Below are 126,663 nucleotides of genomic sequence, written 5' to 3'. Positions count from 1 at the left end.
CCCAGAGATAAACCCATGCACATATGGTCACCTAATCTATGACAACAGAGGCAAGAACATACAATGGAGAAAAGACAGCCTCTTCAATAAGTGGTCCTGGGAAAACTGGACAGCTACATGTAAAAGAATGAAATTAGAACATTCCCTAACACCATACACAGAATTAAACTCAAAATGGATTAAAGACCTAAATGTAAGGCTGGATACTATAAAACTCTTAGAAGAAAATATAGGCAGAACACTGACATAAATCACAGCAAGATCTTTTATGACCCACCTCCTAGAGTAATGAAAATAAAAACAAAAATAAACAAATGGGACATAACTTTTGCACGGCAAAAGAAATCATAAACAAAACAAAAAGACAACCCTCAGAATGGGAGAAAATATTTGCAAATGAGCAACTGACAAGGGACTAATTTCCAAAATATACAAACAGCTCACGCAGCTCAATACCAAAAAACCAAACAACCCAATCCAAAAATGGGTGTAAGACCTAGATAGAGATTTCTCCAAAGAAGACATACAGATGGCCAACAAACACATGAAAAGCTGCTCAACGTCACTAATTATTAGAGAAATGCATATCAAAACTACAATGAGGTATAACCTCATACCAGAATGGCCATCATCAAATAATCTACAAACAATAAATGCTGGAGAGGGCATGGAGAAAAAGGAACTCTCCTACATTGCTGGTGGAATGTAAATTGATACAGCCACTGTGGAGAACAGTACGGAGGTTCCTTCAAAAACCAAAAATAGAGCTACCATATGACCCAGCAATTCCACTCCTGGGCACATACCTGGAGAAAACCAGAATCTGAAAGGATGCATGCATCCCAGTGTTCACTGTAGCACTATTTACAATAGCCAGGATATGGAAGCAACCTAAGTGTCCATCAGCAGAGGAATGAATAAAGATGTGGTGGGGCTTCCCTGGTGGCGCAGTGGTTGAGAGTCTGCCTGCTGATGCAGGGGACACAGGTTCGTGCCCTGGTCTGGGAGGGTCCAACATGCCATGGAGCAGCTGGGCCCATGAGCCATGGCCACTGAGCCTGCGCATCCAGAGCCTGTGCTCCGCAACAGGAGAGGCCACAATGGTGAGAGGCCTGCGTATCACAAAAGAAAACAAAAAAAAAAGATGTGGTACATATATATATATGATGGAATATTACTCAGCCATGAAAGGCAATGAAATAGTGCCATTTGCAGAGACATGGATGGACCTAGAGATTGTCATACAGAGTGAAGTAAGTCAGACAGAGAAAAACAAAAATTGTATAATATTGCTTATATATGGAATCTAGAAAAATGGTATAGATGAACTTATTTGCAACACAGAAATATAGTTACAAATGTAAAGAACAAAGTTATGGTTGCCACAGGGGGAGGTGGGGGGGTGTTGGGATGAAGTGGGAGATTGGGATTGACACATATACACTATTGATACTATGTATAAAATAGATAACTAATGACAACCTACTGTATAGCACAGGGAACTCTACTCAGTGCTCTGAGGTGATCTAAATGGGAAGGAAATCTAAAAGAGTGCACGTATGTATATGTATAACTGATTCACCTTGCTGCACAGCAGGAACTAACATTGTAAAGCAATTATACTCCAATACAAATTAATTAAAGAAAATAAAGCCAATGTTGTGATATTCTTACCTTTCATTGAACACGTTGGGCTTTTTAAAGGCAGGGAATATGAGAGCCTAGTTCAACCTGTGGTATGAGGTGAGCCACACCTTCCAGAGGACATCCCAGTCTGCAGCTGCTGACCAACGCTCTACCCAGGCACTGAGGACCGTCTAGTGATAGCAAAATCAGACATTAGGGAGGAAGAAGAATGTTAAACTTCTATTTCTCTGGACTTTTAACACACAAGGGCAAAAACTTTTAGATATTTTCTTTTGGGCTATAATAAGAATTTTGGATTTTGATCTCTTTAGGATTTAATCTTCAAATTTTAATTTGTCAGGAGGAAATTCATAATGGGATGGGGTTTATATTCAAATTTGAAGCAACACTATATTATTGGAAATTTACTATTTAACTAAAATAATAAGGTATTTAATACAAATACATAACGGATTATCTCCATATCATTGAAGAACCTCTGACAATATGGGTGGATGTAATTGGGTTGGAAAATAGAAGAGGGAGTGAGTATTCAGCCTTGAATACAGATTGCCCTAAAGAAAAGAATTTATTTAGTTAAACTACTCTAGACCATATTAAAGGATGCAAAGCTTGTTAATTAATTTAATGAAGCTGGCTTTATCTTAATATCAAAATCTGATATAAGGATAACAAGTAAAGACATACAGCCAGTTCCTGTTATTTTCTATAAAACTGCCATAACACTGAATTAGTTAATACTGAACTCCTAGGGGAAATACATGGTCAGGTTCCTGTGAGACTCTGATCATAACATTTTGTCAACTGATCGGTGCATAAACTTGTTTTATGTGTGTTTATGTTTAGAGAAACCGTTTAATATATATCGTTGATTCCTTAACAGTGAACTCACAACCAACTCATGCTTATAACTCATGCCTGAATGAAGCTTTTCTAATACACAGATTTTCTCTTTAAGGCACATCACGGTCTTTTTGCACCTTGGCACATTGGATGACACTTCAGCACTATGCTTAGGTGTCATTTTAAACAGCAAAATCATCAACAAAAAGCACAAAAATACATGCACAAAAAGCATGGCACTAAATATACCATGACAAGGACAATTGTTTACAAAGTGTTGCTTTGTTCAACGTCAGCTGGGAACTTGAGCATCAGGTGACTCAAATGTTTTGCCTCTTTGCATATGTCTGTGAATGATGGAGAAAGCACAGCCATATTGACTGGAGATTACTAATACATTTTAGTGAGTAGGTGAGTTTGCAAATATGGAATCTGTGAATAAGGAGGATTATTATTGCCTGCATGGCAAAATTTCATTCATATTAGCAGCAGAGTCCTAATTGTGGACTAATAACCCAAATGAAGACAATTATAAAGCAGTATTAGAGGGCATTAGACAAGATCTGAATGAATGGAAAGATCTTAATCTCACATATTTCTGGATGGGAAGACTTAATCACATAAGATGTAATTTCAATCAGAATTTCATAGGCAGTTTTTTAATAGACAAAGTTTTTGTGTAAAAATCAATATGCTAAAGTTGCCCCAAAATCTTTAGAAAAAATAAGAGACTATTAAATTTTACTATGAAAGTACTGTAAACAAAACAGTGTAGCATAGGCACAGGAATTTTCAAAAGAGAGTTTAGAAACAGATCCATGGAATTTAATATATGACCCCATGGCATCCTGGCTCACCGGAGGCTAGTGTGATGTTTACAGACAACATTGTCATGATTGGCCTTACATATCAGAAGAAATAAACCAAGACCCAAGCCTCACATAATACAACAAAAATGAATTTAAGATTGATGGGTTAAAGTTTTTTATCTTTTTAACAGTAAATTTTTTTTTTTTTTTTTTTTTTTCCGGTACACGGGCCTCTCGCTGTTGTGGTCCCTCCCGTTGCGGAGCACAGGCTCCGGACGCGCAGGCTCAGCGGCCATGGCTCACGCGCCCAGCCGCTCCGCGGCATGTGGGATCCTCCCGGACCGGGGCACGAACCCGCGTCCCCTGCATCGGCAGGCGGACTCTCAACCACTGCACCACCAGGGAAGCCCAGTAAATATTTTAAAAGAAAATTTAAGACACATATTTTATAACTTTGGGTGCCATAAGCCAGAATCCATGAAGAACTGACTACCTAAAAATTAAAAAATCTCTCTGTGTCAAAGGACAAGTTTAAGAGCAAAATTAAAAGACAAACAAGTCTGGGAAAAAACATTATTAACATATGCAAAAGACCAAGTGTTAATGTTATTCAGCTTTTGCAGATTCATAAGAAAATGAACCTAATATGGATGAGAGCAGGCATTCACAAAAGAGAAAATATCTATGAAATGACCAGTAGACATATACAAATATGGTCAACCTGACATACAGAAATGCAGATAAAAAGAACAATAAGATCATTTTATGCCTATCAGAGGAGAGGAAGGAGAGGAGAAATAACCTGTGATCACAGAAATGTGAGAAAACAGGCACTTTACTCCTGGTGGAAGACTTGTTATTGTAATTTTTGAAAATAACATAACAATATTTATTAAAATACCAAATGTCCATGCTCATAAACACTCTTAACCCATTCACAGTGATTGTAGGAATCCATCCTGTGGAAATCAAAGCAGCATTTTAATTTACATTAGCATATATTTACTTATCTATTGCTGCCTTGTTTACAATAGGAAAAGAGACTGGAAACAACTTGAATGTCCACCAGTAAATAGTGTAGCCATACATGGAATAGTCTGCATCTGTGAAAAAGGAAGTCCATAGACTTTTTCTTTTAACGCAGTGGCTCTTTCCCAAGATTACGCCTTTAAGACCTTGTGAGATCTTGCTCTAAATTTCTCTAGAAATTTCCTTGGCCTTGCAGTGCTGGCGGAGCTTCAGATAGGATAGTATTAAGGAAAAATGGTGTTTGTGATCCTGCACTTAGTAGCAAAACAGGTGTCTCTCTCTGGGGCCACCCACACGATCCTGCTTATGTACTTAACGGGTTGACAGCTTTCCCCCCTGTAGCCCCAAGAGGCAGAGGAAATGGCATCATCCTTCTACCAAACCATTTTGGGTTTCACTGGCCCTGGTGTGCATTGCCCCAGATCCTTAGAAATATGACCACTTGGGTGGAACCACGTTAAAAAAAGTTTTTTTAATGATTTAAGAAAACCCTGGGGGAGAGGGTAGGTGGGGATAAAAAGCACAACATGGGTTTTTCAATAACATCTTGAACCTATAACTCTGTGAAATATTGTCTTTGAGCCATTAATGAAACCCACATTGCACCAGTGGCCTTGATGTTGAACACGGAGGGGGAGGACCAACTATTACTGTCCCTTGGAGCTCTGTACTCATGCTCTTGTTCTCTTTTGTACTTGAAGATAATTTCTGGAGCTCCCATTGCTTTTGTGATATTTCTCCTGGGAAGAACTGGTTTAGAAATTCAAGTCGTGCTCGACTATATGTCCCATGCCTGCCACTGCCACCTGTGTAGCATGAATAACTTTTGGTGGACCCTGTCCCTGGCCTGCTCTCCCCAGTTTGGGTTGATGAGAATTCCTGCAGAGCCTAAACCTTTAGGATCAGCCCAGTGCAACAGCAGTTGCACTTACAAAATAGTAGAGGTGCACAGGCCCTAAAGGAAATTGGAAATCTTGGAAATCAGATTTCTAGGCTGGTAGAGAATTTAGAGGGGTTTTTTTTTTCAATTTATTTTTTTAAAATCCACCTCCATTTACAGACTGAAATGAAATATGAATTCAAGACAGGAAGACTTATTTTAAGCTTCAGATGGTTACTCTGGACCTGGGTGCCCCTCAGGCCGTGCTTCTCCAGTGTGGTCTGTGGACCAGTTGCTACCAATCACGGGAGCTTGTTAAAAATGCAGATTTCACAGAGACTCCAATTTGGTAGGTCTGGAAAGGGACCCAGAAACTTGGATTTTAAAGTCTTCCAGGTGATTTGTACGTTCTCCAAACTGCAAGAACCACAGCACTGGGCTTGGTCTACCTGCCCGGAGGTGCTTCCTCTCCACTGATGAGGCTGCTGGCAGCCGCATCCGAAATTGTTAAGACAGCTGAGATTTAGAAGATGAGCCCTTAAGCCACCCAAGACATTTCCATTGAAAGGCAGAGTTGTTCTTCCTAATACTTAAAGGATTGTGACTTGTAGTGCTACTAAAATTAAAGCTGACACTTTGCCTTAGTTCTGTGCCTGCATAAGCAAATCAACGATTCTGCCCATCTAGGGAGGGAGCCATTCGCCTGGGGCTGAGGTGATTTGATGCTTTACCTTCTGCCTGCAGAGGGTGCGAGATGCTGGCATCTGGCAAGGTTGGGTGAGAACAGGCAAAAATGGCTGGTATTTGTGTAGAAAAGCAGATCATACCTTTTGAATCTGATGGAAATCAGGGACATCCTCCCCCGAAACATTTATATACACAAACTTTTGCATACATTTCTGAAGACATAAGAAGCTCCTGAACTCAAATTTAAGAACCCAAGCGATCCTAAGAGAGAGCCTTTTCTACTTTGACTCTAGAGACTCACCCAATTAAATTCTAGTGGTTCTGGAATTGAAAAGAGATAATTTTCAAGAAAACAATGGGTAGGGTAGTAGCAACAAATTTTGTAAAATGCTGATAATTGTTGAAGCTGGGCGATGGTTGTATAACGGCTCATTATTCTCTTTGGGGTACGGTAATTCTGTAGTAAAAATGGGAAAAAAATGAAATATCTAATTTTCTTTTATCCATTTTATCCATTTGGTATCTCAGTTACCGAGGGAATCTTGGGTGCCAACTGAATGTCAGTGAGGACCAATCAAGTCACATTGATAAAATACAATTCCCAAATTTTGCAGCCGTAAGTACCCTGTATTACACACCAAATGTCAGGTTTCCACTTGTAATTTATAACCTGTTCTACTTTCCATGGGGGCTAGTATCAGTCAGCTACTGTGAAACACTGCCACATAACACGCCATCCCAAAACGTGGTGGCATAAAAAAATAAACTTTTTTTCTGGATCATGTATCTGCTGGTCAGCTGGTGCTGCTTCAGATTTAGGCCAAATGGGGCAGCTTGGATGATTTCAGCACTTCAAGCATCTTCTAGGTGTTTCTCGTTTTCCTGGGACTGTTCAGTTACCCAAGGCATGTTCTTCTCATGACAGAGGCTCAAGAAAGCAAGCCTCTGCTTGCATCATGTTGCTAATAGCCTGCTGGACAAAGCAAGCAACATAGCAGAGCCCAAAATCAAGGGAAGAAGAACATTGCACTTAGAAGGAAGAACAAAAAGTCACATGGCAAAGGGACTGGACACAGAGTGACCAACAATCTCTTTACCATAGGGCTAGCCCATTCCAATAAAAGGAAGTGGGAAGTGACCCCAACCTCTGTTTCAGGCAGGTCTCCCTGCAAAAGGGACCGCAGGAAGCCCTCTCCCCAGACCAGATTTCCCTTGGCTTTGGCAAGACCATTTTCAACCCTGGCTCTCCAATCTCCTAAAATTATTACATCAGTGAATAGACAGTTATGCTGCATGAAATCCAAAAGGCTGTCAAATTGGATCCAGACACCTAAAAGACATATACGCACATTAACAGCGTGGACGCGTATATGAAAACTCCGCCAGGTCTGTGTTATCAGGAAGCTGTCAGAAGTCTGAACAGACAGGCTTACATCAACCAAGAAGCTCGAAATCTTACCCTCCACTGTTAACAGACATTGTGGGAAGTCCATTCTCTTTTGGTAAAGTTGCTTTTCCTTAAGGATTTTGCTTTTCCTTAAAGGATTAAAAAAAGGCCCCGAACTTTAAACCTGAAATTAAGGTTTTTTTTCTTCTTCTTGTCTACAACCTGTCCCAGTTAATGACAGGATTTTTAGTCACTAGGAGGCTAAAGTCCCTCAGAAAACTCCCCTCATAAAAAAAGATATAGCAATTTTCCTTTGGGGACTTGCTGTTGGAGACTTCCATACCCAATAAATTATTACCTTTGAATTTAGACAGGACAAACATCTGTGCAAAAGCACAGAAATAGTTATCATTCTCTTCTAATGTGGAACATAAGGCTTATTTGTCCCATCTATTAAAGGTAAAGCTGATGATAAAAATAGCCCCAACTCTCCACTCCCTGGATGCACACACTGCAGTGTGATTTAGAAGTGACCTCCTCCCACCAAGACACGGAGCCTGTTTCTGCACCTCTGGAATCTGGGCCAACTTTTGTGATTTGTTTTAGCCAACAGAATGTTCTAGAAGAATAAGGTACCAGCCTAAAGCCTAAAGAGGCTTTGTGTGCTCCTGCCCAGCAGCCATATGAACCAGCCGGGCTATCTGGGTGAAGGACGGACGAGAGGCCATGTGGGGCAGAGGTGGCTCCTCCCAGCTGCCCCCGCTGACCTGCCAACTGACCACATGAGCCCCGCTGAAGTCAGCCATGCCTGCCTGGATCAGCAAAGATGCCCAGTGGACCCAGAGAACTTGAGCAAAAATAAATGTCTATTGCTTGATGCCCCCCCTAGGGTTTTGTGGTAAGAAATAGAGGGTACAGGAGGAGTGAGGGAGACCCATAAGAAATGAACCTACTGAACAGAAGGAATGATTTTTTCTTCTTGGTGGAATTAGGTGACCACGGGGACCAGCTTAAAGGGGAGGACATCGGCAGAAAGAAGATGAATTTGTTAATGTTATTGTACCCCTGGATTAGTTCATGCTTCCCGGAATAGCAGATTATTTATTCCACAATATTTTACAAATATTGAAGTGCGGGCTTCTCAGATGAAATAAAACTTTTAAGCAGAAGGCCACTGGTTAGGCTGGCTAACTGCTGATTAAGCTTAGGGACAGACTGAGTGTAGGGGAAGGGTGGTGAAATGGGTGGGGGGACTGGCTAGAACCTAAGCCCTTAGTTACTACATGCAGATGCCTGCTTCCTTTGCCAGAAGAGTTCAAGATGGTCCTTTCAACTGACCTTGGTCCTTAAGAGACTCTTCATGGGAGCCACGACTTAGCACGGCCAAGTAGTGTTACAGGTGCCCTGTTCTCTATGGCACTGGCATTCTATGTAGGCCTTAGATAAACTGGTGGGCTTTGCCTCCTGCAATGATGCAAAGTCTAGCGTAAGATCAGGTATTTTCCTCCCCAAAGACTAATTCCCAATGCTGGTTAACTCCTCAGCTCTTCTTGATGATGGAAGACAGACAGGTCTGGAAAGTGAGGTTGCAATTTTAGCAAGTCAGACTTCTTCTGAGTCTCCTACGTGGAGAGGTCTATCAAGCAAGCCCACCGCTGCCCGTGAGCTCCCGCCTTCCAATCCAGCTGGCTTCATGCAAGTCTAGCACAGAGTCACCTGCTCCTTGCTCCACGTACCAACTTCCACTCCACGCTGGCCACCATGAGAAGATAGCAAAGCCTTCTCTCCTGTGTGGGTGACTCTGTGCCCTGTGTTCTCTGCCCAGTAACCTGGGAGCAATACATTTCTTGTATGTTTAAGGCACTTCATACTTTAAAAATGCTTTCAATCTCTTAATTCATTATATCGTAAACATAAAAATGATTCACTAGGACAGAAACATCTTCTTATTTAATAGACAAGGGAAACTGAAACACTAATGCTCAGGGGTGACTCAGGAGTCTGGCAGCTTCATGTGTGACACTGACTCAGCTCATAAACTTGTTAGCATAGTGCTAATCTCGAAAGGTTGCTGCAGAAGACATCTTCCCAGAGAACTTCTGCAATCTTCCTGGAGTGGCTCTTTTACTTTGCTCACAAGAAGCTTTCTGTTTTGATGCCTTCAAGTGAGTGACAGCAGAAGAGAGGGAACGGGTGTATTTTCATGCCACTGAGTCTGATGACAAGTAATTGGTTCCACAGGTGCTGTTTTCCTTGACCTTTCTCCACGTGGAGCTCTCAGGAAATTCTATTACTATCGATCCCCTCCAGTTTTAATGTTGTAATGACGTCGTTTCCATTCGCAAGGGAAATGATTATGTGCCCTCTGCACTGTGTGAATACATATGTACATATTTACATACATATACTTGTTGTCCTAGTAGAGTTCTCAATACAGTTAAAATGGTCTGTGAATGTCTTTCCAAAGCCCCTTCTAGGTGCATCCAACAGCATACTGTAAATCAGACTTTTCTTTTTCACTTGTTTGTTGGTATTTGGTTTTTGTTTTTATAAATTTATTTATTTTTGGCTGCATTGGGTCTCCATTGCTGCATGCAGGTTTTCTCTACTTGCGGCGAGCGGGGGCTACTCTTCGTTGTGGTGCGAGGGCTTCTCATTGTGGTGGCTTCTCTTGTTGTGAAGCACAGGCCCTAGAGCGTGTGGGCTTCAGTAGTTGTGGTGTGCGGGCTCAGTAGTTGTGGCTCGCGGGCTCTAGAACACAGGCTCAGTGGTTGCGGCGCATGAGCTTAGTTGCTCCGCGGCGTGTGGGATCTTCCTGGACCAGGGCTCAAACCCGTGTCCCCTGCATTGGCAGGAGGGTTCTTAACCACTGTGCCACCAGGGAAGTCCTGGTATTTGGTTTTAACGTGTTGAGTATTCTGAATTACACAAAAGAGATTCCTAGAGAAGAGGTTTCTTCTCTTTCTGTTTTCTCTCCCCCAACCATCCCCCTACCTTCTGAAGAGCTCTTTTTCAATGTAAGAAGTCAAAAGCTTCCTGTGTTATTCTTTGGATGTCTCCCCTCAACGTTCAGACATTTGTCTGGGCCAGAAGAAGAGTTGAGGGGGCTCCCTCCAGACTGGCAGCCAGCTTTCAAAGTCTCCCCTTTCCAAGTAGAGAAATAAATTAAAGCTGACACTAGGAGTGTGTGAACGCCCACTGCCTTTCGATTTGGCTCTCGCATGCTTATTTACTTTTGCTCCACGGCAAAAAGATTTATGACCCCTAATTATAAATTCTGACACTCTTGTGCTACGTGGATGCACTTAGATTAATTTTCACTTTCTGATGGCTTTGAAGAGCTTTCCTTTTCAATTCTAAACCCTCAAGGGCAACAAGGGTCCCTTTTGAAAGAGGGTCTGGCAGGTGCCACTGCCTTCAAAGGCTATGTTTTCAAGGCTTGGGCTTAATCAGGGCCCAGGGATTGATGGATGGGTAGTAACCTCAGCCACTGCTTTATTTACTTTCTTGGTCCTCTTCTCTTTTAGAGAATTGAAGTGAATATGTGAAAAATGTGCTTCTAAATAAAAGCTGGCAAGCAGAGTGTCAGCCTCGAAATAACCTTTTTAAGACCTTTCAGGAAAACAAGAATACTTCAGTATTTGAAATTTTAAAAAGATAACAGCTGATGGCTGATTTGGCTGCGAGCATGGTGATTTTGCAAAACAGAAAAACTGACGTGAACTTCATGAGCAATACATCTGAACCAACATAGGATGACGTAAGACCTTTTGGTTTCCTTCTGCAAATGCATAGCTTATGGCATTTCTTCAAAAGTAAGCAAGGAGATAGGTTGGTCTGATGGGTGGCGCAACAGCTGTAGAACTTGGAATCAGCCCAAGTCCCAAGGGTTGCAGGAAGAATAGAGGTTCACCCTGTAGGGTTAGGGGTGCAGTAAAGGACTTGAGCGCCATCTGAAAATCCAGGCATATTCTGGAACCCGGGCAGGATTCTTAGCTCATCCCTTCCTCCCTCCCCACCCAGGCCCGACTTCCATTTACACCTTTTTGGTGTGTGCACCCGATTCTTGGGGCATGGGGTGGTAGTGGCGGCACTGATGGCCCTAGAGTGTCACCTCTCACACTGGGAAGCAGGGCACCCTGAGGGTAGCATCAATGTTGTCAGGTCAATGTGTCAGAGGGTTAGATTTTTTTGTTTTTTAATCAGAACACTGTTAGGGGAAAGCAAAATAGCTTAATTGATAAAATATTTTAAAACATTATAATTTCTAAATTTCATTTTAGTTAGCTAATTAAACGATAGAAACCTGTTTCTCGCAGCTCTGGGAGCTGGAAGGCTGAGATCAGGGTGGCAGCACAGCAGCAGACTTCTCCTTGTGTCCTCACATGGCGCAACGGGCTAGCGATTTCTCTGGCGCCTCCTGTGTAAGAGCACTGACTCCATGCGTGAGGGCTCCACCCTAATGATTTAAGCACCTCACAAAGCCCGCCCCCCCAATGCCATTCCCTTTGGGGGTCAGAATTACCACATATGAATTTTGGGGAGACACAAACACTTCCGAGCACAGCACCCACCCAAATCGTACTCATTCTTCAAGACCAGAGTACCACCTACCTCCTCCTGCCGCCCTTGTGAACAAACTCTGGTCACCAGGGGCTCCCTCCACGGAACTGGGAGCACATGGGATTCCCTCAGAAGAGCACGCCTTTAATGGAAGCTACAGACATTTCTTTTCAGACTTTCCATATGTCTCCTCTTAAAAGCTCCAGAGGCAGCCGGTCCTTTCATTACCTGAGAACCTTCCGGGCGGCAGCTTCCATGAGGTGGGCACTGCCCCAGGAGGCGGGGCATGGACCTCCGGCTGGCTCCCACTTTTGCCACGTACCGAAGCCTCGCTTGCGGTAATCTCTAAATTTCAAAACAGGCCTTGGCGTGTCATGGAACAGGAAGGTAAATCCACGCTAACACGTAGTACAGTCTCAGCCTGAAGTGAACAGGCTGCTTTCCCGGGGGGCGCCCTCACTCGCTCCGGGGGGTGGCAGCACTCTTCTTTCCTGAGAGGCAGTGCTGTGTCTGCAGCCTGTTCGGCACGTGAGTGGCGGGCAGGCAAGCGAAGCTCCGTCGGCGCCCCCCCCGTCGCCCGCGTGACCCCCTGAGCCACCGCTCCCGTTTCCGCCCGAACTGTCCCCAGCCCGTCCGTGCAAGAGTCGTCTTCCGCGAAACCGGTCCCTGGGGCCAAAGAGGTTGGGGGCCGCTGGTCTAGGACACTTGCTGTGGCTGCCCCCCAGCCTGGCTGGGTGAACCGGGCTGAAATGAGCTTCCTCGCTGAGGAAGGTCACTCCGTTTGCCAACATCGGTAAAGCCGGCCTTGCTGGAACTGGAGAGGCCACCCTTCCCCCTCTTCCTCCCCACGTGCTCCGTCCTAAGCTTTACTGCCAAGCCGCGGTGGGGAGCCTGTCGCTGCGCCGGGCTGCCGGCTTCCTGGAGGGTCGCTCCAGCCCTCAGGGTTCCTGCCCGGCTTGTCCAGGGGTCCCTTCGGACGAAGCGAGGGGCTGCCACGGGGGGACGTCCGAAGACCCCCGCTCACCAGAGCAGGAAGCCCGACGTCGTGAGTCGTCGCCGCCCGAACTGGGGTGTTCCTGTTTTCATCACACGTTCCCGCGAACCCGGTAGGCGGGTCAGCGATTCTCTTCAGGCGCCAGCTGAGGCCGGCGGCGTCCTGCTCCCTGCAAGCCCGCCGGTGACGTCCCAGGACTCGGGACAAACCCAGGTCCTCGCCGCGGCCCGCGCGACCCACGGGACCGGCCTCCCTCCGGGCCGCCTGCAGAGGCCCGCTTCCCTCTTCCCCGTCTGCGCGGCGTCGCGGGGCTGCCGAACGTGCCTGTGGGCCGGCCTCGCGCGCCGCGCCGCGCGCTGCCCGGGCTCCTGAGCCGCGCCTGCCGCCTCCCGCTGCCCGGGCACAGCGGCTGAGCGCCAGGGAGCGGGTGGGTGAGCGGCCGCCAAAGAGCGAGAACTGACGCACCTGCCGGGGGGCGGAGGAGGGTGGCCGTCAGAGCCCCGCTGCCCCGCGTCCGCGCTGCGAAGGGGAGCCTCGGGACCGGACGGGCGCGCCTGCGCGCTGCTCTGGTGGAGGCCCGGGCCTCCCGGGCAGCGCGGCGACCCGAAGCGCCACAGAGCGTTTCCCCCCGTTGCCCGGAGCTAACCCGGGAACCAGCTCGACTCCACGCGGAGGACACGGCGAGAGAAGGGGAACCGCGTGGGGCTGGGCCCCGCGGGCTTCAGTGCCACAAGGCTTTTTACACCTGAGTTCGCGGACTTTCCCCCTTTTATCCCTCTTTCTTACCTGTTTTGCTCTTCGCTTGGGGTTTTGTGGGTTTTTTGAAAAGTATTAAGAAGTTCTCCTAACCAAATACACTGATTATTTTCAACTCGCATTTCCTGTCCCCGCTTACATCTCCCCCGCCCCCCAGTTGTTCACGTTCCCACCTCAAACGTGTCCTTTCCTACATGCCTTTGTCTCTTCTCGTCAGACGGCGATGATTCCTGCGTGTGCCATGGGAGGTAAGCCGGTCCTCCTATGTTAGCCCAGCGCGGCGTCATGGCTGCCGCTCATGGCGCATGCGCCCGCACACAAACGCCCGCGCACGCGCCCGCACACGAGGTCGTCATCCCAGGTAGACTGCGTGCTTGAGCCGCTCACTTCTCAGGAGGGTTCCGCAGACAAATCAGACCCAGCCAGGCTCTGCCAGGTACGTTTCTGTTTCTCCTTAAACTCTGTGGGCACTTCCAGGGAGACATCTTCTGCGAGTTTCCGCTTTATTTAAATCAGCTTCTGAAAATGGTGGCGGCAGGAGCCGTTGGAAGCTCGGTCAGTTACTCTGCCCCTTTTACCTTGCCCAGAGCCGAGCGCACTGAAACAAAGCTAAGTACGGCCTAAAGTTTTAAGAGCTGCTTGAGATTTTACATGTTCTCACCTGGGAAAAGCAGTTGTTCCTTACCCCGTTCTTAGGGCTCTGCTTCTGTGCGGTGGTTCTTCTTTTTAGCTGTCTCAGCCTCAAAGTGAATGAAGCCCTGAGGTGACCCAACCCTGTCCTCTCTTGGAAAACAGAACTCAACGAAATAAGTTTTCAAGATCTTACTGGCTTGATTCAGTGAATCGGGCGGCATCCAATCTAGCAGAGAGAAATGAAAGACTTTTTTTTTAATCGAAGTATAATTGATTTACAATATTGTGTTAGTTTCAGGTGTACAGCACAGTGATTCAGTATTTTTGCAGATTATATTCCACTATAGGTTATTGCAAGGTAATGGGTATATTTCCCTGTGCTGTACAGTATATCTTAGCTGCCTATCTATTTATACATAGTAGTTTGTCTCTCTTAACCCCATGTCACTAATGTGTCCCTCCCCACTTCCCTTCTCCTTTGGTAACCTCGAGTTTGTTTTCTGTGCCTGTGAGTCTGTTTCTGTTTGGCAAATATCAATACATTCAAAGTGAAGTGAAAGGAGAAGGGAGTGGAAACAGGGAGGCAGAAAAGTGGGTTCATTGTGGAAAGGTCACTTTCCTTTAGGGGATGGCAGGGGTCGATCAGGCCTAGTGCTGACCAGGTGAAACCTGATTGGACTGGTTTCACATTCCATTTCTGGGAGAGGCTAAAACTGTAAACAAGTCTCAGTGGGGGTGATGTGGGGTGTAGCATAAGTGGCTCCATTTGGGGCTGCTGTCTTGTTCTTAACACCTCCATGCCTTGATTACTTGTACATTTCAAGAAAAGGACTTACTGCCCTGAATCATAGAGAGACTTCAGTTATGGCCAGTTAGAAAACACTACTTCTTTGGACCAAGAGTTCAAGTTCCAGCTGCTAGACTGATACATGAATTCCTCATTAGCCAACTGCCACCCTCCAGTTGGACGGAGGACAGCGTGCTAGAGTCCACCATCTGGAATGTGCTCTGTGCCATGTACCAGATGGTTCCAAACTCTCAGGACACCCAGTGCCCCATGTACCTCTTAAATACAAAGAGCAAATGTCCCTTTTAGGAGACATGGGGTTGCATGCTAGGTGCTTACGTCTCCATGGCAACAATGGAAGGATGAAGATGACTGTTTAAAGCCTTCGAACTCTGAACAATTGACTGAATGTAAAGTTGATGTTAATCTAAAGAACACACATTTTCACATAAAAGGATCAGAACTTTGCACGCAGTAATTATCACAGACAGAAAGATCCTGCTTTGTGGGTAGCAATGCTTAGAAATCAAGAAGAAAAAGGACTGTGGGATAAAAAAATTTTCTGAGCTATTCCTGTAAGTAAATCTTGGTCCTTGCTTTAGGTAAAAGTTGAGATGAAAAGAAAAACATTTTCAGGGAAACAAAAAGCTTAACAATAGGGTTTTGGAAACGAGGTCTTTTTAGACAGATGGATGTAGTTTCCGAATTGTTTTTTGGAAATTGTTTCTTAACTCTTTGACCTGAAATTGTGCTTAAAGTTTTGCAGAAGAAAGAATACTTTTGGTGTTGGTTGTACAATGTCCTGTTAAGAATTCAGCATTTATTTATCAAGAGATATTTTTATCCAATAGGATAAGAATATATTTTTTCTCTTCCAGTTTCTTCAGGGAATGAATGAAAAGAAAACTGTGGTGTTCATCTTTTAGGGGATGGCAGGCTTGTTAACAATGGTATCTCAATTCAAGAACTGAGGAAGCAGGATGGTAGGAGAAAAGGGATGGCACTGGTTCTCTAAACTCTTGGTTCAAGGTGAAGTTATTTTCATTGCATTCCATAAGCCTTCCATTCTTTGCTTCCGGAATGTATAAGACACTGGAAATCAGGTGTATCTGAGCTGTTCAGTTCCCATTTTTGCTGGATTTTCAAAAATCTGCTGAAGTTCTCCCACATGCTAGATTTCTCAATATATGTTTCTTGTTAGATGGGCTCAGTATGGTTTAGCTTTTGCTTGTTGAAGTTATTTACATGGCCTGAGGTCAGATGGTGTTTTTTCACATTTTGCTTGATGCAAATCCATTGTTTTTATAGCAAAAGATTGGTTTCAATGAAGTGGTAGAGAACTTCACTTCTAATGTGTCTGTTTAGCAATACATTCACCAGGCACTCAGATCTTCTGGAGAAGATATAAAACCATGAGGTCTGTATCTGGAGTTTTCCTTATCTGAGCTGGGCTGATTTGCACATTGTCAGGCTCACACACCAGCAAGGGAGCAGGTCAAGCACGATGTTCTTTCCAACAGAGGCAATGGAGAGGTGGCTTTACTTGCTGGAGAATTATGTAAAACTGAGATGTCTGGAGGTCATCGGTGGTAACCAGAGGAGAAAAGTGAACTGAACAGGCTGCTTCCACTTAGCAAGGCTTCTCTAGAAGAGTATTTACAAGTCTAAGTCCTGCTCTGGTAGAGCTCAGTTTCACAGAGTCAGAGAAAAACTGAAAAATAATAATATAATGCTAATCAGTCCATCCACCATCTGAAAAGCAAGGAGGGAGGGGGACAAAGAGGAGGGAAGTGAGAGGACTCATTCCCAAACCCGCCCACATGTATTCCTTTCCGCTTTATCTTTGTCTCCTTGGCTATCCTGTCTTTCAAGAAGTCTGCAAGTAGAGCGAATGGGGGTGAGTAGCCAAAATGGTAGCCATCTCTGCTGCGCTGGTAGGATAGCCTCTGGACATAGGCGACCATCTTCCCTTGGATCACAGATGTCCAAGGTCACACTCTGTTAGCTCAGCAACACATGCAAAATAATAACCATGAACCCAGAAATGTCCCGTGGAATTTTCTCCAGCTCTCGTAATGAGGTTTGCAAAGCTTCTCTGTCAAGGAGAGTGGGGATGTGTAATTTCGAACACGTTTGTAATGGTTTCTCCCGGCTCTCTCTGAAGAAGAGAGAGGCGTGCTGGCATGGCTATAGGAGAGGGAGTAGCTTGATGAGAGCAGCGCTAGACCAGTCACCCAGGTGCTGGTAGCACCCGGAAAGCAAGGGGAGCTGCCCGGGGAGCTGGGGCTCATAGGGCAAAGGGCAGCGCTGGGGGTGGATGTGTGGTGAGCACAGAGGAAGACAGGTACCCTCAGAGCTCTCTGGCCGGGTCAAGGCCTCCCCGTGACCAAGCAGGGTTTTCTAAAAACAGAGGAGAGAGGTAACAAGAGTGGAAATAGTAGCAGGTGGCAGACCACCGAGGAGCACCAGTTAAGGTGCCCAGAGGGCTTAGCTCTTGACCGTAGCAGCAGACAGACACCTGGTGTAGCCCAATGTCTTAGACACACCGAGGACTCGGAGCTCCAGGAGACCAGGGAGGCGGAGGTGTGTCACTCCTGGGCTTCTCTTGCTCGAGAACCCAAAAAAGGACTTACCAGAAAGGATGTGAAGAAGTAACAAGAAAACCCCACGTGCGGGATAAAAAGAGTCACATGAAATATGAACTCTGTGCCTTTCTTCCTTTCTCCATTTCCCCACCAGTATTTATAAGTCCCTGACCATGGTTTCTTAACAGAAAATCGGAACTCATGGTAAGATAGCAGGTGAGAATATTTGAAATCCAGACAATTTTGAAAAGTCTGTGACTGTGGTCACTATAATATAGGTGCAATTCATGAATGTACTGAAGTGATTTGCTTTTCAAATTAGGAAATGCCATCTTTATTGAGATAAAACCCTTTCTATCTTTTAGCTGGTAACTGGTAATAGAGAAGTTATTTCCTCACAATCAATCTCAATGTATCATCTGTTTATAAGGAAGAGAGGACTCGGAGATTTCCTGAATCAAGGGGGCTGCAAAAGGCTCTAGGGCTCATCTGTTCCCAGCCCCTCATTTGACAGAAGACGAGGCTGGAGCTCCAGGAAATAACCAAATGAGTGGCTGAGAACCCAGAGCCCCTCTTTTAAGCTTGGTGCTGTTTCTGCTACCTTCTGCAGCTCACTGTGTATCTGCTTCATGTGGGCTAGTTCCGCCTTGAGAGGTGTGCTCCCAGCCGTGGACCCACCCACTCCCGGTGTCTGCGGTGGAACATGGCGGGCTGTGTCTTTAACTCCTAGCACTGCAGCCCCAGTGGGAAGGAAAATGCTGAGTGGGGTCTGGCTTTGGCACAAGTAGGTAATCATGGTGAGTGGCTGGTAGGGGCTATGAGAAAGACATGAGCTCCCCGCGGTACCATTTTCTTCCCCGAGCCCTGAGTTTATCCTCCCGGCCTCCTTGAGGTCATCTATTTCTTTCCTGACAAAAACATCTGGTTGTTTCAAAACTGAAATTTTCATGCATCTCAACTCATGTAGGAATGTCGAAAAGCTGTTCTGAAAAACATAGCTCCTCCCTGTGCCAAGCCAGTTGGGCTGGATTGAACAACTGTTGTTATAAATCTCCACTCTGCATCTTCAACAGCCCAGAAGGTACAGAATAGAATGTTTCATGAGACCAGCCAGACGGATTGAATAAGACCTGCCTGGGGGAGCCCTGTGCGTTAAGAGTCTGGAGACAGCCCTTTCTCTCCTCCTTCCTCAGACTCTTCTTGCAGACAATTTCTGGGACTGCTGGCGAGAGGACAGCATGTCAGGGTTCTCTGTGTTCACAACAAATTCTTTTGTGTCCTTAAGTGGAAAAATATTTTACGACATGGCAGAGCGACTGCTTGCTCTGTGAGTGATTCACAAGGAAAACTCAGCGACCTAAGGATATGTGTCCTCGCCAAGAGGCAGGGAAAGGGAGAAAAAAAAAAAGTGACCCACAATCAAAAGTCTGAGGGGAACTTTTAAGATGCTCGACCACCTTTCCACTGAACAGTTCCCACTGTGGGCTATGGAACCTCCACCTTTGCTGTCTTTTATTTCAAACCCATCCTTGTCCACAGGTTGGAACACCCACCCCCAAACTACATGCACAAAACCTCCTGTCCACTTGGGCTTTGTTTTAGTGCTTTGTTCTCTATTCCCTATTTCCTAGGATGTGCATTCTTATCAAGAGGGTCTGTTGTAGTGCTTGGTACTTGTGTATAATTCAATGCTGTAAATAAAGGCTTCCTCGGTGCTCCTAGAATCAGAGGCTATGCAAGAGAGGAGACCCGAGGAATCATCCAGTTTGATTTACCATCCACTGCAAGATCTCTGGCTGCAAAGACGTCTGTCAGCAGAAGCGCTGGATCTGGTCTGGTCTTGCAGTGCAGGGAGCTTAGCTCACTGCTTCACAAGGCAGCCTCACCAGTTCCTCGGAGGTTCTCCGTTCTCTTGTGGAACTAGTCTGTCACCCTGATTTCTTTCTGCAACCCCCTCCTCTTCTTGATAGACTGTCCTTTAAATATTTGAAGAGAACACTCACATGTCCCCAGACTTTCTTTTCCAGGTAGCACATCCTATTTCTTCAGTCATTTCTCTTGTTTTTTTCTCTTTCTCCTCCACTTACATTCTAGTTGTTCTTAGCCCTCTGATTTTTTTTCTTATGAGCTCATGCCAACCTGAGTCTCCTCCATCCTGTTTTTCTGTGATTTATTTTGGAGATTAAATATAAGACATTATCCATCTTCCTTCTGTGTTAAGGTTCATTCCATCAATTTTAGCCAATATTTGAGATTGTTGATGGCATTTTGAATCATGAGTCCGTCTATAATACCAGCTCTCTCTCGATGTTTTTCACTTGGAACATTGATCTTTTCCCCATAAAAATGACTGATTAAAAAGTTAAAGTCTAGAAACAACTCTCTAGATGTTATCAGGCTGTTAATCACTCTTCAGATTCAGTAATTTATCCATTTCAAATCCAGCTAAACTTCTTATCATCCAGTGCGTACTTCACCACACTTTCTATAAAAATATTGTTGGATGTTCTGTCACACGTTTTGCTGAAATCATTGCATAGCATGTCCACTACAGTTTCCGCACCTATCAGCCTGGAGACGCTGTAAACACTGGAACTAAACCTAGAATAGGAACCTGTGTCAGCCGTGTGGGTAGAAGCTTTCTTTTCTAAATAACGTTCTCAGGCACTATTTGCTTTGCTGCCTTTGCTGCTGGCATTCTTCTTCGTTTCCCTTTTGGATCCATTTCCTTCCTTGTTCTAAGTACCAACATGCTTTTCATGGACCATGAAAGAACTTACCTGACTCGCTTCCTAAATTCCTGTTAGCGTGTCCTCCAAGATAACACCTGTATTTTAATGGCAGCCTTCTGTGCCTCAACCCAAAAGAATGGGGCCGGGGAATGTGTGCTCACACCAGGGACTGGCGGCGTCGCATCCCCTGGGAGCTGCTGCTTGTTCTATAAAGCTGGCCTTCTCCTCACAATCTGCTTGTGTGTGTGTCTGGCAACTCGCGCTGTGCAACCAGCTCCCCAAAGCCTGCCCCCAGCATGGCAGACAGGCACCCCTGTTGCGCAGTGGGAACCCCCACGGGTCCCCAGGCCATGCTTCTCTTAGGCAGTATTGGGGATGGCCCCAAGGGATTTATGCCTTCAGAGCTCTTTCCTAAACTGCGCTAAACCAAATTAGGCCAGTTAGGGGTTTAAAAACCTCCACCTCTTCTTTTTTCGCATCTCCCTTCCTGGCACTCTCCTTCACTAGCAGCAAGCGGGAGGGTTCATTCATTCATTCATTCATTCACTCACTCAGCAAAGAGCTGTTAAGTTTCTGCCGTGTGCCAGCCTAAGGTAGGCACTGGGGATTCAGAGGTGAGCAACACAGCAGAGCTCTGCCCCTGGAAAGTCACCAGTCCAACTAGGAAGACGGGTTTTAAACACAGAAAAATGACATTGTGAGAAGGAAGTTATGGGAGGGACAAGATCTTACCTCGCTCCAGAGGTCAGGGCAATGATGTGGGAGGTGCTAGAGATCACCTGAATGGATCTAAGAGCCCAAGAGAAGCCAGCCATCCCTGGGGACCATGCCCAGAGTCCTGTGCCCCCAAACCCTTCTGAAGTCCCCCGAGGCTGAAGGCTCCATGTGTGTCTTGGGCAGGGGATCTAATAAGATCTCATTTCACAGTCCATCTCAGTTTAAACTCTGGGGCTGTCACAGCCTTTGTTTATCTGCAGAATATTGACCAACCTGCAGGGTGATTTTATTTTTGCAGGAGAAATGTCTGCAGGGTGTCCATCTCATCTCTGGAGTTGCCTGCTCTCCCCACCGTCTCCCCTTCCTCTTCAAAACCCCAGCTATGCTCAGAAGTAACCAGTTAGAATTAGAAGTCCTGACTGATTGGTCCCAAGGGCATCGGATTTCAGAAACTAGGGCTGGGAAATGGGTTTTTGACGACTCTAACCAAGGCTCCACTTACGTGGCCCCTCGGGATCAGTGGAGGGCCCTGTCTCCTAACACCCTTTTCTGGCGCTCCAGGGTCTCCTGACACGCAGACCCCCTAGACCTGCAGAGTCTGTGAAGAAGGGCAGGTGGATGAGAAGCGTTTTCTCAGCCTTGTCCATCTTGGGAAGGGGCTGCTTCGCCCCTGAGCGCCCCCCAGCTCCGCTCCTCACCTTGCTCCTGCCTCGGTCGCCTCCCGCTGAGACCCCCCAGGCACGTGGTGCTGACTGCGGCTGCACAGCCACTTTGTCCCTTGTCGGGCATCCCTTCATTTCCCTTTCCCAGGCCATCGGGGGGTGGGGGGCTCCTTCCCTCTAGCATCTCCTTGGATGCGAGTGAGAGGCTTTGCACAGAGACTCGGAGCTGGAGAGCCGTGAAAGCATGTGCAAACGTGGCAAGTTTCCCTTTTGCGTTCTCCCGAAACATTTGACAAGAATTAAAGTTTCCCCCAGGGGCACCAGCTTCACATATTAAAACCAACCTTTTTTCCTTCTTATAGTCTCTCTCTCCCTCCCTCAGTCTCAGATTCAAAGGGAAGGATTTCCTCTGAAATAAAGCCCCTCATGGCCCACGCGCCCCCAAACGGCGGGGGGGAGGGGCGGAGGCGCGTCCCGCGCGGCTCCGAGGCCCGGCCAAGGCGGAACCTGTTTTCTCTGGAAAAATAATAAAACGCGGAGTCGGTTTCTTTTAAAATGGCTTCTGTTTCACAGTTCAAGTTGAGCTTTCTGTCAGGAAATGAGTGCCGGTTAGGCCTCTACGGTGGAGGAAGGGGCGGGGACGGGCTCGCAGGGCGTGAGGCTGCTCGGCTGCCCTGGGTGGTCGGGCCCTTGCCTCGGCCCTCGAAGCCCGAGCAGAGCGGTCCAGGCACCGCAGGGCCTCTGCTCACCACGGGCAGCAGCTGTGACCCTTCCCTCTGGCTGGGGTCACTTGGGCAGCTCTGGGCAGGGCTCCCTTTAGGAGGGACAGGGTCCAGCATAACCAGGCAGAATATACGTCTGCGATGAAGCCAGGCAGCCACTGGATGTCGGCAGCCCGGGTCATATTAGGACCACGGGGACGGGCCAGTGAAAATCCCAGGCGTTCCTGGACAAGTCTGCTTCCAGGAAAGCAAAAATGGAAATCGGGGGCAGGGGACTGGGAGAGGAGGGGGCCGGGGAGGCTGAAGACAGAGGCGCAGCCATAAATATGCATGTCTGGGCAGTGTGTGTTTCAAATGGAATGTGAGCACGCACATATGCAGGGTATACTGGAGGCTGCTTATGAACATCCCCCGAAGGGCGGAGGGCTCGAACACACATTTGGAATGTTCATTGGAAACACATGCGCCATTAACAAAAATGAAAGCATACCTTAGACACGTTGAACGTGCACCCAGGCAATTAGCAAGCGGTTCCTTTCGATTTGCTGGGCTGTGGCGCTCGGTCGCCAAGCCCTAATGCTGCGGCGGTGGTCAGATCCCTTTAAGCCCACGGAAGGCTTTGCAGAGCCGTGCCGTGGCTAGGGGGCAGCATGGAGGCGGGACTTGCTAGAGTCGATGTCCTAAGATTGCCGAGGGATCCCCTTTGGAGACGTGATTTAGAAAGTATTCATCCTACTTGAGAACTTCTTATAAGGTGCGTGCAGGGAAGCGTGTCCCTCAGGTCAGTGCCCCTTCTCATGCTGAACATGTCTGTGTGATCAGCACCCAGAAGCCTCACTCAGCTCCCTGCCAGGCGCTGCTCTCTTCCTCTCATCATTATATCCTAAATTACAGTTTTCTTGTCAGTCCCTAAAGACGATAATGGTTTATTTTGTGCCAGAACTTCAGGGCAGAGTGAGTTGAAGCCAGGGATGTGCTGTGCACCCAGAGCCTTCCTCAGGCTCCCAGCGCCGCCCAGAGTACAGCGCGAACACCGTGGCCCCAGAATCTTTGCAGACTGCTAGCTCCTCAACTGCAGAGGCCCTTGGAGTTTTGTGTGGTGCCTTAGCCTGCTATAGCAGAACATCAAAGACTAGGTGTCTTGTAAACAACAGAAATTCGTTTCTCACAGTTCTGGAGGCTGGAAGTCCACCATCAAGGCACCAGCAGATTTGGTGTCTGGTGAGGACCTTGATTCTTGGTCTTCTCTCTTTCCTCACATGATGGAAGGAGTGAAAGAGGTCCCTATTATGTGGGCACTAATCCCATTCATGAGGGATCCACTCTCACAGCCTAATCACTTCCCAAAGGCCCCACCTCCTAATACCATCTACTTGGGGATTAGGATTTCAGCATAGGAATTTTGGGAGGACACAAACACTCAGTCCATACGTATTGAGAGCCAACCAATACCAGGATCTCTGCTCTCAAGGAGCTTAGCAATCTACAGGGGGAGAAAGACAAGGAAACAATAGGGTGTGGTCTCTGCTAAGGCTGTAGTTAGCACAGGGGAAGAGAAGTACCCAAAAGGGAGCACTTGGTCTTCAAAGTTTGAGGAAGGCTTCCTAGAAGAAGAGCCTCAGCAGGGTCCTGGAGGACCACCAGTTGAAGGGGTAGGTGGTAAGGAGAACAGAATACAACGCAGTGAGAACAGCATGTGCATAAATGGGAAAAGGGTGGAGTGAGGGAGGAGAGATTAGCTGGGATCAGCTCATGAAGATCCCTTGTGCTCTGGGTGACCAGATGTCCCCATGTGCCCTGGGTAGTCTCCACTTACACCTGCTATCCCAGCATAACAGCCACCCTCTCCCCTCCTTCACTCTCAGTAGTGATTGGTTTGGACCCCAAAACAGTATAGTCACCTCATTCAAGCCATGCCAAAGAATTTGAATTCAATCTTGAAGGCCCAAGGAGGCGGTGAAGGCCTTTGAGGAGGGAAGAAACACAATCACATTTGCATTGTAGAAATATGACTTTGGCCGCAGTGGAAGAACGTTTTGGAGAAAAGAATGATATTTTAGGAGATTATTGCTTTCATCCAAGGTAGAGGTGATGGTGGCCAGGGTTAAGAGATTGATCATGATGACAGATGAATTCAGAAGAGGAATCACAAGGACTTGGTGTTTGTGTTTACTCTGTGTTCATTGGTCATTTATATATTGCCTTCTAAGATTTAACACTGGATTCTGCTGGCAGCCTGGTCCTCGGGTTCCAGGAGCACAGAAGCCTTGGAAGAGCTGGGAGGGAAGAGAATGAGAGCAGGCGCAGCTTGGTGTTTTCCGTCTCTGGAATGCAAAGCTTTCCTGTGCTGCGCCAGGTCCCAGCAGTGGCCTGGGTTGAGGCCAAGGTCGGGGCCGGGGCAGGGTGGTGCTGCTTTGGGGTGGTACAGACAGCTGGGTAGCACTGGGGTGCTTGGCAAAGACTTTGCCCTTTGACTGGGAGGTAGGTTCACATCCCGTAAGGTTGAGGAATGTTACAGGCTTGTGAATTACATTTTTAAAAATATTTTATCAATACCTCTAAAGTAGCAGGAACTCCACTCCATGCCACATGTGTTTTCCATGTGTGTTGCGACTGTAGAAACTAACCAAACAACTCTGTATTGAACTTGTCAGAGTATAATCAGAAATTCTGCTAATTACTTCAGCATGAAGCCCACTGAGCTCTCTCCCTTAATCATCAGAAGCAGGTCCGTTAGTGAGCACCGCCACTCGGTAACAGCACTTTATTGTGTTTCTTGGACAACTGCAAAAGCTTATCTTTCACTGCAAGGTTTTCTCAGTTTTGGAAACTTCGTCCCCATTACAGTCATCATTACTAACTCATCAAGAGTGCAGTGCTGGGAAAGGTCCCATGCAAAGAAATTCCTGAAATGGGAATGGACATTCATGTTGGAGTGGTGGTTTTTGCCAAAAAGTTAAACTCGAGCAAATGAATTGATTATCCTAGGCTGCCGGCTTCATTGCCTGAGAAAGCAGCAAACACAAAAATCCGCCAGCGGGTCCATGCTATTTAGCACATTTGTTTTATCTCTGAAGGCCAATAATAATGATAGAAGAGAGCTGAAGGAGCTTTGAGCCCAGGAAGAAAAATTAAGAGTTTTTTAACGTTTACAAAGAAAAACATTATTTCTCTCTAATCTTTCTTGTCTCTCAGTTCCCATTAAGCATCTGCACAGTGTGGGTGGGGGGAGAAGAAAGAAGAGAAAGTGAAAGCAGTCAAATAGCACGTTCTCAAATAAAGAGGATGCATAATTATTTATACGGATATGAGAGAGCCTTAGTGCGGAGTCTGTAAATGTTTGTATTTGGTTTTTAAATGAAATATGGTAAACCCTATTTACTATTCAGCATTCCAAATTTACAAAACAGATTTTTTTGTTGTTATTGTTGTTAGTGGGAAGAGGAGTGGAAATAAGTTGGGATAGGAGTTTATTCACATTGCGTAAAAATCCTTTACTTTGCAAAATGATTCACCGAAATCTTTCTTTAAATAACAGCTCTGCTAGTGCATTTAATTTACCAAGAAAAATCAATTTTAAACAGAATTTTAGAAATAACGTCTGTGTTATGCAGTAAAAATGCAGTAGGCATTTTAAAATAAAAACAGACTGGGGTGAATATGAAAATTAATTTGTATTCTTTGAATAAACTCTTACTAGGCAAATATCAGGATGGTGGCCTAAAAGTGTAAGGGAAGGGTCATTGTGGAAGGAGAAAATTGAAGGATTAGGTTGGATTGGGGAAGGGAACGTGAATATAACTTTAAAAATTGGACATGATATCATCTAAGGAATGAGTTTTAGTAGGAGACCTTGCTTCAGTAAAAGTAAACAAATGGATTTCTAGTTCAAGATGCAGATAACCTCCCCTGCATTTGAGCATGCAGGTATTGATAATTTTCCCTCCCTTCCAAATCCCCATTGAAATAACCAAATAAATATATAAAAGAGAAATCTGCATCAGTGTTTACGTGGTTTCTGCAAAAGCAAGTATGACAGAAAAGAGCAGTGAATGGAGGGAGAGTTGATCCTAATATTTTTAGACAGCAACTCCTGGGCAGATTAATAAAAGTTACTTGAAAGGTAATATATATAATGTAAAAAATTAGTAATTTGGATCAAAAAGCTTAGATTATTTCAAAAGCAGTTTGGAACTAGGACATATGACATAAAAGGCTATTAAGTGTCTTATTTTACACGAGGGAGGGGCAATGAGTAGATGTGATTTCTTTTTTTTTTTTTTTTTTTTGCATTACGCGGGCCTCTCACTATTATGGTGTCTCCCGTTGCGGAGCACAGGCTCCAGACGTGCAGGCTCAGCGGCCATGGCTCACGGGCCCAGCCGCTCCGCGGCATGTGGGATCCTCCCGGACCTGGGCACGAACCCGCGTCCCCTGCATCGGCAGGCGGACTCTCAACCACTGCGCCACCAGGGAAGCCCAGATGTGATTTCTTTTTGCTTGATGTGACCAAGAATTTTGGCTCAAATATTATTGAAAGGCAACCTCCTATAGAACAAACATAGGAATAGAGAGAGGTTAAAAAAAAATAATTATAGTGTAAGTCATGTCAAAGGGAAAAATAAGCCTTTCCATTGGTCCTTTCCACATAGAATGACAATTTGGGGCAAAGGCTGAAACTTAAAATCATAGGCAAATATTTGGGTGCTGGTGAGCATGAGATCCATAAAATGCATGTCCTTTTTCTAGCATAGCATGTTAATGAGTTTTGGGATCTGCAAATGTGGGTAGGCTTGACTAGGGGTGGAGAGCTCAAATATTACCTATGCAAAAGTAAATGTCCAGTGTCAGCTTTACATGCTGAGGGAACAGTCCCCTGTGGGGGAAGGTGGTTCGTAAGGAATCTATAATGTCAGGATGACCAAAGAAGTTTGGTCATCCCTTCATCACCTCAAGTCTTCAGTAAAAGCTTTGCAGAAGGTTTGGAAGTAATTAAAAGTTTAGTATAAAGTTTGGAGGGGTGGAGAGGTTGGTGGGGGGAATAAAGCGAAAGGGAATAGAGAAACATCTGGGCCAGGACAAAGCTGTGGGTATTGCACAGCCAAGGAAAGTGCTCAAGAGATGTCGAATGTGGAAGACACAGACAATCAGAAGCAAAATTTGTCATGAAAATGTAAGTGCCTATAAATGTGCCCAAATCGTGGAGAGGATGTTAGATTTCTCATTGAATGTGGTAGCAAGGGTCAATGGTTTTGTACTGTTTTCAAATATCAAGAAGTCGTGTGATATCTGTATACACAGTGTCTACAGTATTAGAGTTAAAAAGATAAATCTATCAAAAAGTAAAATGAAAAATAGCCACAAAGCATTAAATAAGATATAAGAAGTTAGAGCAAGTAAAATAGTTATGTGAGTAGTTAAACTTGCCACTAAATGACAAAGACTCAGGACTTGCAGTTTATGGCAGAATAGAGTAGGTCATAGCCACCCAACGTTCTCACTACATTAACTAGAAAAATCCTGAAATTTTCCAAAACTATATATTCAAAGACAAAGGGCAGTTGTGGAAACAGAACCAGATGAATTGGAATTCCAGTTCTGAGGTCATCTGGCAATTACCAGCTATATGTTTTGCTGAACTCATTTTCCAATTTGGGTTTTAAAAAAGAAGCTGACTATGTGTTGTTTACAAGAGACACATTTTAAATAGAAGACTGTTTACAAGAGACTTTATTTGTAAGGACACAGGAAGACGGAAAAATAGGAAGACAAAAGAGAGATTCCATACAAACCCTGACCACAACCAGATTCCATACAAACACTAATGTTTTGTATTTCATACAAAACACTAACGATTCACTAACACTATATGAATAGATGTAGTTCTATTAATAGCAAACAATGGGATTTGAGGTAAGAAATGTTAATAAGGACAGACGGACATCCATGATAAAAGAGCCAATTCATCAAGAAGGCATAATAATTTAAAGCCTGTATATACCTAATAGTTATAAAAGATATCAAGCAAAAGTTGATAGAACTAAAAGCAGAAATTGATAATCCACAATTATAGTTTGGAGACTTTAATACATCATTCTCAGTAACTCATCATAATTGATAGTAATACATAGAGAAAAAACTAATAAAAACATGGAAGATCTGAACCCAATTGACAAATACTGTATAGAGCATCACACCCAACAACTGCAAAACACATTCTTTTCAAGTTTATGTGGAACATTTACCAAAATAGACCATATGCTGGATCATAGAGTAAGTCAGAAAATTTCAAAGGACTGAGAACATAGAGGAAATGCTCTTTGACCACAGTAGAATTAAACTTGAAATCAGTAACAGAAACATAAGTAGAAAACCTCCAACTTCAATAACACATGTATCAAAAAAGAAATCACAGTAATAGTTACGAGACATTCTGATCTCAATAATAATAAAAATTTGGCATATCAAAACTTGTGGAATGCAGTTTCTGACCAAAGAGAAATTTCTAGTTTTAAATGAATATATTAGAAAAAGGAAGGTTGGAAATCAATGATTGAAGTCTCCATCTTAGGAAATTACAAAATAAAAAGCAAATTAAATCCTAAGTATATGGAAGGAAAAATAAAGCTGAAGCACAAATCGATGACATAGATAGCAAAGATATAATGGAAATGAAATCAACAAATTGACAGTACATACCACTTAAGAAAACTATTTAGTAATATCTGTTAAAGGTAAACATGGGTATATCCTATGATCCAACAACTCTGCTCTTGGGATACATGCCAAGAGCATTTAGTTTTTATGTCCTCTATAATAGGATGTATATAAGACATGAAATAGACATGTATAAGAATGTTAATAGTAACATTCTTTTTTTTTTTTTTTTTTTTTTGCGGTATGCGGGCCTCTCACTGTTGTGGCCTCTCCCGTTGCGGAGCGCAGGCTCAGCGGCCATGGCTCACGGGCCCATCCGCTCCGCGGCATGTGGGATCTTCCCGGACCGGGGCAGGAACTGGTGTCCCCTGCATTGGCAGGCGGACTCTCAACCACTGCACCACCAGGGAAGCCCAATAGTAACATTCTTAATGATAGCCATAGTGGAAACAACCCAAACTTCCATTAATGAAAGAGTCGATAAAGAAATTGTAGTATGGGTTTTTAATTGAATACTATATAGCAATGAAAAAGAATGACTTTTGCTACATGTAGCAAGATGATGAATCTCACAGACATATTGTTGAAGAAAATAAACGAGAATGAAAAGAGTACACGCCCTGTGATTCCATTTAAATGAAATTAAAAATTAAGCACAACTAATCTATGGTACTAGAAGTGAGAATGATGTTTTCCTTGGGAGTTACTGACAAGGAGGATATGGCAGACACGAGGAGGTACTGCCCAGACCCCCTTCAGGGAAGGATTTTTTGCTCCAGCCGCTGGGAGTGCCATCAGTGAGCAGCCTTCAGCTGTTTATGTAAATCATACCTCAAAAAAAAAAAAAAAAAAAAGAATAACAGACTCAAAATGAGTTTAAAAATGCAACTATATGCTGTTTTCAAAAGACACATCTCAAAAAAAAAGATAGGAAAAGTTTTAAAAATATATAACGGAAACATGGTGTATTGAAAGCACGGGTTCTGCTCTCTCTTGAAATCCCCCTGAAATGACTGTAAAAGAATATTCGAAAGGTTTAAATCCACAAGGACAAGAAGTAAAGGATAGAAAACAATATATATATCAACATTTTGGAAGCAGGAAAATGGTGACTGACTTAACAAAGTAGAGAGAAATTTGAAATCTAAGCCTATAAGGCAGAGAAACCAACAGGAAGTGAGAGAGTTTCCACATGGCTACAGAAAAGCTCAGGAAGACAAGAGTATAGCAAGTGGCTGAGATCAGGAAGACTGGTTAAAAGTCCTTATGTTGAGCAGATAGACTCCTGGATCCTTGCCCTGACCTCACACTGTCACGTCACCGCTTCTCCCCATTTTCAGTAGAAGTCTGAAAGTTTTCTCTTTGGAGACGGTCCATCTGACAGGTTCCAAACTTGGGGATACCCCACACCGCAGAGAAGTGAGAGTGAGGGGCCATACTGAAAACAGAGGATCAGATGAAAGTTGACGTCCTCAGTGGTGAGACCTTGGCCCCTTTCCTTCACTTGGGTCTCAGAAAACTAACAGCCAGCATGAACCGTCTAGCAGAAGGTTAGTTGATTCCTTTCTGAGGAAACTGCCCAGCCCAAATGAAAAGACTGCTCTCACCCTTCCTTGCAAGATCCCTGTGTTCTTGAAGCCCAAGCAACTGGCCTTCAGCAGGACCCAGCTGAGTCATCCAGTCAGCAGAGGAGCGCAGGCTATCGGTTCTGAAGAGTTTGCACATCACCTGGAGAGCTTTTAAACAATAGCCCAACCTGTCCTCGAGGGTCCACCTACTCTGGGGGGAAGGTTTAAGACAGTTCAATCTGAATGTTTAACAATGTGTGGAGGGCACGTGACACCTGGATTATATCTATATGCAGAAAACAGCAAAATTTTTAAAGAGAAATATTTTTTAACAAATTGTAATGATGTTAAATGCTCCCTATTTTAATACATAAATCCTAATCGTTTTTAACAAAATCAGTCAGATGGTCCTAAATTTCACCTGGAATAATAAATATAAAAGATAATACCTTACTTATCATGTAAGCTATTAAAATTAATCATAAATTTACAGGAGTTAAAAGAGTGAGGCTCTGCTACCAGAAAGGACAGTTCAGTGTAACAGAGCAGAATTGAATTATGAGCCCTCCGCAGACGACAAGGGGGGCATTTTACATCAGTACAGAAAGAGTAGATTGTCCCATGAATTGTGTTGGTAATCATTAGAAAAAGGAAAGGAAAGTGATTTTCTTTCTTTCTCAGCGGTTTATTAATGAAGAGTTGGCGAAAGCTGGGCACGCTGTGTCAAAGTTGGTAACCGTGACTGTTCCCAGCTACCTGAGCAAAGAAAACAAAGAAAATCAAATGAGTTGCCAGCGAAGCCCCTCTCAGCTCAAATGTTCTGTAGTCACTCTAAACTAAGGTGGTCGCTGCTTTTGTCTGTCTTTTTCAAAGCTCAGTTGAATAGTGGCGCTTGGTAAGTCAAAATAGAAAGACAAAAGTAAAAATAAACTTCCCTTTCTCCCTTGAAGGAAGAGGAAAGAGACTGGGATGAGGCCGTTCCAGCCTCGAGGGCCTGAGGGACTTTGGAGCTTCTTGACATGCACTGTTTGTTTTCAATGGGAAATTACTCAAAATGTAATAAGGAAATATTTTGCTGAGTAAATAGATTCGTTTACATCTTGTGGCATGGACGGTTAAGAAGAACCTGGCTTTTTAGCTCACTTGGCTGAAACCCCCAACAAGAAGGATTTCTCTTTTCACTAGTAGTTCTGTCTTTCCAAGGGCTCTTCTTCCCCCTTCTTTTGAAATCAGATATTTTAAGATACTTGAAATCCAGGGAGGGAAAAGAGACTTTGTTCTGCTGTGACAGGGAAGAAAATTATTAATGTTTTGTGGTCACAGCCTTTCCAGAACCCCTCCTGCCTGTCTTGAGAATCTAGCTTTGTCAGCTCAGAGAGCATGATGTGGAATTGAGGCAATGGGTGAGACACACACACAACTGGACGAGCCAGGACGTGGGGTGCACATTGGAAAGGACAAGATTATTCATGAGGAAGAAAACTGGAGGTGGAAGGGAGGGTGGACAGAGAGAGGAGGGAGAGGAGCTGTGCTGGGGGCCGAGGCGAGGCTACCAGAGTATTCTGGGCGACGGCCACCTCTGGGGTGAGTGCTGAGAGTAGGGGCACAGAGGAGACGCCACACGACTGGCTGTGCTTTAGAAGTGCAGTTCTCTCTACGTCTTGGCAATTCTTCCCTAAGTAAAATTTGGAACTGATTTCATTTATATTTTTCAGCAGAGTGTGGTTCTTTGAATCAAAATGTATGTGCTGAAGCCAAGCCAAGTGGGTTTCAGTTCTATTTGGGTTACACCACAAAAGCCAAAGGTTGGATCACTCCTGGCCCTTTGCTCTCACTTCTCTCTGGCCCTTGCCCCATCTTTTTGCCTCACATAAGGGTTCTCCTGTTTCTTGCTCACGGGCCTTCTCTCTGCAGCAGGCTGCCCATCACTGATTCCTCTAATCCCAACACGGTTAAAAATATATGCAAAAATAGGAATCTTGAATACAACCAATATCACCTCATCTTTGCCCTCACTTGCAGCCTCTGAAGAAAGTTTGAGTTTGGAAATGATTATTCCTTTCAAAATGACTGCTGAATGGTCCCTACCACCTGGCTGGCATGATATTACTTTGAATCACAAAACCCAGGCTACAGTGGAAATGTTCCATGCTGGGTCCAAACACACAAGCACCCACTTAAGGGCAGTTGCCATGTATTACATTTATGCAACAAATAGTTACTGAGCACCAGGTGCCAGGCACTGTTCAAGTGCTAAGGATATAGCGCTACAGAGAGGTAAAGCCAAACAGAGCCCCAAATCCTGCTTTCATGTTGCGTACAATCTAGTGGATGCACACTAGATAGTGAGCTAGTGGTGAATGCTAAGACTTAGAACTGAAGCAGGGATGAGGCTCGGAAACGTCAGGATGGATGGAGGTGGTTGACATTTTAGACGGGGCGGCCAGGGAGCTCTCACTGAGGAGATACTTGAGATACTTGAGTAAAGACCTGGAGGACGTGAGAAGGGAGAATTTCAATAGAGGGGACCACGAGGGGTGGCCGTGAGGCAAGAAGGTGACTGCCAGAGTGGCTGGGGGTGCCGAGTGAGGGGAGGGCAGCACGAGGTGCCTCGGAGAGGCTGCGGGGCTCATGTAGCTTATGATGAAGACTCGAGCTATTTCCTCATGTGAGATGGGAAGCCACGGGAGGAATCTGTGAAGAGAGGGGACACGACGTGACTTAAACTTTAACAGGATCATTTTGGTTCCATTTTGAGAACAGACAAGGGAAGAAGCAAGGAGACCAGCTATGAAGCTTCTGTAGATGAGACTGGGTGGAGGTTTGCACCAGGGTGCAAACCCAGGGTGCAAACGCTGGTAGCCGTGGAGGTGAGAGAAACTTGATTCTGCTTTACTTCCAAGGAAAAGCTGATGTGTTGAGGTAACTTCCTTCCATTCCTAGTATGCTGAGTGATTTTGTCATTAAAGGGTTGCACTTTTCCAATTTTCTTCTGCATGAATGGAGATAATCATGTGGATTTTTTCCCTCCATTCTGTTAATGTGTTGTATCACACTGATTAATTTATGTTTTTTAAAAAGTTTTTATTAGAGTTGCTTTACAATGTTGTGTTAGTGTCTGCTGTACAACAAGGTGAATCAGCTCTAGGTATACATATATCCCCTCTTTTTTAGATTTCCTTCCCATTTATGTCCCCACAGAGCATTGAGTAGAGTTCCCTGTGCTATACATTAGGTTCCCACTAGCTCTCTGCTTCATACATAGTAGTGTATATATGTCAATCCCAATCTCCCAATTCATCCCATGCCTCCTTACCCCTTGGTAACCATAAGTTTGTTTTCTATTAATACATCTGTGACTCTATTTCTGCTTTGCAAATAAGTTCATCTGTACCATTTTTTCTAGACTCCACATATAAGCGATATTATATGATATTTGTCTTTCTCTTTCTGACTTACTTCACTCTGTATGATAATCTCTAGGTCCACCCATGTCACTGCAAATTACATTATTTCATTCCTTTTTATGGCTGAGTAAGATTCCATTTGTATATATGTACCACATCTTCTTTATCCATTCCTCTGTTGATGGACATTTAGGTTGCTTCCATGCCTTGGCTATTGTAAATAGTGCTGCAGTGAACACTGGGGTGCATGCATCCTTTCAAATTATGGTTTTCTCCAGATATATGCCCCAGAGTGGGATTGCTGGGTCATATGGTAGCTCTGTTTTTAGTTTTTTAAGGAACCTCCATACTGTTTTCCATAGCGGCTGCACCAATTTAGATTCCCACCAACGATGTAGGAAGGTTCCCTTTTCTCCAAACCCGCTCCAGCATTTACTGTTTGTAGAATTTTTGATGATGGCCATTCTGACCAGTGTGATATTTTTGTATGTTTAAGTACCCTTATGTCTCAGGAATAAATCCCACTTAGTCATGGTGTATAATTTTTTAAATATGTTGTTGGATTTGGTTTGCTAGTATATTTTTGAAGATTGTTGCATTAGTACTCATCAGGGATACAGGTCTGCAGTTTTTTGTTTTGTTTTGGCTGTAGTGTCTTTGTCTGTGTTTGGTATCAGAGTAATGCTGGCCTCATAGAATGAGTTAGGAAGTGTTTCTGCCTCTTCAGTGTTTGGGAAGCATTTGAGAAGGATTGTTGTTCTTTCTTTCTTTTTTTTTTTTTATAACGTTTGGTATAATTCATTAGTGAAGCATCTGGTTCAGGGCTTTTCTATGTTGGGAAGTTTTGATTATTGATACTATTTCCATACTTATATGTTATAGGTCTATGCAGATATTCTATTTGTCCTGAATTAGTCTTGTTAGGTTCTGTGTTTGTAAGAATTTGTCCATTTCATCTAGGTTATCCAATGTGTTGGCATACAATTGTTCATAGTACTTTCTTATAATTCTTTTTATTTCTGTAGAATCAGTAGTATTATCCTCACTTTAATTTCTGATTTTAGTATTTTTAGCCTAATCTTTTTGTGTAATTAGTCCTCTAGTTAAAGTTATATCAATTTTGTTGATCTTTTGAATGAAAAAGACATTTGGTTTTGTTAATTTTTTCTATTTTTTTCTAGTCTCTATTTTATCTCTGTTCTAACCTTGATTATTTCCTTCCTTCCATTGGCTTTGGGTTTAGTTTGTTCTTTTCTAGTTGCTTAAGGTATAAAATCAGGTTGTTGATTTGGAATCTTCTTTTTAAATGTAAGTTTTCACAGCTATATATTTCCTTCTTAGCCCTGCTTTTGCTATATCCAGTAAGTTTTGATATGTTGTGATTTTGTTTTCATTCATCTCTAAATATTTTCTAATTTCCCTGGTTATTTCATCTTTGGCTCATGAATTATTTAAGAGTGTGTTATTTAATTTCCACATATTTGTGAATTTTCCACTTTTCATTTTGTTAGTGATTTCTAATTTCATCTAATTATGGCTGGAGAAGAAATTTTGTATAATATTTATCTTTTTAAATCTATGAGGATGCCTTGCATGTGACAGGTCACTTCTCTCTTGAAATCTTCAAGATTATCTCTTCCTCTTTTCACAGTTTGATTATAATGTGTCTCTCTGGGGGTCTCTTTTAAGTTTATCATACCTGCAATTCATCCAGCTTCAAGCTTCTTGGGTTTGTAGATTCATATCTTGCATCATATTCAGGAAGTTTTTGGCCATTACTTCGTCAAATAATCTCTCTGCCCCTCTCTCTCTCTTCTCCTTATGAGACTCCCACAGTGCATGTGTCAGTCTGCTTGATACATCCTGCAGGTCCCTTGGGCTCTGTTCACTTTTCTTCAGTCTCTTTTCTTTGTGTTTCTCAGACTTGATATTTTGGGGGTTTTTTCTTTAAATTCACTTATCTTTCTACTGCCTGGTCAAATCCACTTTTGAATCTCTCTAGTGAATTTTTCATTTCAGTTATTGCAATTTTCAGCTCCAAAATCCTTCTTGTTTTGTTTTCTATGTCTTTGATATTTACATTTTGTTTGTACATCAGTTTCTTGAATTTGTCTATATCTTAGTTTATAGCTCTTTGAGAATCTTTAAGACAGTGTTTTAAAGTCTTCTTCTGGTAAGTTGGCCATCTGATCTTCCTCATAGGTATTTTCTTTTTTTTCCCCTTGAATGGGCTGTATTTGCCTGTTTCCTTGAGTGTATTGTAATTTTTTATTTAAAACTGAACATTTGAATTTTATAATGTGGTAACTCTGGAAATAAGATTCTCCTCCTTCCCCAGGGTTTGCTTAAAAACATTCTCATAGGGTATCTCTGCCTGGGAATAGCCTGAGGCATAAACTTAAGACCTCCTCAGATTTTTTTTCTGAGCCTGTGTCTTTCCCTTGGGCATGTGTAGTGACTTTGTAAATTGCCCCACACATGTGGTTGCTTTTAAATGTCCTAATCCTTAAATGTCAGGCTCCCAAAAGGGAAAAAGGAGAAAATGAAGGGGAGAGAAATAGGCTCTGTTTCTTTAAATCCATTGGAAGACACTGCTGTCAATGGATGTGTCTTGCAACAGTGGTTGCCCACTTCTGGGTCTGCAACTTTATGATCAGAAACAGCAATCAGAGATCAGAACACAGGCCCCCAATATCTGAGGGGCAAGGTCATTCTTGGCTACTCGGGTTCCCAGGAGCTACTTCAGGAATGTTGGCATGGCTGCCTGCTATGGGGCTGGGGGCTGGGACCTTGGTAGCCATCACCCTACTGAGAGCTGACATTGACTGAAATTAACCTCAGTTTACAGGCCAAGCCTCCCCTGGAAGCTGAAAGCTTTTGAATGGACTCAAGAGTTCCAAAATAGTTACATCAGACAGATTCGGAGAGGACAGTTGTCATGGGGTGGAGAAGTGGATTTCTGGAGATTCCTACTCTACCATCCTCCCTGACGTCAGTCCTCCACTCTCTGTTTTTATACTATTTCTAGCAATAGTGTCAATAAAATCAGGCTAGGAATAATGCTTGATTACTGTCTGATTCAGCAAAGAAATCACTCACATCATGAAAGTCAGTTGATAATTTTGTTTATCTTGATTAAGAAAAAAGTGAAGCAACATAGAAGTATGCCAGATCTTTACTTGTTTGGTAAAGAGGTCAGAGATTTATTTGTTGAATTGGACAATAGTTTTTGAATACTGGGAGAATATTTTTCCCAATTTTTGTGCTATTCATAACATAACACTAAAAGACACAACACTCTTGATTTTAACATTTAAATATCTGCATTCTTAACATTGCCTTCTGATTTTCTTAAATCTAGACCAGATCAGAAAACTATTTCTGTAAAGAACCACACAGTAAAGGTAAAAATATAAAAAAAGGAAAGTAAAGTGAAAATGGCTCTACAGGCCATACTATCTCTATTGCAATGACTCAACTTCACTGTTATAAGCACAAATTAGCAATAGACAACACATAAACATGGCCAAGTTCCACAGAAACTTTATGGATGCTAAATTTTGAACTTTATGTCATTTTCACATCATGAGATACTCCCCTCAGGGAAATGCTGGCTGCTCTTTCAACTACACACACGCCCCAGCCCCTCACTTCCTTCCGTACCCCTCGACGCAGGTCTTCATACAACCCAGCACAAGCTAACATGCTCTTGTTCATGTGTAGTTTCTTGCTAACTCTTTCTCTCCATATCAGAATGTGACCTTCATGAGAACAGACACACCTTACAGTTAACTTATCACCAGCACCCATAACAGTGCCTGGCATCTAGTAAGTGCTCATAATTAATTTTTTAAAGGAAGAATGGAATTTCAGTAGTAAACTCATATTCATCTTACCATTATTTTCATTCTAGTACATGTTTTAATGAAACAGAGCCAAAGAATATTACAAATGACGTGGAGAATTCTCACTCCATCTTGCTCCTAAAAAAGCTGCAAAGGGCCGTGCCCTGGGAGCCTGCCTCTGTCTGCAGGAGGTCCCATAGCTCCTCATGGAATGAAAGCAGTGTTTCAGCCAGGGCAGCTGCATAAGGCAATGCTCTGTTGGAAGTTGGTTACAAACATTTGGGAGAAATGTTTTCCCTCGTGTTCACAGCTTCATGGAAGGTTGTTATTTTAAATGTGCTGTGCGAGGCCAGTCATGTTCCTCGAAAGGGTCCTCCCTGAAACGGTTCGAAATGAGTTTCAGGCTGTCCGGGGACTTTTTTGATAGAGACCAAATTTTGCAGTTCCTGACTTGGCCATGTTTGCTCAGAGAGACAGACTTGTGTGTCCTACTTGGTCATTGGGAGCCAGAGCTTCCTGAGAACCAGCCAGTTCCACGAGGGACTTCTGTGCATGCGGGCCGATGCTTCGGCTGCCCTTTCAGTGTGTTTCAAATCGATCTGAGTCTAGGTGGATCTGTTGACCTGTAGAACTTTGAATAGGTCACCACAAGGCATGCTCTCATAAAAACTGTCACTGTCATGATCTGGAATCATTTCCAAGCAGAGACAGAGCATCTTCAGTATTATTTGCCCCTTGCATCACACATCGTGGTCTATAGAGTAATGAAATATTGTTAGTTGGAACTTCAAAATTATCTAGATCCACAAGCATTCTTACAATTTGTATGTAATGTCTGCACTCCAGAAACATATAGTTTAAGCAGATTTTACACAAGCGTCTCAAACTCATTAAGTTAAAAAAAAAAAAAAAAAAGGGTGGGGGAGGGGGGGAAGTAATCAGACCTTCCCTCCTAATCCCACTGGCCTGGTTTGCATTCACTGTTCGCTAGCTGCGTCCGCCTTTTAATTCTTCCTGTCACCCAAGCCACAAAGCCCTCAGGATCGCCCTCTCGGCTTCTCTCCCTGACACCACACCCAGTCAACCAGAGGGTGCTGCAGTTTCTCCTGAACCATCCATTTCTCTCCATCCCCTCTTGCCCCGCCCAGCATAGGATGCCTTGACCTTCCAACTGGTCTCGGGTCTCTAAACTACTGTATTTACTGTAGCCCGAGGGTGTCGTGCTCCACCACTCCTGTGAGGCTGGCCTGCGCCCGCTGGAGGCCCGTTTCCCTCGCGCACCGTCTGAACGCCCTGGTGCCACAGCTCTCAGGCCTCTCGGAACACCCGCGTTGCTACTCCTCCGCCGCCATGCAGACCCGAGGCTGCCCCTGGCTCTCTCCGGATCTCAGGCCTCCACCTTACAGGCCGGCCGTCCCCTGGGCCTCCGTGTCCAGCAGCAGCCTGGCCACGCCGCCCGCCTCTATCCTCCTTACGCGCCCATCTTCCTCGCGGGGCGGGAACCGTGTCCTCCGAGCCGCCCGGCGTCCCCGGTGGCGGCGGCCTCGCAGGAAGCCAGCGGAGAGGCTCTCAAAGTCCACGACTGTCCTCTGGGTCCCCGGGCAAGGGGCGCTGGCCACACGCAGAAGGGGCGCCCCGTCCCGAGTCCTCTGGCCCCGGCCCTGGGCAGGATGGCACACAGCTGCCAGCCCCTCGCCGTCCACCAAAGAGGAGAACGGAAACCAGGGCGGCCAAGAACGGGCAGGCGGCGCTCGCAGACCCGCGCCGCCGCCAGCTCCGCCTCCGGCGCTGCTGGGTCTCGGCAGGTGCCGCGGAGAGGCCGGAGGGTGGGAGCGGGGGAAGCACCGCAGGCCCGGAGGGCCCCCAGCACGCTGGACGCCGCTCCCGCCCTCACCCCACGTCCCCCGGCGTCGCCCCGCCCCCCAGCTTCCCCGGACGGCCGGGCTCTCCGGCCTCCACCCACCCGGCCGCTCCCGCCTCTCCGTCCCGGTGCCCTCGCAGCCTCCCTGTGTGACCGCTCACCTCCTCCGTCACCTCCGGGCCGAGGCTCCGTCGGTAGCTTCCCTGTCCGAAACGTCCAGAATGCTTATGTTCTCCTGACTGAACTCGGATTCATACGGGCCTAGGAAGAAACTCTCTGATAAGAAAAACACAGCAGTCCAAAGGCAGAGGGAACTTAACTTTATGAAAGCTTCATTGCAGAAAAAGGAAGTCAAGACTCTCAATAAAATTTAAGAAAATGTGGACCCTGTGAAATAGGAGTCCTCAAGCTAAGATTTCCTGAAAAAGCTAAACGGGGTAAGGAAGAATGCTATGAAATACAAGGTTAAATGAAAGATCCGAATTCCTTTCCCGGAATGATATCAAGTTGGTAATATGGAAGACAAGCTTAAAATATTTCTCAAAACGAAGAGAAAAGAAGGAAAAAATATTCTGAGAAAGTAGTTTTAGAGGCCATCTTTGTAAACTTAGTGAAAAGTTTTATATTTTGGTAAATGCAAGATGGAAAATTTATTATAAAGGGGAGGGACCTTGGTTAAATTTTTTTTTTGAAGTTGGATTCTAAGCAAAATGTGAAAGTGTGTCATAGTTTGTGCCAGGAATTCTGAAAACCAATTGTGAGTCAGAGTCACCTGAGAACAGTTAAACAAACAAACACAAATTCATGAATCCTGTTCTCAGAGATTTTATTGAGTAGGTCTGGGACAGGGCCTGAGAATCTGTATTTAAAAAAAAAATGATCTCAGTTCATTTTTGACATAGCTGGTCAGGACCCGGGTTTTAAAACTACTGGTTTCCAGGAAAAGTTGCAGTACTGCACCACCTAGTGGCAACATACCCTAATTGCAGATTCTGTGGGGCAGAGTTTACTCTATTGAGCAAAAATTAGTAACTGGCGGGAAGTATCTGGAGAAGGAAGAAGAAGGAGATCATTAAGTGAATTGGAAAGGAGAAGGCAAAAGAAACACTAACTTCCATAATGAATCAAGTTACTGTCAGAAGGGGACTCTCATTTTGGGGAGAAACCCCAAGTCTGCCCCTGCCATAGACCTTCCTCTGTAGGGTCATGCAGCCTCAGGGACTCACTGAATCCTTAAGATATTCAGACCTAAGCGTTGGCAAAGAGATTTTTTCCTTGACTCCCTGAGAAAAATTCTCTAATCACGGTTGGGGGTAACCAAAGGGAAATAAATGTAGAAAATACCGAAAGCAGTGGCAGTCTGTTTGCTTTGCAAAGTAGAGCTTGCGACCCAAAGGTCACAGCCACATGTGGGACACCAGAGCATCACATCCAGCCTTGTTTTGAGACTTTCTTTTCTAGGTGTCAGTCTGAAAATGCTATGTTTAGCAACTACCATTTAGGAGCGGTCCCCTAGATATTAGACCCTGTGATACCAGACCAAGAAAAGCTGAACCCTCTTCTACACCTAACTGGGTCCACGCTCTTAGTTCCAGTTTCCTTTCTGAGGCTCAAGCTTCTTTCCCAAAGAAGTTGGCCCAGGAATCGCTCCATCTTTCCAGTGAGACTCCACCTAGCAACGGGGGTGCAATCTAAGCCCTGTAGATTCAACAGTAAAACCATATTAAAACACAACACGATCCTGTCATTTTCATTCTACAAGATATCCAGATACAGTAAGGCAGAGTTTCCAGAAAGAAGTTTTCACACTTGAGCTGCTGGGGTTTTGCATAGTGTGTGTGTTATGTTTGCTTTTACCACCAGAGCACTGACTTCAACTCCGAGACAAAAATGCCAAGGAAAAAGGAGGAAAAGGAGGATGGGCAGACAATTAAAGAAAAGTGAGAACGCGAAAGAGAAGAGTGGCGTCCAGTTAGAGAAACAGCCTGCTGCGTAGGCTATTTGGGGGCACAACAATGGCAGAAAAGAAAGTGAAATGTAATCCCAGGTTCTTTAGTGCTGTTGCGCTTCGAACTGAGAGGGCAGCGCAGGAAGCCGGCAGCTCCGCTCTGGTTTCATGTGATCAGGAGCCTTCCCTCTGGGGTGAGATGCTAAAATCCACTGGCTCCTTTCTGAAAGGTCTTAATGAGCCAGCTCGAAGCTGAGGCTGTTTCTCCATTGGCCAATGGCAAAAGTCTGGAAAATTCCAGACACTGGATAAACACACCCTTCCGGTGTATTTGGCTTTGGGGTGCGTGATACATGACGGTGGAGCTTTCAGCAGCAGGTCTCCTTCCTAACGGTGTTTTTCTTAGGCTGACACACAGCCCCCTTGACGCTCCTGTGCGTTTGCGGCTCCGGCGGCCACACTGCCTCAGGCCTCAGGAGCTCGGCCGCTTCTTCCCACCTTCACCTGCTCATGCGAAAGTTCCTCCGACGACTCTCAACAAATGTAAGCAGAAGTGTACAATAAAACTCTACTTCCTGTGTTCCCCGGGACCTACTGGTCATCACCAAGTAAAAGAACTTTAATATTTAATAAATATTTTGGCATATTATTTCTCTCCTGCTGTGGTTATGTGACAAATTCTGTTTCTTGAGAAATTTGAAAATCAACTTTATAAGAACCAGCGTTGGTTCTAACTGAGAATTGCTGGGCTAGACACTCCAGTTACCCAAAAGCAAATTCACTAAGCATCAGTTCGCTCGGTGACTACTTTCTTGAATTAATGAGGACTTCCCCCTGATTTCGGTTGTGCCTGGGCTTCTGCGCAGGTCTCCCACCCTACCTACCTCTGTCCTTGTCACTGCAGCTTTGAGATGGCTTCCTGTCTTTCCTCCTCTGGCAGAGTTGACCCCTGGCCTGGGCTTCTGCAGGAACATCTGCCACTACCGCTACCGTGGTTTGGAAAGAGGAGAGGTCCTTCTTCTCTGAGCACTGTTTGTCTTGGCTGACCCGTGCCCCGCAGCTGCTCCTGAGGCCCTGCCTTTCCATGGGCCTGGACCTGCCCCTGCTTCTGGCAGTGAAACTGCGGCAAACTAGCGCCCCTGGCTTGAAGGATTTAGGGCTGGGGCACAAGTCAAACTGGTCACCAGCCCACTCAGTGATTTGGAGCACCGGCTCCAGTGATTTGACCTGGTCCCCAGGGGGCCGGCAGGGCCGAGGCTGTGGCTCTTCGTGGCCACACCCAAGAGGGGGCTGCTCCGAGTGCCTTTCCGTCTCTCTCGCGCCGCTCACGAGTGGCTCCAGAGGGACAGGAGCCGTGATGGCCTCTGCCCAAAGGTCCTCGCTCCGGTACAGAATTGGGTGAGTGCGTTTTGTCAGATCTCGGCTGGCCTTGGTTGGAATTGTCACACCCGCCTTCCCACGCGGAGGACTCCTGCAGGGAGGGTCACTCAACCTCAGAATTGAGCTGAGAGTCTTCAGAGAGGGGGAGGGTGGGAGAGAGGAGTCAGGTGGGGCCTCTCCAGGAGGGAGAGCCAGGACGGGAGAAAGGGCGGAGGGCGATGGAGAGAGAGCCGCCAAGACAGAGGCCCCGGGGCTTCAGCTCTGAGTGAAGAGAAGGGCAGAACCCTCCCGGTCCCCGCAGAAGGGGTGAGTGTGGAGGAGGTGGAAGTCCTGAAATGACGTCCTCACGTCTCATTTTAAAGAAGTGTATGTCTTTTTAAAATGTCATGTAAACCACTTTAAAATGCACAGTTGACATTAATTGCGTTCACAATGTTGTACAACCATCACCACCGTCTATTTCCAAAACTTCACCACCCCAAAAAGAAACTCCGTAACCATTAGGCAGTAAATCCCCATTGCCCTTCCCCCAGCCCCTGGTTAACCTATCATGTGCTTTCTGTCCCCATGAATTCACTTATTCCAGGTTCCTTAAGGGCAAGCAAACAATATTGTCCATCAGTGTTTGGCTTACGTTACTCAGTGTCTTCAAAGTTCATCTGTGTTGTAGCATGTGTCAGAATTTCACTCCTTTTTATGGCTAAATAATGTTCAACGTCTCTTTTTTAACCATTGAATTTTTCCCACTTTGGATACCTTTGCAAAAAACACAGGGTCCTCGATGAGACGTGTGAAGCCACACGTGTCATCAAAGCCTTTGCTTTAAGAAAAGACACGGGGGCTGGTGGAGAAACAGCTGCTTGGAGCTCAGGCTGGGGAAGAAAAGAGTCGCTGGCTTAGGGAACCCACAGAGGTCTCCATCAAGAACTGACCACATTTGACCTTTTCCAGTTGGGCAAACTTGGAAGAGTGACCCAGTAAGGAGTTAGTAATATGGAGAAAAGGTGACTCAGTATCCATTTTAATCTTTGCCTACACCTTAAAGTAAAGAAATGTTCCTACTTTGTGGTTATTTGCAGCACAGTAAATCAAGCAAATCCATGAGGTGCCAATAAAAAATTTTAAAAATCAGCCCTAAATAGCTAAACTCTCAACAGCAGCTCATAAAGCGATGCTTGGCAGTTGTTAGGTAGTTATGGTTAAATTGACAGTCCTTTGGGGAGTTAAGATATCCAAAAGCAGAGGTAGTTAAGACTATAGTGATAAATGGTTGGGCTTGTTGGTTAAAGAGATTTTATAGCACACATTTAAGCTTAACTGCCTGTGAGAAAGTGAACAGGAAGTAGAGGTTATCACTTCTTCATAGCCACTCCATTCATATTGACCTCAAGGGGTCTTGTGACATACTAGGCAGGGCAAGACTGAGGCTATTTAAAGGAAGAAATCATTTGCAGGTAGCATGATACTGTCAGGCAGAAAGCGGAGAGTGGGGTGTGGGTAGTGGAGAGTGCTACAAATCTAGTGAAGGTACAAAAAAACTTTACCAAATAAGTAAAACTGAAATATCAGAACAGGAATTTTTAAGACTACAATAAAGAAAAATAATGAGAATGCAGTTTCCCCTGAGACTTCTGGTAGAAGACGACATACAAAGTTATGTGCATTTGACTCCTCTGCCAGGGCTCCCACAAGTACCAACAAGAAGAGCAGAGGGCAAAGTTTCACCTTTGATGAAACGTGGCTTGGACCCAGCCACGGAAGATGAAGACTACGTGTTGTGTGCAGTGACACTTGGACCACACTGAGGGGTAATGTAAGAGTTGATGCATGCCTCTCTACGTCTCAAGCGTGCTGTAGATTGCTCTAAAAGTAAGTGAAACAAAATGCTAAAATAGCCAATGAATAATCCCTTACTTAGGAAGACAAGGGCTTGAGTCTTAAGCAGGCCACAGGAAAAGGGGTAAATCCCAAGGGGCATTTAGTTTCCTAACTGCAAGACTTTCTCCTCTCAAGAAATGGACTAGAAGTGAGACAGGCCTGTAAAAAGAGAGAAAACAATGAGCCAGTTTGCAATTGCTGACCTGGGTCATTTGAACAAAGAAGTAATCTGTGAGTAATATTTCACTATGAGCGTCTTCAATTCCTGCCCCTCCTGGGTAGGGGAGTTACGCCCTCTCTACAGACATGGAGCAGATTTGGTAAAAAGAGGAGGAGGGTGTTGCTCTGAACACATGTGTGGACTGCAGCTGCCTGGGACCCTGTGTCTGCCCCGTCCCAACAGCTCTTCCTGAACAATGAGTAAATCAAAACAGAGAACTCAGGAAGGGGGAAGTAGTGTACGAAAGGGCTCATAGTCAGCACTAGACCCATTTCAGTAACCGGCAAACAGTAGTAATAAGTATAAAAGACAAAAAGTGGGACCTGAATGTTATTCCCCAAAAGGAAGAAAGCAAACATAAGGAGCAAAAAGCAAATGAAGAACCTGCATGAAAATAATTTTCCAGGAAAAGTAGAACATGTGTGACAAATATTACTTTACATACTCAAAGGAGCTAAAAAGGTAATACGTCCTGAAAAGTAAGTTCAAAAAGGTATAAATGAACACGCAGCAGCACTGCTCCCAGGTTAACGACAGCTCAATAAGGCACTGCTTTTATTTTTCGCAGTCTTCATTTGAGAAAGGTGAGAAATACTGTTTTAAATAAATGAGATCCATACCATTGAAAAAAAGATATGAATGATATAACTGTCACAGAGGAGAGAATAATAAGGACATGAAAAGTGAGCCTCTGAGAGCAGGAAAGAAAATAGAAGATAATTTTTAAAAAAAACAATACAGAGATGTGAAGACAACCAAAGGATAATTTGACACTGCTAAAAATAGGTATGAAAGATGGACACAGGGGATTTAACTATAATTCTGCTATACTCTGTTAGTATACATTACTGATACTCAACACCTAGGAAAGTACCTGGAATAGCATAGTACATATATTTGAATAAATGTATGAGGCAAAATGGTAATTTTGAAGATGATAACAGAAAAAGGTAACTTAAGAAATAATTCAGGGGGATTCCCTGGCTGTCCAGTGGTTAGGATTCTGCGCTTTCACAGCTGAGGGCCCGGGTTCAATCCCTGGTTGGAGAACTAAGATCCCACAAGCCAAGCTGTGTTGCCATAAATAAATTAATTAATTAATAAAAATAAAGACAACTATGGGGAGTATACGGAATCTTTTTTCCATATTTTTAAAAAAGTAAAAAAAGAAATAATTCAGATATAAGAATTTTTTTCCTGAAATAAGTTTGATTTCAGTTTGGAGATTTAAAAGACAGAGAATGCTCTAGAATACTTCAGATATTGAATACATTCTCATTAAGTCACTCAACTTTAGGTGTGAACAAAGACGTGTACGGGCATTCAGGCCAAAAAAAAAAACAAAAAACAACTACAAGTAATGTATCAGGGGAAATGAGGCTGGGATCAGAGTTCCTCACGATAATATCCAATTTGTCACTTAGTAGTGGAGAAATAACAAGATTTCCAAGGGCAAGAGTAAGACTCCAGACTTGTATTCTTTTTTTTTTTTTTTTTTTTTTTTTTTTGGCATTATGCGGGCCTCTCACTGTTGTGGCCTCTCCCGCTGGGGAGCACAGGCTCCGGACACGCAGGCCCAGCGGCCACGGCTCACAGGCCCAGCCACTCCGCGGCATGTGGGATCTTCCCGGACCGGGGCACGAACCCATGTCTCCTGCACCGGCAGGCGGACCCTCAACCCCTGCGCCACCAGGGAAGCCCCAGACTTGTATTCTTATCTAGGTTATCATGAGTGTGTAAGGGAACAGAAGACAGCTTCAACCTGAGGGAATACAGCATTCATGAGCCCCCTTTTTTTTTGGCGGTACGCGGGCCTCTCATTGTCGTGGCCTCTCCCGTTGTGGAGCACAGGCTCCGGACGCGCAGGCTCAGCGGCCATGGCTCACGGGCCCAGCCGCTCCACAGCATGTGGGATCTTCCCGGACCGGGGCACGAACCCGTGTCCCCTGCATCGGCAGGCGGACTCTCAACCACTGCGCCACCAGGGAAGCCCCCATGAGCTCATTTTTGAATGAAAAGGATGACCAAATCCATCCAACCAAAAGATAAATCAAAGCAGAGAACTCAGGAAGAGGAAGTAGTATATGAAAGGACTCACAGTCAGCATTCAACCTATTTCGGTAACTGTGGGAGTTACGGTTTCAGAGAATAAGTAGCATAGATACTGACAACGTAAACTTAAGAAAATTGTTTAAATGGCATGTGCAAATGAGAGGAAGTTACTTAATCTTTCATACTGAGGATCCAACAGAGAGTACTTACCGTGCACAGCTCAAGGAATAGGGATTCGGAAAATGGCAGCCCAAGTGTGCTTCTTGCTGCCAGCTTCAGATGAGCTCCTCACGGAGGCTAAGCTTGAGTTCCCAGTCAGAGGCCATGGGGTTGAGCAAGGACTTGGCCCTTGGAGGGGAGAGGGGGAGAGGCAGGAGGAGGACAAGGGGAGAGGGAAAGAAAGGAAAGAGGGAGGGAGAGGAGGGGAGGAAGGGAGGGAGGGGGTCGTTTCTTTGTTTCCTCTGTCCAGAGTAGAACCTGAAGTGTTGGAGAGGAGAACCCCAAGGTGAGTGGCAAGCTCTAGCTCATGGAGAAAGCCTGGCTGGTGAACATACAGAGATCTCCGAGAAGAAGACAACTAGACGGGGTGAGGTCCTGACCCTTGAAGTGCTGTGAGATTCCTGAGCACTTGGCTGAGTTCTTCCTACTTTTTGCAGAATTAGGCAGCCTGGTGAGCAGAAGGGATGCCTCTGGGCGACTTAGCAGGGGATGACAGTTTGCCACTGGGTGACCTCCTGATCCCAAGGGCTGAAAATGTCTGCCCCACCCCCTATCATAAGCTTTCCACTGCTTAAGATGGACCTGGTCTTCTAATTGAAGAAAGTGTTGAGCATGCAATGAAAAATTGGTGATTGAGCCGCCAGATTGAGGAATAATAAAAATAACATCCAGAGCAGGCAGTTTCTACTGAAGCAACTGTTGGATGAGAACTACTACAGATTGAAGATAAACAAACAGATATGCTCAAGGAGATTCAGTTGTAGCATCATACAACATTTTTTTTCCTGAAAGATATTTGCTACACACACTTATATATCTGATAAAGTATTCACATCCGGAATGTGTTAAAGAACACTTGAAAATCGCTAAGAAAAAACAGACATTCCAATTTAAACATGGGCAAAAAACTTGAACAGGCACTCCGCAATATCCAAATAGTCAATACACATTGAAACACAAATTAAATATCAGTGTTATATAATATTGATATATTTAATATTATTTTATTTTCATAGTAAAAACACAACTTCAAACCACAATGAGATGCCTCTGCAACTCTACCCTAATGGCTAAAACACTTAAAACAATTTGCTTCAAAAACTTTGTAGAGCAACTAGGTCTCTGATGTCCTGCTTGTAGAGATGCAGACTGGTGTTGCTACTATAGAAAACTGTTTGATAATATCCACTAAAACTGAACATAACTCAACAAGTTCACTCCTACCTAGCAAAAAATATATAAAGTTACCAAAAGAAATGTACAAGAATGCTTATAGTAGCATTATTTGTCACGGCCCTCAAAATGGAAAACAATACAAATGTCTGTTATCAGTAGGATATATTAATAATTTGTGGTATATTCACATATTGATGCAATAGTATATAGCAATAAAAAGAGTGAACTGCTGCTATATGCAACAGGATGGATGAATCTCACAAACACAATATCGACTAAAAGAAGACAGAAACAACAGTGTAATTCTGTGATTCCGTTTGTTTAAATTTCAGAAATGGACAAAAGTCATAAAAATATTTACCTTTAGGGGGGCTTCTGGAATACTTTCTGTTCTTTATCTTGATCTGGGTGTTGGTCATGCAATTATATTCCCTTTGTAAAAGTTCATTGAATTGTACATCTATGGTTTGTAAAGTTTTCTATGCTATAATTTAATTAAAATGCTTAGAAAAAATTCAACATCCATTTATAATAAAATCTTTTAGTAAATCAAGAATGAGAGAATATTGTCTTAAAATATTAAAAAGAATAACTATCTCAACCCAGTGTATATTATTATATACAATATTTAAACACTAGAAATGATCCCATTAATGTAAGAAAAAATACACGAGGGGGCTGCCACCCCACCATTAAAAATTATTCTGGAAATGTTAGTCAATGCCAGAAGGTTAAGAAAAATAGAGTACAAATATCAGGGTCGGTAAAATTTTATTGTTTGGAAAAATATGATTGTATACCTGGAAATCAAAGTGAAACATCTGGAAAACTAATTTGAAATTTTCTAATTAAGGTGGCTAGCTAACAGAAATAATATTTAAAAATCAATAGTTTGCCTGCAAACAAATGATAATTAAGATTACATAAAAATGGAAAAATCCCATTTACACTGCAACACAAAAATAAACACCAGTGAATAAATTAATAAGACATATGAAGAAAAATACAGTTGTTGAGAATCAAATGAAAGAAAAGGGACTTCCTTCTGGTTAAGAATGGTTAAGAATCCACCTGCCAATACAGGGGACACAGGTTCAAGCCCTGGTCCGGGACGATCCCACATGCTGCGGAACAACTAAGCCCGTGTGCCACAAATACTGAACCTGCACTCTAGAGCCCACAAGCCACAACTACTGAGCCCACATGCCTAGAGCCCATGCTCCACAACAAGAGAAGCCACCTCAATGAGAAGCCCATGCACCGCAATGAAGGGTAGCCCCCTCTCGCCGCAACTAGAGAAAGCCTGCACACAGCAACGAAGACCCAACGCAGCCAAAAATTAATTAATTAATTGATTTTAAAAAAAACAAATGAAAGAAGAAAATTGGACAATAAAATTCAATATTGCAAAGTGTAAATTCATCTATATTTTCATGCGATCAACAAAAGCAACACAATTGGGGGGGGATCTGATAAAATAATTCACCATGTATATCTTTAAAAGTTAAGATGGGGCTCCCCTGGTGGCGCAGTGGTTGAGAATCCGCCTGCTGATGCAGGGGACATGGGTTCGTGCCCCAGTTTGGGAAGATCCCACATGCCGCGGAGCGGCTGGGCCCATGAGCCATGGTCGCTGAGCCTACACGTCTGGAGCCTGTGCTCCGCAATGGGAGGGGCCACAACAGTGAGAGGCCCGCGTAACGCAAAAAAACAAAACAAAACAAAAACAAAGAAAAAGTTAAGATGAGGTAAGAGCCAGGAAAATTCTGAGAAAAAGGAATAGTAATGAAGGATCCTATACTCACTACTGTAGTAAAAGACTGAATAAAGAGTTGAGAAGCAAATATTTAGATTAGTGGATTACCTAGTAAATAGTTTTGAGACAACAGCTAGATTTTCTTTTGCAGGAGTGGGAGTATTTTGGGGGACAGCTAGATATCTAGTTCACTTATTTATTTAAATTAAGACTTTATCTTTTTAGAGCACTTTTAAGTTCACAGCAAAACTGAGGGGAAGGTACAGAGATTGCCGATATTCTCCCTGCCCCCCCCACATGCATAGCCTCCCCTATTTTTAACATCCTCCACCAGAGTGGTACATTGGTTACAACTGATGAACCTACAATTGACAAACCTACAATGAACCTACATCATTATCACCCAAGGTCCATAGATTACATTAGGGTTCACTCTTGATGTTGTACATTCTATAGGTTTGGACAAATGTATAGTGATATGTATCCATCACTATGGTATCATGCCCTAAAAAGTCATCTGTGCCCTACCTGCTCATCCTGCCCTATCCCGGAACCCCTGGAAACCTCTGATCTTTATTCTGTCTCCATAGTCTTTTCCCTGAGTGTCATACAGTAGGAATCACACAGTGTGCAGCCTTTTCAGGTTGGCTTCTCTCACTTAGACACGCATCTAAGGTTCTTGCAGGTCTTTTCGTAGCTTGATGGCTCATTTGCTTTTAGTGCTGAATCATATTCCATTGTCTGGTTATGCCACAGGTTATTTATCTATTAAATTGCTAAAAGATGTCTTGGTTGCTTCCAAGTTTGGGCAGTTGTGAATAAAGCTGCTGTAAACATCCATGTGCAGGTTTTTGTGTGGACAAGGTTTCAACTCCTTTGGATAAATACCAAGGAGCACGATTACTGGTTCATGTGGTAAGAGTATGTTTAGTTTTGCAAGGAACCGCCCAACTCTCTTCCAGAGTGGCTGCACCATTTTGCATTCCTGCCAGCAATGGATGAGAGTTCCTATTGCTCCCCATCCGCACCAGCATTTGGTGGTGTCAGTGTTCTGGTTTTGGCCATTCTGATAGGTGTGTAGTGGCATCTCATTGTGGTTTTAATTTGCATTTCTCTGATAACATATGATGTGAAGCATCTTTTCATATGCTTATTTGCCATCGGTGGTATATCTTCTTTAGTGAGGTGTCTGTTAAGATCTTTGGCCCATTTTAAAATCAGGTTTTCTTTTTTTTTTTTTTTTTGCAGTACACGGGCCTCTCACTGTTGTGGCCTCTCCCGTTGTGGAGCACAGGCTCCGAACGCGCAGGCTCAGCAGCCATGGCTCACGGGCCCAGCCGCTCCGCGGCATGTGGGATCTTCCCGGACAGGGGCACAAACCCGTGTCCCCTGCATCGGCAGGCAGACTCTCAACCATTGCGCCACCACAGAAGCCCCCTTGTTTTCTTATTGAATTTAAGAGTTCTCTGTCTACTTTGGATAAGAGACCTTTATCACATGTGTTGTTTGCAAATACTTTCTCCCATCTGTGGCTTGTCTTATTCTCTTGGCATTGTGTTTCAGAAGTTTTTCGTTTTAATGAAGCAGTTTATCAATTGTTTCTTTCACATATTATGCCTTTGTTGATGTATCTAAAAAGTCATCACCATACCCAAGATCATCAAGGTTTTCTCCTGTGTTATCTTCTAGGAGTTCTGTAGTTTTACGTTTTATGTAAATGGATCTGTGATCCATTTTGAATTAATTTTTGTGAATTAGTGAAAGGACTGTGTCTAGATTCTTTTTTTTTCTTTCGCATGTGGATGTCCACTTATTCTAGCACAATTTGTTGAAAAGACTATCTTTTCTCCATTATATTGCCTTTGCTACTTTGTCAAATATCAGTTAGCTGTATTTGTGTGAGTCTATTTCTGAGCTCTCTATTCTGTTGCACTGTTGAATTTGTCTGTTCTTTAATCAGCACCACACTGCCCTGATGGAGCTTTATAGCAAGTCATGGAGTCAGGTAGTATCAATCTTCCCACTGTGTTCTTCTTCAATATTGTTGGCTATTCTGGGAGTTTTGCCTCTACATGTAAACTTTAGAATCAGTTTGTTGACATCCACAACTTGGTGAGATTTTGCTGGGGATTGCATTGAATCTATACAACAAAATGGGAAGAACTGACATTTTGACAATATTGAGTCTTTCCAACCATTAACATGGAACAATTTTTTTAGTTCTTCTTTGATCTTTGATTTTGTTCATCAGAGTTTTGTGGTTTTCCTCATAGAGATCTTGTGCATATTTTGTTAGATTTATACATAAGTATTTAATTTTTAGGAGTGCCCAGCTCAGGTTTAATGCCAAAATAAATGGCCAAGACTTAAACATACAAAAATGAACCAAAAGGACCTGCACGGAAGGGGAGATGCAGCACATCCAAAGGGAAGCTTCCAGAGTATGGGAGTGTGGAGTTCCAGAGTTTGGAGGAAGACACTGGAACTCACCAAAAAGATACCCCACATCCAGAGACAAAGGAGAAGCCACGATGAGATGGTAGGAGGGGCACAATCACAATAAAATCAAATCCCATAACTGCTGGGTGGGTGACTCACAGACTGGAGAACACTTATTACCACAGAAGTCCACCCACTGGAGTGAAGGTTCTGAGCCCCACGTCAGGCTTCCCAACCTCAGGGTCTGGCAACGGGAGGAGGAATTCCCAGAGAATCAGACTTTGAAGGCTAGTGGGATTTGATTGAAGGACTGCAATAGGACTGGGGGAAACAGAAACTCCACTCGTGGAGGGCACACACAAAGTAATGTGTGTGTCGGGACCCGGGGGAAGGAGCAGTGACCCCATAGGAGACTGAACCAGACCTACCTGTTAGTGTTGGAGGGTCTCCTGCAGAGGCAGGGGGTGGCTGTGGCTCACCATGGGGACAAGGACACTGGCAGCAGAAGTTCTGGGAAGTACTCCTTGGCATGAGCGCTCCCAGAGTCCGTCATTAGCCCCACCAAAGAGCCTGTAGGCTCCAGTGCTGGGTCACCTCAGGCCAGACAACCAACAGGGAGGGAACTCAGCCCCACCCATTAGTAGACAAGTGAATTAAAGTTTTACTGAGCTCTGCCCAGCAGAGCAACACACAGCTCTACTCACCACCAGTCCCTCCCGTCAGGAAGCTTGCACAAGCCTCTTAAATAGACTCATCCACCAGAGGGCAGACAGCAGAAGCAAAAAGAACTACAATCCTGCAGTCTGTGGAACAGAAACCACATTCAGAGAAAGATAGACAAAATGAAAATGCAGAGGACTATGTACCAGATAAACGAACAAGATAAAACACCAGAAAAACAACTAAATGAAGTAGAGATAGGCAACCTTCCAAAAAAAGAGTTCAGAATAATGATACTGACGATGGCCCAGGACCTCGGTTAAAGAAGGGAGGCAGAGATCAAAAAGATACAAGAAATGTTTAACAGGAAAACAAATACCATATGCAAACATATATATATGGAATCTAAAAAAAAAAAAAAATTGGTTCTAATGAACCTAGGGGCAGGAGAAGAATAAAGACACAGACATAGAGAATGGACTTGAGGACATGGGGAGGGGGAAGGGTAAGCTGGGGCGAAGTGAGAGACTAGCACTGACATATATACACTACCAAATGTAAAACAGATAGCTAGTGGGAAGCAGCCACATAGCACAGGGTACTTTGTGACCACCTAGACGGGTGGGATATGGAGGGTGGGAGGAAGGCACAAGAGGGAGGGGATATGGGGATATATGTATACGTATAGCTGATTCACTTTGTTATACAGCAGAAACTAACACAACATTATAAAGCAATTATACTCCAATAAAGATGTTTAAAAAAAACTACATTTAAAATGTCAAAAAAAAGAAATGTTTAACAAAGACCTAGAAAAATTACAGAACAAACAAACAGATGAACAATACAATAAATAAAATGAAAAATACACTAGAAGGAATGAATAGCAGAGTAACTGAGATAGAACAATGGATAAATGACTGGGAAGACAGAATGGTGGAAATCACTGCCATGGAACAGAATAAAGAAAAAGGAATGAAAAGAAATGAAGACAGCTAAGAGACCTCCGGACAACATTAAACACACCAACATTCGCATTATAGGGGGCCCAGAAGGAGAAGAGAGAAAGAAAGGACCCGAAAAAAATTTGAAGACGTTATAGTCGGAAACTTCTCTAACATGGGAAAGGAAATAGCCATCCAAGTCCAGGAAGTGCAGAGTGCGCCAGGCAGAATAATACCAAGGAGAAACACACCGAGACACATAGTAATCAAATTGACAAGAATTAAAGACACAGAAAAATTATTAAAAGCAACAAAGGAAAAACAACAAATAACATATAAAGGAACTCCCATATGGTTAATAGCTGATTTCTCAGCAGAAACTCTACAAGCCAGAAGGGAGTAGCACCATATATGTAAAGTGATGAAAGGGAAGAACCTAAAACCAAGATTACTCTACCCGGCAAGGATCTCATTCAGAATCGACAGAGAAATCAAAAGCTTTACAGACAAGCAAAAGCTAAGAGAATTCAGTACCACCAAACCAGTTCTACAACAAATGCTAAAGGAAATTCTCTAAGTGGGAAACACAAGAGAAGAAAAAGACCTACAAAAAAAACCCCAAAACAATTAAGAAAAAGGTAATAGGATCATACATATCGACAATTACCTTAAATGTGAATGGATTAAACACTCCAACCAAAAGACGAAGGCTCACTGAATGGATACAAAAACAAGACCCATATATATGCTGTTTACAAGAGAGCCACTTCAGACCTAGGGACACATACAGACTGAAAGTGAGGGGGCGGAAAAAGATATTCCATGCAAATGGAAATCAAAGCTGGAGTAGCAATACTCGTATCAGATAAAATAGACTTTAAAATAATGTTACAAGAGACAAGGAAGGACACTACATAATGACCAAGGGATCAATCCAAGAAGAAGATATAACAATTATAAATATATATGCACTCAACATAGGAGGTCCTCAGTACATAAGGCAAATGCTAACAGCTATAACAGAAAATTAATAAGGAAACACAAGCTTTAAATGACACAACAGACCAGATAGATTTAATTGATATTTATAGGACACTCCATCCAAAAACAGCAGATTACACTTTCTTCTCAAGTGCACATGGAACATTCTCCAGGATAGATCACATAATGGGTCACAAATCAAGCCTCAGTAAATTTAAGAAAATTTAAATCATATCAAGCATCTTGACCACCATGCTATGAAATTAGGAATCAATTACAGGGGAAAAAAAAACCATACAAAACACAAACACATGGAGGCTAAACAATGTGGTACTAAATAACCAAGAGATCATTGATGAAATCAAAGAGGAAATCAAAAAATACCTGGAGATAAATGACAATGAAAACACGATGATCCAAAACCTATGGGATGCAGCCAAAGCAGTTCCATGAGGGAAGTTTATAGCAATGCAACCCTACCTCAAGAAACAAGAAAAATCTGAAATAAACAATCAAAACTTACACCTAAAGGGACTAGAGAAAGAAGAACAAACAAAACCCAAACTTAGTAGAAGGAAAAAAGTCATAAAGATCAGAGAAGAAATAAATGAAACAGAAACAAAGAAAACAATACCAAAGATCAATGAATTTAAAACTGGTTCGTTGAGAAGATAAACAAAATTGATAAACCTTTAGCCAGACTCATTAAGAAAGGGGGAGAGTAATGAAATCAGTAAAATTGAAATGAAAAAGGAGAAGTTACAATGGACACCACAGAAATACAAAGCATCCTAAGAGACTACTACAAGCAACTCTATGCCAATAAAATGGACAACCTGGAAGAAACGGACAAATTCTTAGAAAGGCATAAGCTTCCAAGACTGAACCAGGAAGAAATAGAAACTATAAACAGACCAATCACAAGTAATGAAATTGAAACTGTGATGAAAAATCTTCCAACAAACAAAAGTCCAGGACCAGATGGCTTCACAGATGAATTCTATCCAACATTTAGAGAAGAGCTAACACCTATTCTTCTCAAACTTTTCCCAAAAAAATGCAGAAGGAGGAACAATCCCAAGCTTATTCTATGAGGCCACAATCACCCTGATACCAAAATCAGACAAAGATACTACAAAAAAAGGAAAATTAAAGACCAATATCACTGACGAATATAGATGCAAAATCCTCAACAGAATACGAGCAAACAGAATCCAACAACACATTAAAAGGATCATACACCATGATCAAGTGGGATTTATCCCAGGGATGCAAGGATTCTTCAATATATGCAAATCAATCAATGTGATACACCATATTAACAAACTGAAGAATAAAAACCATATGATCATCTCAATAGATGCAGAAAAAGCTTTTGACAAAATTCAACACCCATTTATGATAAAAACTCCAGAAAGTGGGCATAGACAGAACCTACCTCAACATAATAAAGGCCATATGACAAACCCACAGCCAACATCGTTCTCAATGGTGAAAAACTGAAAGCATTTCCTCTAAGATCAGGGACAAGACAAGGATTTCGACTCTTGCCATTCTTATTCAACATAGTTTTGGAATTCCTAGCCACGGCAATCAGATAAAAAAAAAATAATAAAAGGAATACAAATTGGAAAAGAAGAAGTAAAACTGTGACTGTTTGCAGATGACATGATACTATACATAGATAATCCTAAAGTTGCCACCAGAAAACTACTAGGGCTAATCGATGAATTTGGTAAAATTTCAGGATACAAAATTATTGCACAGAAATCTCTTGCATTCCTATACACTAATGATGAAAGATCGGAATGAGAAATTAAGGAAACAATCCCATTCTCCATTGCAACAAAAAGAATAAAATACCTAGGACTAAACCTACCTAAGTAGGTAAACTACCTGTACTCAGAAATCTATAAGACACTGATGAAAGAAATCAAAGATGACACAAACAGATGGAGAGATATACCTTGTTTTTGGGTTGGAAGAATCAATATTGTGAAAATGACTATACTACACAAAGCAATCTACAGTTTCAATGCAATCCCTATCAAATTACCAATGGCATTTTTTACAGAACTAGAACAAAAAATCTTAAAATTTGTATAGAGACACAAAAGACCCTGAGAAGCCAAAGCAGTCTTGAGGGAAAGAAAACAGAGCTGGAGGAATCAGACTCCAAGACTTCAGACTATACTATGAAGCTACAGTAATCAAGACAATATGGTACTGGCACAAAAACATAAATATAGATCAATGGAACAGGCAGAAAGCCCAGAGATAAACCCACACACCTATGGTCAACTAATCTATGACAAAGCAGACAAGGATACACAATGGAGAAAAGACAGTCTCTTCAATAAGTAGTGCTGGAAAAACTGGGCAGCTACATGTCAAAGAATGAAATTAGAACACTCCCTAATACCATACACAAACATAAACTCAAAACGGATTAAAGACCTAAATGTAAGGCGGGACACTCTTACAGGAAAACATAGGAAGAACACTCTTTGACATAAATCACAACAAGATCTTTTTTGACTCACCTCCTAGAGAAATGGAAATAAAAACAAACAAATGGGACTACTTAATAACGAAGAGATCACTGAAGAAATCAAAGAGGAAATCAAAAACTACCTAGAAACAAATGACAATGAAAACACGATGACCCAAAACCTATGGGATGTAGCAAAAGCAGGTCTAAGAGGGAAGTTTATAGCAATACAATCCTACCTCAAGAAACAAGAAAAATCTCAAATAAACAACCTAACCTTGCACCTAAAGCAATTAGAGAAAGAAGAACATCAACCAAAAAAACCCCCAATGTTAGCAGAAGGAAAGAAATCATAAAGATTAGATCAGAAATAAATGAAAAAGAAATGAAGGAAATGATAACAAAGATCAATAAAACTAAAAGCTGGTTCTTTGAGAAGATAAACAAAATTGACACACCATTAGCCAGACTCATCAAGAATAAAAGAGAGAAGACTCAAATCAATAGAATTAGAAATGAAAAAGGAAAGGTAACAACTGACACTGCAGAAATACAAAGGATCATGAGATATTACTACAAGCAACTATAGCCAATAAAATAGACAACCTGGAAGAAATGGACAAATTCTTAGAAAACCACAACCTTCCAAGACTTAACCAGGAAGAAATAGAAAATATAAACAGACCAGTCACAAGCACTGACATTGAGACTGTGATTAAAAATCTTCCAACAAACAAAAGCCCAGGGCCAGATGGCTTCACAGGCGAACTCTATCAAACATTTAGAGAAGAGCTAACACCTATCCTTCTCAAAGTCTTCCAAAATATAGCAGAGGGAGGAATACTCCCAAACTCATTCTATGAGGCCACCATCACCCTGATACCAAAACCAGACAAAGATATCACAAAGAAAGAAAACTACAAGCCAATATCACTGATGAACATAGATGCAAAAATCCTCAGCAAAATACTAGCAAACAGAATCCAACAGCACATTAAAAGAATCATACACCATGATCAAGTGGGCTTTATCCCAGAGGAATGCAAGGGTTCTTCAATATATGTAAATCAATCGATGTGATAAACCATACTAACAAACTGAAGGAGAAAAACCATATGATCTTCTCAATAGATTCAGAAAAAGCTTTTGACAAAATTCAACACCCATTTATGATAAAAACCCTGCAGAAAGTAGGCATAGAGGGAACTTACCTCAACATAATAAAGGCCATATATGACAAACACACCACCAACATCATTCTCAGTGGTGAAAAACTGAAACCATTTCCACTAAGATCAGAACAAGTCAAGGTTGTCCACTCGCACCACTGTTATTAAAATAGTTTTGGAAATTTTAGCCACAGCAATCAGAGAAGAAAGAGAAATAAAAGGAATCCAAATCGGAAAAGAAGAAGTAAAGCTGTCACTGTTTGCAGATGACATGATACTATACATAGAGAATTCCAAAGATGCTACCAGAAGACTACTAGAGCTAATCAATGAATTTGGTAAAGTAGCAAGATACAAAATTAATGCACAGAAATCTTTTGCATTCCTATACATTAATAATGAAAAAGCTGAAAGAGAAATTAAGGAAACACTCCCATTTACCATTGCAACAAAAAGAATAAAATACCTAGGAACAAACCTACCTAAGGAGGCAAAAGACCTGTATGCAGAAAACTATAAGACACTGATGAAAGTAATTAAAGATGATACAAACAGATGGAGAGATATACCATGTTCTTGGATTGGAAGAATAAACATTGTGAAAATGACTATGCTACCTGAAGCAATCTACAGATCAAACTACCAAGGGCATTTTTCACAGAACTACAATAAAAAAAATTTCACAATTTGTATGGAGACACAAAAGACACCAAATAGCCAAAGCAATCTTGAGAAAGAAAAACGGAGCTGGAGGAATCAGGCTCCCGGACTTCAGACTATACTACGAAGCTACAGTAACCAAGAGAATATAGTACGGGCACAAAAACAGAAATATAGATCAATGGAACAGGATAGAAAGCCCAGAGATAAACCCACGCACATATGGTCCCCTTATTTTTGATAAAGTAGGCAAGAATATACAATGGAGAAAAGACAGCCTCTTCAATAAGTGGTGCTGGGAAAACTGGACAGCTGCATGTAAAAGAATGAAATTAGAACACTCCCTAACACCATACACAAAAACAAACTCAAAATGGATTAAAGACCTAAATGTAAGGCCAGACACTATCAAACTCTTAGAGGAAAACAGGCAGAACACTCTATGACATAAATCACAGCAAGATCCTTTTTGACCCACCTCCTAGAGAAATGGAAATAAAACCAAAAATAAACAAATGGGACCTCATGAAACTGCAAAGCTTTTGCACAGCAAAGGAAACCATAAACAAGACGAAAAGACAACCCTCAGAATGGGAGAAAATATTTGCAAATGAAGCAACTGACAAAGGATTAATCTCCAAAATATACAAGCAGCTCATGCAGCTCAATATCAAAAAAAACAAACAACCCAATCCACAAATGGGCAGAAGACCTAAATAGACATTTCTCCAAAGAAGATATACAGATGGCCAACAAACACATGAAAGGATGCTCAACATCACTAATCATTAGGGAAATGCAAATCGTAACTACAATGAGGTATCACCTCACACCAGTCAGAATGGCCATCATCAAAAAATCTACAACCAATAAATGCTGGAGAGGGTGTGGAGAAAAGGGAACCCTCTTGCACTGTTGGTGGGAATGTAAATTGATACAGCCACTATGGAGAACAGTATGGAGGCTCCTCAAGAAACTACAAACAGAACTATCATACAACCCAGCAATCCCACTACTGGGCATACACCCTGAGGAAACCATAATTCAAAAAGAGTCATGTACCACAATGTTCATTGCAGCTCTATTTACAATAGCCAGGTCATGGAAGGAACGTAAATGCTCATCGACAGATAAATGGTTAAAGAAGATGTGGCACATATATACAATGCAATATTACTCAGCCATAGAAAGGAATGAAATTCAGTCATTTGTAGAGATGTGGATGGACCTAGAGACTGTCATACAGAGTGAATTAAGTCAGAAAGAGAGAAGCAAATATCGCATATTAACGAATATATGTGTGGAACCTAGAAAAATGGTACAGGTGAACCAGTTTGCAGGGCAGAAATAGAGACACAGATGTAGAGAACAAACGTATGGACACCGGTGGGGGAAAGCGGGGCGGGTGGTGGTGGTGGTGGTATGAATTGGGAGATTGGGATTGACATGTATACACTAATATGTATAAACTAGATAACTAATAAAAAAAAAGAAAAAAGTGAACCAAAAATCTAATAGAAAATCCAGTGAATCTTTTTACAATCTAGGCACTAACTATGTACCTAACAGGTACTATTGTTGTAAGTGCTCTTGTATATAATAACTAATTTAATCTCACAGCACTAGGAAGTATTATTATGACTCATATTAAAGATGAGGAAACTGAGGTTAAGTGTCTTGTCTAAGATTGTAGGGCTAGTAAGCAGAAGAGATAGAATTTGGACCTCAGCATTCTGGCTCTAGAGCTACACTGCTTCTGTGATGACCAAATACATGTAGTACCTCTTATACACCCTGTGTATATGCACATGTGATGTTTAAGTTCTGGATTTTAAAAATATAAGGGAAGTAAAAAATATACTAAAAACTGGGAAAATATTTGCAACCTGTATTATAGATAAGGTACTTTAGATTTGCAAAGAGCTCATACAAATCACTAACAAATGGAAGAAAGGAAGGAAGGAAGGAAGGGAGGCAGGAAGGAAGGAAGGGAGGAAGGAAGGAAGGAAGGAAGGGAGGGAGGAAGGAAGGAAGGAAGGAAGGAAGGGAGGGAGGGAGGTAGGGAGGGAGGGAGGAAGGAAGGGAGGAAGGAAGGAAGGAAGGAAGGGAGGGAGGGAGGACGGAAGGAAGGTAGGAAGGAAGGAAGGAAGGAAGGGAGGGAGGGAGGGAGGGAGGGAGGGAGGGAGGGAGGGAGGGAGGAAAGAAGGAAGGGAGGGAGGGAGGGAAACCAGACAGACAGATATAAACAGGCAGTTCACTGAATAGAAATACCAAAGGCCAATAAGCTTATGCATAACATCACTCATCTTTAAAAAGTATAATGTAAGACAACGCTGAGATATCATTTTTTATTCACCACATTGTCAAGTATTGAAAAGTTTAGTAATATTCAGTGTTTTGACCAATTGGAAGAAAACAGACACTCACACCCTACTGTTAGAAGTGTAAAATGGTAAAACCTTAAAATGGTAATTTGTCAACATCCACCAAAATGTTTAACGTACCTATCATTCGACACATTACTTCCACAGACATATAAGTGGCTGAAGACATATACACACAAGAAGGTTCACTGCATCAGTATTTGTAACAGTGCGACTGAAACACGGTGTGCACAGCAGTGATAATCTACAGATGGCTTGTTATTGGTCTGCTGGGAGATCAGGGGCCAGGATGTAATTCAGCTACACTTCTAGGAGCACCGTGAGTTCAGGTGACAATCTTTTCTCATAGAAAGAATTTCTTGATTAAGGAAACAGTATATTGATTTGTATTTGGACGAAAGCTCCTTATCTCGATGTGAAACAGCACTTTGAATAGCACTAGTTTGTAATAACTAAAAGTTGGAAATAACTCTTAAGTCCATAGGGGTATTTGTTGGATACATTTAATAACCTGAACCAAAATCCTATGCATTCATTTAAAATAAGGAAAGCTACATATAGTATATATGTATATATACTGGATATGTATACACACATAGGATGGAGTGTAAAAAATGTTGCAAAGCAGTAGGAATATAGTACCAAGTACAAGATGAAAAAGCACAAGGTTGTATGTACATAGAGTTTCTGGAAGCATACACAAGACGTTGTGAACCACGGTTATCTTTGGGATGTGGGATTGGGATCGTGGAGAGATAGGGCATGGAGCTTTTTATCTGTGTCCCTCTATACTGCTTCAATGTCTCTACAACTAGCACAAGCTACGTTTATAATGTTTTAAAACATGAATTAAAAATTTTTGTTTAGAAGTCATGAGTCAGGCTCACTGCAGATCAGGTTTCCAGAAACTGGAAACTTGGGCTGAGATTTGTTTCAGAAGACGTACTGAGACAATCTTTACATGGGATGGATTTCCATGGAGTCATCTGTGTAAAGATGTAACAACACATCAGCTTGTTTTTCCAAACTCAGAAATCTGTTTTTCTCACCTTAAAAAAAGTTCATTATGGCCAATGCACACACCAACCAAACCAAATTTTTAGTTCGTCTCTAGGATGGGTCTCAAAGCTAGGAAGCGGTGAAGTCAGGACTCTGTCCCTGCAGTGTGACAATCAATGACCTAATTCTGATCATAACTGTTATAAAGAAGCACAGGACCAAAAGACTCTGTACTCAAGAAGGCCCAAAGATGGTGGCACATAACAAGTCTTTTCAAAATCTAGGGGTCCTCTATGCTTCACGGAAACCACAATTTATTCTGCCAAAAATTATGGGATATTAGGCCTTTCCGAGTCATCTGGAACTCATTAATAATCGCTAACAGTTGTACAGTACCATGCAGTTGGCAAAGCACTTTTCTATCCACTGTCTTACTTCATCCTCATAACAGACCTTTGGAGTAGGGAAATTTCATAGATCAAATTTTATAGATGCAAACACTGGGTACAGAAGCCTTATGCTTATTCCCCGAAGTCACTCAGAAGTGAAGAGGCCAAGCCAGGCTGCGCGGGCCCAAGCTCTACCGCCACCCCGCACTGCCTTCCAAGGCGTGGTCGACCTAAGCGGCCCCGGACGCAAGAGTCTGCGCAGCTTGCTCTTATTTTCTGTGTTTATTTGCACGATGTGATGCCTTTGAGCTGGATGAGTTTAAATGCAGACCACGGCCGTTGCCACTGTTCGCTAAACATTGCTACTTGGAGCAGGCAGAGTACAGACAGCAGCTTGAGTTCCTAGTCATCTTGAACAGGATCAAGCAGGAAAAAAGAGGGGAAAGCAGTTCTTGCTGTTCGGAATGAAGGCATCGCACATGCTGCGTCTTCTACGGGCATGTCTGTTCTTCCCTACCTTTGTTCTACTTTAAGCTTTTCTCCAGGAGTTTCAGACTAATGACAATGAAATGATCTTTCTTGAAGTTCTGACGCCAACTTTTACCATTTCACTGCAATCTTTCACATCAGACAGCTTTCCTTTCTCAAGGCTCTTTATCAAACTACCCACGTCTCATATTCCATTTATGTTTCTACTTTCTTGCACATAAACCCTATATAAGGGAATTAAAATTACGTGATAATGCCTTCCATTTATTGGGCACCTATTACATGCCAAGCACTGTGGTAGGCACTTTATATATTGTATATTATCTCTGAACCCTGCAGCAAAGTCTACAGGGTGTAACTCATTACTCTCACTTTGCAGGTGAAGAAACTGAAGCTGAGAGTGACTGAGTCTGGACCCGACAGTAGTGAGTGGCAGAGCTGGGATGCAAACGTACATCTGTTTAGCCTCAAAGCCAAGGTTCTCTCCAGTGCAGAGCACCCAGTAATACTGCGTATTGTATTAGCTACTGGAAGGTTTTTAATGAAAATGTTCATTCTGAAGTTATGTATTTTAACCGTTAGCACCATACTTTTCCTCGGCTCTTAAAGGGTGGGTTGGTGGTCTAAGGTGATGAAATTCAACCCTAATACAAATGCAGTGCCCCGATATCATATCCCTGACCAACCTAAGGAGAATTATGGCATATAATGGACCCTTGTGTTCTACTGCCCTCTCCACCTGGTCAGCTCTCAAAGGAAAACAAAATTCATATTATCATTGAGGTCTAGAAATTAACTTTTATTTTAAATCTGTCAAGAACTCCTGGCAGTTATTAAATTTATTAAAATGATTACATATGGCAAAACAAAGAATAGAGGTAATTCTATTTCTCTACAACATAAATTATGAGTTAGAGTCTCAGCAGCTGACTCAGCATTGTTGAAGATGCTTTTAAAGGATCGGGGGGACTTTGATTTCCAGAAAATGTGAAAGCAGCAAACGAAAAAATAAAGTAAAAATAATTGCAATTGGAGCTATTATGCCAGGATGTGCTAATTATCAAATCGCCTTGATGTGTTTATAGGCCAGACTCCAAGCTTTGGTATTTAAAGAAAATCATGTAAAGAGCTGTCCTATACTGGCTTGTCATCCATGGTTTATAACATAGAACAAATCTGTTGATTCTTTTTGAAAAGATGGTAAAAATGAATTATGACTAATTCAAATAAAAAAACAACCAGCATCCATTCATCTAACTGAAATATGTAAAAACAAAAACAATTTTATTAAAATATTTAATACCAGAATAACTTATAATAGTATGAAAAAGAGTGAAGTACTTGTCCTTAGTTTTCACTGACATGATCACATTTTTGAAAAATTGTTTTATAAAGATTCCAAAGTTTTATCATGGATCTGTAACTATTTAAGGATCTTGTAAACCAGAAGAACTCATACTTCATCTGATCATACAGTCATAACTTACATATCTTGCCTTGCACTTACTCTTACTGCAAACAGCAATTTAGAAATCAAAGTAAAAATATATATATGTACAAAATATCTTAATATCAAATTATTTTCATTACACTAAATAAACCCAATCCCCAAATGTTATGTTACATGAAAAAGTGTCCTACAATGTATATCAAGACTGATACTGTCCATATATCAACTAGAGCAGCCTCTGGTTTTAAAAGCATTTTGCAAAAGAAAGAAAAATGTCACCACGTGGCTGCACTGTTGGCTGTCATTCACACTCACAAAAACGCTTTCCAGTTTCAAAAAAAATTTATAAAATAGGTTACATACTCAGAAAAAACATCCCACCATAAAAGAGACAAATCCTTTTTACTTCTCTGAGCACAAATATTCTGTTATATTTGGCATCCCTACTGTTTATTCAAATTTCAAGCCTCCCCAAGCTGATTAGAATATTAACGTTTGATTGAAAAAGACCTTTCTTGATATTGACTATTCTCACTCCATGATAGTCTAATTTAGAAACAAAATGTTCTTTCTTTTAATACATGATTTCACCTTAATGTCCTATTTGGCAAAAGTCAGAGACTGTTCAATGTTTTGTTTCCCATATGTTTTAAATTTAAAAATCAATTTTGTGTGTATATGTATATTCACATCGAGATACGTTTCTTTTATTACCTTGTTCTCAATGCAATATAAGTTGTCCATCAGCAACTGTAATTTGAAATGGACCAAATAAGAGGTTTTTAGCTATTCCATATGAAAAACAGTTTCCATTACAAAAAACACTGAACTCTAATGCAAACAGGATTATGTTTTTAAACCTAAACTACAGTTTTAGTTTTATACGGGAACATTTCGAGTTATTTAGATAATAAACTTTTTGAAAACTTCGGCAAAACTTGAGAAAAAGAAAATCCAAATCAATTCTGAAGAGCATTGTGGTGTTTTCCAGCAGTGCTTAAAAACTTCTTTTCTGATCACGTTCATTGCCATTTTTCTTGAATGTACACATTGTGTGATCCCCGAACCTTTTATTTTGGAAGTTTGTAACCAACCAGATATGCAGGCAAGATACGTGCATAAAATTCTCACCGTCCCTCTGCAAAGCACACTGAACACTTTTAAATACTTCAGAATTTTTTGTTTTAAAGGAACATGTCATTTGGGCTGGACAGATTTCCGAGTTTTAACATGTGAGTTAGTGAATACACGTCAAGGGCTGTCGGCAGTTACGGTCTGAGCCCCGGCGTGGGCAGGCCCATCTGGAGCGGCACTCACAGTCCCGCGAGCACTGTGGTGTTGTCGTTTCAAGGCACAGCTGCTCTACTATGCCCACGTTGCAGCTTATTTTTGGGAAAGCAAGGCACTTACTGTAATAGCAATGCAGACATTTTATGCATACTTGGAGTAACATAAAATAAGTTAATATTTTTGATTAAAGTGAGGTCTTATAATTTATACGTCTTTTATAGAAGCAACTAAATGATATATTTAGGACGATTAAAAATAGGAAGAGGCTTGAAAAGGAGTCATCTTCACTGCTGCTCCAGCCCCTAGGATGAGGGTTTATGAAAAAACACTGATGTGAAGAACAGCCATCGATCTGAAAAGTGACAAACTCTTAAAACTGCTGAACCAGGGGCACTTTGACCGTCTTCACTTCTGCAATGTGGGACGACTTCTGGATAATGCAGCTGGTGGTCCCCTGCAGCTTGTCTTTTCCCTGTGCGAGATTTGTTAAGGCCATGGCTGCATTGATCTCCTTCCAGTACGTGTCGTCCTTGCTTGGTCCCTTTCTATTAGCTGCGCTACATTTAAGCAGAACAGAAAGAAAATGATCAAACTCACTGCGGCGCACGTAGAGAAGACCACCACTGAAAAGCACAAATGGCAAATAAAAACATACCGCTCACCTGTCACCCTTACTGGATCTATTTTCCAGAGTGTCTGTAAAGAAAAGCAAACATTTGATTACTTTTCTTTTCTGCTCTCTTTTTGAATCTCAGGCCTTTCATCATTAATTACGAGGACTGAAAGTTCGTCAGGAAACATGTTGAAAATTGATTACACTTTTTTTTTTTTTTACGAAGATGTGAAAAAAAATCTCTTTGCAAAGAAGCAGGAATAAGATGAGAACAGGTAATAAAGAATAAAAAGTGGCTCTCATAAACATACAAACATCTGAGGTCAGTTTGTTCTGAGACACTGATTGGGCATTTTGGTGAGAAGGGCGATGGCACAGGGAAAGAGTGCTGACTTCCGGGGCAGGTTCTGGTCTCACCCCACTACTCGCCGGCCATGTGCCTTTGGGCAGATTGTGGTGCTGCATGAGGTCTGGGGTACAGTCTCCTGAACTATAAAGTAAAGGAGCTCCTAGATGATCTTCAGGGTGCCTGTGGCTCGGCAGTCTATGATTTCATGGAAATCAAACCTTCATCTCAGAAACAGGACTGGCAGGTAGTCCCCTCTGGCGAGTTAGCCGATGAATAACAGACCCAGTGCTGACAGCAACGCTGGACTCCTGGCGGATTGGAATAAGCAGGCACTGGTCTGTGAGCTCCACACGGACCCCTCATCCCGCAGGACATGAAAGCCAGGCTTGCTGCTTCACTCGGAGCACGAATGTCTATCAAAACCACACCTTATAAAGGAAGACGAAATGGGTTCTTGATCCGGATTAACCCTCTCTGGGGGAGCTCCTCTGGCCAAAAGAGCAAGGTATCAGGATCACAAAGATAGACATGCTGGAGGGAAAGATTCCAGAGGGTAAAGGGGGGCAGCGGCATGGCACGGGAGGTTAGAACACAGAGTGGGGCTGGAGCTCCCAGCAGCCTTAGAGACGCCAGAAATACAGCGGTTAAACCTCCGCCACCAGCACCACCACCACCAGCGACAAACACCATTGAGAACCTACAGAACGAAGCCCTGCACCCCACACAGGAAGCACGGGAACAGGGAGTCTGCTCACAGCGTCTCTGGGCTCCACGGCCTCTGGAAAGCTGGCTTTTCCTGCCCTCAGTTCCCTCCCTTTGTTCTCCTCCCCGAACTCCCCGGCAGTGCTCAAAGCTAGTTTGCCGCGGTGCAGCCTCATCTCCAGCCCTGGGCTCCCAGAGAGTCGTGGAACTCGGAGAGACCTGGTGGGGGGGGGGGGGGCCGGGGGGGAAATCAGGAACACGATCACGATATAGCCCCAGCAGGGCGACATTTCCCAGGGACGTGACCGTGTCGACAAGGCAGCTAAACCTTGATGCCCTCGATGGATGAAAAGAGTCAGGGAAAGATGTTAACACATCCTGAGTCAGGCCAGGCAGTGTAGACCGGGAGACAGTAACGGTCACTGGGAGCTCTTTGCACAGCCTTTCACTCAGGGTCACCCTACCTACCCTGCTGAAAAAGAAGACGGGCAAACACAACAAAAGCGCGTAGTGAATAAACGGCAAGGTTGTCACGAAAAGTAAGTGAGATGAAGTGTGTCTGGCCCCGAATGGAACAATAAACGTTAGTCCCTTTGGTCTCCTTTCGTTTTAGGGATCTTTGGAAAAATAACTGGATTCCTGCGTAGTTGGTCCCCCTCTGGAGACCTGCTAGCCTCTGGATCTTTCGGCCCCTACGAGGTAGGCCTGGATGGTTAGCTACACCTCTGCTGTTGATAATTTTGGAATTATAATATTGAAGAAAAAGAATGACAACTTTGGATTCACAGAACCCTCATAATCCTCATTTACAGATCACGTCCTACATGTGGGCGCAACTCCAAGCCCTTTGTGTCTTAGCTTATTCGGCATCAGTGTCTCTGCTGTCTGTCAAGTCTTTCTCCGTTTGGTGCTATTAACTGCAAATCTCTGCTCAATAATGACAGATACAAGGCACTACCAGAACAGAGAATAAGTCAGTGCCTTTGTTTAGGACAAGAAAAGCTAACAACATTGGACATTTTACAGAGAGAAAAAAAAACGAGTTAGGCCTTTGCTCAATTCTGCCCACAAATTGCAACAATTCTGTTGCCAAAGTGAAGCAATAGGTTATGGAGATATTTATCCAATGGAAAGACTTGGCAAAAGCAGAATAAGTTCCATGAAGGTTAAATAACATTAGGGAAATAACAAAACATAATTCAGAAAAGACCATGTAACTGATGCTCTGGCTTACGAACGAAGCTGTCTCGCATGTACACAGGGGACCAGCATCCGATTCCCCCACCTGGATGGGCAACAGAGTGCAGACAACAGGAAGGAAGCCCGTGGCTGCCGACTCTGTAGGTGGAAGGAAGATATGTAGGTCCCTGGGAAGGTCCATGAGAGCTTGTTTAAGGTGAAGTGTGAACTAGGGTGTTCTGCATCCCTGCGGCCAGCCAGACGCCACAAGCACCAGCCCCCATGGCTGCCTGCCAGAATCCTGCCACCAAGAAACAAGTTTACTACGGCCAACCGTGAAATTATAAAACTCTGCTTACTCTTGGGGTGTATGTGTTTTACAGTTTGGTGCCTATGAAAATACCTCTGAAGTGTAAACACAGAGACCCCGATCCCCGTTTGGGTATTCTTAATTAGTTTCACGAATTTCAACAATGTCCTCGCAGCAAAGATGAATCCTGTAATTTATTTCTAAGGCAGAGAGGGCACTCAGTTCAATGTCATTTGGTATGGATTCAGGTTCCTTTCCCAGCAACAGAAGAAAAGGCTTCATAAAAAGGAATGAAGAGAAGACACACTTTGCTTCTCTATCAGTAGTAAATGTGCAAACAGCATGTAACGAAGTGCGATGTCAAAGATTTCAAACCAACAAGCAAAAGCTGACTGCTGGGGGGTCAAAAGCTGCTTTGGGGGCATCTCTGTGCCGAGGGTAGTTTTGGTGCAAAACTTCAGTTGGTGCTGGAAGGGCGTGCTTCTGCTGCTGCTGGCGAGCTGCCCATGTCGCCGGGGTTCCGTGCGCCCGAGAGCCACCTCCTGCAGAGCAGCGGTTCCCAGAAGCACCAGCAGAAGGGAGACAGCAGTCAGGGGCCCTTGTACTCTGAAACATTTGTACTTTTGTAGGAAAGCAAAGGAGTATAAGCATCTGGCAATCTGGGGAGACTGTTTTCTATTCCTGATGCTGAGATGAAACCTGGGGAGACGCCCCAGCGGCTTCAGAGAATGGAGGTCGTTTGAGGGGGACTCAGACAATTTACAATCCGCTCATTCTATTAAATGTGCTAAATGTGGAATGTTCTTTTTCATGTGCTCTTTTCCTTTGAAGTAGAAACTCACCGGCACTTATCTGGTTCAAGTATTTTGTGTCTCTTCGGCCAGTCGTCAGTATTTAAGCAGCGGTGGGTTTCTGGGCCACCACTCGACGCCACTTCAGCAGACAGGAAGGTCTCTCACCAGCCCCCTCCAGAAGCGGCGCCCAGTAGCTCAAGAGAGGACGTGACAGGAGCAGGAAGGGGTCTGAGCAGACGCCCGCCCGCCGTCACTGCCCAGGCACAGACCCGGGTCCGAGGCCAGCTCAGCTGCCTCTCTCACTCTGCAAGTAGCTTGGCTCTGCCGGTCCCACGTCTGAGCTAAAATGCCTTTTTAGATCCCAAGGTTCCAAAAATCAGCTACGCTGTCAATTATCATAAAAGCAACTGGTTGGCAGGAACAACTTACTGAACCAGCCAAAAGAGCGTGTTTTAAGACCAAAAAAGAAAAGGAATGAAAAAAAGAGATGCGTCGTTAGGAAAATCTTGGATGCTGTAAAACCCAAACCATGTTGAAACTTAAAATGGGGCTATCCTCAGTTTGGACATGTGTTTCCTTATAAAGTTAAGTAGAGAAACAATTATAGAGAAAATTCAGTTCTACTGCAACTCGAGATGTGCAAGCACAAAGCCCTGTGGGCAAAGTGTCCATTCAAGTTTGAGGAATGCAGTTTAGAAATATTCATTCCGATATATATTCCTGAGGTAATAATTCTAGTCGTAAAAAGAGAAAAATATGGCCAAGTCTTTTGCACTGAGATTTTTTTTCAAATTTAATCAGTAAGTCCTGTTTTAAAATGCTCCACAAAATACTACTCACACCACTGAAAGGTAAATAAAATTAAGATTAAGAAAACAAGTATTTTTAATTACATAATCTAAAAATCATGTATTATATGTTTCCCTAAATTAAAATGGAAAGAGAGCTCCAGACGCTTGACAAATGTGCCTTCTCACACTTGGTCGGTTTGGGAGCCGCTGCTGGAGACAGCAGAAGTGGACAGCCAGGCTTTAGTGTTTCTGGTCTCAGGGGTCCCAAGAGACCCTGGAGCATGAGACCAGTTTCTGGAGCTATTTACATACTTGGAACAACTGAGATAAAGCACGAGACTCTGGTGAGTCGGGTAGATATAAAGCCTCACTGAATATTCTGAAGTACCGATCACTCCAGATTTGCAGGAACTCACACCAGACAGCATCGACCCCGTCTCTCTCTACTTCCCCACACACTGGATCTGGGCGGGGCTCACACACCCCTACAGACTGGTTCCACCGCGGCTGGACATTTCTTTACTTTTAAAAATAGCATTTGTTTTTGTTCTCTAATAAGAAAGGCATGCAGGTTCGCTGCAGAAAATCCAGGAAAAAGTGTAAAAGAGAAAATAGAGGGCAGTGACGGATAACTCAAATTAATATTTGGATGTACTGACTCCCAAAGCAAGTTTATATACTTTTTTTAAAAAGGAGTCATTTTGTACGTGTTTTAAGATTTTTTTGATGTGGACCATTTTTTTGTGTGTGTGTGGTACGTGGGCCTCTCACTGTGGTGGCCTCTCCCGTTGCGGAGCACAGGCTCCGGACGCGCAGGCTCAGTGGCCATGGCTCACGGGCCCAGCCGCTCCGCGGCATGTGGGATCTTCCCGGACCGGGGCACGAACCCGTGTCCCCTGCATCAGCAGGCGGACCCTCAACCACTGCGCCACCAGGGAAGCCCTTGATGTGGGCCATTTTTAAAGTCTTTATTGAATTTGTTACAATATTGCTTCTGTTTTATGTTTTGGTTTTTTTGGCCGCAAGGCCTGTGGGATCTTAGCTCCACCACCAGGGATCGAACCCGCATCCCCTGCATTGCAAGGCGAAGTCTTAACCACTGGACCACCAGGGAAGTCTCTGTATGCGTTTTAGAACTTGCTTTTTCACTGAACTACTACTTCTTCCTTACCCTTTTGTTAACAAAGATAATAATCTATCATTTGGCTTCCCCCGATGTGGCAATGTTTTTTGTTTTGTCTTGTTTTTTTGTTTCTTGTATTTTCACCTGTGAAAAAGAAACGGCTTGAAAGAATTCAAAATCCGGCTTCACCCGGTTTAAACTTGAATTTTGAGAGTCTCGAATGTTACAAGAAGGGGTTATCTTTAAAACAACAATTACTAGCATTTCATCATTTAAGTAATCTCAGTTGATAAAGCCACCTTCAAAGACCACGGCAAGGTCTAATGCATTATTTACATAGAAAGCCCATTAAAAACCTATTAAACACCTTTTCTATACCTTTTGCTAGTATTCTAGACCATAGAGATACAAAAAAATGACTTTTTTTCCCTCCTTATTATTTAATCTGTAACATCAAAAAATCAGTCCAAATCACAGAATAGGAAATCTAAAGCTCCGTTGAGCTCATCCTCAGACTTTAAATTAGAGAGACATTTTAATAGGTGTGATACCCCTAAAATCACTCTTGCATCACCAGGACTGAATTACTGCTAAGTAACTGCTAGACAGCTGTTGCTGTATCACTTTAGGGGAAATGTCTGTGGTCATCCTCTCTTTGGGGTAGTTAGAGCTTTTTTTTTTTTTTTTTTTTTTTTTTGCGGTACGCGGGCCTCTCACTGTTGTGGCCTCTCCCGTTGCGGAGCACAGGCTCGGGACGCGCAGGCCCAGAGGCCATGGCTCATGGCTCACGCGCAGGCCCAGAGGCCATCCCAGCCGCTGCGCGGCATGTGGGATCTTCCCGGACCGGGGCACGAACCCGTGTCCCCTGCATCGGCAGGCGGACTCTCAACCACTGCGCCACCAGGGAAGCCCAGAGCTTTTGAATAAGTAAAGATAAATCATCCCAAGTGATTTTGCTCAAAAAGGAGGGGAAAAAACCTACCCAACAACCTGTAACACTTGTCTGTTGATGATTAAACTGCTTTTTCCAGTGCCATGGACTAAAGGTGAATTACACGTTAAAGCTTCAGCATGACAGGAAGAGATTGCACCAACACTTGGTGAATATCAAGGCTATCGCTCATGGAAGGATTAGTGGAGCCTTTCAGAATAGTGAAAATTATAAAATGAAACCCGCCTCATCTTCATGGATGGAGCTGGTATTTCTTTTCCCTTTGCAATATACTAAATTATTTATCCTGAGGCCTTAAAGAATGAGTGGCTTCCAAAATTATTTCAGAGTTTAAAGAAAATGTTTTCCAAAAATTAAGCCAGTGTTTCCTCCAGCCATGACTTCCACCATCTGGAGAAAGATTCTTTTCCTTCCTGCCACCTCTCACGTGGGATGGCCTCTCACTATAGCTAATAGTGCCCAGATGTCCTGGATCCGCAGGGTCCCCACCGTCAGCTGCCTTTCTGTCAATGCGTCCTCCTCTCGATCTCCTCCCAGAAAATAAAAAATTAGAAGCCACACCCCTCTCTTCTGGACCAATCGTGAAGACTGGGGTAGCTGACACCTCAAAGCTTTCAGGATAGGTTATAGTTCCATTAACAACAGCAGAACATCTTTATTGTTCCAGGAGCACCCATGACCGTGGCTAATCTAAGTGTCGATGGGCTCCCTATCATTTAGGGAGCTACATAGCTGTCCTACGGCTTTTCTGGTTATGCGGAGGAAAATAACTTGAGGCCGGTGGCTCCTTATTAATTCCCAGCTGAACCTTTGTTCTGGTAAAACGCACAGTTATTCTGACCTCATCAGTCTGGACTGGAGGACTAAAGGCACAGGAGGTGGGATCTGTAATTTGAATGTAACTTTTCAAATAAGCGGAGTACCACCCAATTAGAATGTCTCAACTCCACTTTCCATCTTCTCCACTAAAGATATTAAAGGTCCTCAAGGCTAAGTTACTCTGTGCTCCGACTTTCACACCTGGAAAGCAGGGCTAATCGCACTAGACTCAGGTTATGAGGATTTCATGTTTTCCAGAACACTTAGAAGAAAGCTTAAGCATGTATACCAAGAACTATATAAATCCTTGTAAACATTTCTAAAAATTAACCTCTCCTCTCACTGTATTTTTTACATCTAGAATATGGGGCTGAATGTTAGTTCATCAGAAAAAATAGTGTTGTTCAGAGATTTAATATGAAAACCATTATGTAAGGATGAAATATTTTAACTCTGGCCAAAGCCCATGAGCGCAGATTAATGCATTAATTGTGCAGAATCTATCATCTTCAAAGACAAAATGGCTTTTCTGATGCTATTTTGTGCCAGAGTACGTAACATGCCAAGACAAAGAACACTGGAGCCACATTAAAGAATATCTACTAACTTTAAGTGTCTAATGGATTTTGTTACTTCATTTTCTCAAGGGGAATATTGGAGATGTCACCCCAGATGTTTCATCCATGAAAGCTAGGTTTCTAGCCAAAGTCTCAGAAAATGACTTCCTAACTATACCCGAGTAACTTCCGTGTGTGCCCGTGCGCTGCAAGGGGCGTGAGTTGGTTATAAAAGTGTTCCCTTCCACATGCAAGTTGGGCTACTAGTTCTGAAAACAGGGTGGTCTTACTCTGATTCTCAGCTGAACTTTAATTTTGTCCCAATGTCCCAACACTGACATTCATCCTCTAAGTTCTGCAATAGCACAAGGGCTACATAATAGCTGCCACACCACAGTTCCAGGAGGTTAATGTTTAATAAATATGTAGCTGAATAGTGTTAGGTTACAACGTACTAATACGACTTTCTTCAGCAAAACAAGGCCTTTTAAATGGAAAAATGTGCATTTGCTATCATCTAGAAACTGGCTGGAAAGTCTGGCTCCATCCATGTATTTTCAAGCTCTTCAGTATCTCTGAAAAATCATCAAAAAGTACTTTTGCTTTGATATATGAACTGAAGTGTATCTTTGAGTTGGCTCACATTATGGCCATGCTTTTCAAATTCCTTAAATTACCAGAAATGACACTTCAGACTAGGAGATCTTGCTGTTAAACCTGTCTGAATGCATTAACACCAGAAATGACACAACAAGAGAGGTGACGTTCGCCAACCCCTTGGATCTTCCAGAAGAGGTGCAAGTGACAGTTCTCTACTCACAGTTCGTCTGCTGTACTTATTAATAGAAAAGAAGCATATTTTAGACATAAGATGAACAGTATTACCAGTCTTTCTCCTACATTTCAGATACATTTTGATGCTCCTAATACACTTAAAATGTTAAAATTATACTTGGCATGTCAGCGTTCTATGTTCACACATTTCTACATTTAAAGGTTCTGTGATTTTCTGCTTTTAATTTCAGAAACAGTCATTTAAAGTCTAAACTAGGGTGGGGAAGGACTTTCAAATGAAAATTGGGAAGATTTTTGTTGATGGTGTTCAAGGTGGGAGAAGCTGAAAAGCAGGGAGAGGCGTAAAGATGAGGAAGAAGGCCTTGCGGGCCTGGGCTGTGGCTATGGGTCCTAGTGTCCCTAGTCTAGAGGTCTTCTGATGACCCGATCTGACCAGAGAAGACCAGATAATCACTAGGAATCGACACCCCAAACCATTCATTAAATTCCAGTGGCATATAGATCCTATTTCCCTACTATCACCTAAATGTAGGCTACAAGAAATTTCTAGAAGAGAGTAGGGGATAAGTTGCTTTCACCTAACAAGTTGATCTATTTGGGGAGAAAACAAAAACATTTCATAGATCAAACCCACCTTTTTGTACAATAATTTCTCTAAGGCACAGGATGTATCTTAGGACCATAAGAAAATAGCTGCGGTTTCACTAGGTACAGGGCGCCGGGTGAGTCATTTATGTGCACCGCATCTCAGGTTCACCTATAAAATGGGGATAAGAGTAACCCCTCCTTCCTGGGCTTGCAGTGAGGATTAAATGAGGTGCCCAGTGTAAAGCCTGTGGAACAGAGCCTGGTGCATGGGAAGGGCTTTGGCGTCACGACTCCCTGAGGGAAGTGAAGCTGTCAGTTGACCTTTACCCGCTGAGGGGGCCACTCCAGGTCCCTTGGGGGTGCCGAGGGTCCTATGGCTCAGTAGGATCCGTCGGGGCTGCGTTTAATGAACCAAGTTCCTGATTCTACCTTCATATCAGTAGCAGATATAACATTTGTATTAGGAAAATGCCGTTCAGAAATGGGTGACTCTAGGTTCAAAATGCTTTTGTCTATTTTTGCTTAAACATGAATATAATACCACTTAAAATATGCCTCTTTTTGGGGGGGGGATGGTGTAATAAAAGTTTACTTGCATTACTTCCCCCAGGTATTACAGTTTTTGCTATGCTGTGATGTATATAGTTCAGGGAGAGTCATTACAAATACAAACTTGAGGATAAAGATAAAGGAAAATCTTGAGGACCCAAGATTTTCATTGTAATATATTACACAATACTTCAGAATAATCAAATCACCCTCATTCTCTTCTAACCGGAACAGCTATGGTAATAACAGACTGTTACAAGATCTGTGTTTTCTGTTTTGAAAATAAACACGTAGGCCCAGCTCTATATTGCTGCCATGGTGGGGACTTTTATTTTGGGGAGTCTTATATTTTTTTAAATTTTCCTTTGGGAAATAGTAATCCAGATGGGGGTCATCAAAAAGTAATTATTCAACCTAATGTGGATTTTTTTTTTCTTCCTAGGGTAGGATAAAAAGCTTTTATAAACTCAAGTAAACTTAGTTTCTGCTGCCCTTAGAAGAATACTTTGTTCAGGCCTGCCTCAAAAAGAACAGAGCATGGTGTTATTATACATTGTGATGAGGTTTATAAACCGTTTTGGGTTATTTTTAATCTGTTATTTTTAAAGCAGCCCTGAGAGGTACCTGGAGCTATATGATCTCTAAAGAGGAACAGGGATAGGGGAACAGAACCACCATGCAAACAACGTGGTCACCCCCAGGACCAAAATCACTACAGTAGAGCTCAGTGGTCAGCATGCTGAACCGAGCAGTGACAGGGTCCTGTCTAGGCCTGCTGGTGGCTTTGCTTTTGAACAAGAGCAGAAATGGCAGAGCATCTGGGACCAAAGGGCTGAAGAGGAGCAAAGTGCTAGTGGCCATCACCTGGAAGCCACCCAGAGGCCCAGGGACAGGCTGAGAACTAGGGACGACCCTCGGCCGTGTCTGCTGGAGGGTGAGCTGAGCCCCTTCTTCCTGCAGAGCACGTGGGTCCCTCCTGTGCTGGGACCACCACCCGCCACCGATGACCCAAATTAGACACATAGGCTCCACGCTACAGCCTTAAGCAATGCAATCTTCAGGAGGGGTGTCTCTATCACAAGATAGTAAAACTACAGTACTTAAACGTGAAGCAAAGAAACTGTAAAGAAAGAGCGCAAACACTCTTAGGGTCTTAGATAAAAAGAAAAAATACCAGAGCTTGATGACTACCAGAAAGAAGCATGAGTACAGCACACAGAAAAGTTCTTGTAAAGCCATTTCATGGAAATTTAAATGCAGAGGAATGGCATGTTCACATGACTTAAATGTATTTAAATGCCAAGCAGCTGCCATACGTAATGCCCTGTAAATGTCATAGCCTGTTTTAAAAGTAAATAAGACACCTCAAAAATAAAAGAGAAAACATATTTGTTTTAATCATTAAAAATGAGTGATTTAGAGAAACGGACAATGAACCCAATATTATTTTTGGACTAAAAGCAATCCTCTGTAATTCCTGGTATCTTCTACCCTTTCACATACTTTCTGATGACTATAGAGAGAAATATATTTTAACAATCAGTTGTGTAAACTAATTTTAAAATAAACAAAAGAGAGACAGGGAAAAGCAGAAAGCTGTGGAAAAACAGAGAAAAGAATCAAAACTTACATTTGTAGGACCAACCAGATCCACTTAGTCACACTTTTGGGTCTGGTGATGGGATATACTACATATACTCACAAGTGATTTAAATATTAAATTCTCTCTAGAGAACCAGAACTAGGTGATGAATACGCGCTGTGCAGAAGATCACAGTCCTTGCTTTGAATCAAAGGACTACACAAAAGAGCCTGGCTCTCACACTCCAGGGTAAACAAACTACATACTTTCATCATGAAAGCACAAAAATTGCTCCTTCTTTGGGTAATGACAGCCAGGAAAATCGTAATTCCTTGCAAGATTCCCAAGCTCTCGCAGGCATGTGGTTTCTCCCCTCCCTAGTGGTGACTCTCCACACTCAGAAGGGGAACGCAAAAGGGGCAGAACAGTTACTCACAAAAACTAAAGAACTGGGAAGGCTCCTGAAACTACAGATGTTCCACGGCGATGCTCACTGTATCCTCTGTTGTTTTAGAGGTCTGTCCTGTTAGACGCACACCCAGTTAAAGTCAGCAGGAGTGAGCCACTCATTATGCATACGGTTTGCACATGGGTCCAAAGCCAGGGGAGCTAAAAGCATCTATTGAACAAGGGAGGAGAAACCATCCTTCCCAGGCCACCACAATGGGAGCTGAACACAGGACGTTACAAACACGCAGGAAGAAGTGAGCCATTGTTCCATTCAGGCCTCGGGCGGCATTAATCACACAGCCCTCAGCACAAGATGGGAATAAGAGTTAGTCGGTCGGGCTTTTTAGGAAATATATTTCTCTTATTTTCCCAACTCTAAGTAACTGGATATATTATCCCACTGATTTTCAGCCGACTTTAGGAGACAAATACTGAATGATATCACTTATATGTGGAATCTACAAAATAAAACAAACAAATGTGTACAGCAAGACGGAAGCAGACTCACAGACAGAGAGAACAAACTAGTGGCTACCAGTGGGGAGAGGGAGGGGCAGAGGAAACTGCTGTGTATAAAACAGATGAGCAACAAGGGTCTATTGTACCGCTCAGGGGATGTGGCCATTATCTTGTAATAACTTTTAACGGAGTGCAGTCTGTACAAATACTGACTCACTATGCTGTGCACCTGAAACTAACAGAATTACTGTAAATCAACTGTACTTCAATTTTAAAAATTGAATGATCTTCTTAGAAAAAATAATAAAATCATGAGATTAATTTTAAAAAATTAAAAAATAAGTTATTTTATTACATAGCTTATTGGATAATAGATAATAGATTCTTACTTGGACAAAAGGATGCACAAAAATCCTTTCTTTCAAAGTGAAAGGCAAAGGAATCTGTATTTGTGCTGATTTATAGGACCCCCTGGAGAAGCATAAAGAAATGAAGGATGTGTAATGATGAAAATGCACTGAATTAATTATTCACGAGTAATCGTCATCATCATAAAAATAATTAGCGGGGCTAGGAAAAGCAGAAAGTGGGCCCAGAAATGAAAGAAAGATGATTATTTTTATACTGGAGGAAAAAAAAGGAGGTAATGGGAGTTGTGTGGGGCAAGTGTTGAAAGCATCTGTCAAAAGGCTGCTTGAGAAATGGGAGTCCCAGTTTATGATTAATTGAAAAATTATTCAAATGGAAATTCCATGCTAATGTTAGCAGTCTTTAAGACAGAGAAAGAGAATAACCCAATTAGTTTCTCAAATTCCTACAGCTGCTTTTAATGGGATTAGTGCCTTATTTTGGTTTATCTTGAATTGAGAAATTGAGTGCACCTGTTCACTGCTAATCAGTGTGAACTGGGAAGGGTGAAGTTCACTTAATCACACTTTCCCCCTCCCACAGTAACTTGCAATGGAAGAGAGCAGATCTGGAACCAGAGAGCTCGGGTTAGCATGTGGTCTGGGGAAAGCTGGTTAATATCTCTGCGTCTCATTTTTTTTCTCATCTGTAAAATAGACACAAAATACGGAACGATGAAGACTGTTGCAGAAATTAGTAATAATCACTGCAAACCACCAGGCAGCCAGGCATCCTCAATAAAGAGCAGCTATAATTATTCCACAATTGCAAACTCTTTGTAGTGGCAGCAAACTAGAAGGCAATGTTGAAGATTTACCCTGAAATGGAACAGATAATGAATAACACAACAATTCAAGATAGTTTTTTCATCTGAATTGTCTTCCCTGGGTCACGGGCAGGCATGTTATGTCTCTGACACTCTAGTGTGGAAAATTCTCCAAAGGGCAAGACTGCGTATTATGGAGACTTCAGTTTTGCAACGGCTTGGAGAAGGTCACTTGAGTTGCTTAGTAGCCATAACACGCAAAACATCGGAATGGAGTCTTCGGTGAGAGTAAGAATGAACATACACCACGGCAAATTCCAGGATGAGGTCAGCAACTGGTCTTTTGCTGCTCATTTTTGGGGTTGGCGCACGTAGCTGTTCTTGGCCTGGCAGCTTGCATGTGTTATCCACGCAATCATATAGGTATGCTAGCGTGTTCACTCTTAATTGCTCGGAGAAAGTTTTGAATTGTGAAGATCTTTACTCAAGATAGAATATGGCATTTGCATCTGGGGGAACAGCTTTGGAAATGCCCAGTTCTTAAAAGACAGGTCTCTAATCTTTGTTATTAAAAAAGCTCTATGAAGAGCTCACTGACTGATACAATTCCGCAAAGGAAAAAATAACTACTTAAAACATACATTACCTAAAAGACCTTAATTGTATTACTGCTTTATCCTAAACAGCTGTACTTGGTATCCTTAAATTGGAGTAAGAATATATGGGTTATTTCAGTACTCCCGACATCTTACAAAGAGACCAACATTTATTAAAAAGTTCTTCCCGCTGCACAGCAGAATGCGAGAGACGCTCAATTTCCCTTGGAATTTGTGTGCCGTCTTTGGATGCCTGGTGCTTTCATAGAGAATGGGTAACAACACTACAATGAAGCTGAACTTATCCAAGTAAAAACCAAATTTTTTTGAGTATCAAATGGAAAATTACACTTTGTACACAGCATTTTACCCTCCCCCCCCTTCTGGGGGCATAATTAAGGTCCAGGTCAACTTATCACAATTCACAGTGGTGACAACAGTATTTATCAAGCATTCCGCAAGTCATAAATGTGCATTAATCTCATTTCCTTTTTGTGCACGCTTATATCATTTTCTCCATTTTACAACTGAGACTCAGAAAAGCTGACTGACAGGTCCGAGGCTAAACTTAGTAAACAACAGGGCTAGTACTAGAAACCCAATCTTTTAATCTTAAGTGCAATAGAATGGGCTCTTCTCCATGGTGTCTTCATTTACCACTCCACAGGTTCATCGGTTGGTTCAGCAAACATTTACTGAATGCACTCTAAATGTCAGGCACTGTGACCTCAGAAATACAGTAAGTCCCTTACCTACAAAAAAGTTCTGTTCCGAGAGCACGTTTGTGAAGTCCAACGAAGTTAGCCTAGGTACCCAACTAACACAGGCAGCTCTACAGTACTGTGCTGTAATAGGTCTATAATACTTTTCACACAAATAACACATAAAAATCAAACAAAACATTTTTTATCTTACAGTACACTCCCTTGAAAAGGACAGTAGTCCAGTACAACAGCTGGCATGCAGGGGCTGGCATCGAGTGAACAGGACAGAAGACTTACCGACTGCAGGAGGGAGAGCAGGTGGGAGATGGTGGAGCTGAAGCAGATCGTCGGCAACAAGAGACGCCAGCTACATCGCCGCCGCTACACCTTAGCAGTACCGGCTACATCGCCGCCGCTACACCTTAGCAGTACCGGCTACATCGCCGCCGCTACACCTTAGCAGTACCGGCTACATCGCCGCTGCTTTTACACTTGCTTCCAGCCAACCTGGGCTTGAAATAAAGATACTGCACTACTGTGGTCTACACAGTCCTGTAAGTGAATTACACAAAAGCACGACCACGTGCAGAGGATGCACGCACGTGACAACTAACTCACGTGACCGGACACACGAACACATGTTCGCATCTTTGAAAGCTCGCGACTTGAAGGTTCGTATGCAGGGGACATACTGTACGAATTACAGATGGGTCTCACCCCAAGCAACTCACTGAGTAAATGACAAGAGCTCCGTGTGACTAGTGCTCTGGGGGCCCTGAGTGGGGCTCTGAGTGAGATGGCACCCTCTGGGGCAGCAGGGAAGAGGCCATGGGCAAGTGCGTCCAGCAAGCACCCTCCTCCATTCACGCCTGCGCCCAGCCAGCGCCATCACCATCTGAGCACCAGGACACAGTAAAGACGGGAAAGCGACCGGCCAAGGTAAAGATGAGCGGCGGCCGCTGAGGCAAAGGTGGGGAGCAGTGTTCCAGGTGAAGGGGCAGCTGTATGAAAGGGCAGGGCGATGCCGGCACCTGACCCTGTGTCTAATCTTTCCGTGCAGCTGAAACGAACGAGGCGTGCGAAGGGGCACGTGAGAGATCAGCAAAGGCCGGTGCTGAGGGGTTCCTGGGTTCGTGCGCCAGGAGGAGGAAGGTGAACTCCATCCTGAAAGGATGCGTAACAGTGACATGACTGGACCTGGATTCAGAACGATCCCCCTTGCCTTAGTGGAAGGTGAGATCGCGGCAGGAACTCAGACAGGTGAGGAGCGGGGGTGGAGGACGCAGCAGTGGGGACGCTCGCTCGGGGGCAGCCTTGCTGAAGGGTAGGTGGGGTCTGGGAGCACGAGGCAGGAGCCTCTACCGCCTCTGGGGCTGCCTCCCCTGACTGGGTGGGTGGGGATTCTCTGAGTCCGGAAGGACGGAGGGAGAGCACGTTTCAGCTTGGAGGGCACGGGCCGTCGGGAGTCTGACGGTGACATGCTGAGAGTAGGCAGTGCTTTGAGGGCCTTCGAAAGTGGACGCTGATGTGCTCAGGGATGCAGGACGCCGCTCTGAACAAGAAGAGGACGCAGCGTGGCCGCATTACGTAGCAACATATTTAGAAACATTGTGATATTATCTCCTCAAAGTAGTCATCTAACATGGAAATCGATCGGCATATAGGTAAAAGAGGTATACAAATAAATAAATATGGATGGGTCTTACATGAATAATGTTTTAGCACATAGATCTAAATATCTTCCCATATGCTGGCTAATATTATCCAGCGTGTGATTTAAAAAGTGTCAAATACCAAAGTCTTGAAAGATGAATTATTTTAAAAACTTTATTAGTCACACCCTTTATCCATACTGCATTTGCTCTCAGAAGGAAATGTACACCCGAAGGGTGAAAAGGAAAGAAATAGTTTCCTTAAGCGAAGGAACAGAGAGAGCAGAGCATGTAGCTGGCTCCCTGCCTGTCAGAGAACACTGAAGAGCTAGAAGTTTCAAGGCAAATCTCCACTAATCCACCTTTTACCAAAGTTCGCACTTAAAGTCCACCTTTTGACATGAAACATTTAATAGGAACTTTATTTTAACCACAAAGTGCCCTTAAAAAAATGTAACATCGGACTCCATATTAGGCTAAAAGAAGAACATATTAGATACGTGAAAAGAAACATGTATTTTTTTTAAAAAAAAAAAAGGAAGAAGAAAAAAAGGACTTGTGAAAAGCATAACGCAGTTAATGAGGATTTCCACTGAAGACCGAACGTTAATGACAATGCAAAGTTTCTTTCCTATTGAGGACACATGCTTCTTAAAGAATGGATAAGTCAGTAAAGTCCATCTTCTAGTGGCATATTTGGAGCCACAATTTTAATCTGTTGAAATGGCACAGAGACAAAAACCAAAATACACAACAACAAAATCAACAACAACAAAGAAACGTTTTCTTTTAGAAAGAAACTCCATTTAATTGGCTTCCACTCTCGCGGTTTAAATTCAGCTCCTTGAGGGGGAATAACTCCCTCAGGAAGGCAGCTTTTTGTTGGGTATGTGCATGATGTTCATTTGTCTTGCATCTAAAAATTAGAACATAACAAGCTTCTAATCATCACTTGTTAATTTGAAACAAAAAGAATTCTTCTTTTCCATTGAAAGCAGACTGTACTAAAAAAAAAAAAAAAGCAGCATTCTCCAAGGTCATATGCTGTTGGCAAAGCTCAAAAAACCCTTATAGTCCAACTTGCTTATGTTCAGCTGTGTTTACTTAGACTAAACTTGACAAAGTCTGCGTCTGATTATCCTGAGCAGTCATCTGCCCACAGATAAATAGATATTACACAAACTTCTGGAGGGAATGACATTTGGCCTCCATAATTTTGGAATAATTTACTACGTACCCTCAACTTAAAACACCAAAACGATCCGCAATATGTTTGGGGGATCAGAACATAAATATTTCATTTCACGGAGGGAGCAGTCTCCATGACCTTCATGGATTTTAGGTGATTTACTAACGAAGTGGGGAACTGCTCTGGGAGGTGTGGAGCTGTTCTGTAACAGGCAATTTCGAGGCAACATTTATTTCAGACTTTTCAATAACATCAAGATTTCAAGGCATTTCTGTAAACAAACTGTCACTTAGAGAAAAAACTTTCCATCAGTATTTCTGCATCAAGTCTCCAGAACAGAACATGCATATAAAAATAAGAGTTAACTAAATTATTTCCAGAGACTATATGTTAGAGTAATGTTTACACTATTGGTAGAAAGCAAAAGCTCGGTGTTTTACCACTATTTCTTACACTAAATGCAAAATTTTGCTTTTGGAGTAAAATGTAAACCATCCCCATGGCAGAGTCTGTTCCCGATTACCTAAGAATTGATTCCGGCCCATCTTATTTACTTTGCTTGCTGTTATATTTACATAACAAAAGATAGACATACTTTCCTCTCCAAACTAAGATTGTTTCAAAGGTGGAAGTACTCATTATATCCCCCAGCGATCAATCAATGAACCAATCAATCAACAGATCTTTACTGCATTTTGCTAACAGCTGGTAATACAGTAGTGAGCAAGGAGGAGGTGCTTTCTGTCCTCTGAAGTTTGTCTACTGAGAAAAATGATACGCTGAACACATACTGTCATTTTCTAGGTTGTTCATTTTACTTTACACAATTAGGAAGCATGCTCCCCCACTAAAACTAACACACTTTTCCCCTGACTCCTGTCTTATTATTGAATTAACCTAGGGATGGGGTCCTTCATTTGGAATCGGTGCGTGTGTTAAGGGAGCCTCAGATATTCTGCTGTACCAGCTCCCTCTAGCAGTTCTGGCTCTGTTTGTAATAGGGTTAGTTTCTGAGTGATTCATTTAATGCTCTCTGCTTTGGCTTTTACTCTATGTACTAAATTTGCTTTGATAAGCACTTTGTGAGGTGAAATAATGTAAACGACGGCACTGCTGCTATTGGAGCAGCTGCCACTCACGCCTAATAAGCTAGGGTTTCCAAACTTCCCTGAAAGGACTGAATCCACTGACGGACCTTATGGCACAGTCTCCCACTGTCTTCTCTCATGATGCGTTTGCTTTGTCGGTTCACAAAAGATGATTTTGCATATATAAATAAAGAAGGACTATGTTTGCAAATGTGCATGCCTTTAAAGATCATCTAACAAATCCAGAACGTGTGCTGGAGACAGGAGTGTCTTCAGACTAGTATTTGTGAGAGAATACATTAAGGCCTCATTAGCTTTTAATGCAAAACTGCATCCACAATCAGTCTAGAAAGGGCAGGTTCCTCAAATTGAACATGTAGTCAGAGAAGGGAATCCAGGAAAATGAGGGAGTACGAAGCTCTCTTCCGAAGCCCAGCCACGTGACAAAGCCAGAGGCATCTCCAAAGCCACAGATGTACCAGCAAACCAGGTGAAGAAGGCTGCTGCAGCTTGAAAAAGTAACTTTACCACCTTAATACCTAGGTCCTCTGAGAGCTGTCTAAAAGAGGAAGGTAAGTGGTGTTAGGAAACAAAAGGGACATTCAAATGACCACACATTTTACTTTTCAAGCATGGAGGGAAGGAGCAGTTGATACACTTCAAGGAACAAAAACCCTCTGAGGAAGGGAGCTACTTGTGGGTGGCTTCTTACAAAGGAAAAGTACATTTGCAAATCTTATCAGATTGGACCAAGACACAACTCTGCACAGAAACTAATACGGAAGCTCATTTTAAAAGGATACGAAACTCCTCCACATGCCAGTTACTGTACACGTGGGCAAGGCTATCGGGAGACCGTGTTACGTCTGACAAAGGAGCGCAGCCGCCAGTATCTCTGGACGCTGAGTTCATTCTCTAAAACGCAGACTTCCACACAGAAGCAACATTTATAGTTACGGATCACTGGCCGCAATCAGTTTGCAGAAGAGCTGCAGTTGAATCAAATTTATACGGCCCTCTCAATGTTAACCAAAGTAGACAAAAATGTAAAGCTTTCACAACCAAAAATCTTGAAAAATCTCCTATATTTTTTGGTTTCATTTTTCCCAGAACTGAAACACCACAAAATAACACCACCTCAGTGCACTCACTCCAGCTCAGTCAGGAAGGGCTGAGGTACATAAACATTTTTTATTTCACTTTTTTACAAGACGGTGACCAACATTTTCTTAGCCTTCCAAAAAGCTTCAGGTTTGGAATACATTTTGGTTAAATGTCAGCAAAGGAATTTGCTCATCATTCAAACAGCACTATTTCTTTCCAACCTTGGAGTATATGTAGGAACTGTGTTGTGAATGGAATTACAAAACAGCTCAGAGCCACAAAGGGAAATCCAGTTCTACAATTCTCTAGTGTTCTGTAGGGAAGCATTCTGTACAGGAGAAAACAGGAATTACAAGGGACATTTATCCCCACAATTTATCAAGTGCTTTCACAATTATTATCAATAGCTGTGTGAGGTAGGGATTTTTTCTTTCCCTCATTTTATAGATACTGATATAAATCAGAAAAGTTAGATGATTTACCTGATGTTTCTTAGTTACTGGTAGAGAAGAAAATCTGAACCCAGATCTTTATAGCCTAAAACCATAATCTGAAGGTACTATAACTGAAGCCCAAAAGCCAGCATCACAAGTAATGGGAAAACACTAGAAGTATTGCCAGGAAGGTCAGAAACAAGACAAGAATGTGTACCACCATTACTTGTGATATACAACTCAAGCAATAAGCCAGAGAAAAAATGCATGGCAAAAATTTCAGAAAGCAGGTAGAATCATTACTCTTTGAAAATAATATAATTGTATTACTGGAAAACACAAGAAAGTCAACTGAAAAAACTACCAAAAATGATAAACAAATTCATGGTGGTAGCAGAGTACAATATTAACATACAGAAAGGAATGGCTTTCTCATGTAAAAACAACAGTTAAAAGAAGTGATGGAAGAAAGGACCCCAATTAGGGTCTAGGACTAAACAAGAAATGTTCAAGGACCTATTTGGAACATTTTAAACACGACTAATGGCCACAAAAGGAGACACGAACAGACATACCAAGCTTCTGCAAAAGATGATTCTATATCTCAAAAAAAATCAAATTTTCTATAATTAATTCATAAACGTAACACAATCCCAATAAAAATAACAAAACTTTTTTTGAGGAGACAAGTTGATCCTAAAGTTAATAGTGGAAAACAAACAAGAAACAATAGCTAGAAAAACTATGAAAAAAGAAGACAGAGGAAGAATAAGCATAGCCAGATTTTAAACATATTCTAAAGCCTCAATAGTTAAAACACTGTGGGACTGTAGCATGAGGAGAAACAAAAATCGAGACCAGCAAGATAACAGAGACTCAACTTAAAATGTAGTATTTCCAACCAGGAAAGGAGGAGAAAGACAAATCAATAAAAAGTGTTAGAATAACTGTGCAGCTCTATGGGAAAATTAAATTGGACATCTTCTTCACGCTATATTATACCATTTCTCAAGCTAAGATACATTCCAAAGAAATAAAATAGTTAAGGTACAAATTGAGACTCACAGAGATACCAGAAGAAAACCTGGGATACTCCCTTTAGGGTTTCGAAGTGAGGAAGTTCTATCACTTAAAATCTAGCAGCCAAAGAAATATCAGTAAATGTAATTACATTTTTTTCAGAGGCTACATGGGGAAAAATCAAAAGGAGAATCAGTTTTTCCACATCCTCACCAACACTTGTTAATTTCTGTTTTTTGACAACAGCCATCTTAATTGGTGGGAAGTGGCATCTCTTCTTGGGTTTGTTTCTTTTAATTGAAGTCTAGTTGATTTATAATGTTGTGTTAGTTTCTGATGTACAGCAAAGTGATTCAGTTATACCCATATATAGATTTTCTTCATATTATTTTCCGTTATGGTGTATTACAGGATATTGAATACAGTTCAATGGGCTATACAGTAGGACCTTGTTGTTTATCTATTTTGTATACAGTAGTTTGCGTCTGCTAATCCCAAACTCCTCATTTATCCCTCCCCCCCCTTCCCACTGGTAGCCGTAAGTTTGTTTTCTGTGTCTGTGAGTCTGCTTTTGTTTCATAAATAAGTTCATCTGTGTCATATTTTAGATTCCACATACAAGTGATATATGATATTTGTCTTTCTCTTTCTGATGTACTTCACTTAGTATCATAATCTCTAGGTCCATCCACGTGCTGCAAATGGCATGACTGCCTTCTTTTTTATGGCTGAGTAAAATTACACATTGTGTATATATACACACCTCATCTTTATCTATTCATCTGTCAATGGACATTTAGGTTGTTTCCATGTCTCGGCTATTGTAAATAGTGCTGCTATGAACACAGGGGTGCATGTATCTTTTCGAATTAGAGTTTTCTCCAGATATAATCCCAGGAGTGGGATTGCCAGGATCATATGCCAACACTATTTTTAGATTTTTAAGGAACCTCCATACCATTCTCCGTAGTGGTTGCAACAACTTACATTCCCACCAACAGTGTAGGAAGGTTCCCTTTTCTCCACACCCTTTCCAGTATTTGTTATTTGTAGACTTTTTAATAATAGGATTCTGACTGGTTTGAGGTGGTACCTCAACGTAGTTTTGATTTGCATTTCTCTAATGATTAGTGATGTTGAGCATCTTTTCATGTTCTTATTGGCCATTTGTATATCTTCTTTGGAGAAATGTCTAAAAAGTCTTTTTTCCATTTTTAAAAACTTTTTTTTTATTTTTTAAATTTTTATACAATTTTCAAAGGTTACTTATTAATAGTTATTACAAATATTGGCTCTATTCTATTGGCTCTATTGTACAATATACACTTGAGCCCATCTTACACTTAATAGTTTGCCTGCCCCCCCTCTAATGCCCCTCCCCCCTCCCTTCTCCCCACTGGTAACCACTAGTTTGTTCTCTATATCTGTGACTCTGCTTCTCTTCTGTTACATTCATCAGTGTGTTGTATTTTTTAGATTTCACATATAAGTGATATCATACAGTATCTGTGTTTCTCTGTCTAGCTTATTTACATCGCATAATACCCCCCAAATCCATCCATGTGCTACAAATGCCAAATTCCGTTCTTTTTTATGGCTGAGTAATATTCCATTGTATACATGTACCACATCTTCTTTGTCCATTCATCTGTTGATGGACACTTGCTTCCATATCTTGGCAATTGTAAATAATGCTGCTGTGAACAGTGGGGTGCATGTATCTTTTCCAATTAGTGTTTTTGGTTTTGGGGGGATATGTACCCAGGAATGGAATTGTTGGGTTATATGGTAGTTCTAGTTTTAGTTTTTTTGAGGAACCTCCATACTGTTTTCCACAGTGGCTGTACCAATTTACACTCCCACCAACACTGTCAAAGGGCTCCCTTTTCCCCACATCCTCTCTGACATGTTTTATTTGTGTTCTTTCTGATGAATAAAATCATATAGTCATCTCAGTAGATGCAGAAAAAGCTTTTGATAAAATTCAACATCCATTTATGATAAAAACTCTCCAGAAAGTGGGCACAGAAGGAACTAACTCAACATAATAAAGGCCACATATGACAAACCCACAGCTCACATCATACCTAAAAGCTGAAAGCATTTCCTCTAAGATCAGGAACAAGACAAGGATGTCCACTCTCACCACTATTATTCAACATAGTTTTGGAAGTCCTAGCCACAGCTATCAGAGAGGAAAAGAAATAAAAAGAATCTAAATTGGAAAGGAAGAAGTAAAACTGTCACTGTTTGCAGACAGCATAATACTATACATAAAAAATCCTAAAGATACCTTTTTCCATTTTTTAATTGAGTTTGTTTTTTGTTGTTGAGTTGAATAGTCTATATTTTATATAAAAATTGGGGAAAGAAAGAATTTACATTCATATTTGCTCTTAAATATATAAAGATTCTCTGTAAGGATACATTAAAAAAATACTTTAACAATGTACTTGGACACAATCCCTCTGTTATATATTATATGGTATCCTGTATTTCTTCGTAGCCTCTGGCACACTTCTTTGTTCAATATTTGCCTTCCACAATATGCTGTCTGTGATGTTCACTGTTTCACTCCAATATGTAGCAGAAAGGGTTCTCAATGATTTTTTGCGAACAGACTGACTAACTGATGGAGAGAGAGGACTGTATCACATCAGAATACATCAGGATATTAGGATGCTAAACTGTCAGAACATCACAGCAGTCCCACTGGAAAGTGGGAAGGAAGATCCTGGTGAGTTAAAGGGTGGGCTCAAGGCTGCGTTACGACTTGTGGGCTCTAGGGACTTCTGCCTTTGTGGACTCCTCCCTCCCTAAAAAACCGATCATACGTTCACTGTTATTATACTCATTTTTCTTTTGATTTTAAAAGAAATGAAAATGGAAGCATTAAATTAAAGTGGGCTGCGCTACTGTGTGCAGTGTGTACCTGACCCTGGATGAAGAAAGAGCAGAGGAGTGGGAGGGATTCCTCGAAGAAAGCAGGCCCAGGATGCCCAAGGCTGAAGATGCAGGAGCCCAGCACGTGTGACCCAGCCGTCTGAAGCTCACCTCCCCGCTTCCGCACCACGTTTCTCTGCCCTCTGACAATTACGCCGCCGCAACCGGCGACAACTGCATTAAATATGGGCTAGACCTGCAAAACGAACTTAGGTTTTGAATTTCAAAAAAAAAAGAAAACAGAACTTTCTTCCCGCCCTACCCCTAAATGTTCCTCTAGTTAATCCACTTGTTTTTCAAGGGAAATTAATTTTTTAAAGAACCATGTTTTTCTAAATGAAAGCTTATATCCTATTTTTTAAAAATTCGTTTGAAAGCACAGTGACTCATGTCATATGTGTACAGATTAAATTAAACTGGCCTCTGCATCATTCTATCAGAAATGAGCAGGTTAGACCATTGGCAACTTTGTGCCCTTAAAAAAATGGGAAAGTGGATGATGCCAGCCTTTATAAAATTTTTAAATAATGTTTTCCTACATTCTTTCCCTGAGGAGGGCAAGTATTACCTCTCTTCATTGATTTAAAGAAAAAAATTTTAAAAGCTTAAGAAATACTCCCAACCAGAGAATATTGAAGAATTCAACAGCTGGTATGGCATGTACACCAACCAATTCGAAGACACGTTGGCTGTAAAGACGGGGACACTGGGGCACACTGTCAAATACTTAACACCTGCTGTAGGAAAAGCTTTGCTCCCTACTTCACATGCTTCCTCCCCTGATTCAGTTCACTGACCGTCACAAGGTCTTCGATTATCTACCTGAACCTATAGGACCTATATTTTTCTTCAGCAGCTATGCATTTCTGTACTTCTTTAACACACACATGAAACCAACTCTACACCTGGTATGTTGGGAGGTGGAGATGAATGAGATATATTGTAGGGAAGTCAGAATCTAAGGAGAGTAGCAAACTACTTCTGTTCTTCACACCGATTTCTGAGGTCTGGTAACAATAATAAAACAAAGGTGAGCAGGCACATGAATATGGCTCTAGGCCACATGCATGAAGGACCCTGAGGACAGCAGGGTTTCCTGAAGGTCAACTCCACACCTTCGAGCTGTAATGAGGAGGCCTTTCACCCACTTGCCTCCTGCCTCCACTAAGGCACTGTCTTCCAACAGGCTTATACTGCACGCCACACATGCAAACGGCATGAGCAATGTTAGACTGTCTAGCAGACACGCGTGAAAAAGAAAAAGGAAAACACAGATTTAATAATAAAATATCTTCTTTAACTCAGTACAGCCAAAATATTATCATTTCAGCATGGAAACAATATAAAAATTACCAATGAGATATTTCCCATGCTTTTCCCGCCATACGTGTTAACACATCTTACTTTGGACTAGTCACATTTCAAGGGCTCTGTCACCTCACGTGGCCAGTGGCTGTCTTATCGGATAGCACAGTTCTAAGCAACTCTACATAGAGTGGACACCTGAGCTATTCCCTAAATCTCATAGTGATAGAGTGAATTCTGAGGAATCTTCAAAAATACAGAAATGTCCACAGTTTCCTACAGAATTCCTGTGAAAGCAGAGATTCCTAGAATCGTCCTACAATGAAAAAGTTGAAGATAAGGTAGGGCTTGATTTGTGACCATGTATTTTGCTTCCTATTCTTAAACTCTGGCTTAAAGGAACCTCTCATTCTGGATTCACTACTAATTGGTCACAAAGACCAGATTAGATTCCCCTCTTGCCAGTTTACCCTAGTCTCAGCACGAGAAGGGACTACTTCTTTTTTTTTTTTTTTTTTTTTTTATGCGTTACGCGGGCCTCTCACTGTTGTGGCCTCTCCCGTTGCGGAGGACAGGCTCCGGACGCGCAGGCTCAGCGGCCATGGCTCACGGGCCCAGCCGCTCCGCGGCATGTGGGATCTTCCCAGACCGGGGCACGAACCCGTGTCCCCTGCATCGGCAGGCGGACTCTCAACCACTGCGCCACCAGGGAAGCCCGGGACTACTACTTGATGCTGCTGGCTCAACACACTTCAATACATCCTTCTTCCCTTAAAGGCCCATCTTGTTCATGGGCCCCTGGGAGAAGACTGGACAAACTTATAAAAGTCTTAAACTAAATCCCACAGTAATCAATAAGTAAAGAATACTAGTTGAAAGACTCAACCAGCACTACTCAACATGGGATCCACGAATCCCTTCAAGAGCCCATTCAGCCTAACTGGTCAATAACCCCTGGCGTCTGACAACCCTTTGACCCTTAGTAGGCAGACCCTGATCCAGAAATAAGAGTCATTGCCCTGCCACTCTCCGAGTCTCCCCTCTTCCCCCAGCTCTCTCCTTTTCAATTCCATCAACTTTCAAAGGTCCTTTTCCCCACAGCACTATGACGTTTTCTTAGATCTTTCTCCTCTCGATTTTCTTTGCTATTGTTCATTGTTTCTTTTATCTTTCTGTCTCTGACATCATTATTTCTTATACCTGGCATGTAATCATATTTATACTTAATATCATTGTTCTGGATTATTCTTTTTCAAAATCAGATTCTCTAACTCTTTATCAAAATATATTTATTTGATACATAGTCAAATATTAAGATAGCCCTTCCTTCGCAGGAAAGAAATTGATATATAAATTGTCCCAAATTTAAATGGTCCGTGGTTAAAATAAAGCGATGAACCCAGTGCCTTTTAACCCTGGCTGGGTCTTTTTATGAAGGCAGGAAGGACTTGCAGAGGCTAGTCGAATCGTGATAAGCTGGTTAGACAAGACAAAATGTGTCTGAAGCTGCTTCTTTGGTTTAACACTCTGATACTGCTTCCTCCCAGGCTTCCTCTAATTGATCAGGGAGTGGACTGAGGCATCAGGGACCACAGGCGGTGCCCACTGCTGGAAGGAAGCATGGCCTGGGCGCCATGTCCAGTTTTAGGGTTTCTGCCTCTGCAGCGCAACTTCAGAACTGCAGTGGGTACAACATCTAGTCTCTCCCTAGCTCCAGGTCTCTTGTCAATTTCGTAACATTTGTGTTCACCAGTGGTATTTCCAAGTCATATCACGGTACTGAAGAGGGAGTTTCCTTCAGAAATATGATAAATTCTAGCCCAATCATATCACTGCTTTCAAGTAGGATGAAAATCTTTGGGACTGCTCAATCACAACTAAGAACAAGACCATACAGGCCAGAATACCCTGAAATAGAGGGAGACCTCAAACAGCGGGACTCTGAAATCACAGACCAAGAAGGGGAGCTCCATCACTAGGGAAAGAATTCATCTCCCAGCACAACACAGTTTCAAATTTAAATCAAATGAAAGAAATGATCTAAAAGACTCCTTTCCTGAAATCACTATGTACTTTATTATACAATTTTATGCCATTTTCTATTCCTATACCACGTTTCTCACTTTTCCTGGGAGGGCTCCACACCATCTCCCCAACTAGATACGACCCTGCAGCGGTCGTGAGAGGTCTCTGTGCGTAATCACTCCCTCTGCCCCAGAGAGCAAGCCCAACTAAGTCCTCAACTCACACAGCCCCAAGAAGCCCAGAAACCCCAGAGCTACCTCCAAATAGGGGGGTTTTAGGAAATCTTTGAAACCCCTAAAGTAACAGTTATAACTGAAGAAAGTAAGTTGCCATTTAACATCACACATGTCTTCTAAAGTGAAGGTTATGAACTACAAGGCCCTTCTGATTTGCTCAGTACCTCGGGAGAGGGTTGAGCGCACACAGCAGGCCTGGGACAGAGGTTTGTAGCTGATGCAGGAGAGAGCTGGATTACACAACACTATGTGGGAAGAACCTGGAGATTTTGGAGCAACGGGGGAATTAGGTGGTAAGGAGCAGAGGATGGAAGGGGGAAGGCCTGGAGCTGGGAGACTCTGTGCTGCTGTGGGGACCACGTGGGACAGAGCAGGCAGGAAGAGTCCCACGCGAAATGGCCAAGGAACACTTAAGAACGAGGAAACGCAGTGCTCTGTGGGAAGCTGTGTGAACTGCTGGGATGCAGAGCCCTCCTTCATCCCCTCCAAATTCTCCAAACAGCCCAGGGCATGCACACACCTTCTGAGGGTGGGGGGATCTTCTGGCATTTGAGGAAGGAGCACATTGCACCTCTGAATCAACGTGATACAGAACAGGGACCACACGTGTGGGATGGCAGTGTGACCACAAACTGAACGCACTTTGGAAAGTAAACGTTCCCGACGTGCTTCAAAGACAGAACACTTAGGTATCATCAGAAATCTTCAGAAGGGCCTGAGCTTCCACAGCAGGAACCGTGTCCAGGGGAATCCTATTTAGATCCAAAGGATCAGAGTTACCCCTGCTGCCATCCCAGCTGCAAAGCACTGTGCGGTGCGGAAGTGCTTGTTTCTCTGGAGCAGGATCCAAGGCTCTTTATCCAATTGTCAAAGTGGAGGAACAGCTCCAAATAAGTGAAGAGTCACTGTTTTGGAGAGGCCACGACTCCACAAATGATTATATTTTTAAAAATCTGAGTACACTTAATGAGGATGGAAAACACCGTACACTAGAGTGGAAAGAGTCTGAACAAGAAGCTGAGAGACTCAGCTTCTCTTTCTGGCTCTGCCATTAGGTAGCTGTGCACCAGTGGGTCCCTCCCTCCTATCCTGCGAGAAAGCCGAGATCATCCTTATTTGTACCTCACAGCGTTGTAGTGAGGACCCAGTAAAATGACAGATGCCCGTGCACTTGCTACAGTACATAGAGTAACACACTATATTATTAGATCTAATCTGGCATTAGATTTGCTAACCAAATACCATAATAGCAAGTACAAAAATGACCTTAGTGAAAATATTTTTACAGTTCCATCATGGATATTATCCCCTTTTCTTGCCATAATAAATAATGGCGTTCAGCTTTAAAGGATACTTTTATCATTGACCCAACTTTGGGAGTTTCACCGTGTTCTAGCCTCACTTTCCAACTTGTTTCGTGACTCTTCCTTCCTCCTGCCAGCTCCCTCTGCAGGTGCTCGCTGAACTTGTGCAGTCACAAAGGAAGCTTTCCTGGTTTCTTCTGTGCATGGCAACACGCATGACATTTGATCTTACATAGGGATTAAGTCATTCATGAGCAGAGCCCAAAGGAAGGAACAGCTCCAAAATAACAACCAGCCTTGCTGGTACTACAACATCCAGAAATTCATAGTCACTTCTGCTACAGTTATAATTTGCAGTCTGTCTGGCACTGAGAAATTTAACTGCAGTCTCTGTGGTTTAAATAAAATGTATCTACAGTAACTTGGAGCCATGTTTTAAAATGTTCCATGTTATTTTAGTTCAAGGACAAGCTTTTAAAATTAAAAGAAAACTTTGGCTTTAATTATAGATTAAAAGTGAAAGGTTGTTTTTTTTTTTAAGGAATGCTATTGAGTCCCAATTCTGGAGAAAGCATTTGAAATAAAAAAAATTAGTTCTCCTAAAGTAACAATCTTTATTAATACAGGAAGATCAAAACCTGAGAGCATTACACTCACACATAAAGACAACATTTTTGTGGTTTTTAAACTATGACAGTCACAGTTCATCTACTCAGTATTATATTTTCCAGTGATTTCAGTTGTATTTTATGACCAGGATGCAATATTTTAACAGGCACTACTGCTGAGACAATGACAGACCTAATAAAGGGCAGTTCACAGTGCTGTTTACCCTTAAATGTTAGAAAAACCTAATGGAATCTAAATTTATGAAACACAGAAGTTGAGTTCCATTGTTCATACAACAAAAGGATTCACTGCAGGATTGTTTTAAAATACCAAGTGTCTGAGCTACCCTTAAAACTTGATTCAATTTAAATCTAATATTTTTAGAATGTATCTATTTAAAAATTCAACGCACAAGTTTATTATGTTCTGTGGATTTATACAGAGTGGCCTAAAATAGAAACTTTAAGTCAAGTGCACCAGCAAGGGCAGTCGGCACAGGCTTAGACCCCAGCCTCCAGGCAAGGGCTGCCGCGCACGCCCTCGGCGCTCTGCGACCACTCAGGATGCTGCAGGAGGGAATCTGACTGCAGTCTGCTTGTCTGCTCAGCAGACTTGCTGGCCCTTCCAAAGTAACAGCTCTCCCTACCCCATCAACCTCGTCCTGTGTGATTGTTTTATCTCGTTTCACCACATTTTTGGACTCCACAGCTCTCAGGAGGGTTGCTTCAGGCAGACGCTTGTCTCCCTCTGGCCACTTTTATGTCCCTGGATCCCCTCTCCTCTCTACAGAGATGGTCTATGCTCCTTCCTGGGATTCTAAGGCCAGAATGGCATCGCCTGCCCTACAGAGATGGCTCCATCCTAATGGCACCATCCACAGCCTCAAATGCCCATAGTGGGACTCGGAAAGAAAGAATGTGCAGTAAGACAAAGGAAGAGGTGAAATAAATTCTGGACTGAAAGTTGTAACCAAAGATGAAGGAGCCCCATGGCTGATCCTACTCTTTGGAGTGAAGAAAGCATGGCAGTGGCCCAGAGTAGCCAAGGAGGCTCCCTTAAAACTCTCTCACACATTCAATCACTTGGTGATTTACAAGTTCTGCATACAAAATACCCTGGGGGAAATGGGAATAATAATGGTATCTGCCTCACCAGGCAGTTATGAGGATCGAGGGCTCAGGGCAGGGCCTTAGTGCTAAGTGCTCAGTAATCACCAGCTATGGTTACTATTATTATTATTATTGTCTTTATTGTGCCCTGGTGTAAGCTATTTTGACCATGCTCTTTTCATAGCGTCACAGGTATCAGCTGTCCTGAGATGAAGGCCTGCAGTGTTTGATGGAGACACAGATACCCACTAACTCTGGAGGACCGAAGGGACAGCAGAGTACCTATATGATGGGCTGGGGCTTGAGCACAGCAAAAGGACACAGGCTCCTTTGGAGAGAGGTGAAAAGGAGCCAGGAGGTAGAAGAGTGAGAAACAGAGGTGGAAGACCTCTCAAAGGTAAACCCCCATCTGTGTAACTTTCCCCAGGTTTGGGAAAAGGTAAAAGACGGTGGTCAAGAGCAAAGTTTTAGAGTCAAACAGATCTGAGTCTGAATCCGGGCTCTGCAACACAGGTGGGCAAATTCTGCTATTTAGGTGTGTTCTCTCATCCTCAAACACATATACCACGGAATCACTGCAGGGAATAAATAAATAACACATGTAGGTACAGGACAATCCAGGCATATAGTGAGCGCTCAGTAAACAGCAGCTGTTGTTAGTAAGTGCAGTAAACACCCATCAGACCACTGCTTAGCCAGCTACCTTAGAAACAGTCAGCCGCCTGATGCCTGCCTGCGTGTTACAGATAAAAGGTACGTACGCTTCAGAGAAGTAAGCAAATGTGTAAAGAGAATAATGTAGGGGGGTTTCTTGTGTGTGCTCACATGTAGATAATTATTTACATTTCAACTAATTTACTTAGACAAGATTTGATTACTCAGTTTACAGATTATCCATACCCAAAGCATTTACAGCAGTATCTTTCTCATAACTGACAGATCACACTAACGACCACGCTTATCGTCTAAACATTTGAGGCTGAACGGGCAAAACCTCATCCAAATCCTCCTGCTGTGTGATCTCTGCTGGGATAAGCAGAATTTTGCCCCCATAACTTTCCCCCCTAGTGTCACATCTGTGAATGTGTTACGGTACATGTTAAAAGGGACTTTGCAGATGGAACTAAGATTACCCATCAGTTGACCTTAAATGAAGGGTGGGCTCAATGTCATCACGTGAGCCCCTTAAACACAGAGCTTTTTCCTGGCTGGGGCCACAGGGGGAAGGCAGAGAAGTTCAAGCCTAGGAGGACTGAACATGCTGTTGCTGGACCGGAGAGAAGGAACGGGTCGGCTACCAGAAGCTGAGACGTAAGGGGAGGGGGACCTCAGTCCTACGACCACAAGGAAATGAATTCTGCCAACAGCCTAAATCCCAGTACCACCAGGTAAGAACGCAGTGTGACCAGCACCTTGGTGCCAGCCTAGTGAGGCTCTGAGCACAGTGTGCGGCTGTGTAGTGTCTGTGCGGTGACCATTGTTCTAAGTTGCTAAGTTTGTGCTGATTTGTTATGCAGCAATAGAAAACCAAAATATAAGCATAAAGCCAGTCTTTGATTTATAACCGGAGTCACCACTTTTGAACCTGTCATGGTTAATTAATTAAAAAACGGCATATAGGGCTTCCCTGGTGGCGCAGTGGTTGAGAGTCCGCCTGCCGATGCAGGGGACGCGGGTTCGTGCCCCGGTCCGGGAAGATCCCACATGCCGCGGAGCGGCTGGGCCCGTGAGCCATGGCTGCTGAGCCTGCGCGTCCGGAGCCTGTGCTCCGCAAAGGGAGAGGCCACAACAGTGAGAGGCCCGCGTACCGCAAAAAAAAAAAAAAAAAAAAAAAAACGGCATATACTCCATTCCTGACTGTGGCATACAAGCTGCCGCTCCCGGCAGTGGATGTGCCATGAGCTCAAGCTAGTCTTCTGGCCTCTGTCTGTCTGTCTCAGTTTCAGGGGCTTCACTTAATATTGTCTTAAAATAAGTGCCTGGAGCTGTTGCTGCTCATTTAGCGTCTCTAACAGGGTGTGCAGGATCACTGAAGAGAAAACCCCTCACATCCCTATATCCCAGGAGAAGCCCCGTGAAGGGATATGATGTCATGCCCGGCTGAGAACTGGGTTTGGGTACTTCCTGCCTCTGCAGCTGCCCGATGGCGAGATCAACTAGCGATACTACGTGAAGCTCTTGACCTCATCCACATCAGAAGGATCCTAGTGCCTCAGAGGATGTGCCAAAGCATCAGCTACAGGATCCAGGGAAAGAACCCCTCCTCCCCAGATTAACAGACACTGATATCTGTTATAGGTATCAGATAAAGTCGCTGTAAGCAGAGGACTCTGGGAATTTTAGGTGCTCCAACAAGAGAGGGTGCTGCTCTAGGAATGATAATGGGACCAGTGGCCCATTTTAAATTCATTAATGTTTAATCAGCAGTGTCCACACGCTGACAGCTAGACAATCAAGCATATCCCTGAGGGAAGCAAGAAAACTCACAGAAGAGTATTCTGTGGTCAGTCTACCACTGCCCAGAGACAGAAATATGGCGAAATATCAGTCACATGAGCCCCAAACAAACCCAGAAAGAATCTGGACAGCAGAGCCCTGAACAAAGACAAGGGGCTTTATTGTTAAGAGACAGAGAAAGGGAAGGAGGGAGAGAGGGAGGATGGAAGGAAGGAAGGAGAGAAGAAAGAGAGAGAGAGAAAGAAGGAGGAAAGATATTGGGGGAAGACAAGACATTCTGACATTTTCAAAATCACTTGAATATCCAAATTTTAATATGTACTTTATTAATGTATTTTTGAAACATAATAACCCTTTCCTTCCCACGTCATTATTTTATTTTGATGTATAACTTTAATTAAATACATCTGTAGCACTAGCTAAAAGTTATTAAAATAATCCAGGTATGAAAGGGTAAGAATACAATATGAAGCAAATGATCATTTAATGCTCCGTTAATTGATAATTTTGCTAGAAGGAAAGATTGGCAAAAAGGAATGGAATTCTTAGCTTCTTGTTTTTACTTAAAAATTCCCAACAGTACTCACTCAAACAAAGAAGTTCAGTTTTCCACTGGAAAGACAAAAAGAAAAGTCAGTGCTAGCGTGTCCTGCCACATGCCTCACTGCAGAGTAAAACCCACTTGGATTCTAATCATATTTCAAAAGTGTTGTATTTATTAGGTGCATGGCTGCCAAGTACCACCATAACATAGTGGTACAATTAGAGGCATTTTTTATTTAACTAAATTATATTTAGCTCTCTATTTCAAGCACTACTGTTTGGAAAGTCTTACCCATCATAACGTGTCATGTTTATGTACATGACACCCATCAGAAATTTTCCAGGAGTTCCCACATCCCACTCTGTACACAACAGCTCTATTTTTATTATTCCTTTGATACTCAGAATCTATGCCTAATTCTGAATGTGTGCAAGTTCCCAGTGAAAACGGCCAGAAACAAAGGAAACATCTTTTATGATAAAATCATTTGCTGAAAGTCTGTACTAGAGAGTACCCTTTAAGATGGTATACTGACTAAGCTTTATTTACTTCTCTCTCAAAATACCATTAAAATCACAGACTGTAAATTAAAAACAAATAAATGCCTAGCAGTCCTCGAAAACAATAAAGAGTACCATCACCAAATCAGAAGAGTTGAGGAATTCATGGAAGATGAAATGCATATAGCATCAAGTTGGTGGGGAAATCCAAACAGAGAACCACACTCAAAACAGGAGGAGGTAGGGAGACGCAAAGGGAAGAGATATGGGAACATATGTATATGTATAACTGATTCAATTTGTTATAAAGCAGAAACTAACACACCAAAAAAAAAAAAAAAAAAAAAACAGGAGGAGGGCAAGGCCACGGCACAGGGCGAGCTGCCGCTCCCAACAGGAACGGAAGATACTCCAGCTGGAGAACAAGTGGGCCAGCAAGGGACTCCTGAGGGTTGCCCGTCAAGGGACAGACATCGGGAGAGCGAGGCCACGCTTCCTTCCTGGGTCAGTGGGGGAGAGCGAGGCCACGCTTCCTTCCTGGGTCAGTGGGGGAGAGCGAGGCCACGCTTCCGTCCTGGGTCAGTGGGGGAGAGCGAGGCCACACTTCCGCCCTGGGTCAGTGGGGTGTCTCTGGGTCATCTGGCCCCCGGACACAGCTTCTGCAAATGTTCTTTAAACAACCTAGGAAACCTCTCTAAAGAGGGCTCCTAGCATGAAGGCCATGAAGACGTGCAGAGCGGAGATTCAGGTAACTTCTCATCTCCACAGGCATCATGGCTGCTACGAAAAAGGAGCAGTAAGAAAAAGAGATGTTCTTGGAAAATAAAAACAAGACACCACAATTAAAACTGCAATAGAAAGGCTGATTAACAGAACGGGAGTGGCACAGCTGAAGACTAAGTTGGTGACCCGGGAGAAGAAGTTGAGGAAACTGTTCATAAAATAAAGAAGAAAGATGAAAAATGTAAGAGGAAAAGGAGAGGACCAGGGAACCCCAGGCCAAGATCACTTTACATGCGAATTCTTTCAAACCTTCAGGTATCAGGAAGAGCTGATCCATACTTCATTTAAACTCTTCTAGAGTAGAAAAAGACGAAATGCTTTCCAGCTCATTCCACAAGACCAGTATAACTTTAACATCAAAACTGTGCAAGCAGAGCATGAGAAAAAAAAAAAATCTCACTTGAGAATTTTGATATACAATTACTAAATAAAATGCCAATAAACCGAATCCAGAAATTTCTTAAAAAGCATGACATATCATGATGGAATAGAACTTTTCCCAAGAATTCAAGGCCAGGTGAACACTAAGAAACTTACTCTAGAGAGATTAAAAGAGGACTAGATGATGCTCTTAACTGTGGAACAGCATCTGATAAATGCAATAACTCTATTTAGTTATGTGTGTTTGGGGGTGGAGGGACCGCTTATTAAATAATCTAGGAATGGAAAGAGAATCCCTTAACTCGACAAAGCGTTTATACCAGAAGCTTTCCGTGAAAATTATACTTGATGGTAAAATATGAGGAAAATTCCCTTTAATGTCTGTCATCACTGCTATCACTCAACATTGTTTTGGAAAACTCGGTCAGTGCAGTGCAATAGCTGGAAACAAAGAGGGAGGGAAAGAGAGAGGAGAATAAATGCCTAAAACAGTTCCTATTTGAAGTTAATATGCTTGTGCGTCCTTTGACAATCCAACTGGATATAAGGAAAATATACAAAACCCAACAGATTTCTATATATTAGTGATGGCTAGTATAAAATGTAGTAGACAAGTCATCCACAATAGAGACAATAAGAACAAGAGAATAAAAGATGTCATTAACTTATGAGAAATATGCAGACCCTATGTAAAGAAAAACTACAAAAACGTGCTGAGTATCATGAGAGGTGATCATAATAAATGGAGAAATAAACACTGTTCCTGAGTGGGAAGATCTGATATAAAAAGGATATTAAACTCAGTGCTATCCTAAATTAACTTCCAATGGAATTTTTAAAATAGAATTTGTCAAACTCATTCCAAAGTCCAGCTAGAGAAGTACACTCAATTGTCTAGATGTGAACATTTTGAAAAGAGTGAAAATAAAGTAGACACAGGCTGCCAGATGTCAACACGCACAACAAAGCTACAGTCCTGAAAACAGCGTGCTGCCGACAGAGGAGTATCTTTTAAGTTGGATGGTATACAGTACAGTCTAGAAATAGACGCACACACAGGAAGGGAAGCATTTCAAATCAGTAAGGAAAGGTGGAAGCGCTCAGGACGTTGTGTAAGGACAGTGGCTACCAATCTGGAAAAAAAATCAGATCACTACCTCGTACCATTTATAGAAACGTTTCAGGTAGATTCTGAGCATGTAAGTGCACAATTAAAATAATAAGAGCAGTAGAAGAAAATGCAGAAGCATGACACAGGACAGAAAGACCCCGTGCAGATTTAACCCAAGGTCCCCTCCCTTTCTGGCCTCCTTCCCCATCTCAGGGCCCAGCGCCCCAGGCAGGCCCTCTACCTACCGCCAGGGGCTCCTAACACTCCTGAGAGCTGTTTCTCCTGTTGCTCAGAGCCCAAGTTCTGCTTCTAACAGAGATAACACGGTCTGTATTTAACTCTGACGTTCAGTACGCTGTGGGCTTCCTTCTCTAGAAATTTCACAGAATCTCAGATTATCAGAGGTAATAAGGTACTTATGGACCATCTTATCACAACCCTCATGTGATGGCTAATGGAACCAAGGCCCTGGTTAATAAAGGCACCGGCCTTAGAGCACATACCCAATTGCTAGCAGTTCTGGCTGAATACAGAGCTCCTGACTTACAAGGCAATGCTCTCCGCTCTTTCCACGGTATAACGTCCTGGGGCTTAAGCTACAAGTGGGTAATTTCGGGTCAGGTAAGAGGGAGGATGGAGAGGAAATCTGGATACAGAAAGTCCTTTTCCAAACCACAGATGGTTTAACACAGCAGATATTTAACTACAGTAAAATATACATTAAACCTGTCATGCTTCCACTGGGCCTCCATCCAGACCGTTGTACTATCGTTTTAACTAAAGCACCTGAGAGAACGAGGTCAAATGTAGATCATTCACTTTTCTGGGTCTTCTCTGAGCTTCCTGTTAGCACTTCAGCGAGCGTGTGTAAGGGGGCAGGGATTACGAACAGTATTTGGGGGGTGGTAATACGTCATGAAATCGTAAAGTTGAGCTTTTTAATATTTTCCTAATGAGAGGAAAGTTACTGTAACTATAAACTAAAATTTTACTGCTTCCATCATAGCAACCGTGAAATAGTCCTCAAACACCTTTCAAGATAGTGGAGAATTACTCTTCCAGATGATTTATGTTTATACTTTTTAAAGGACATTTTAAGAACAAAATATAAATTAAAAAAAAAATCTTCTGGAAGAAAAAAGTACACAGCTTAGATAAACGGGAGGCCCCATGGGTTGGGAGTAAATCTGAACTGGTACCATGATTTCTGAATAGGTCTAAAGTAAAGGAACCCAGGAGACACAGTAAAAACTAAAGACCAACTGCACTACTGACAAAGTTGTAAAAATACTCCTTGATCCATCTGGATAGAGTTAGCAGCCCAGAAGAGGAGTAAAGAAGGAAAAAATACAGCGAGACTAAATGCAATCCAAGACGATAAAAGAAAATGCAAAACAATGATAACACTCAGCCTGGGCTGCAAACTAGAGAAGGCTGGTGGATTCTCAAGCAGCCATTTAGCTCTGTGCTGGGCGAAGACATCACAGCAAAGGCACTTGGCACCAAGCAACTTCTGGTCAGGGATTTTGCGTTTAGAAATGTAAGACCCAGTCACATTTACGGGTTCTTGTTCTTGCCAGATACCCATCCTCTTGCCCCGAAGCCATGTGACAAGTGATCCTGAATACCACTCTGCCTTTTACACATCTGCTGTCTAAATCAGTGCAGAAACTGGAAGCAGCGACTCTGAATTCTGGCCTCAGCAAAAGGGTACGTTTTAGTGTCGTAATGACAGTCCTGGCAGAACAGGGTATGCTTACTTCAAATGTCTCTGCCATACTGAGAGCTCTGCCCATCGTAACCTGATGGATCAGGTTATCAACGGGCTCGATCAACGGGCTATCAGTTCTAAATTTTAAATACAGGGGCAACTATGTGGAAGCTTAAACAGCAACTGTTTCTTGGAAATCCCACTTTGTGAATGGTTGTCTCTGACTACTTTTCAGCACTTTAAAAGATTTCCTTTTCACTTGCGTTGTTTTTCCATTTTAATTTCATCTCACCAAACTGGTCCTCTCAAAGCCACTATTCTAAAAAACGTTCTTCTCTTCATTTAAATGAAGCCTGATCAAAGGCAAAATTGCTTTATATAATGATACCAAAAAGGGAACACAGGCTTTCCGTCAAAGATGTCCATCTTGGTCACTATATCAAAGCACTGAGTCAGTGGGCGAGAGGCTGTTTCTAACCCCATCCGCAGTCGGGTGACGGTGGAAGACACCACACAAACCCACAGTGCCACCTGGCCACACAGCAAGGTGCTGCCCAACCTGTGGCACGGTGACGACTACAGAGCAATTTACTTTTCCTACGTGAAATTTAGTGAAGTGTCTGATCTGAGGAAATGCTACAGGTGAATCTGACCCCGAAGCACCTCAGTGTTATCTCGCACTGCAGCACCTTACTGGCCTGAGAAGACGACTCAACACTGTGAGAAGCTGATGAGTGATGTAGGTGCTTAAAGCTGAGTCCAACCTATGTTCCCCAAACCACTTTCCAATTGGGTTGTTAGTATCACTCACATTTTTTCAGACCACTTTCAGGTAATGACTCAAGGTCTCCAGGGTAGACCCACGGCAGGGGGAAGATACCACTGGTCATTTTCAAAAGCCACTTTCTTTTCCCAACTATGTTCAATTCTACTACTACTACTGCTACACACAGACACACAGACACACAGACACACACACACACACACACACACACACACACACAAAGAGACTTTTGCCCAGCAGCAGTTAACTGTTAGAGATCTTCTACAAACCATTCCTCTTTCCCTTAGTAACACAGTTAAGACCAGATGTCTATTACAATCTATAATCTACCAACATGTGTGAAGCCTTTTCCACTGCAGCCATTAAAATAGATTAGTTTTTTTAAAAATGCACACACTCACCTATCCTAAATTCTAAGAAGTTCAACACTAATGACAAGCTTTTAAAAATAAAAGTCAATTAAGTACCTGAAATTGCCAAAAGCCGTAGACTCACTGTACCACTGATCAGGATTGCGTTTCCAAGCACCCCAGTAAACCTGCACAAAAACCCAACAATTTCAATGCCTAGAGCCCAAAGCAATTTCCTAATCTGCAAAATAAGGGATTGAACTGGAAGATCCTTTAATGTTCAATGCTGAATTTATAAAAATCCTTGCCTGTTTTCCTCTTTAGTACAATGAAAGTAAGATAAATTAGGTAACACAGAGAGGAAAGGTTCATTATGCAGCTGCTATTTAAACATGCCATCCTTCATTTAAACTGAAAACCATGAAAAAATTCAAATGTGAAAAAAAACAAAGTGAAAATTATTATTATTATTTTTCTTCCTCAAAACTCACAATTATAAGTGATAAAATTTCTAATAGGAAACAAGAGCACAAGCTTCCAAAATTTAAAAGTACCAAACTTCAGGACTAGAAGAAAACACATATTTATTCTGAGTAAAAATTCTGTTACATCAACAAGACGAATTTTGACATAGAAAAATACCTGTTTAATTTTAGAAACAAAGTTGGGAGGCAGAAGGGAAAAACTAACTGTGACGCACCAAAAAAGAAAGAAAGAAAAGAAACCACTTCCACGCTCATTAAATAGAATGTCTTGTTATTTTCACAGACAGTAACAACTTTTTGACATTCATTTCAGGCCCAGGCTGGAGAGGTGTCAACAGGTCTTATTTGGTCTTGTCAGTGTGTAAAGAGTTTACAAACCTGACTGAAGTTAGAATTAGCGGGAGTTAGGCACTTATATTCCTTATACACAGGAGAAGGGGGAAAAAGGTCCTTTTATGCCAGCTTTGAGTTTGGCTTGAGTTTTTATGACTTATTTAGAAGCCCTAGGGAATGAAAAAAAGTCTCTTAATGGAAATACTGACACAGTCTTCAATACAGTGACATGAACCAGCATTTCTACGAAACTGCACCAGGTGTGACTGACCACTCCAGCCAATCGAAATGCAGTGTCGGAAAATCAGTTACAACAGACTGAATGCCAGGAGACAGTCCTGCCAAAATATAGGGGATACCCCTGCAGAATCAAAACGTCATGTTGATAAACTTGTTTTTAACAGAAAAACAGGTAAAACGTATGGGATCTTTACTCTTACATGTGGAGAAGAGAGAAAATGTAAAAATTCTGCATCGATGTTCTCCAATTCTATCATAGGATTAAAAACAGTCATTCTTAAAAAGCCAAAGTAGTCACGTCAACCCCGAGAGTGAATGGGGCAGAACAGTTTAAATCATTGGATCTAAATCTGTGCTTTGTTTCTTAAATCTCACCCACAAGGCAGTGACCTAGATAAGTAGACAATAGGTATCATTACTTAGTGAAGTCAAGTTCATAAAAGTCCCCTTTCTTTTTATTTGCCTGTCTGCTATACTTTTTATTCTTCATGGATTTTCTTTAAACCAACTAAACTTTTCCATTTATCATCCTTGCATTTTCCTGAAAGTCACTCTTTTAACTTGAAAATTGGTTTAGTTTCATTTTATACTTTCTAAGTTTTTATTTCAACTCTCTTAAACATCTCAGTTTTAAGCTTCATTCTGTTTACTTTTTTCCACTGGTTTTAACTTTTTTTGCATTTGCCTTTTTTTTTTTCCACCCATTTCGACTCATTCAGGACCATTTCCTTTCCCTTGTCATGTTTGCAGACATAGATCAACATATACATATGTACATTAAAATGTCTTGCATGATTTAAGAGGCAGACTAAATCACGAAAACACTAACTCTTTGAGAAACAGTTCCGGAGCAAATACGTGAAAGACACTATTAGGTGCTAGGAGGACTATAAAAATGAATAAAATACCATTTCAGGGCCTCGGAGAGCTTTTAATACACACAAGGCAGTGAGTATCTGCATGAAAGAAGAGATAGGATGCAGCTGCATTTCAGACACAATCTGTCTATATTCACACCAATTTGAAACGAGTTGCTGTCATTCTAAAGCACCACATGGAGGGAACACGATATAAAGGGACAAAAAACTCAGGATCAAACACAGCCCTAAAAATGCGTACTTTTTCTAAGCTAGGCTGCCGTATATTTTTGATCTGTTTGTAAGCCAGGTTGTTGAATGGCGCTGTTAAGTCTCAGCTTCTACATATAGACTTTCTCAGGCTCTCACATGATACCAAATAACAAACAAAGAAAAGTGAATGAAAAACTAACCCCTGAAGGAGCCAGCAAACTGCTTATGCCAACATGTGTTCTCTTTTTCTATTTCTGTCTGCCGTGAATCTCTCAGTTTTTAACAGTAGGTGGAACACTTACACAGTTTCATTTAAATTTTGCAAGTGAATCCATAAAGAAAATTTACTTTCAAAGAGCAAGCTAAGGTGCATTTCAGAAATAATCCATGGGAATGTGTTCTGCCGTCATCATCACTGATAAACATTTAATAATCTACAGTGTTCAGAATATCATGCTTATTAAGTTTTTATAATTCTACCCCAAGCCTCCCCAAAGCTCAGAATCTCTATAAGTCTCATTTCGAAGGTTACTGCTTTGGAATAAGTAATTAGGAAAGATCCCTTTTTAAAAGGCTATCAGAAAGACATCGTTCTTTATTCAAAGGCATCAGGAGAGCAAGTTTACAGTTGTGGTTAATCCTAAAATTACTGATTTGAAGGGTGGAAACATAAAAAGCAACAGGAGCAGGGAGTTTAGAGAAGAGAGGGGATGATGCTGAGGTACACCTCACATGCTGTGTTTCATACTATAAGTCTAGGAGAGCAGAAAATTCTATCTTTTTAAAATCGGTCCTTAAATTTCTGTCTGGAAATTTCACTTAGGTGGAAAACCTCATTTCCAGATGGTATCTGATAGGTGAGGTATTACTGCAGTAAAGACACAGGACAAAAAATTGGATAACCTTTCAAGTATCCTTTAAATGTCACAAACTGGGCTGGTGATACAGGGTTTTATTATTCTCTGCTGGAGTACATCAACAGTCATTTGCATGCCAGGAAAAGAATGTCTGGAATCATCCAACAGGGGTAAGCTTAATCTTTCACTAAAAACAAGGAAGTGACAAGCACAAAAAGGGAAATAAAAGAAGATGAAAGTATCCAAAGTCGACTTACTGGTCAACAAAATTCCAAAGAGAAACTAGCATGTACACAGAAACCCATGCTATCCTTAACAGCTGGCTCTTGACAAAGCCTTCTGTCAACTACCATGAAGCTTTCTTTAAGCTACCCACAAACACCTAAAATTGATGAAACAAATTAGGAATGATTATTCACTGTTCAAAAGGATCTGACAAGGCGGTTCTTTAAATCTTTCCTCTGCTTCACTTAAACTACGATTTCTTTGATGAGTAAGGCCCAGGGCTCCAGCGAGCCTAGAACGTCTTTATTTGCGGTACGAAGGCATGAAAGGGCACCTCGTACATGAAGGACTTGTGCCCCAGTGTACTGTGAAGTCAGCGGTTTAGAATGGAGAGCGCCATTTCGCCAAAGAAACTGTGCTATAAATTAGGGTTAAATCCCGGGCTAATCCAATGGTTTACTGAACTCATGAGCGTCCCTGGCTTTTACTACTGATAGTACCAGTTTAAATTCTAAAGTACACAAGTGTGCAGGGAGAGAACGAAAAAAGACCATCTCCACCACCCACCGGGGTCATCATTAGCCAAGAAAAAACATTTGGAAATGGCATTTAGCTTTTTGTAATTCTCCCAGATTTACTTTCTACTGCCTTGTTTGTCTTTCCCCAGTAACCAAAATCCCTAGTTCCCTCATTTTGCCCCATTTTGCAGGCCATTCAAATGGACTCCACCTCCCAACGAGTCCTGTGCGCCAAATAAATGACTTCTTTCTGCCCATCAAAAATCTCCATTTCTGGGGCTTCCCTGGTGGCGCAGTGGTTGAGAGTCCGCCTGCCGATGCAGGGGACACGGGTTTGTGTCCCGGTCCGGGAAGATCCCACGTGCCGCAGAGCGGCTGGGCCCATGAGCCATGGCCGCTGAGCCTGTGTGTCCGGAGCCTGTGCTCCGCAACAGGAGAGGCCACAACAGTGAGAGGCCGCGTACTGCAAAAAAAAAAAATCTCCATTTCTTCAGGGATATTCACCTCAGTCAAGTGGAGGGGAAGCTAATCTGATTAATTCACACTAACATAGAAAAGAGTTCTATCCGCCAATATGGTTTTTCTATACCAGATGTGTATAATTAACAGGGATTTTAGGCAGTTTAACAAGATGAAGTTGAAACATTCAGCCTCGTGGCAGCAGAGTAAATTTATGAATTATATAAATTCATAAAGCAGTGGGGAAGCAGTGGGGCTCAGAGAGTAACCATTAGAGTGTACTAGCCATTTATAAGTTGGTCATTTGTGAGCTGCGAAAAGAAAGAACAGAATAGGAACTTGTCCTCGTGCCAGCAACAGAGCAGGGAAGTTCACACTTCCTGTTTCAAGACTTGCCTGACAGTCCCCTCACCAAGTATACTTCTTAGAAATGTCTCCTTTCTCCCTCACTGAAGAAGGAAATTTAATAGGCTTGGTTTAGGGTAAATTAAACTCAAATCCAAGTTAGGAAAGCCTCTAGTGAGGACTCACTCTGGAAGATGCTACAGATGGCGGGTGGCTTCTTTACAGATGGCCCCATCTAGGGAACTTGAACACTGAGTCAACAGGAGTGGAGGCACGTATGATGCTAGGGTCCTCATCCTGACACCTCAGAGACCAGACCCCCTCCATCGAATATCTGAAAATTACCATCCGTTAACCTAACATGACGAAGAGGATTGTAATCTTAATTTAGGTGACTTCATTCAACAGATGACACTCTGTGACTAGATTTTCTTGTGTATTACTTAACTGTATTTAGAAGCAATAACCTTAATAATTCTGATCAATTCTAATGTTATAATTGCTGCTGTCAGAATGCTTACTGAGAGTCTACCATGCCCCTGAAAAAAGAACATCTTTTCTTTTTTTCCTGCATGTTGTGGGAGACTGCAGATTAGAGAGAAATATTTAATGTCTACATAAAATCAATAAAAACATGTTTGTACCTACTTGGATGGTATCTAATAATATCTTCAATTAGGATTACTGCTTTATAATCTACCAGACTTCTCCCTGCTAGAGTTTAACAAGTGAAATGAAATTCAGTGATACATTACCCTTCCAAACACCAACTCTTTCTTTCACTTGGCTTTTTGACTCCCTATATTTAGGGAAATGCATCATGTGATAGCAGCTGTCTTACAAAAATGGATGGAAAAACGGATACGATTTCTCAGCACAGATAAACCAATAACTTGTACTTAAAGGTGATCTCTTCTGAAAAAAAAAATTTTTAAGCTGAAATCTTTGTACTACTATAGAACTAGGGTGGTGGAGGGGATGGTGTTTGAGAGCAGACTTAGAAGGTTGTTGTTTGGATGAGGAAGATAAGATACAACCGGAAGGAACTGAAGGGATTCAGAATAGCCTGTATGCCAGAGAAAACCAAAGCAGTTGTTCAGAAAGTATTTACTGAAATTCTCTGTTCCACCACTTATGCATGACTGCTAACCCAGATACAACTGCAGCAGCATTGTCACTCAATTCCCACAGAAGACAGCCATTTACTGTCTTCGTCTGAAATTTAGTAGACCAGTTTGAGACCAACCAGTCTTTCCTCATTCTCCATCCACAAACCCCAAAACTGTATTCTGTTCTTTTTAAGCTTATACATATTCACGCAAATCCAGATGTTTACATGTCTAGGCTGCCATCTCATTGCTTGCATAACTAAAAGATAGGTTTGATTTAAAACTAGAATTTGGCAAGTGAATAGTCCATGACACGGACCAAGTGCATTTGGTATGCTTTAATAAAAATACGTGGCCAAGCTACTTCACTTCGAAAAGCATCAACTATACAGGCATGCTAGTCCCTCTTTGACTTTACATTTTGTCACCTTGGAAAAGAGCATGGATTTTCAGAAGACCCAACACACTGAGGAAATTTCATAGGCACGTGACCTTGTTTTCACTGGGCAACATAAATTTACAAGAAAAAAAATTTTAAACAATGGTCCTTCAATTACACCCCCTCATCAAATTGTAATTTTCATTGTTTTTATCTTTCTTGTTTTTGTCCATACACACTTGTCATAATTATACTCAGTGTATCCACAATTAAAATTTTTTCACTTAACCTTACAATATTTCCCATGTTGTTTCATAGTCAGTATCAGTAGTACAAATAAAAATTTTGAGTTTTATGCTATCTTAATCTGGTTTGGGATTAGGATAACATTTACATTTTTAAAGGCTGGGATACTTCCCATGCTTTTATATGTTCCAGAAAAATGTATAAAGCATAGGAATTAATTATTTCTTCAAAGTTTGAAAAAAAATCCAATGGATCTACCAAGTTATCAAGTGTTTTGGGAACTGAGTTTACTAAAAACCTTAATTTTTCCTGCATTAGCGGTCATTTAAACCTTTTCTTATTATGAATTAATAATTTAATTTGTGTGGATAATAGCAATTCACTTCATCCATACATTTGCATACAGTATACTGTCAAACAATTGTGCACAGTACTTTATCATAATTTTTAAAAATATTTTTTGTTTAATAACTATATAATGACTGCTATATCCTTTCTTATTTCCAACTTCAATTTGTGTCCATTTTTGCTTGAGGTTTTTTTTTGCGATACGCGGGCCTTTCACGTTGCAGAGCACAGGCTCCGGACGCGCAGGCTCAGCGGCCAAGACTCACGGGCCCAGCCGCTCCCCGGCACGCAGGATCCTCCCGGACCGGGGCACGAACCCATGTCCCCTGCATTGGCAGGCGGACTCCCAACCACTGCGCCACCAGGGAAGCCCCTGCTTGAGTGTTTTTACTACTGACTTCAAAGAGCCAACTCTTGATTTTTATCTATTTTTCAGCTTCCATTTTACCACTTTTTGTTTTCTGTTTATTCTTTTTCAATTATCTCTACTTGAATGACTTGATTTATTTTCCTTTTTCTCAAACATTCTGAATTACTTACAAGTTCTGTCAGTTAGGTATTAGTAGATAGTTTTAAATTTTTCATTATTGGCTAAATTATCTTTTATTGCATCTTTTACTTCTTTCTAGACCCAATTTATTATTTACAAGGCTATGTATTTCTGAGTGTTTGGAGTTGTTTTCATTGTTGGAGTTGGAGATACAAACAGAAAATGAGATGAAGTCCAAAATGTATTGAGATTTCCTCTGAATCCTCACAGATCTTGTACATATTTGTAGACACTTAAAAATCAGATATCTGGCTAAATAACCTTAAGGATATATTAAACAGACCAACTTTAAATTTCTTTATAAAGCTCTACTGTTCACATATCAAGCTCCTTGATGTTATAAGGACTAAATGTAGTAGTACTTGTGTAGTATTGCGTAGAACCTAGCATATCACAACTATTCAATAAATGACTGGTGGCAATATGTGTAACAGTAGTGGTAATAGTCGTCTAGCAGTAGTTAGGCTCCTCCAACCTCTTGTGCAGGCTCAGCTACACCACCGATCTGGAGAAGAGTAACTCGCTGCGTCTCCTTGGTCGGGGCTTTCTTATCTGTGACATAATGTGGCTGAGCTGCATGCGCCCTGAAGTTACTAATTCCAGGGGTAACATTTCTAAATCTCACTGCCTGGCATTTTCAGGACCCGGAGTCTACCTACACCAGATGTAGGGCACACAATCCTTTGTAACGAAGCACTGAAGTCAAGACAGAAAATTTTACCAGACTTGCCACTCCATCTGAAAGTTGTGGACACGTAGAAATTGATTCACTCTTTCCGTACTAAAAGCAAAATTTTCAAAGCTACTTACAGCCCTACTTGTGCGTTTCAGGAATAAAAGTAAAATTTCCAAAGCAATTTAAGCCACGTTTCCTTCACAAATGTCTTGGCACCCATGCTACTTTGTGTTCATTTTCCATCACTATAAGCAATCAAAGAACTTAAGAGAAAAGATGGAGCACAGAGTATTCGCATGGCTGGTTATAATCTGGGATATTCCTCCATTATACTTTATTCATAGCCAATACATATCTCCTGTAAGAATGTTTATCACTAAGATCAAAAATTTTTAAGGATGAAAACTTCCCAGTAAACCATCATCTACTAACAAGTGTATATCCTAATTAAGAACAAAATGAAAGCTTTCAAACTGAATTATAGGCCATATGTACATAATCTGATGCACAAGCAAAAAAAATTATGCCTTTACACCTGTCAAAAGAAAGCCCTCTGCTGCAGCTTTAATTCTGTTTCAAACAGGTATCACGAAAAGCACAGACTTACCTGTGCGATACACGAAATGGCCTTCGGTTTCTGACGATGAGGGAGATACCAATTCCTCCTCAAATTCATTGGAACTAAAAGATCCTGAATGGTTTCTCTGCCTTGTCTTTCCCATCATGGCAGCATTTGTGACCATGACGTGTCTCAAAGAGTCGTTAAGGTAACGATTCAACAAGCTGCTCTTGTATTTTGGGGGCGATACGTAGTCCTCATTGGCCCGTGACTCTGGCCTCACTCCAGCTTTTATGACTGAGCTCTCACTTTTAATCACAGGATGGTGAACTGGATTATTATAGCCTTCTTCATTCATGTGGTTTCGTGGAGGATTTTCTCCATCTAAGGGGGAAAAATATCACCAGGTAGTACTTACACATACTTCTCCCCAGCCACCCAACTGTTACATTTAGTGATTTAAAATATATATAGGAAGAATATTTAAAGTGTATAAAATTATCTTTGATAGTTAAGATTAATTTTTAGGCAAAGGAAAGCAGGAATCTATATAATCTCTCCCTTTGGTATGTTAATTTTAATGAACTTCACAAAAAATGTTATTCTGACACATGATAAATCTATGAACAAGAGGAAGCAGCCATAATTTGGCTGGTCATTTACAGTATTGTAAAAGTAAAGCTACCCCATGCAATAAAAAAGAACCATTATGGCACCATCATGTTTTGTGGGACCAACCTTAAAAACAGCAATTGAAGTGAATGTCCCCTTACAAAGGCAGAGCAAAGAAAGCAAGATAAAAATACTAACAAACCTTCAGAACATGAGTCATCACTGCTTACACTCAGCCGCTCAGCGTTTCCTTGAACATACTTATTGTACAACTTTATTCTTAAGGCCCAGCTTAAATCTGGCTGTCGAACAGTATTCTTAAGCCGACGTCTTGCATTAGCAAACCAGTTTGACACCTAAAAAAGTTTTATTTCTCAATTAACACACCATAAAAAAATTACCCATCCTACAATTACTTTCCCAGAAAGGACCTAAGCCTCTCTCATAATCTCTGATCATTACATATCTTCATGACATAACAGTATTGGACATTTATATCCATTCATTCATTCATTCATTCAACAAATGTGCTGAGCACTTACTACACAGAATGAGCACTAACAGTATTCTGGGAATAAAAAAAATATTGAAGGGCTTTGCCATAAAATTTTCAGTCTAGTAAGAAAGGTAGGAGAGTACACAAATAACTCTAGTATCTATTCACAACAGCCAAGACATGAAAGTAACCTAAATGTCCATCAACAGATGAATAGATAAAGAAGATGTGGTACATATATACAATGGAATATTACTCAGCCATAAAAAAGAATGAAATAATGCCATTTGCATCAACATGATGGACCTAGAGATTATCATACTAAGTGAAGTACGCCAGAAAAAGAAAGACAAATACCATATGATATCATTTATATGTGGAATCCAAAATATGACACAAATGAACCTAACTATGAAACAGAAACAGAATCACAGACATGGGGAACAGACTGGTGGTTGCCAAGGGGCAGGGGTTTGGGGGAGGGATGGACTGGGAGTTTGGGACGAGCCGATGTGAGTTTTTATATACGGGATGGATAAACAACAAGGTCCTACTGTAGAGCACAGAGAAGTATATGCAATATCCTGTGATAAACCGTAATGGAAAAGAATATAACAAAAAAGAATATATATGTGTGTGCGTGTGTGTGTGCGTGTGTGTGTGTGTGTGTGTGTATATATATGTATAACTGAATCACTTTGCTGTACAGCAGTAATTAACACATTGTAAACCAACTTACTTCAATAAAAAAAAATAATATAGGAAAGAATGTGATAAATGGCTTAAGACGCATTAAAATATGTTACAGGAGTGCAACGGAAGGAGGGGTTACTTTGATGTGACTCAAGACTTCATGAAGAATTTAAGCTAGATTTTGAAGGAATAGGTCAGGGATAATGGGTAGGGAAGTGTGTTTCCAACAAAGAAGACACGGGAACAAATATAAGTCAAATTCCCGAGACACTGTGGTAGGTAACTAAGAAGGAAGAAAGAGATGCCCTTGAGTTATCAAACTTGTGTAAGAAGAGAAGATAGTGCCAATTTGAGAAAGTAGAATTGTTTGAGGGTGAAATGATGCGTTTGGTTTGGGAATGTTTAGTTTGAGATACTAGAAAAGCATACAGGTGAAATGTGTAGCAAGAAAATAAAAATGGCATCTGAGATCTAAGGGCAAGGAAGATCAGATTTGGGTCAAATGCACAGAGGTGAGAGCTGAAGCTGTGAGAGCAGACAGAATGCAAAGAGGGTCAAGGACCAAACCCTGGAAACCTCCAGCAATTAAGGAGGTAGGAGCTGGCAAAACAGTCAGAGACAGAGCAATCAGACTAGCAGAGAGAGAAAAAAAGCCAAATAATACCCAGCTTTAAGCTCAAAATCTAGTGCTTCCAAATAGGTGATGGCAAAGAAATGAACACTGCAAAACAAGGTCAGTTCCATTGTTTTTGTTTAAGGTGCTACTGGATTTCTAGAGGCTAAAATGTCACTTGACATTTCTTTTTAAACATCAAGCTATCATCAGAATATATATATTGAAAACATGAAAGGCCAATACTTGCCTTGAAAAGGATGAAAAGTGGGAAGAGGATTACGTTTTTCTACCAATTTTTTCCGTAACATGACTCCACAGTATACTAATGGTTTGTGTGGTGATGCTTGCACTGGATTTTTTTTTCTTTTTTAAATTTATACTATAAATACACAACTTTTGCACATTACTCAAGCCTTAATTATTGAATGAACCTGTGGTGAATCCTACATTAAAAAAACAAAACTATAATTTTTTCCTTTTTTTCCCCATGGGTAAAACATGGTAGTCTTCCCCAGTTTATATACGCACAAACCATATCATATATAATATATATTCAGTGTTACCTCCCTTTGTGTCTTAAGCAATGATAACTGTCCTCAAATTTATGTGCAGTGGTGTAATATCTCACCACGGCATTTCAGAAGCCTTCGACTCCACCAACCCCTCTTCCTGCCAAGCTGTGCTATTATTACTAGGGTTTAGTCTGACTTTGAATTCTCTGTCTCCTCCAACCTCTACAAACAGACAACTTCTGGGACTGTTCATTCAACAAACACATACTGAGTAGCTCCTGTGCTTTAGCCATGATATTAAGCGCTAGGAATGAATGAACTTTGTGCCCTGCACACACAGAAGGACTAAAAGAGCTACACGTGATTAACTATGATACATGGGTGAACCTGCACTATGGAAGCATGAAATGCCTGGCCCATTTCCCCTCAAACCTCCCTCTATTCTCCAAGGCATGGCCAAAATGTTCGCCCATGTCCTCATGAGTACCAACTGGGAATTTTAGAACAGTATTTTTTCGAACTTCCCTATCTTCCATTCTATCCACTTGAATGGATCTTAACAACCATCGTCAAATTCAAGTGTTGATGCACCGTTATGATTTAATTACTTACTTAACGTCTTCACATCTTCATGCATGTCCTGTCATCCTCTAACTGTGGTATAATGGAAAGAGACCTGGTTTCCTGTTCTGACTTAGCCAAAAACAGGCTGTGTGAGTTTAGATAACTCATTCATCTTTTCAGAACTTCATGGTTTCTGACATCCTTGCCAACTCTGAAAATTAAGATCTGTGAATGTCATCCATGCTCCCCTAAAAAGTGTTCATTCATCTCCTTTATGGTTGGTACCAACCTATCTTCTCCTGACCACTACTCCCTTCAGCAATCAGAGGTGTTTTATGTCCTTCTCTGTTCCTTTTGCTCACAGAGGACAGCCTGCAACTTCCCCCATGCCTATGTCACTTATATTTATTAGAATCCAACTCCCAAACTTTTTTTGTTACTTTCTTTACTAAACATCATGTAATTCAGAGGCTAATCTTAAATCTTAACTGACCTTAACACTTTTTTTAAAGTCTTTATTGAATTTGTTACAATATTGCTTCTGTTTTATGTTTCGGTTTTGTGGCCGCAACGCCTGTGGGATCTTAGCTCCGCCACCAGGTATCGAACCCGCACCCCCTGCATTGGAAGGCGAAGTCTTAACCACTGGATCGCCAGGGAAGTCCCTGACCTTAACTCTTAATACAAGCAACACACAGTACCACATAGTGTAAAATCCAATTCTTATGAAACTCTTCATATTTTTATTAAAACGCGATGGACTTCAAATTTTAAAAACAATCAATATACTTATAATTCTAACTTACAAAAATAGGGACCTTTAAATGTCATGGTGGCATTAACTAGCTTTTCATATATAGGAGTCGTATCATTTTTTACGTTTTGTATACTCATAGTTCTTAACAGAGTTTATTAATTATACATCAGAAGATTTTCCATAAAGGTTTGATGGTGTCTAACAGGCTATTTCTAAACTGATTTCTTAAGTTTGACCGGCACCCAACCTACTAATACATTTACTTTGCCAGTGTTTTATTATCAGCAATTTACAGTACAACCTAAGGGCTGGATATAGTCAGGGGTGTTGAATATCTTCTTGTGTTAAGTCATGCAAACAGCAGACAATAGTTGGTGAACAAATCTGCACGAGTATCAGCTCACAAGTTTTTTCCTGATGAAGTGATGCAAACGCCATCCGTTTCACTGAAGGTAAAAAAGCACCAGCTCAGATTCTCTACCTTTAACTTACTATGGATTCCTTCAGGTTATCATTCAAATTCTTTTGAAATTCTATTTTACATGAAACAGGCCTCCTTACCAAGGATAGGTTCTGCAACAGCATCTTAACGTCAAACTCAGAGCTTTAAAAACACTGTATTTTACAGCGAAAGCTTAGAGAACAAAATATCTAGAAGCTGGAAGAGAAATCCCAGTAGCTTTCATCCTACGCAGCCGTGTTTACATTCATCACACTGGCAGAGCAATCATTATAGTAAACCCAAGGGGTACTCTGGCATCTGTCCACCTTTGAACACACAGAATTAACAATGCAGATTCAGTCATTCAACTGAAATATCGAACACCTCACTTCTACACCATGTAGTCTGACGCTGGGAATAACGTAGAAGGACCAATCTGAGATTTTGTTGAATATTTAACAGTAGCCATAATTCTTGCAGTTGATAAGTACACACACATCTCAGCAGAAGCACTCCATACCAAGCAAAAGCTATGTCAACACAGGGGCAAAATCTTGCAACACACCAGATTTAACCAAATGGTACATGGCTGTATCACAGGAACTGGAAACTTCTACTGTAAGAAAAGGGAGCATTAACATCCAATCACTAAAATGTAGTCTCAAACTCCACTTGCATTGCACTCTGTAATGTGATCATAAAAAAAATCATTTCACTATTATAATCCAGAAAAAAACAAATATATTTTAAATATATACACATAAACAATGGGAAATATTGAAACCTGGTACAGCCCCCATCTGCCCTTCTTTTAAAAAACTTCTTCAGGGGCAATTATTCCCTGAGTAAGCTCCATATCCTACAGTAATACAAAGCCCCAATCGCATATCTGTTATTCCACAATGAAGTTGGTTATATTTTGAGAGTAGAGAGTATATTTTTATAATGTTTGAACAACGGTCATAGGAACCAAGCAAAATAGAGTATTTTGGTTAAAGTGAAAACACACACACACACACACACACACACACACACACACACAAATCATCTTCCTGTTAATTTTATAAAAATGCTTATATCTTAGTAGGAAGATGGCAGATTAATAATGCAAACAGTTATAGTAAATTAAGACAAGTTGCTAAGTCTAGTGAGTAGAAAAAAAAAAGAAAGCTGCATAAATACCTCTCTCTGCCTCATCTTTCAGGAATGAACAAAATGTAGTGTTGATTAATGTCCTTAGAGCTTCTGTTTATCAGAAAAAGTTACTTCTGTGGTCCTAAAAAAATTCCCTCATTAAAGTTTCAGCATTCTGTTTCCAGGCTTAATGGAGATTGCTGACCAAGTTTTACACCCTTCAGAGTAGCAAAATAAGGCAAAAGTACTGCTTATGAAAGGTTTGATAGCTTGACACACAACCAAAAGGGAAATATGAAGGGTAAAAGAAATGTTCAAAAATAAAAGACACTCTTGTAGTTAAGGAATAAAATAATTATGCTTACAACTTATTAATATAAATTATGAGAAGCAGAGACAAGAGGTATTATAATAAACAAGAAATAGAGACTGGAGCTAGAAATATGGGAAACCCTCCATATTTGTCTATTGACATAAAATATGACATATTTCCAGATATACTAAAAATAATAAGGTGAGTTATATGCTTGTTCTGTAGAACATGTACCATTAAAGTTAACGAGCTGCCCTCTGTGTGCTCCCTACAGTGAGATGGATTTTAAAACTAGAATATCTTAGTCTGATTTCAAGACATTCTCTAGTTTTCCACAATATGTTTGGGGAAGTCACATGGTGATTACAGTAGTATTCCCCAGTGAGAACCTATTCAGTCTGCAAACATGTATGAAGAGTTTACTATATGGAAAGTACTGGGCTGGGGTGAAATGGGAGGATGAAGATGAATAAGACATGATCACTCTTCTCAAGAAGGCTGACTCCACAGGAGAAATTTATTCACTGATTCATGAAACAGGGGTCTAAGTTGCAGGGCTTAAAAGCTTTATTCAGATCACAGCTCGATATTTTTTCCCCAGAAGTGAAATGTATTGACATAACTTATTTGGTTTCCACAGCGTCAGAATTTGCTTTGGATGTTTAGTAAATGTCTGACTTATACAAACCCCTTATATTCATAAATATATATATATTTTCTTACACAGACATTCCGTTGTGCCTAATGGAGAAGAGGTGGACCCAACCTGAATGGTATATAAGGGTCCCTTGGTTATTCTATACGTTTGATTTTTTCCATTTATCACTTTAAAGTTCCAGAAACCAACTTCATTTATTATAAAACTTGGAAATCATTAAATAGGTATCAATTATAATTATCAATAATTACCTTTCTTTGCCCCATTTAAAAATTACATATTTGCATGCATTTTTATTTGAAGACTAGTGTGAGAGAAAATATAATGGGAAAGATTTTCATTACATGAACAAAAACTTCATGTAAATTAGAAAAATGCAATAGTCTTACCAAGATCTTAACGCAAAAAGAATTATTTGTATTTGAACTATCATTACAGGTAGAGAATAATTTGATTCTGTATTAGAATGACAGCTACTTGTATTGCAACTCAGAAAAACTACCACAGGTGAAAATTTAAATGTCTCTGCTAATGCCAAATAATACTTTTCGTAGCTAAAAATGTCCTAAATATGCCATAAACATTTGTTGCTCTCTGTCTGAAAGAATGGCAAGTATTAAACATGGAACTATGTAATCAATAAGTTAATATTTTACTGTTGACATCAAAGTGAACTATTTAAATAGCTCTGTAAATTAGTGTATTTTGAAAATAAATAGCATACCAGTTTAAAGTCAAATTTGAATGTATGCATCTATTTTCTTAAGTTTTTCTGAATGGATTTATTTAAAAACTACTTGTGAAAATCACTGAACATTCATAGTTTTGTGTTAAACAGATATTAAGCCAAGAACACTAAATTAATTTTCCCCTCCAGTGCTGCAGCAAATCACTATTAATACTATTGCCTGGTAATATAAAGCAGAAGAGATGTTTGTTTTTCTCTACAACTGTATTCTGAAAACAAGCAGAAAAATGCTTATTACAGTTTTAATAAGTCTGAGTACAAGTCAATTTTCATGCTTCGTCCAACTTTCTAGTAATTCCTAAAATGATAATCTTAAATACTCTGGAAAGCAATTTTTATGTTATTTAGTAGTTAAACGTTCCCTGTTACTTTGGGGTTCTCACTTACTATACCCGTCATGGAACGACCAAAGTTTCACAAATGCAGTGACGCAGTGCTACTGCCACGGACGCGACTTCTCAGCTCAGGTAGCACCTCCTCTCCTCTTTCTGAATCTGCTCTGCCTGCACGCATGAAAGCTCACGTCACTGCATTTATGAAAGGAAACTGGTGTGCCGGCCAGAGCACGTGGTATGGACCCGCGGCGTTTCCAGGCCCACCTCTACCCCTCAACACAGCCTTCTCCTGCCTTGGTTACATCACCTGCGAAAGGCTGACAACACGTGCTCTACCTCACCGGGTTTTGCGAGCATCAGATGCCGCCACGGAGGGAAACCTGTGCACAGCAGTACTGCTCGCTAGAAATGGAGCAAGCTTAGGCCGCCCCTATGCACTTGACCAGGTACCCGCCATCTGAGATCTGCCTCTTAACCCAAGGACAAAGATAACGCCAGCAAAGCCGCGCGGAGTCTAGCTAAGGCCCAGGGTGCCTCTTAAAAAAGAAAAACCTCCCAAACCCGCTTCTGGCCTTTCCAGCCCACCTACTAGCTCTGTCAGGAGCGGTCAACTTGAAAGGTACCCTGTAACTTGACCTTTAACATGGGGCCCCAATGTGGGGTGCCCTTCTGCCTGATTTTCAAAGTGTGGTGCGGCCAGCAGCTTACGCATCACCCCAAGAACGTGTTAGAAATACAAAGCACCGTCCCCGGCCAGGACCTCCTGCGAACTCCGGGCTGGGTGGGGGGCGGCGGCAGCGTGTGTTTTAACGAGCCCTCGGGCGACCCCGACGCAAATCACTGCGGGGTAGTGCCCGCTGGAGCCACCGCCGCGTGCATGGCCCGCACACCTCAGAGCTCCGCGCTCGCCTTTGCCCTGCCCTCCTTAGCAAGCGCCACACGACCCCTGCTGCGCCAAGCCTCCGGAAGACGGTCGGAGACGCAGCAACTCCCCAGACCACCGCTCCGGCCCTGGGCCCGCCCCGCACCAGCCTCAGGCAGAGCGGCGGCAGCGTCCGGACGGCCGGTCTCGGCCCACCCGTGCCCAGCGGCGGGAGGCGCAGAGCCGCCGCTCAGCCTCGCCGAGGGAGGGTCGGGGCTCGTGGGCCCCGATTACCTGCACTAGCGTCATCTGCGAGCCGAGCGCCAGGAGAATCTTCTCCGTCTTGGTGGGGTACGGATTGTCGCGGTGCTTGTACAGCCACTGCTTGAGGGGCCGCGCCATGTCCTGCAGGGCCTGCCGCTTGTGCCTCACCTTCCCGCCATTCTGCCGGGCCCTGGGACACCGGGAGAGGAGGGGTTCCCGGTGAGCCGCGCCGGCCGAGCGCCGCCCGCCGGGCCCCCGGGTCCGCACGCGCTTCAGCCCGGTCGAACCCGGCCCCGCGCGCCCGGACGCGGAGGCCAGGCAGGGGTGGGAGGCGCACAGGGTCAGGGCGCGCGGGGCCGGCCCGGGTGGCACAGGACGGGCGTGGGGCGGCGAAGGCCGCCAGGTTTATATGGAAAAGGGGGAAATCCTGAAGCCAGAAGTTAGAGGTTTAGGTGATCTGAGGGAAGCTCTTTTGTTATTTAAGCCACAGACCTGCGCAGCAGGGCCGGCACCGTCCCTCGCCCGCCTGCACCGCGCCCTCCAGGGGCCCTGGCCTCAGGGGATGAGTAGTGGCTGCGGCCGGCTCTCGAATGTTTTTTCAAGGACTCATGCCCGCCGCTCGGGGCTTCCCGTCGCCCACTGGACGTTGGGAACAAAGCAAGGGGTGATGGCCGCCCCGCTGCCCTGGTTCTCTTCAAGCTCTCCCCTGTACCCTTTGATCCTCGTGTAAAAGGGAAGCTTTCCAAGAAGGGGTTTGTGGAGGAAAAATGCAGAACCGAAAACAAAAACACACACGAAAAAGCGGAAAGAAAAAACCCAAAACACTGTAGGGAGCTTTTCACGACAAAAGGGCGAGCTTAAAAGTATGGAAGGTCTGTCCCACGGGGTAACGTAAAAAGACCCCGGGAAAAGCATATTCCAAGGAGGAAGGGCGGGAAGCAGCCGGGAGCCGGGCCTCGGCGCTGCGCTCCCCAGCGGATCCGCGAGGTGTCGCCGCGCCGCCGCCCGCGCGCCCAGCCACTCCGCTAGGCTTGCGCGCCTGCGCCGCAGCCTCCGAGACTTCTGCCTCTTTAAACACTTTGAAATGCAATTCCATCCGTGAGGACTGGTAGTAACATTTTGACGAAACCTAATCTTTATTTCCCTAACCAGCAACAACAAGCAGCTGATGCAATCTTCCAGGTGGACCGGCCAGGACGGCCGCCCCTCCCCCCGCGGGGCGCTCCCGGAGCCGCGGGACGTGGCGGGGCTACAAACGGCCCTCCTCCGCAGCCGGAGCCGCTGGTGGCCCGCGAGCTCTCGCCCCCGCCCACCCGACCCCCGCAGCCCCTCAGGCCGCTAAACCGAAACCCGGCCCGGCAGGCCCGCGGCCCCCCCCCCCCCCCCCCCCCGCTCCGGGCTCGCGGCGGGCCCCGCCGAGCCGCGCGCGCGTCCGGGGCATCCTGCGGAGGGCCGACCTTCCCAACACCTTGGCCGATGCAAGGCCCTGTCGTGACACAAGGGGGGAAGCCCACGGGGCTGGCCTGACCTGAGGGGGCGGGGGGGGAGGGGCCCGACTGCTTGGCCCTACTCTGCGCTCGTGCATCCCGCTCAGCCCTTTCTGCCTCCCCAGAGGCCGCGCGTCAGCACCCGCGGTCGGGAGAGAGGCACGTAACCCCCGCCCCCAGGTCCGGGCATCTGAGGACTGAGGCGGTTTCACGTGTCCTCAGTTTCCAACGAGCCTCTTTGGAGCCCTTCAGACGAATCGACCCCCCACACTTTGAGCAACTACTCCCTTAAAATGTGAATGCGCGAACCCAGGAGGCGGAGACCGCTCCTCCCGGAAAAGTCGGGGGCCCAGGACGCCCAAGCCTCTCACCGCCCCCACCTCTCGCGGAGCGGGCGGGGGCCCCGGGAGGGTGCGCATACCCGGTCCTCCGGTGTCTCAGGCCCAGGTTGTCCTTGAGGGGCGCGCCGTCCGTAATGCCCACCTCGGGGCGAGCGTGCGTACTATCCAGGACGCCGCCGTAGGGCCTGCCGCCCCGCTCCCGCTCCGGAGCCCCGCGGTCCTCAAAAATCACGGCGCCGCTGAGCTTGTTGAAGACGATGGTGTTCATGGCGCGCGCAGGCAGGGCCGCGCGGCGCGGCCGCAGCGCCTTGGGGCCGGGCCGCCGGGAGCTCCGCAGGGCTCGTGTTCTAGAAGATCAAGATGCAGCACATTACTCGCCGAGAGCGCTCACCCTCCTGAGCGTCCCGAGCCCCGAACCTGGCCGCGGCGCGGGGCTGCGGAGCCCAGGGGAGGAGCGGCGCCGCCGCACCTGAACGCGGGAACCCCCGCCTCCCCCCTGGCTGGTTACACCGCTCCGCCGCAACGCCCATCACCCGCCCCCGAACGCTCCCGGGGCATGTACCCACCCTCCTCTTAGCCCCGGCCACCCAGCCCCCAAAGAATCTCAGCCGTTAGCAGTTAACCCGCGGGGGCGAAGCAAAGTGACTCCTCAAGGAGCCTTGCCTGAGTTGGTTTTAATCTGGATGAAGCCCGCTCCGGAAAGAGGAGGGCAGGCGCGGGGCCGCGCGGTGTTCTTCAGTCAAAACGGAAGACTAAAGCCTCTCAGAGCTCCCACTCGGGGTCGTAAGGAGGGGTTGGAAGAAAGGAAAAATTGCGGGGAACATGAACAACCGCTTTCGCAAGCCCCAGTCAATGAGTCCCAGGCCGCACTGGGATTTCAGGGATTTGCATGTTTTCTAGGTCCTGGCTGGTTTGGCTGAAACCCCTGCGTCCCTTTTCCGGCTACAGCCCCTGGCGTGG

The 126,663-nt window shown here is 42.7% G+C and overlaps 1 protein-coding gene across 1 annotated transcript; it reads right to left on the bottom strand.

The window, feature by feature from the left end:
* Positions 1-66,641: 66,641 nt before the first annotated feature.
* On the bottom strand, positions 66,642-126,045 carry MKX (mohawk homeobox). The gene is made up of 6 exons (XM_065872512.1): positions 125,784-126,045; positions 123,906-124,065; positions 115,684-115,837; positions 114,918-115,253; positions 67,408-67,441; positions 66,642-67,302 (listed from the first exon to the last, which is right to left on the bottom strand). Exons 1-6 carry the CDS (start codon positions 125,969-125,971, stop codon positions 67,116-67,118), a joined length of 1,059 nt encoding a protein of 352 aa, XP_065728584.1. The 5' UTR covers positions 125,972-126,045; the 3' UTR covers positions 66,642-67,115.
* Positions 126,046-126,663: the final 618 nt, after the last annotated feature.

This window comes from Phocoena phocoena, chromosome 2, assembly GCF_963924675.1.
Source record: "Phocoena phocoena chromosome 2, mPhoPho1.1, whole genome shotgun sequence".
NCBI lineage: Eukaryota > Metazoa > Chordata > Mammalia > Artiodactyla > Phocoenidae > Phocoena > Phocoena phocoena.
This window is presented reverse-complemented; position numbering and strand designations above follow the sequence as displayed.

Bases quoted from the DNA above. Each gene is read 5' to 3' on its own strand.
- MKX (XM_065872512.1), bottom strand. From the start codon at position 125,971: ATGAACACCATCGTCTTCAACAAGCTCAGCGGCGCCGTGATTTTTGAG. The intron at 115,254-115,683 runs GTTTGTTAGTAT...TTTCCCCCTTAG, and splicing joins TGATGACTCATGTTCTGAAG to ATGGAGAAAATCCTCCACGA. The intron at 67,303-67,407 runs GTGAGCGGTATG...GCTTAAATGTAG, and splicing joins AGATCCAGTAAGGGTGACAG to CGCAGCTAATAGAAAGGGAC.